The 121,896-nt window shown below is 49.9% G+C and overlaps 3 protein-coding genes and 2 long non-coding RNA genes across 5 annotated transcripts; all 5 read right to left on the bottom strand.

Annotated features, from left to right (window-relative positions):
• Window positions 1–14,098: 14,098 nt before the first annotated feature.
• On the bottom strand, window positions 14,099–20,660 carry LOC121134480. Its single transcript, XR_005871575.1, has 3 exons — window positions 20,557–20,660; window positions 18,104–18,429; window positions 14,099–14,277 (listed from the first exon to the last, which is right to left on the bottom strand). It is a non-coding gene; the product is annotated as an uncharacterized LOC121134480 (long non-coding RNA).
• A 4,490-nt stretch (window positions 20,661–25,150) lies between these two features.
• Window positions 25,151–34,120, bottom strand: Igf2 (insulin like growth factor 2). Its single transcript, XM_040751106.1, is given in 6 exon segments — window positions 25,151–26,626; window positions 26,628–26,834; window positions 27,077–27,225; window positions 28,507–28,669; window positions 33,226–33,390; window positions 33,919–34,120. Coding segments are annotated over 5 exon segments (711 nt in total). The 5' UTR covers window positions 33,388–33,390; window positions 33,919–34,120; the 3' UTR covers window positions 25,151–26,596.
• Window positions 34,121–42,055: 7,935 nt separating this feature from the next.
• On the bottom strand, window positions 42,056–48,173 carry LOC121142005. Its single transcript, XR_005879013.1, has 4 exons — window positions 48,036–48,173; window positions 47,708–47,930; window positions 46,426–46,543; window positions 42,056–42,261 (listed from the first exon to the last, which is right to left on the bottom strand). It is a non-coding gene; the product is annotated as an uncharacterized LOC121142005 (long non-coding RNA).
• Window positions 48,174–52,720: 4,547 nt separating this feature from the next.
• Window positions 52,721–53,802, bottom strand: Ins (insulin). Its single transcript, XM_013112606.3, has 3 exons — window positions 53,726–53,802; window positions 53,404–53,604; window positions 52,721–52,921 (listed from the first exon to the last, which is right to left on the bottom strand). Exons 2-3 carry the CDS (start codon window positions 53,588–53,590, stop codon window positions 52,776–52,778), a joined length of 333 nt encoding a protein of 110 aa, XP_012968060.1. The 5' UTR covers window positions 53,591–53,604; window positions 53,726–53,802; the 3' UTR covers window positions 52,721–52,775.
• A 36,626-nt stretch (window positions 53,803–90,428) lies between these two features.
• Window positions 90,429–97,654, bottom strand: Th (tyrosine hydroxylase). The gene is made up of 13 exons (XM_005064146.4): window positions 97,441–97,654; window positions 95,513–95,737; window positions 94,426–94,600; window positions 94,097–94,185; window positions 93,901–93,968; window positions 93,540–93,590; window positions 93,016–93,161; window positions 92,809–92,944; window positions 92,586–92,655; window positions 92,140–92,196; window positions 91,892–91,987; window positions 91,619–91,752; window positions 90,429–90,871 (listed from the first exon to the last, which is right to left on the bottom strand). Exons 1-13 carry the CDS (start codon window positions 97,528–97,530, stop codon window positions 90,712–90,714), a joined length of 1,497 nt encoding a protein of 498 aa, XP_005064203.1. The 5' UTR covers window positions 97,531–97,654; the 3' UTR covers window positions 90,429–90,711.
• Between the last annotated feature and the right edge of the window lie 24,242 nt (window positions 97,655–121,896).

Below are 121,896 nucleotides of genomic sequence, written 5' to 3'. Positions count from 1 at the left end.
TCATAAGCTAAACCTCTCACTCTGGTTGTTTGTCCCCCAACAAGGAAGGCCCCAGCCTAAGTTGATGATCTGCCATAGGATCTCTCACATCACCAAACATGGCTGCACAGAGCTCAAGGGAAAGTCCTTGCCCTTGCCTTTACTTCCCTGTTACCCCTGCAGTCTCCAGCCTGACACATCAGTGCCTTGGTGCTCTGCCCATCTCCTCTTAATCCTGTTACCAGAGCCCACAGTGCCCATGGAACTATTTCACATGCTCATGGCAGCTCTGGGAAGAACACCTATATGAATAGGGAGATTCTGCAACAATTTCTGACAGCCAAGGTCCTGTCCTGTCCTGGCCCAGACTTTCCAATTGCCCACCTAGGTAGTGCTAACTCTTCACTGGCTACCAAAACCATGTTCCCTACTTAGATATGTACCTCAGGACACTTTGGAGGAAAGAGGCTGGCCCAATATGCTCTGGCTAATCCCTCCAACCTCCCAGGGCTTCCAGACACAACCAGAATCTCTGGGGGCTGTAGGGGATGTGGAAGGCCTTCTTGCCAGCCATAGTCATGCCAAGGAGCCATGGAGGGATAACTGAATATAGAAGACATTTTTGCTGAGAGGAAGCATGTGTGAGGTCCAGACCCCACAAGGCCCAGGGACAGTGCAGTTCTAAGCTACCAGCAAGGCTCTCAGGATGCCTGGAATGTCATAGATTGTCAATATTCCCTGTAGACCTACCTTCAAGACCCCATACCATCAGATGGATCACCATACTTGGGGTGTGAGACCCAGCAGGAGACCTCCTGTGTCCCTCATGGACAGTCTCTGTCTCAAGCTCCAGCCCAGTTTGGTGTTTGAAGTCAGGCTCTCTTCCTCCATGGGATCAGCTCATGCTGGCCCTACAGCGTGGCCATACCTGCTGAGCCCTGTTGTGCCTCCTCTTATATCCTCACACAGAACCAGCCCTGGGTGCAGGGGTGCTGCCCATCCTGTACTCACCCCTGTGTTGGCTTCAGGGAAGTGAGGCTGCCTTTCTTTCTACTGATGCTGGGGTTGGAGGGAATCAGCCATGGAGCTTGGATAATGGCTAGGATAGAACAGGCCTATCTCTGCCCAGGAGGCAGCTTTGGCTGGACCATTAATGTGGCTGTATTACTGGTGTTCAGTCTCTGCTTTTGCTCTAGAATGGGATCCACCAAGCTGCCTGCCACCCAGCAAGCAGAGCTGAGCCAAGAAAGCCAGCACACTGGGCCAGGTATAGGCTGAGGGCCTGTGCTGCCAGTCACAACTAGGTACACCAGATAGATCTTTGGCATAAGCCCCTGCCAGATAACACCCTTCCTTCCTGCACTCCAATCTGCCAACACATCTCAAAAAGCATCCAGGATGTCAAAGATATGCCAAGTTCCCAACCCCAAGCCATAGCCCTGTTGGCTGTCTCTGTGTGCCAAGGGGCCCAGAATAGGCCCAGGCAGGCCTAGAGAACCTATGAAACATTGGGTTCCTTAGAAAGTCATTTCCAAGTAAGAAAAGAAGCTATGTCATTATCCTAGAAAACATCTGTATCCAAAGTTCAGCTTACATCATGTGCCCAATCTCAGATGAGCACTTGAACACTTGGGACCTTATACCCTATAGGGTGACTACTGTCTGTCATCTTCCAACCCACCCAGGCCTTTGCCTCACTCTGACCAGCACCCTCCTCAGCCATGTCACCTCTTCAGTATCTTTGCTTGTACCAAGCTCTGACTTACAGGGGACACTCCTCAGCCCTTCGAGCCAGTCCCCACCTCAAGGCCAGTATTACCATTTTCTGCCAGGAGCCTTGCTCCCAGTGCCTGTCCAATACCATCCCTAGTTGTCCTTCACCGCATGGGCATCCCACTTCAGGTGTCCCTTCCCAGTTACCCCAGGGATACTGAGAGGCCGAGATGGTATGTGGCTGCCTCCCCTCCCTGCTGTCCTGGTGAGTTATGTGCTCAGTGTGCTGGCCCAGCATCACTCATCTGTAATCTATTTGATAGGACCCCACCTGGCTCCAATCACCCTCTGTGTCTAGAACTTTCTGATTGAGACCCTCACTCTGGGGGTCCTACCTGACTCATCAGGGTCCTCAGAAATGATGAGTTCTCACCAGTCTTCTGCATATAGTCCTATCTAACCCCTAGCATTCTAGGAATAGCTTTTCTGCCCATAGTTTTCATTGCAAAATACAATTAAACATTCCTAGGTTGACTCAGCCAGCTGGCACAGGACATCTCAGTGAGGTGTGGCTTTGGACACCAAGGGACTGGCTAGTGCCAGGAGACTGAGATGTATGCCCCCAGGATACTGTTCTGCCCACTCATCTGCTGGCAACACCTTTTGCCACAGTGCTTTGACAGGAGGAGCCAGATGTCACACACAGCCCGTCTGAAAACAGAAGTAGCTCGGCTGCTGCTTCATCTGGAGTTGTGCTTCCCATGGGCAGCACAAGTGAGCTACAGGGAGGGGTGGCCTATGGTCAGGCCCTACAATAGCACCACAGGGCCATATCAGTAGTGTTTAAACCCCACATGTCCACTGTGGTGGCCGGGCATGAAAGACCAGACCTTGGCTAGTCTGAGCAAAATGTCCCCAGAGAGGCTCAAATATGGCCTTCATCCATTTTTCCAAGTTCATTAAGGGCACACTTACATATCTATAAGTTTATTGAGCATCCATTGCATATCTAGTGGAGATCCAGGTCCTATGTACCTCTGGCAAAGACACAAAGACAGCGGAATCCTAACATTCATACAGTGAAGATAACGAGGGCAGAGTGACACCTAGGCCTTTTAGGTGGGATCTGTGAATCTGTCACATCAAGTCAACCAGAAGCCCATCCCAATGGTGGTTTTTCACCAACTGAGGCGGCCTCTTTATCCTAGATAGCCCAGATTACAGTAGAACTATGCAGGGCGATGGAAGAGGGTGTGTACCAAGACAGTGCTTTGTTATCTCAGACACTGACGTCAATGTCTGTAGTTGGGGGTGTGAGCAGGGGGGGGTCACTTCCCTGGGCCAGACAGGAAACCTGCCCAGCGCAGGAGGAGGTTCCCTCTGAGTCTAAGGTACTGGGACTCTTTGCTCCCATCCTAGTCCTTCCAGGCCAACCTAGGCCTGTTTTCCGTTCCTCAAAACCCTGCACCCTTTCTTCAAGTTCAAAACCTGTGGGACAAACATCTTACTTGTCCCTTGTACTTTTCTAATCTCCCTGAGTCCAGTTTGGAAGACAGTTGGTCAGGGGCCAGGGGATCATTTCACAGATTGCTTTACATCTGGATGCCTGCTAACCACTGATGAGAAAACGGGAGAAACTTAGGAGCCTATAATGAGAGACTGCTCCAGAATATAGGCACTCCCTGGTTTAGGTAGATGGAAGCTAGAAGGAAGGAAAAGATGGAGAGAGCCAGTCTTCAAGACTCAAGGGTGTTGGGAGGGAGGATTAGGATGACCTGAGAGGCAGAGGGCCTGTGGTCCTAAAGAGAGGCTCAAGCCAGATACAGGATTCCATACCCCGAAGTACCAATTATTAAAGAAGAAAAGTCACACGGCTTTCCACACGTGGCACCAGAGAAGTAGCGTCAGGTCCAGACATCTTAGCAGGGCTACTGTGGTCCTAACTGGATGCACTATCTTTCCTCACTTGAGTCTTCCCCACGACAAACTCCCTAAATCATTTCAGAGATTCTATTTGGGGCTGGAAGTTTAGTCTCACCCCTAAGAGGCTTTAGAGCAAGGCCAAAGAGAGGAGAGTGGCCTTCACCTCCAGTAAATATATTGAAGGTGTCCAGCAGACTTGAACAACCCTCACAGCAAGCTTATACCCCTTTACAGAGATGGCCAGATCACAGGAGGAAGATACTTCACCACAGTCTATCAGAGCTCAAACTGACCCTTCCTAACACTGGCATCCTTGGGAACCCCGGCCCTCTTATATCCTGGGCATGGTGTCAGGCATCACTCACAATGGCTCAAATTCACAAGTCATCAATATGGAGCATGAAAGGGGGCATCATTACTTCCCCCCCCCCAAACAACAACAACAAAACAAAAACCTTTGTTGAAGAAATTTTCTTAGCAATGACTTCAAGTTACCAAATCGAAGTAAGATGCTATAAAATGGTAGAAATGGTGCTGGGAGATTGCCTTAGTTACTTTTCTATTCTTTGAATTGACACTATGACTAAGCCATCTTATAAAAGAAAGTATGTACTCGGGGGCTCGCCTACAGTTTCAGAAGGTGAGTTCATGACCATCATGGAGGGGAGAGTGGCAGCAGACATGGTGTTAGAACAGTTGCTACAAGCTTGTATCTGATCCAAAGACACAAGTCAGACAAACAGACAGACAGACAGACAGACAGACAGACAGACAGACACCGACTAAGACTGAGACTGACTGTGCCTGGCATGGGCTTTTGAAACCTCCAAGCCCACTCCAGTGACACACCTCCTCCAACAAGACCACTCCTCCTAATCCCCAAACAGTGCACCAGCTAGAGACGAAGCATTCAAACACATGAGCCATGCTCATTTCAAACCATTGCAGAGATGTATGGATTGATATGGAGATAGATGGATGGACAGATGGTGGATGGATGAATGGAGTAATGGCGGATGAATAGATGATAAGTTATAGGACAAACATGGACTTGTGAATGACTATGAGAAGTGGTAGGCATATGGATGGATGGACATGTGAACAAATGGGTGGACTGATGTGTGGATGGATGGATAGATGGATGGACTGACATGCAAATGGAGAGGATGATAGGTATGTGAATGAGTGGGTAGATGAAGGGGTAGAAGTAGATGAATGGTGGCTAGCTGGATATATAGGTGGGGTAACTGGGTAGATGTGTAGATTATTGGCTAGATGGATAGTTAGGGATGTAGATGAGATGGATGGATTGATCAATGTTGGCTATAGATATTTGGATATGATTGAAGATGTGGGTGGAAGAGGAATAGGATGTACAGGTAGGTAGGGGGCATACAGAAGAGTAATGGTCAGCTAGGTAGAGGGTTAAATGGATGTTCTAATGGTACTTTATCTAATCTCTGAGCACAGAGAATGGCTGCAAAGATACCTTCTACACATACTGTCAGTCTGTGGTTTCATGCCTTGACCCCCAGGCCACATAGCAATGTGGCTTCTAAATCCCCAAATAAGGTGGACAAAGCCCACTCTGGCCAGCTAGGGCTCAGGAAGCCTGGGAGGGGTGGGAGACCCTGCTCCCGGAGCTGAAGTCAGCCTCTCCTTTTCTAAACAATGGGCCAGGCGTGGTCTTGCTATACCTCCGCCCTGCTCCACCCAAGTTCCCTCCTCATCTGCTGGGGAGCTGGGGCCCTAAGAGTGAGATGCAGGGAGCTGAGAGTGGGAGCAGGGAAGCAGAAAAGACCAAGGACACACATCTGTCACAGGATGCTTCCCCTGGGGATGAGACTGCATGAGCCAGCTGCTCTAGGCTGCCTTTGGAGAGGAAAGGAGACTAGGAAGCGATGCTCTGCCTCCCCCCCCCCCCATCAAGGGGGAACTCTGGTTTCTTATTATTGTCTTTTCTTCAAGTTCCTAACTGGAGGCCCTTCATCCTCTTCCTTACAGCCATCCTGCTTTGGCTCCTCCCTTCCCTTCCCCTGCACCCCCCCATCCTCTGCCTCCCAGGCCACAGTGCCCAGCTGACTCTGAGGAGGAAGACAGAGGCTCTGGCTCCAGTCATTCTTGCTGGTGTCCCAGCTCTTGGCCTTCTCTTGAAACTTAAGTCAAGATTGGCCTCTAGCTTCAGTCCCTAGGTGTGCCACCCCATGGGATCAACAGGAGGAGAGCAAGGAAGCCAGGTCTCTGGAGGAAAGCTGGCTCATTCCCAGGGCCAGAGTCTCAGTTCCTCAGAGGCTGCCAGGAATCCAAGATGGCTCCGGGAGCTCTTCCTGCCTTTGGGCCCCCCAGGACCAATGAACATGTAATACAGTCCCACATGCTAACCCCTAGAGAAGTATTGCTGTGGAGCAGGGTGGGGCCTCTCTGGAGAAGAACATAAAAGAACAAGTGTAAAGGAAGCCAAGAGGGCCCTGCTGCCCTCCTGCTCTTACCCTGCCTGTCTCTGGCTGTTTGAAGGGACTTGGCCTGTGGCTACCTCAGTGGCATTCCTTCCTCATGCCTCCTCCATGGCCAGGGGTTGTGCTGATTCTCACTGCCTTATGCTAGCATGAGACAGTTGCAACTGTGTGACCTCATGTCACAGGCAGGGGACTGAAGATGTTCCAAGTAGCTCTTCTCTCTTTCCTCGTAGGCTGAGGGAGAGCCAGAAGCTCCAGCTCAAGACCCAGAGCTCCAGCCATTGGTAGTAGAATCTGCCCACTTGCCTGAAGGGCTCTGGAGACACACATGGGAATCTGCATAGAACTGGCCTTGCATTCCTTCAGCCTGCTGTTGTCACACAGCTGAAGTCAATGCAAATAGACTGTGCCCCATCAGGCAGAGCCAGCATCTTCTTGATCATTGGCAGATAAAGGGAATTTCACAGAAGCACGCACATGGGAAAATCCAAAGTAGCCTGGGAGATGAAGGTGTAGAAACTCATCATGTTCTTTTCATGTGTACCACACTCATGCATTCTCTCCCCCCCCTCGTACCCACACCCACACATGTATGCATGCACACACACACACATGCATGCACGCCTGTATATCCTAAAGGCCACCTTAGTCTAAGGCTCCAAGCTCTGTCCTTCCTTAGAGCTCTGGCAGCCCCGGAAACTCTCTTCTGTTGCCCTGCCCCAGTTTAGAGCTCCTCAGTGGTCACCAGGCTCCTGACATCTCACAACAGGGAGCCATACTGCATGCAGCCTCCCTCACCTGCTAATCTCATCTGATCCCTGGCAACCTCTGGGCGAGAGCCGCCATGGAGTCCTCAGTGGCCCACAAGTGGCCCAGGAAAGGCCAAAGCAAATCTTACATCTGGGACCAATTTAACCCAGTGACAAGATACAGAGCCAGATCAACTATGGGGAGCCAGCCCTGGACAGGAGGATCTCATGTCAGTGTCCCCTTGAACCTTCTCACAGCTGCAGGTCCAGTCCGTTGCTAGGATTAGTGCCCAGATTAGCCCACCAAGTTTCCAGAGCCTAGAGTGTGCCAGTCACCGGTGCTATAGAAACCTGGCTTGAGACTCCCTTTGAGGCAGGCCTGAGCCGCTTCAGCCTTTTATGAGGAATAGTCAGAGATACAGGCATGGAGAGAGTCTGGGCCTGAGCCACCATACTGGCCTAGGTTTCCCCTCAGAGCCCTATACCCTGGGAAGTTTGCAGTCCACCCTGAGTGGAGGGAGCTCTGCATAAACGGAGCCATGTCCCACAAGGCATCAAGCTATGGGTGGGAGGCCTCGGTTCCTTACATACAGAACTCAGCCCAGGGCCTGTGAGCCCAGACACAGAAAGAAACAAAGACAGACAGGAGGGCCCATCTCTGTTTTGTGTGGCTGTTTAGAGACGCCTGCCCGCCCTTTGCAGTGCTGGTTATACTGTCCCGACAGCAAAGAGGGGCCGAAGTGACACTCTCTGGGGCCATCTTGAAAGATGATTCCCATGATCAGAGGCCGTTGGCTTCCCCCACAACTTAGCTTGGAATGAGAGAAGCAGCGAGAGCTACAGCCTGGCATCTGTCACCCTTTTCCCATGCCAAAGGCCTTACCCACCTGAAACCCCAGGCCCTTTCCTTCTACCCGCCTCCCTTCCCACCCTCCTGCCCCTCCTCAGGCCACCACTGTGAGAGCCTGGCCCCTCCTGCCCTCTCAGGGTATACACCTGGCACACCCCTCTACCTCCCAGCTCCCCATCACCACTGGCTACCACTCCACTGTCACCGTCACTTCCTGCCCTTTATTCTGGAAGCAGGTTCACCCTTCCCACTCCCGTGGTGATGCTGAATAACTGCTAAGAACAGGGCGTGTGCACTCTGAGAGCGAGCGTCTGAGCCCTGAGCCCCAACAATGCTGGCATGCAGAAGGGGTATCACCACTGTCCCTTGCTCCTGGGCCCACAACTTGGCAGCTATATCAACCACAAGGAAGGGGAAACTGAAGTGCTTTGTGGGGGTGCATAATAGACACCGAGGCACACTTTGAAGCCCTGTGCAGTAAACCAGTGCTGTTGGACTCAGTCAAGTTACTACAACTCTGAGAAAGAGAATTAGAGACAGCATGGGTTGGGGGGGGCGGGGTCCACCCTATCTTCCTTGGGCAAAGGAGGGAGGAGAAAGGTGGGGAAGAGAAAGAAAGGATAGGAGGAGACTCCTGCAGAGCTAGCTAGAAGTCAGGGGCCCCAGAGGTCACCCACCCTGCTTTCCCTGACCCCCTTCCCTGTGGGGCCCAGACCTGACACAACACTGAGAATCTTCCTTAGCACTGACCCATGGCTGGGAGAGGTCAGGGATTTCTGGGGCTCTGCTGCCAAGGATGGGGATGAGGAGCTCCTCCTGGCCTGTTCATTGCCTCCCAAATGATCTAGACCTGGCAAGTCCAGTTCTGGAGGCCCACCACCCTCCCCTGGGAGCCCATGGCCCAGCTCTGCCAGCTGGGGCAGAGCATTTAAATTGACGCCTATTATGCAAGGAACGTTGCAGGCCCCAGGGCTGGAGCAGAGCAGGGTCATTTTTTTTTTTTTATTAAAAAGCAAAACCTAAACCAAGAAAACAAAGTGATTAAGTTTCTCCTCAGAGCGCGGGCCCTGCAGAGTCTGGACAACCAACTCATGGTTACTTAGACCCTCAACACAGGAAAACAACTAAAATCTGGATACAAACAGGAAGCAGCTGTTTTTCTCTAAATGTGAGGAGAGACTGGGGTCTCCAGGATGCCCACTGTCTAGATGGCGGTGCTGGAGCCAAGAATTCAGATGGCTGAGGCCTGTCTCTAACACTGAGGACATGTGCAGACAGGTCCCTGGGGACCCCTGGGCTTCCTAAATGGCCAGGTGAGGCCAGGAAAAGTGGCTCTCTAATGGGGGCCAAAAAGGGGTGAGCATAAGACTAGTAAATTAAAGGTAGAGCCCCTGCAATAAAAGAGAAGGGAATGCTATTGAGCCTAGGCTCTGGGTCCTGCTCCCTCTCAACAGCCTCTTGTGTTGCTCATAGCCCCACTGTTGATTTAATTCGAGAGCAGGGGAAAAATGGCTTTCTACTCTACCTAGTCTCTGGTGGAGACGGCTGTCTCGGTAGACCTGTTCTGAAGTAGTGCTGAGGTTGAACCCTGGGAAACCACCAAAGGAGGCCATGGAGGCTCAGAAAGAAACTTAGAGGAGCAGGAATGAGTAGCCAGGCCAGCAGAGAGGTCTCAACCTGCTGGTTTGAAGCGGAGACAAATGCAATCCCAGGAAGGGATCCCATCCATAAAGAGAAGGAAATGCGCTAAGCCTGGGTTCTGGGACCTGTCCCTATATCAAAAGACAAGCATGCCTTGCCATGTAATCTCAAAGCTGGGGAGGTGGAAACAGGAGAATTCCTTAGGTTTAAGGGTCACAAGTCTAGCCAAAATACTGAGAGACTCTGGCTCAAAAAATAATCTGGAGAGTACTCTAGACATTGGCCCCTGGCCTCTGCCTGTGTACACGTACATGCTTGCCCACCTCAAGAGAGAGTTCTTCCCAGGAGTTAAGGGGAACGACCGTACAAATCATCTTGAGATGGCTCACTACCACAGACCTGCACCCAAATGATTATAGCAGTTTGTTCATAATTGCCTAAATGTCCCTCAGCGGGTAAGTGGATAAACAGCTGGAGTCAGTCCATGCCAAGGGCTGCTACTCCATGCTAAAAAGAAATTAGTTGTCAATCATGGAACTGAGATACATGGGGACAAGAAGCCAGGTTGGAAGAACTCCACCATTCTGCAACATCCTACAGAGGGCAAAATCACCAACCATAAGGTCAAAGAATCAGCAACTGTCAGGACTCGGGGCAACAATGGGGATCGGTGAGGTCCAGGGGATGTTCAGGATGGTGAAAGGATTCTGTTTGACACTGTAAGGGTGGACATGCAACATTACACATTTGTATCACCTGTGAGAATGTATGATTCCAAGAGTGACTTTAGTTAATAGTGTGTGTTGACACACTTGAACTCAGTCGTCCTCATGGTCTCAGGCTTCTGACATCCCATAGTCTCTGTGGTGGGATATCAGGGCAGAAGTGGAAGATGGCAGGCTTCTTGAGGAGCAGGCTTGACAACAGAGTCCCTTCTTCTGCATCTGCTGTGGAGGTCAGTTCTAGATTCTCCTTGGACCCAGGAAAGAAGCTCCACAGGGTCAAGGTCCTGCTTACAGGTGGGCTGAGGTCACCATATCATTTCTTGGGGAATGGACAGAAACCAGGCTATTTACACCAGCTCATCCTGTGTGAGGCCCACCTTCATGGAGTCTCTGTTTGATCCAAGGGGAAACTAAGGCACACAGAGGCTGGACAACACACCAACATTTGTACAGGTAACAACACACTATCCTTTATGCAGATGTCAGGCAGAACTGGTGATGCCTGAGCCCTGTACTCTGTGACCTCATTTCTCAGTCATTCTGGCCTTGGAATTTTACATTCCTAGAAATTGTTGAGATAAAGCAATACCTATTGAATATTAAAAAGGCATACTCCAGCCGGGCATTGGTGATGCATGCCTTTAATCCCAGCACCCGAGAGGCAGAGGCAGGCAGATCTCTGTGAGTCTGAGGTCAGCCTGGTCTACAGAGTGAGTTCCAGGACAGGCTCCAAAGCAATACAGAGAAACACTGTCTTGAAAAACCAAAATAAATAAACAAACAAACAAAGAGACATCCTCCAGGATTGAGATTTAATGTCCATCAAGGGCATTCCTCAGCTAGCTGTCAGCTAGCTAGTGCCTGCAGGTTACTTCCAGAGATCTCCAGGCTAGCCCCTCCGTTCCACCCCCAGCCACACTGCCCTTTCTGGAGGGCCTTGGTGGATGTGTCTCAGCCTCACTACTACCACCACATGGACCTATCCTGCTCTCCACACTTTGGTCCTAGAAATCCCTTGGCCCATCTTCCATTATCTAACAAGTGTTCCCTTTCTTTCCATTACCTCCAGCTATGAATTTTTCTGCTGCAGAGCCCCCACTGGACACTTTACCCCATCTCCTTCTCTGAAGACACGTTCACCTCCTCCTGTTCCAAACTAGAAGCGCTCTCTTCAGTCTACCCGGCACACCTATGGCTGCTTCTCATAAGGCCCCTTGCTCAAATCCAGCATCAATGGAGTTTGGGGTTTCCTGGACTTTTGACTCCTATTAAGCAAAATCTGCCCTTCCGATCGATAATGGCAAGTGGAGTGTAGCAAAAGTGAGTATATGGGTCCTCCTGTGACAGGACTATCCCAGGTTTCTTCTCACACAAGACAATGAGGAGCTTCCTAGAATGTCATGGAATTTCATGAATCAGATGTCAAATTCAGTGCCCCACAGTGGCTATGAGGAGTTTCCATGGAGCCATGAGCAAGACATATCAGGATCTAACTGCCTATGCCCTCTTGGGCTTCTTGTCTGGTGTCTGTGCTTCATACGCAGGAAGGCTAGGAGGGGCCTTGTTCAACCCAGCCTCTCCTTCCTTCTTCCTCATCTGAAGCACCTTTGCTCCAGCCAATATTCCCATTCACTACTTATCTAGAATGAGGCACAGAAGGCCTGACTCCACCAGGGATGATTATGGAACTGTAGGTCTCCAGAGCCTCTCTCCTGAATTCAGATCTGACTTAGATGGTACACACAGAATGGCCCCTTGCTAGAAGGTCACAGACAGCCAAAACAAAAGCAGGCTTGAGCATGTATAGGTCCTGGGGGGGGTCACTCTTCCTTCCATCCTTCTGCCTAGGCCACAGGCTCACAGGAGGTCCTTGCCTTTCTTACAATGTAGAAGAACACAGAGCCTTGGAACTTTTTCTCTCAGGCAGCCTTCTTCCATCTTTTCTAGCTCTTCCAAGCTCCAGTAAGTTCCTCCTATCCCTGAATCCAGAGGTGCTTATTGGCTAGGATGATGCATGTCCAAAAACAGGAGTCAAGCAACAGGAGGCTGGTGAATACTTATGGGGATGTCAGGAGCATTTTCCTGTGAGTATGGAACACTCTCAGTCAATGAGTGCTTGGAGGAATGTGGCATACAAGTCAGAGGGTAGGAACTCTACAATGGAGGCTGATGACCTCTGTGTCCACAGACAGGAAATTGCTGAAAACAGAACACGAGAATATACCCTCACCATGCAAGTCAAATTGGGCCTTCCCTGAGATGCCAGAGAACCCTGAGGCAGTGTTGAGATGGCACATGAATCTACACCAACCCTAGACCTTAACCCAGGAGCTGTCCAGTGGAGTTATAATAGAGTGATAATGCTCCCACCCCATCTCAAACTCCAAGGCTGGGGATAGTCTAAACAAGCAGTCTCTGGCTTTGAATTTAGGAGGCAAGAAAGTTGAGTACCACTCAGGCATAGGAGGGTTTAGACCCAGAAGTCTTATTATTCTCTACATGCCATAATTATGTAATAATCTCATTTAAATCCCTATTAGCTGTTACCATCAGCCTCCAGATGGTGAGTTTACAGAGACAGGTCCCATGCATCGTTCCTGTCTTTCCTTGGTTCTCCTACAGTGATGTTCCTACAGTCACTCCAGAACTAGGAAGTGACTGACTGTCTTTCCTTACATGGTTCAGTTAACAAATAGGGAGAAGGAGCTATACTTTGAGGATGAAGTAACAGACAAATGAGCAGCAGGTATCATCAAGTGGCCCTTGGTCCCTGGAAACTTCTGAGTGAAGGCTGGTTTGCAGACAGGAAGGCTAGAGTCAGTGAGTCCTTTGCCTGAGATGAAGGGCAAGAAAGAAGGAGTGATATGAACAAATTCACACCAGATAGGACAGCACTGACAGACCAAAGGAATGATTAAGTCCATCCAAAAGCAGCTTTCAAACAAGAGAATTTAGTTGGGATTACAGAAGGAACAAGGTGAGGGCTGATCAAATGACTCTATCACCAAAACCTTATCACCTTGCTTTGAATATAAACCTTCCCAAGATCATGTCAGCGGAATTACATGCAGCTGAAGAGTGGGGAACAGGAGTGAGTGAGGGCTGGAAGTGGGGCAAGACTCTCAGTTTACAGTCCAGTTCTATTTCCAATCTCCTCTCTGCTTCTTGACCCATCCAGATGTGAGCAAGCTCCACCAATGCTGCTGTGAATTGTTCTTGCTACTACAGTTGCCCCACTATTATTGAGTACAACTCCTTAAACTGTTAGCCAACGTAAACCCTAAGTTGCTTCTTGTCAGATATTTGGTGACAGAAACAACAAAAGTAGCTAGTACACTTCCTCCTGATTTGAGGGTTCATTTCTCTTTCTTCAATGACTGTCTGTCACTGTAGGAGCATTCTCCAATCAGAAAGCCATCTGACTTGCCGCTATTTGGATTTTGACAACCACCTTGCACCCTAACTCTCCTTTCAGGATCTACCTGCTTTTGCTCATCATCTGGAGAAGCCAGGTCATTTTTTTTGTTTGTTTTCTGCAATTTAGGTCTTATAGTTTCTGTCTGCAGGAGTGCTGCTGTGTTAGGATTTTGATGGTTCATGCATGAGGTAGAATCCAGATAATTTTAGAATGGGTGGGAGTTTAACATCCATGAGTGCAGCTGAGCTGGCAAATCTGGTAAAGAAACAACCATTACATTTGGCTATAAGAAACTGGGGCTGGGTTGGAGAGATGTCTCAGAGGTTAAGAACACTGTTTTTCCAGAGGACCCTGGTTTGATTCCCATAACCCCATGACAGCTCTTAGCTATCTGTAACTTCAGTTACAAGGTATTTAATGCCTGTCTGTGGGCACCAGGCACTCATGTGGTACACAGGCATACATGCAGCCCAATTTACATACAAAATATTAAAATTAATTTAAAAGCAAGCTAGGGAGTAACCTTGATGAACATGGTGGGATACCAAGAGGCCTGATGAAGTGAATATAAGGAGATTTGGGGGATGGTGTATGAGGACACAAAGAATTCAGGTTGCAGTGGTTTGCATGAGAAATGTCCTCTATAGGCATTGGAATACTTAGCCCTCAGTTGGTGGCACTGTTTGAAGAGGCTTAGGTGACATTTGAGATTTCCTGGTGCTACTTCCAGTTTGTTCTCTCTGTTTCTTGCTTGTGGCTGAGGATGTGAGCTCTCAGCTTCCTTCTATGGCCATGCTTCCATTCCATGATGGACTTTTGCCCTCTGTAACAGTAAGTCAAAATAAACTTTCTTCCATAAGTTGCTTTTGGTCATGGTGTTTCATCACAGCATCAGAAGAGTAGCTAAGACATGGGTGGTAGGTGATGGGCTACCAGGGGACTCAGGATCAAAGGTCTCCTCAGGTTTCAAGAAGTTATTTTGAGAACTAGCCCTTTTTTGGTATTTTTCAGGACAGGGTTTCTCTGTGTAGCCCTTGCTGTCCTGGAGCTTGCTCTGTGGACCAGGTTGGCTTCAAACTCACAGATCTGCCTGCCTCTGTCTCCCAAGTGCTGGGATTAAAGGTATGTGCCACCATGGCCTGGTGAGCCCTAGCCTCTTAAACATGTATTGTAATTGGGAATGCGCTTTATATTTTATTAAATATGTTCTGGGACATCTCACTATTATATAGTTGGTCTTCCTTTGGTCTATTTACATGATGATATCAAATGAATTTTTTTCAGTGATTAGTCATCCTTACCTTCCTAGAAGTTGATGCTACTTGGTCATATGATATTATTACTTTAACTAAACACAGTGCCTGATTCAATTTTCTAATTCCTTGATGGGCAACTTTTGCATCTTTCTTTGCATGTGACTTGACTTAAAACTAAGGATTTCCTTTGTGTGTGTATGTGTGTGTGCACGCGCACGCATTATTGGGTTTGGTATCAGGGTTTTATGCTAGCCATCTTCAGTGCTTTGTATGGCAAGTGATCATCTTAGAGTTTAGAAACCTGCCCATGAAACTATCATACTTTCTCTGGGAGATTTTATAACTTCCAGGTAGAAGTCTGGTTGTTGATGTGTTCAGAAAAATCTAGATATTTACCTTATATTCTATTTAATTAGTAACTATATCTCAACCCCTATGCTTGGTCAGACTATAGAAGGAGGATATAGTACAACCAGAATGCCATACACTTCCTATGGGGACAGGTACTCCATAAATCACAATGTCTTTACTCTCTTCACTCACTCTTTGCTAAGACTATCTCAGATGAGAACTCAGGGAGATGCTGTGGGTGAACAGTTGACACATCCATCTACCTTCCCCTTCATTTTTCCGTCCATCTATCCTATATTCATGCATCTATTAATTCACCTTTCCAAACCTGCCAAACCATTCACACATTTATGAATGTGTGTGTATATATATCCATCCAACCATTCACATATTCACACATTTATCCAACCTTCAGCCTATTCTTTATCAATACATCTAAACACCTACACATCATTCATACATCTATCCACTCTCCCATCCATCAATCCATCAACCTATATGCACATTTATGTATCTATACATCCCACAATAGCAGCTACATAGTCATGCATATATCTATCTATCTATCCATCCATCCATCCATCCATCCATCCATCCTTGCATGTATTCATCAGCCCGTCCATCAGTCTATCCACATATTCATACATGTATCTGTCCATCCAACAATAGCTCTATCCTTGCATCTATCCATCCGTTAACCCATCCACATGTTCATGCATGTGTCCACCCATATATCCTTCTGTACATTCATGATCCACATATTCATCCACACACTCATGCATCCATATACTTTTCCTCCCATTCATGCAGCTCATATTGAGTTCCTGCTCTCCATTATATACTATTCTAGATATTGAAGGTTCAATGCTGGAAAATATAAGCCAAGTGCTAGAGATCAAATTGAGATTCAAAATGGTCCTAGCAAGGTAATGTCATTGACAGAATAGAAACAATAAGTCTTCATGGAATTCAGGAATCCAAAGCGCAGATTCAAGTGCCCAGTTCCAGAAGGAAGAGCCTTCCAGCTCCAACAGGAGAGCCACAGAGCTTCTACTTGGGAAGAGTTTGAGGAGCACCTTTGGAGAGGACATGACAGGCTTTGTAAAGTGATAGCCTGACTGTCTCCTCACACTGGCAGTCCATCCGGCTTATGAAAATGTATTGTGTCCTGTTGTCTATGATTATCCTGAAGACCAGAATGAAATTCTGACAAGAATGGAATTCTGTCCATCCTGGTTCTAGGGGCTCCTCTGAGGTCTGATAGGAACGCTGACTAACAAGTAAAGGGAAAAAAGAAAAAAGGGAGGAAGGAAGAAAGGAAGGAAGGAAGGAAGGAAGAAAGGGAGGGAGGAAGGAAGGAAGGAAGGAAGGAAGGGAGGGAGGAAGGAAGGAAGGAAGGAAGGAAGGAAGGAAGGAAAGAAGGACCCACATCTTGGAAGCAGTAAGTTTTCAGTCCCAGATGTCACAGAGGATCCCTGTGCTGAGCTGGATCTGGGGTTGTAGGACTGTTGAGAGATTAGTGTGGCCATGGCAGCAGGTACCCCACCACTGCAGGAACTCTGCTCTGCATTTCTCTGCACCCACCACCCCCAGACTCTGACCCCAGGGAAGAGGGAGGCTCCTGAGCCTTAGCCCACCCACACCTTCTTGGCACTGGCACACCTCCTATCATCCCAGCATGTCAGAAAGAAGCTTTTGGAGCTGGGCCAGGGACCTGTCTGGGGGTGTCATAGGCAAAGCAAGAAGGGGAGGGTGGGCACCTTGTTCTCTCTCCTCCTCCTCATCTTCACAACCAACTCTGTAAAGAACCAATTTGCTTTATCAGAAAGTCCAGCAAGCAGCTGGCTAACCAAATAGCTAGAATTCCTGCTCCAAGGCACATCTGGTCCTGATCGAGGGGAGGCTGGGGGTGACAGGCAAGGGAGGTTGAAGTAGAGGTACTGGCCAGACCTTCCCAAAGCAATGCTCCAGGCCAGTAAGGGTAGTCTGTCAGCCTGGCCAAGGGCAGACCCCAGTGACCTCCAGGGCAGTGTTCTCTGTTTGTCCCTCAATCCCACCAGTAGATTAACCTAGGCTTGCCCTCTATGGCCCTGGGAGGGGTGGGGAGAATACCCTGCCCTAGTTTGTGCAGTGGTGTTGGTCCATACTGTACTGCTCCCAACTGGAGTACCACCTTGTTCCCACCCCATTCTGCTCCTCCTGTTCCAACCATCATCACTCCATGAGCCTTCCCTAGCTCCAGTGCACCCCACGCTTACAGCATCTTTTCTAAACTTACAGCTGGGTGCCTTGGTCTCTCCCTAAAAATCACTCTGTTGCCACTCAGAGCCCTTAGCAGGGTGAGCTGAGGTTCAGAACCAGGACTCAACCCTGAAGCACTTTGAGCTTCTGGCTGTTCCTTCTAAAGAGGTTCTTCCAGCCCTCCATGTCCAAGACTTTCTGCTCTGCCGTCTTCAGATATAAGGGAGGAAGATTTCTCATGGGGGAGGGAGGTCCTTTTCAGCCCCAGGTGCTAGCCTTCTGTCCCCTCTGGTGAGTAAGTGGAACTTATCTCAGGGCCCCCTTGATTCAATAAAGGCCCTTCTTCTATGATCCAGACTGTCACAGACACAGGAAAATGAAAACGAGTAAAGCCCGAATTGCCTGGGAGGAGCGTGAGGGTATAGGAGCTGGGGCCTGTGGTAAGGCTCAAATGAAAGGCTTTCTTAAGTTTCCTGTCTCCATAAAGAGCAAGAGCAAGCAGGGACCCTGCCCTTCCTTCTGTATGGCCAGGGCCCTGACCATTGGACTTCCACAGTGCCCAAGTCATCAATCCCAGCCAGATCATACTTTCACAACAGCAGCCAGGAAACACCTGGCTGTGCATCTGTTGACCCACTAACCCAGGCCACAATGACAGAGGACATCCCTGCTCTGTGGGCTCCAAGGCATCATGGCCTTGAGGGATGGAGAGATTCAGGAAGGAGGCCAGTGGACAGATGGGGTCCATAGGTCTAGGCACCAGTCCTGTGAAATGGAGGTACTTGGTACTTCAGGACACACCTGGGGAACAACCAGACAGTGTTTCCTCCACCTTCTTGCTCTGTCCAGGATGGATCCAATCTGACTGAGTGCTAATTTAGCTACTAGCCTCCAGTTTCATCCTCCCATTGCCCCAGGGGAGACAAAGCCTCCTTCAGCTCCTTCGCTTTCTTCACCATTTCACCAGGCCTGCAGTTCCTTCCTGGGGGCTCCCAGTACCCACGATGAGGGCACAGCCAGAGCAGAGGCCAGTGGGGGTGCATAGCAGCCAGTGTAAACAGAGCAGTTCTGTCTGCCTGGGGGGAGGTTGGGAGCAGGGAGGGAGTTGTCTTGGGCTTTGTTATGTTCTGAAAAAAAAAAAGGCAAAAAATTTGGGTCACAAACCACAAACTGTTTTGCTTTCGGCATAACTGGCATAAACAGGCATTTTCTTCTTGGTTTCTGGCCGGCAGAGGCTTGGGTTGGCTGGGGCTGGGAGCGGGAGAGGCTGCAGGCTGCGCTAATGAGGCCCAAGGCCTGAGTCCAACAGCCAGAAGGGGGCTGGGCAGGGGCAGAGATGAGCAAAGCAGGTAGAGAGGCCAGGCTTGTGGGGCACTGTCAGCATGACACCACCAAAACCCCAGCCTGCCTCTGCCTGAGCAAGAGCTCCTGCTGGGAGTCAGGCCTCGGTGACTTTGTGGGGGTGGGGGATGCGACCTAAGAATCCTAGGAGTCAGAGCACTAGGGCAGGTGGAAACAAGTGCTTAAAGATGAGTCTGATGACCCGGCCCAGGGAATTGGTCCAAGGGTAAGAGGGCACCGAAGAGAAGGTCTCACATCCAGAGAAGCATGGGTCTCTGTAGTGGATACCCTGGGGTCCTCTCTCTGGCCAGCTCTGCAGTAAAACTACAGAGAACTCAGACAAGCTCTGAGAGGATCTGACAGTAGACATGTTTTGCTGTGGTCACCGCATCTCTGAGGGACTGGCAGGGGCCAGACAGCTATCTAAAGAAAACCAAACATTTGGTAGGTTCAGAACATAACCACCCAGGATGGCCACCAGGGTGATTAATGATACCAAAGGGTCTGGGAGAGAGGGCAGTCTTACAGGACTGGGTGTGGGGACACTGAGCGAGAGGACCCAGGGGATGAAGGAAGGGCGTGACACAACTGAGATATGGGGAAGAGGTCATATGCTGAAGAACCCCAAAGCCTACATACAGTCCGTGTGAGCCACAGAAGATTCTAGATGGAGACTGGCAAGATCTGGACCAGTCATTCTGGTTTCATGGGGGATATGTCTAGAGGGAGCTGAGAGTCTGTCTTGGGGTTTGTGGGCATGGAGAGAATGGGTAGAAGGATCTTTAGTATGTCCTGGGGGAAACAAATGGGCACAGAAGGTACCATTTTGAATCCTGTTCACTTCATTCCTAGAGACTTTGTGGGGCACATGCATATGAAGTGCCATTGTGTACAGGGTGCCTAGGGTAGGCCTTGTGGAGGATGGCCAAGTCAAGAAGGCTACATGGGGCAGTTCTCTCAGGGGAACTGATACAGGCAGGGCAGCCCTTGAAAAGGCTCAGAGGCTCCCAGATGTCAGACTCTTGTGTCTGGGACAGTTGTTGGAGGTAGTAGTGGCTGACTGGGTGTGTCAGGGTGGCTTCAGATCGCCATGAGTTGGTTGGTTTATCTAGAAACTGCTGGCATGTTTTAAACAGTAGAATGGCGTCTGGTCTTTTTACCATACCACTACCTTGGTGCTGCAAGGAAATGAATGGAGCAGGTAGGGCAATGGAGGTGTGACCTGGCAGAGGTCAGACCACTGAATAGAAGCTCCTCTTGCTGTGGAAACTTCCATATCCAGAACTGGGCTGTAATAGAGTATGGGCAATTCCTTTCCTAAACAACCCCAAATGTGGAGCTTCTACAACAGGAACACATTCTCTTAGAGACCAGGAGCCTAGCATCAACTATCAAGATGTGCCAAGGCCACACACCTCCTCCCAGGGTTCCAGATGGTGGTCCTTCCTCCCTCTTCCAACTTCCAGGGCCCTCAGGCTTGTGACTACATCACTCCAGTCCCTGCCTCTCTCTTTGTAACCTTATTCCTTCTGTAACATTTTCTGCCTCATGTCTTCATTTGAGTTAGGCCTATCCTAAGTTAAAAATAATGTCATCGCAAAATCTTTATATATTTTTGAAGACCCTTCCTTTCTCTAAATAAGGTCACATTCATAGGTCCCAGGGTCAGGAGATAAATATCTCTTTCTAGAGGACGCCATTCACCCCACTGAAGAGATGTTCATGTTTGTTGAGTGAATAGCAATGGCCTATATGGCCTCCTGCTGCTACAACCCTACCCCATCCCAAGTTAATCTCTAATACTCCAAGCCCAGCCATGCACATCTCTCCCTCACATGCTCTTCTCTACACTTGCTGCATTCTGTGTAAGTGTCATCTTGGGGAGGCCTATTCAGTACTTCTACCACACTTACCCAGCTACTGCCAAGGCATCCTCAACATTATAGGTGCCCCCCCACATGTGTGGATGGGGTAAGGGATAGACGGGCGGATGGTGGGTGGGCAATTGATATTTAGACAGACGGTTGGCAAGTGAGCAGGTAAGCAGATGGGTAGATACATAGGTGACTTATTGAATCAGTGAGTGGATAGAGGATTGAGTCATAATGGATGGGTGGATAGATGGTTGAGTAGTGGGTAGGTAGATGAATAGATTAGTGGATGAGTGGGTGGGTGGATGAATAAATGGGTGGTAGGTGTATTGCGTGGGTTGATGAATGGGTGAATAGGTGGACGAATAGATAGATGAGTGGATTAGCATATGGATGGGTAGAATGGTGGGTGGGTGGGTAGATATATAGATAGATAGATGAGAGGTTAGATGGATGAATATGCGAGTATGTTTTTGTGGGATGTGTGAATGGGTAGATGGGTGAGTGGATGGATGGATTGTTAAGTAGATGGGTGGCTGAGTACACAGGAGGAAAAGTTGGGGGATGGGTGGTTGCATGAATGAGCAGGTGGGTAGATGGCTAGATGGGTGTGGAGATGAGTGGGCAGATAGGTGGCTGAATGTGTGAGTGGATGGGTGAATGGATGATATAATGGATGTATGGATGCTATGAATGGGTAGGTGGGTATATAAGGGATGTATGGAGGCTATGGATGGGTATGTGGGTATATAATGGATGTATGGATGCTATCGATAGGTGGGTGGATAGACTGATATGTAGAGAAGTGTGTGCATCAATGAATGGGAGATAGATGAATGAATGGGTGAATGGGTACATGGGTGGTGGGTGAATAAATGGGCAAGGATAGGTGGATGAATGTATGGATATAGAGAGATTAGTGGGTGGATAGGTAGGGACATGGATGGTGGATGGCTGGGTGGACTTAGTGGATGAATGGATAGATTGGTGGGTGAATAAGCATGCATCAGTGGGTAAATGAATGGGTGGGTAAGGGGATGGATGGATGGCTAAATGTATATGAGTAGACACATGTGTGGACGTTTGGGTAGATATGTGGGTATATGTATGCAATAGATGAGCAGGAGGATAGATGGATGGGTGATTGATGGGAGGATGGATAGACAAGAGGGTACATGAATGAGAGCTAGAAATGTGGGCAGACAGAGAGACAGACAAATAACTGGATCTTGGTAGTGAAGAGCTTTGACAAACGGAAAGGAAAGAAAAGAGAGCTCAAGACTGTCCTGGTGCACCCAGGGTAGGGGGTGAGGCAGCCCTGGAGGGGTTTCTGAGAGGTGAGAACTAATCCAAAAGGTCTGGGCAAAGCGGTTGATTATACCATGACTTCAGAGAGGCCAGAGGATGTCAGGGTGTCAGGCAGGTACCAGGGAAGGCAGGCATCCACTGCTGTGGGAGGAGAGGACAACTACAGTGGAGTGAGAAGCCACCCTGGGAACTCTAGGGGTGCAGCAAGGGACAAGTGGAGACAGCAGAAGGTACCAATAACTCCAGATTTGGGTGATCTTGCCTAGCAAGTCAGGAAGGGACCAGCCTGGGAAAGGGGCACCTAATGCCAGCTCCATAGGGGCCTGAGTCACTGTGGGATTGACAGAGAGTAGACAAACCCACAGTGGGCTTTCAGGGGTTCATGGAGGGGAACACCAAGAGCATTGTCCTCAGGGGAGCGGGCAGCTCTGGGCCTTCCTCCAGCCACAGCAGACACTGAAGGCTTTCAGAGGACTCACTGGCTGGGAAGGTGATCTGCCCATAGTGTGGAGTTCAGATCCAGGCCCCATCCTAGCCTCAACTCTGTCAAGACAGGACTGTCTCAGAAGCCCAGTCCCCTTTATTTCCACTTTGCTGCTGTCTAGTTTTCCTCTTCAAGGATGAGCTTGCTTCTTCCAAGCAGTCCCCCGTGACCACTGCACACCCTGAGTTTAAAAGCAGCCTTGGCTATGTATGCTGCCCTGGGGATATCCCTGCAGACCTCCAGAACACCCCCACAGCATGACCAGCAAAGGACCCTATAGTGAAAACAAAACAAAAAACTAACACTTACTGGTATGCTGCCTCACACCTATAATTTCAGCATTTGGGGGGCTGACGCAGGAGGATTGGGATTGCTATGAGTTCTAGACCACCATGGACATCCATATGCAGTTGTTCCAAGCTTGCCTGGGGTAGAGTGTGAGACTCTATTTCACAAAACTAGCCAAACAATAAAAAAAAAATGCTGGCGTGAGGAAATGACTGGAAAAAGGGCAGGGTCCCCGGCACAGAGCCTCACCAGCTGCCCCAGTTTCCCTCCACATGGGGGAAGGGCAGATGCCCGCTTGCCCTGGGAAAAGTTGGGGGAAAGGCTAAGGAAGAATGAAGTAGAAAGGAGATATCCAAGCCAGGCTTCAAGCATCTAGGGTCTGGCCTCACTTTTCTCCCAGGGACCCCAAGGACCATCGCCACTGTACAGATAAGTCTAGTGACTACCGACAGACTCCAGCATAGCCTTCAGAGAGGGAACAGTGGAGGTGACTACATGTGAAGGGAACCCATCCCAGGTGTTTGTCACCCTGATTCCCCATGTCCAACACTAACTAGGGTTCCTGAAGTATCCTGGTCCCCAACTCCCAATCCCCAAAGCTGAGGGCATTGATCCCCGGGATGAGTACTCTTGGCAATGACCCGTTAGAAAAGCATCATGGGATTCCCTCTAGTCTCTCAGCACCCCATCTTTGATGATTTGTGGCCTAAAGTTGTCCCTAACCCTCTGGGTTCCTCAGAGAGTGCCTCACTGAGCCCACTGTGTAAGACCTAGAGGGATGCACACTTCAAAGGCTGTCCTCTTCACCTGCCATCTCTCAGGCAGCAGGCACACTTCTTCCTGCCCTTCCCACCCAACTTTCCCTCCTTTTGACCCCCAAATAAAATAGCAAAGAACTCAGAAAATAGAATTTTAAATGCTTTATTAGGTTTGCAAGCGATAACAGGTTAAAAACAAAACCCCAGCATTGGATTTTGCCAGAAATAGCATGTTAAAGGGACTGAGTTGGGGCAAACACCTCGGACACTGCTAAGATGACACAGACAGTGGCACAGGTGACATATGGCATTTGACACGTGGGGAGTCTTCATGTGATGACAAAGGGAGGGACCCAAGAGGGGATCCCGCCGAAGACAATAGGGAAGAGACAAGATGGAGGGCCACACTAGGCATGGGAGGTCAGGTAGGTGCCTGCATCAAAGTGACCTATGTGGGGAGAACCTCAAATTTGGGGACACAGAGGGTGGTCAGCAAATGCCTTTGGAAGCACCCATCCTGGCGAGGCAAATTAACACTGGGTGGGTGGCTTCCAGCCGAATGGGCAGATAATTTAGGGTGCCTCGAGATCTTTTGGGTATCAGGCCAATTCATACTTTCCAATTATAACAATTTACTCTTTTAGTTTCTGTCCAATGTTCCAAATGGCCTCTTCTTCAGGCACTTGCTGAGGAACCCTCTGTGCCATGGTCGGGCTGACACACACCGCCCCCAAGGGTGGTGCCAGCCCCGTCACCTGGGCCCAGAAGCCTCAGGCCTCTAGACTGCTAGTGGACTGTTGGGCAGGGGGACTGCACTGGAAGCAGAAGTGGGGGTGAGGTAAACCTCCAGCCGCCCTGGTCCCTGCCACAGTCCTAGGCACCGTGGGGTGGCTGCAACGGCTCGCCAGACCCTTGGGCCTCGGGGTCCAGGTGACCCCGTGTATACAGCTCTCCTGGCTCTGCAGGCTTTAAGCCTCCTAGCTTCCCCAACTCCAGGCCTCACCCCACCCTGTCCACAGGAGGTCTGTAGAGCTCCAGACCTCCTGGGGACAAGGTGGGGTGCTGAGAAGTGGGTAAGATGACACTAAGGGACGGGGGGCTAGGACTCCCCAAGTACTCAGAAGGCAGCCACTTGCTCCAGCCTGATGGAACCTGTCTATTCTCACATCTACATTCCCTTCCCCCCCAACTGGCAGTGGCCAGATGGGGGCCCCATCTTTGTGGCCTCCGAGCACCTTCCTAACACCTGAGGGGACACTGTCCCACGCCCCCTCCACTTCTCAGAACTTCTGGGGACCAGCCACTGTCCTCAGAAGCCAGGCCAGGCAGCGGCCTTCTCGATTCCTTTTATTTCTCTGTGGGTGCGTGGCCAGCACCCCACAGAGACTCCACTCCCAACTCAGGCCAAGCGACAGAGACAGATTAAAAACAAAAAAATCAATAAGGGTGATAAATGGCGGAGAGCAGGACATGATGGTAATTGGCGATGAGAGCTAGTTGCATTCATTACTTGGTCACTGCTCCCCTGTTACTTAGGGAGTGGGTACAATTGATTATGCGCGCATAAAAAGCTAAGGAGGGATCAAAAAAAAAAAAAAGAAAAAAAAAAGGAAAGATGCCCCAAGAAACAAAAAGAGGGGAATAGATCAATTGGCGTAAAATTTGGGCTTCTAATTCTTTTGTAATTCTGCAAGTTGGCCTGTGCCTCCTCCTGATTCTTCCATCCAAAACCTCTCTGGGACCACTTCCTACCCATAGCTCCCCCCACCCAGCCCCCACTGCCCCCCACCCACCCCTCCAACCGCCAGACTTCCCACACTCCCCACCATCAGTGTGAGTCTCCTGGGGAGCCCCGTAGGGGGGCTCCCCAGGAGACTGACAGAGATGGCCCATAGGTGTGCTCAGGGTAGGGGGTATCCCCCAGATCTTTCCTCCTAAAAACACACCCAGGGGTCAGACTACTCGGGCAGCATGTCTCACTTGGCAGTGCCATCTCCTTATCTAGCCAAACTTATTCTACACTGGGAGAGGCCAATGCACAGCATGGATAGGCACTGGCCCAATGGTGGGCTGGGGAGCACTGGGCTCACGCTGTAGTGGTCCCTAGGGACCGGTGCTCAGGTGAAAGTGAGCCTTGTAGGAACACCTCCCTCCCTAGGAAAGATAGAACTTACAGCCAGATCATACACAGGGCCCACAAGCAGCAGCAGAAACTAGATGGATTGGGAGGGGGAGCTCAAACCATGCTAACTGCTCAGGGAATTTGGGAAGAATCTTGGTTTGGGCAATATGGTTCTAAAAGGAGTTATTCAGTCATTTCAATATTCTCATCTAATTGTTAGGGGTATTCATATCTGTATGGATGCGTGAATGAGTGTGTAAGTGTAGTGTATGTGCGTGCAAATATGGCGCATACTTGTGTGTGTGTGTGTGTGTGTGCGTGTCTGTGAGTCTGTAGGGATGTGTATAAACATGTGCTTTTTAGGTAGGTACAGAAAAGTGAGATTTTGGGATTTGGGGGCTTGTGCCAATTAAGTTTTGTTTCCAGTTTTAATGCTCTGTTCCTCTCCTGGGATTCTTTCACCCAGCGCCATGGCGACATGGTGACATTTGTGATGGAATGTCCAGTGAAGAAAGAGTTTGGGTGGCTTCCGTTGTTCTCAGCCAGCTTATTCTAAAAGCACCCTATCTGAGTGGTGACAAGGAGAGAGCACTGAAGCGATGACATGCTACCTGGAAAATGTTGGGTTCCCTTCCTTTCTTCTTGGGTTCTGAGATCCAAGTCTAAGCCAATTTGACTAAAGATCCAAATGGGAAGAAGAGGAAGGGGGGGGCCGAATTACTTTATTTTGCCAATTGTTTCTAAGCCAATTAATTTTTAGCACCTTTTAGCCAATTGATTTCTTTAGTTATTTAATTTTTAAATGAACAGTTCTGGTGTTTCTAAAAAGCCAATTTGTTTTAAAGGGGACTGTATGTTTTAAAGTTTTTTTTTAAAGAATAATTTGGGGGGTCACTTAGGTTGTTTAGAGCCAATCAATTTGGTTTTGAAGAGTTGCCCGATGGTGTGGGGCAAGGGGAGTAGCCTGATGTGGGGAGGCGGGGCATGGGGGTAGGTGGGGAGAAGCCTAGGGAAGGAAGTGGAGCAGAGAGATCTTAGTGTGGACGTGATGGAACTGTCCCTTGCTCAAGAGGAGGTCGCAGAGTGATGGTACTACATTGCAGAATTACCAAACAATTTGGTTCACTGATGATTGCTGGACATCTCCGAAGAGACTCCCCCCGTGGGCGGGGTCGATGGGTGGTAAGACGATCAGGGGACGGTGACGCTTGGCCTCTCTGAACGCTTCGAGCTCTCTGGCGAGCATGCGACCCCGGCGGGCACGCAGGAGGGCAGGCAGGCCTCTGCGCAGGCGTTGGAAGGACTGTCTCCAGGTGTCGTATTGGAAAAACTTGCCCACGGGGAATCTGGGGAAGTCGTCCTTAAGAGGAGGCGCTAGTCAGCAGGTGTCAGGGTATCATGTTAGCCTGAGTACCAGGTCTCACATGCTCCACCCCCATTAGAGTCACATCAGCTTATAGCAACTCCCCACAAATATCTATGGATGAACCCTATGACACCCCAAATCAAGAAGCTGATGGTCTCTTTGTCCCACCCCACCATTCCCCCAACCCCACCCTGCTACCTAAAAATTTGCCCTCTGTCCCAAGTCCCAAGCCTCACCGGAAGCACGGTCGGAGAGGTCGACACATCCCTCTCGGACTTGGCGGGGGTGGCACAGTATGTCTCCAGGAGGGCCAGGTCGCAGCTGCGGAAGCAGCACTCTTCCACGATGCCACGGCTGCGACGGTTGGCACGGCTTGAAGGCCTGCCTGGAAGTTCCACAGGAACAGAGCGCTTTAGTAAGCATCAACTGGGGTCAGCACCCATTAGGGCAGCCTCCCTAGGCCCCAGGGAAGGCTGCACAAGGAAAAAACTACGCCTGCCCTCCCACTAGGTCACCCTGCGGGAATGAGGTAGAAGTGTGAGCCAGGTGGGCCAAGATGCCCAGAAAGGAGAAATGAAGGTGCATGCTGCAGGACCAGCCCCTGGCCTCTGGAGCCTCCTTTCTGGCAACTAACTTGGCACGGTCTCTCTGTCCCACAAACTCCATACAGACCAGAGGCCACATTGGAGTGATTTGGAAAACAGGGATGAGGAGAGGGGGAGCCCCGCAAGGGGGTCATTGTGGACACAACTATGGTCCCTGGACTTGGGGCCCTGGCCTGGTGCCACCTTGAGCCTGAGGGGCCCCACCCCCAGCCCCCAGCCCTGAGCTGAGACAGGGAAGATAGGGTAGGAGAGAACAAGACGGGAGGGGAGGAGTGAGGCACCCAAAACCAACTCCCTTCTCTTCTCCCGTCTTCCTTCTCTCCCCCACGCACTCAGGTCCATGGCTGGGATGGGGGTAGAGCCACTGAAGGCTCCACCTTGGACCCTCCTATTCTGAAGCCCCTCTGTGCAGGAGTGGCTCCTGGAACAAGGGCTGGTCCTGCAGTGGCAGAGGGTGCAGAGAAGCCAGGTGGGGGAAGCTTCAGAGTGATGAGGAGCAGGAGTGGTTTCCAGAGTTTGAAGTGGAAGTGCCTCAGAGCAGTTCACAGGCAGGTGGTGGAAGAGCAGAGGAGGCTGCATGTCCAGGGCCAGGTGAGGAAGACAGAATGGCCCATGCCAGCGAAGAGAGTCATCCATTCTGGTGCCCCTGCCCTCCCAGGTATGCCCCACCTGGGTGTTCCCCATCGCTCTGTTCTGTAAGCAGGGAACCCATGCCCAGCCCCGCGCCCCCAGGCTAGGAAATCAAGAGAAGTGTGAGCAATACGGAAAGCAGATAAGCACCCCGTGTTGTAGCTCTAGGAACCCCTGAATTTATATGGTAAAGGTCCAGCTCCCCCCTTGTATCCCCCAAGCTGCACGTATACTCAGCCTAGCCAAGACCCGACAACCACATTTGGTTTTACTTCTATTAGCTATCAGACTTTGAGTATGAGACCACAGCCCTCCCCAAGGGGGAGGGGGTAACATAAGTCCAAAGCCAAACCAGTATGTCCTAACTGTCACCCCACCGAGGGAGGCCTGACCCTGCCCTTCCCCCATCCCACGTGTCTGGAGTTACTTACTGAAGTAAAAGCCGCGGTCCGCACAGACAAACTGTAGCGTGTCAACAAGCTCCCCACCGCACAGGGTCTCGCTGGGGCGGTAAGCAGCGATGCAGCACGAGGCGAAGGCCAAAGAGATGAGAAGCACCAACATCGACTTCCCCATTGGGATCCCCATTGGTATCTGGAAAAAGGGATGCAGGCTTGAGTTAGAGGTCCCAAGCCACACCCATGGTCCCAAGATGCTCCTCTCCACCAAAGACATCTATCATCTCTTAAATTGAAAACGCAATTGAAATTTGAAAGGCAGCTTTCTCATTATTTATTTGACCTGAGAAAATGGGAGCCCTTGAATTGTGGAGGTGAAAAAAACAAAAAACAAAACAAAACACTTGAGTGTGGAGAAACTCAAGGGAGTCCAGGAAGGCACCCCGTGGTGGCTTTGAACTGTAAGAAACCATCAAGGACCACCCACTCATAGGCGCAATTGTAGCTTGACCACACCCACAGCAGCAAGGGCCAGTGATGGACACTGGACACTGGACCTGGTTCCCATGTTATGACATAATGGGGGTGGGGCCAGCCCAAGGGCACATCACCATTGCCACTCCTACCCTGGCCTCCAAGCACTGGCCAAGATGGCAGATAGCTCCACCCCACCCACCATGGAGCATGTGCGCCCAAAGGAGCGAGCTGCCAACCTCCCTGCCCCCCAGCTGGTCACCCCTCCCTAAGCAGCAGAGCCAACTCTGCCCGTCCAACCCCCACTCCACACTGAGCTGGGGTCAGGTCAAGAATTCAATGGTTAGCGCAATGGGACTTCTGGCACTCCCGTGAGCCTTGCTCTCCAGGGTCACCCAGTCCTCCAAGTCCAGACTTTCCTGGGCACCCCAGAGTTCAAGAGAAAGCCTAAAGTCCCGTACTAGGCCTCAACTCTTTCTATTCCCGATAAGGGACCTTGGAGAGCCCCTCTATGGCCCATAGGTTCATCTTTCAAATAGGAACTAAATTCTACCTAGGGTCCTAGAGACAGCAGTTCAGGTCCCTGGGAGGCTGAACACCCCAGCATGGAGGGACACACCCCCTCCACAGGCCAAAGATCGTGTGGCCACAGGCTGGGGCAATGGCTAGTTAGTTTCTTTAGGGATTAGAGGCCACCGTGGTCCACAGTAAACCACCCTTGACCCTGCAGAAAGTAGAGCCCTCCAGGCCGCAGCCCCAGCCTCTGCTCCACAGGCCCAGAAAAGGGTTTCGTGCTGCAAAGAAAACATGTGTGAGACCAATGCAGAATAGTCAAGAAACAAACTTGTTTGAGCTCCTTGGGTAACTAAAAAGCACCTTGGCCCACCTCCTCTAGAAGACACAGCCCCACCGCCCAACACCCTCTATGCTGCCACCACTGCTTGCAATCAGCCGGCCATAGCTGCAGCGGTTAGTCTTGGGGGGGGGGGGGGCAGACGGAGCTGACCTCGAAGTCCCTTCCCAAAGTCAGATCACACCGGCTCCAGGACCAGCCCAGGTGGCTAGCAGAAGCAGGCAGGAGACTGACCAAGAGGTAAGGGATAGGTGGGGGCCCAGGGAAGGCCCAAATTTGCTGGAAGGGGCAGGCAGAGGGGGAGGAAAAGCAACAGGGCAGGTGAGGAAGGTTGGGGCTATGGGGAGCACAGGACAGAAGCCGAGGGGAGGATGAAGGCTGGTGAGAGGCAGCAGGCCTGGCTGCAAGGGCGGAGGCCCCAGGCTAGCCGGTGCCCAGACCACCCCACGGGGCAGGCCGGAGGAGGATGGCAGCAGGGTCCTGGCTCCACGGCCCTGGTTACCTGAAGTTGGATAAGAAGGCCGCTGGGGCTGGAAGAGGAGGAAGACAGGAAAAGGCTGGAAGGCTCTCACAGGAGAAGCTAATGTCCAGTTTGCGAGCTGGTCAGTGCCTCGGCTTTTATGTCTGAGTCGGCTCCTCCCAGTCCCGGCTCCACCCTACCCCCACCCCCCTCCCTACTGACCACTCCCCCCGCCCCCTTTGCACCCGCCCCCTCCCTCCTTTCAGCCAGTCCCTTTTCTCCTGCACCCCCAACAGCTAACCTTGGTCCACTCCTTAGCAAAGCACCACCAGTGGGGGGGGCCTCATCGTGCTCCCCCAGCCCTCTCTGCACAGACTAATGGGGGCGGGGAGGGGGCTCCTTTCCACATCCTCCCATGGAAAGTTCCACCCAGTAAAAGGCAGGGGGCAGTTATTCCTGTTTAGATTGTAACATTTCTGTGCTTCTAAGCCCGAAAGCGGCCCCTCTCCCCACATTCCAGGTTGGGAACGTTGGGGACAGAGTTGGGGTGTGCATGTGTGTGGGGGGAACAGAGAACTGTGGCGTCTGGCTGGCCTAGCTCCTTTGCCAATTTGGGGGGGCTCCTAGCCCCGCCCATTCACTTTTCCTCTCTCAGTCTCATTGGCACCAAGTCAACATACCAGGGTGGGCTTCGGAGACTCTACCCCCACTCCTCATCACTCAGCACCCTGGGGGAACAGGGCCTGCACAACACGAGTCATACATTTTAAAGCAGCTTACTCCTCCTCCCCAACACGCACCAAAGGACCAGAAGTCTCCAGTGAGTTCAACTTACACACCCCCTCCCAACTAGACCCCAGACCCCTGCCCCCTCCCCCACACTCACCCCACGGCGCAAGGGGGAGCGCGAGTTTGCAGAGGGAACGGCCCCCAGCCCCCAACCCCGACCGCACCAGTCCCACCAAGCCCAGGCCAGTCCCTGCGTTCTCTCCTGGGGCCCCTGAGAGCCCTTACCTGGAAGCCGGCGATGCTGCTGCCCACCTCCCTGCTGCGAGTTTGCAAACCGAACAGCGGGCGAAGGCCCTTCTGCCGGGCACTCCTCTGCCAGCCCCGCTCTGACCGAGTCGCGGGGGCCGAATGTGCGACGGGATAGAACGGGGGGATGGCTTTTAGGTGGGGGGGGACGACGTCTCTTCTGCTTCTTTAGGGAGGACGGGGTATCTTAGGGCTGGGGCGGGCCAGATATTATACTTTCGGGGGGGGAAAAGGTATCGGGAAATGAGGTCAGCTGTTGTATCAAGGATAGTTGGGGGGCAGAGATAGTGAGAGAGATAGAGTGAACGTGAAACGGGGGGGACCACAGAGAGGGAGAGAAGAAGAGAGGACACTGAGAGGCGGGTAGGCTCACAGCGGGAGAGGACAGAACCGAGAGAAACAGAAAGCTTATAATTAATCCACTTGGGTAGGCGAAGGCAGAGGGAGGACGTGAGAGGGGAGGGCGTCTGAGGCGAGGAGGAGCGGGGAGGGGGCAGGAGGGGAGCCTAGGAAAGGTGGCGGGTAAGTGCGGGCGGGGGGCGCACCGCAAGCAGAGGAAAGAACGCAACTTCGAAGGGCCGAGGACGGTGGTGAGGGGGGAGGAATGGAGGCGTCACCCCGGCCACGGGCACCCAGCTCGGTTAGGGCCGACGGAGCCCTCTGCCGTCGTAAGCCCGGGCCTCTTGGGGGGGACAGGCGTGGCGGCGCCGCGGCCACTCGGGATTGCAGCGAGAAGAGGGGAGCGGCCGGGCCACGCGCCGGGGAGGGCTGGAAAGGGGAGCGCGGGGGATGACAACGCCGGCGACCTGCAAGCCGGACTGCCTGCGGTGGGGACCGCCTCCTCTAGCGAAGCAGGAATGGGGTGTTGAGGTAGATAGAGGAGGAGGCGGCGGGGAGATCCGCAGGCCCGACGGAGCGCGGCCCCGCCGACGGCGCCCTGCGCGGGAGTTAGCAGCGAGGCGGCGGACGGCGTCGACGCGGGGCCGCCAGCCCGGATGGAGGCGCTGGCGGGCCGAGCGCGGGCGGGCGTGGGCCAGGAGGCGGGGGCGGCCGGAAGGGGGGGCCGGGGACCCGCCTGGCCTCACGCAGCTCCGCCGGAGAGCAGGCGAACTCTGGGCGCCAACGCCCGGTTCTTATAGCCGCACCACCCCGCGGCTCGGCGCCCGCTCGGGCCCCGCTGGCCTTACGCCCGCGCCAATGGGCGCCTGCAGGGCCCTCGCCCCGCCCCGGGACCGCCCCCGCAACTCGAGCCAGGGGGGGGGAATGCGGGCCAGGGGCCATGGGCGCGGGGTTGATGGTGGGGGGGGCGTGCGGTGCGTGGTCCAGAGGCTGGCGGAGGGGGTGGGGGGAGGCTGGCCGCCCCAGCAGGCCCACGAAATAAGGGGTACTCGGTCCAAAAAAAAATCGAGGCCGAATGTCATGTTTCCGGGGTGCCCTGTACTTGTTGCGACAGGGGCGCGTAGTGTGAACCAACGTGCGTGGCACCCTAGGCCTCAGTGATAGTGAGGGGACCTGTGCTCAGTTAGAGGGTTACAAAGTAGGCGCATCCTGGCACACAGCTCAGGCTCAGGTAGCTGGGTGCTGGGTCGAAGGTCCTCACAGGGACCTACCTGACAGGGTCCTCACAGAGACCTACCTGACAGGTAATGGACGGTCCCTAGGATCGGCTAGGGTGGAGCGAACAGCCGCCACCTGCCTGAGCAGGCAGGGCGGGCTGCGAGGCACCTCGAGTCTCAGCCAGATCCCGAGCGCCCCCCGGTGCTTTTAGTAGGATACCTGAGCAGCCTGGGGGTGGGGAGGGCACCAGGTGCGCCACGAAGGGAAGGCTGGTTTGGCCACGCCGGAGTTAGGCCCTGCGTGGAGCCCAGCTCAATGTCTGCACCCTTAGGCAGAGAAAGAAGCAGGTCAGGAAACGTAGCTCAAACCATACCTGTAAGCCAGAGCTCACTGGAGTGCGTCTAAGCAGCGCGCCTTTGGGACCCACCCAGAATATCCGGATAACAGTTCCCTCGTCCTCAGTGCATCGAACTTGCGTAGATGCGGGTTCGGCCCCAGGGGCCACCACGATAATTTGGGGATCTGAGGAAACCATCTCCTGGAAGGTTCGGACGATGTAAGAAGCCACTGTGATTTTTACTGAGTCAAAACCACTCACAAACCGGTGCACCCTGCTCCCCACCACCCCACGCCGAGCACCTCTAGGAGTGAAAGGGGCCACCACCGGCGGAAACCCGCACGCCCCGGGCTAGCCTCTGGGCCTGGCCATCAATCACCGAGCCCGCGCTCTGCGCACGCACGCCTCCCCAAACCCTCAACCCGTAGGGCTGGAGGCTCCAAGCAGCCGGAGCGCTCATCGCCTCTCCCTAGCTTGCTTAGCCCAACGCTCTGCCCTTCCTTGGCCGCCAGGCGCTTTCCCTACCACCGCGTTGTTTGCAGAGAGAACGCAAAGAGGCGCGTGTTTCTGGGAGCCCACCTCAAGGGCGCCCCGCGCCGCCGAGGGAGAAGCTATCAGCCCGCTCCCGCCCCGCGCTACTCAGCAGCAGCCCTGGGGACTAGCTGTGAGGTAGCCTGATGCCTGCAGTCGCAGGGCTGAGGCGCGGGTTGCGCACCACGGGGAGCTCACCGCAAGGCCGAAGGTCGGGTCCGCAGGCACAGGAGGATGCGAGGAGAAGGGCCGGAGAGGCTCTGTGGAGCGCAGTGGACGCCGCTGAAGGTGAGCGAGACCCCAAAGGCAGTCCCCAGTGTCCCGGGGCAACGCCCAGTCCGTTGAAAGACCCGGGGACAATGCCCAAATTTGGGGGAAACTGGGGGCAATGCCCAGTCGTTTTCCTGGACGAGGGAGCAGCACTGCCCACGTCCTGGCCGTCGTGCAGTGTCCTGAGCGTGTTTGGGGCACACAGAGTTTTCCAAAATCTGAGCTGCCGCCGGGACACCGTAGGAAACTGCAGAGGCCGAAACCAATGTTATGCGCAGGACAGGGGAAGCTGCCGAGAGTGGCCAGCGGAAACAATACTCAAATTTCGGGGATCCCAAGTCAGACCCTTGTTTGATTTGCTGCCCTGTGAATGAGTGTCCCGAAGCAGGGGGGGCTAGAGGGAGACTGCACAAACGGGAAAACTGTTGTTAATCACTAAATTAGAGATTCCAGAAAAATTAGAATCCAAATTGGGGAATGAGGGAAATTATTCTATGCAAAAAAAAAAAAAAAAAAAGGGACATTGTGACCCAGTCCTAACTTGGGGAACCCAACATCTTTGTCTGCAAGCTTGGGAAACCCACAAAGTCCAAGACTAATTTGTACAAGTTAGGTGGTTTGTTGTTGTTGAGATTAAGAAAATTCCCTACATGAAATCTGGGGGAGTTTCATTTTAATTGCTTAAAATTAGGAGATGGGCTTTTAGGGATCAAGGTCAATTCTTTTGGGGGGTCAGGAGTGGAGACTAAGGTTTATCCTTGAGGTCGGTGGACCTTGTAGCACCCGGGAAAAAAAAATCACCTGTATAATTTCTGTGGCTTCAAAGACGTCCTTCAGAGAACGGGGAAATGCTGTCTCAAAGTGGGCGAATTGGAAGTGTAGGCAGTCCATTTGAGGAAGACAGAAAATCAATGTCGTTTAATATTTTAATTTCTTAGACAGATTTCAGTTGGTCTTTTTGTTGAGCAAAGGGGAAGTTTGTATGTTTTCTCGGACAATGTTTGTGCTTGGAGAAACGTACTCCGAGTTTTAGGGATCAATAAAAATTACCCAATGGATGTTGAAATCTAAATTGCAGGAAGTAGAATTATTAGCTAGAAAATGTGTAAGGCATAGACCTTTAAAACCTAGAATTTGGGGAATCTGGGACGTTTTCCACTGTGCTTTGGGGACCATAAAACATTGTTTAAATTTAGGAAGACTCTGGCAGGAGTCATAAATTCTACAAAGTTCATTACAATTTAATAAAAAAAATCCATCTCTTTGAAAGAAAAAAATCTCATTTGCTTTGGAGTTCCTGAATTTGGGGGTCCCAGGAAAATAATTTCTGAATCTAAAGTTTCCCAATATCCTTGGAGCACTTTAGGGCTAACTACTACAATTTAAGGAATAGAGAGTATAAGTTCCTAAATCATGGGGACTAAGAATCAATGCCCCAAATTTGTAATCTGTAGAGATTGTGCAGGGTGACTGGGGAAAAAAAGTTGAAGTGTAAGAGTCTGAGTGGGTGCGAGGTTGGCACTACAGCAGGAGATAGCAGAAACTAACTAAATGTGTTTGGGGGCCTGGAAAACATTGCCTAATGTTTGAGGACACTCAGCATGGGCCAACGTGGGGAATGAGAAGGGTCCAGGATGGTACTGGACTTTGCAACTGGTGTTTGAATTTTTTTCTCCTTTTTAAATTGGTAAGCTAAAAGGACCCAGGGATTCTTAATACTTAGTAAGAGAAAATGCTCAGACTGCTTATAAAGAAATAGGCTTTGGCCAAGGGTTAATTTTGTGCCTTTTGTGGCCCAGAGAGACATATATGACTTGAGAGCATAGCTCTCACCACATGTGAGCACACGCTTAGCCTGCTTTGGGGGCTTGCATGAGGGCATCTGTATTTTAAAGAACCCTAACCGTGGCCAGAAAGTTTGCAGGAGCCCTAGAGTCCCCCCCCCACGTGACCCTTGTGTATGAGGGGTACGGGGGTTCTTGTTGAGTGAGTTTTAGATGTAATTGGTGAAGGCAGTCCCTCGATTTTCTGGAACCCGGAGAATGAGTGTAGGCTGCTTGAATTGCCTACATTTAGGGGAGGACATAGAAAGAAAGGCTTGAACTTTGAGGGTTCCAGGAAAATTGTTAAGGAGGTCTGGGCGGGTTTCAACTTGTACAATTTGGGGTTGGGGCAACAGACTACAGAATCTAGTGTCTTATGTTCCACACTAATAAAACTAGGGGACGGGTGGGGGGGAAAGAGAATGGGATCAGTGCCGCAGATACAAAATTATCGGACACGGGAAAATGCAGATACAAAATTATCGGACACGGGAAAATACGCCCCCCCGCCGCCCCGTGGATACAGCGTCTAAAGGCTCTGAAACTGTCCACTCTCCCGAGTAAGGAAAATTTGTCAGAAGGACTAAGAACGCCGGCTTATGTTTACATTTTAGGAAACTGAGGTAGGAACTTGCATATGAAACTGTGAAGAGACAGGAGCAAACTTGGGGGTCCAGGCCACATAATCTATTTTTTTGTTAGGCAGGAGAGGCAGAATTCCCACCTTTTGAAATGTTTAGAAATCAAATGTCAAGGGCAAAAAAGTTTCGCTTGTGAGAAGAACAAACACGAAAAGATTTTTGGAGGGGCCGGAAAGCTATGCTTAAATTTTGAGGATCTCAACAAAACAACGCCCGAGGGGCAGAAAAGCCGGCAAGTTGCTCTGGCTGCCCATAGACCACAGTGCACTAAGCTGCATTTGAGAAACTGAGCTCCCAGGACAGGGCGCCAGGATCGGCGGTGCCAGGGAACTCACACGGAGCAGGGGCGCCCTCACGGGGGAACGCGGGCTTGGGAAAGGGGCGCAGGCAGAGCTGACAGGGAGCACCCGGCCGCGGAGCCTGCGCCCGCGCCAGCTGCTTTTTTTCGTTCTTTTGCCTTATAGCCACCCACAGGGCTCCCGTAGCGGACGCCAAGCCGGACGGGCTTCGGCGAGGGAGGGGGAACGTCGAGCAAGCAGCCGCGCTGCTCCCCGAGATTCCCTGGGCTCCGGGCACCCCGTTCGGCTCCCCGCAGCCCCAGCGCCCCACGCGTTCAGGCGCTGCGAGCCTAGGCGAAGCCGCGGCCCTACGGCCGCTGGGGGCAGGCTCGTCCCTGGCTCGGTTTGGGGGCTCGGGGCACCCCCAGTGGCCACCTCTGCCCGGCCTTGCGCCCCGCAGGCGCCGATCCGGTCTTGCTCTCTCCCTAACAATTAACAACGGAGGAATCAGTTTTGTTTGGGCAGTATGGAAAGAGGGTAGAAAGTGGGGGAGCAGAGAAGAAAGTGGGGGGGAAGAGGGACGCAGAATGACACCGTGGTGGCAATGGCCGGGTGCCAGGGCTCTTATTTCGTTTTCTCAGAAAATTTCTGCGACTAGCCTCTCAGTTCTGACTGGGGAAAGTCCAGTTCCTTAAAGGCAAATATTAAACCCACACACAAGCTCACCGTGCTGTTGTTGGGAACAAGGCCACCACCCCAAAGTTGGGCAATGCTGGAGGTGAAGGGCCACGATTCTAGCGGGACCTGGGGGTGGGGTGGGGTGTTAGGGGAAGAACCGGGGAGCAACAGAATGGGGGAAACCCTGGGGCGACGGCTGTAAGTGCTGCTTGTCTCTATAGTCACTCATAGAGACCCACAGTGGGCAGTATGAGGGGAGAATTCTCAACGCCGGACACTCTGGGGAGGCAGGAGTTAAAGTCCTTGGACAGGTGTGGGGACCCAGGCAGGGTGAGGCATCTCCTTCATTCTAACTTGGCAAGACTGAGAGAGCCCCCCACACCCATTTTCCACCCGGAGCATGAGGCACGTGGGGAATGTTCCCCTTTCAAATTCCAGTCCGCATCAATCACCCCCGTGTCCTATTCCAAGAACATCTGGCCTGTCTCCCCCCCCCCGCAACACACCCATGCTGCCCCCCTTCCACCAGCCTCTATCCTTGGCTCTTCTGGCCTGCCTGGGTGTGTGCCTATAGACTCAAGGGAGCGTCCAGCTAGCAAGACTGGGGTATGATGGTCTTCCCCATTCTGGGGGGACTTGTAAATTTGTTGGGAGTGAGGAGCATTGAAATAAATAAAGAAAAAGGAGAAAAAGGTGTCTGTGAACACCCAGGCCTTGGGAAGCCAGAGCAGGCTACAGCCCTCTGCTCAGGGTCTGCTTTAGGAAGAAATAGCAGGATGGCTCCCAAGGGCCAGCTGGAAGGTTCTCTACCTTTCCCCAAGAAGTGGCGCAGGTTGAGGGTGAGCAAGAGTCCTGCTTCCTTGCTCCTCAGGGGCATATGAGAAGGCAACAACCACACCAGTGGCCTGTTTCACGGCTTAATGTCTGCTTCCTGCCCTGCAGAGGTGCCTTGGAGAAGCCACAGGAACACCCCCGGAGCCACACTCCTGGATTTTTGCCAGGTAAGGAGATTCTGAGATCACCTTGGGGTGCCCACTGAAGAGCCACCAGGGAATGCAGGCAAAGTAGGGTGGGGGACAGGACATGCACGTTCTCCTTCCTCTATGTGGCTGCCCATAGAGCCTTCACCTGGCCTTATTTAGTCAAAGTGTGGCTCAAGGAGCAGGGAGGGGTTGCTACAGCCTGGGTCAACCTAGAGCTCAAAAGAACACAGCCCACCCTCAGCCGGGACCAACGACCAGAACGGTTCTTCCTCCAAGGCCCTCTCCTTTCCCTATTCTTGCCACACACACCCCAGCCCCAGGTAGGAAAGAACCTACAGCAGCCTTAGAATGCTACTGGGTGCTATGGCTTCCTCTAGGCAGGGCTTGACCCGCTAGACTTCACTCCCAAGGGCACCTCTGTCCTTACCCTGCCCTGCTCCACCACCATGGCAGTCCAAGCCTTTCTGGGCTTAAAAGCTCAAATTCTGAAGAAACTAAATACCCTTTAAAATTCAAATTTACCCCTTAAGCCTGCTTAGCCAGGGGCTCTGTCTGTCTCCCTTCAGGCAGTGGGCCTCCCCTCGTCCTGTGTCTCTTTCCTGCTCCTCTGTTGCTGAAGCTTGGGAACAAGCCTGGCATTTTGCACACCCAGCTCCTCTCTGAGGGTCCCTAGTAAGCTCTTCCTCATGCCCTGATGATGAATGCCTTCTCTAGAGGCCACACTCTGCTGGGCTGCAGACATCATGACCACCACACAGGGACTCCACACCAGGAAGACCCAGACAGTGCCCTGTGTTAGCCTGCAAACCTGGGAAGTCACCGTGGGAACCACCAATATGAGGATTACACTCCCCAGGCTGATCAGTGAATGCACCCAGAACCAAAAAGCAAGTAAGAGTTGCTGTGGGGGCACCGGGGAGGGAGCAGCAGAGAAGGCCGGTGTGCTGGGTGGGGGTGGACTAAAACCACAACACTATGTTAACTGCTTTAGGGTCTGAACCGACATTTAAAAGATGATTTTTGGCTTCTCTTTGGCATGGGTATGATAGCCCAGAAAGGGGTGTGTGTGTAGAAATTCACCTGCTGCATCCCACCCTGCCAACTCTGGGGGGCCTTCGTCACTTGAGGCTTAGGCACAAGGACACAGACCCACACACTGCCCACCCCCAACCTCCAGTGTTCTGCCAGACACAGAGCCTTCGCTTTCCTGGTCCCCAGTACCTGAGCAGTGAGCTGCGGGCACCAAGCAGCAGAGCTTACTCCAGCAGAGTCCGGTGCTTCTGGCCACAGGCCCTGTCTAGCTGCCTCCCATCCCCATCCACACAGGAAGCCCACGGCCTCCAGAATACAATGGAATCAGGACACAAGCTCTCCTAAGGCCCCTTCGCAGGTCTCAGAATGTCTCTTTGGTCATTATTTCATTTGCTGTTCACAGTTCAGCCAGGAGGCCTGAGACTGTCACGTACTTTGACAAATGGGGAGAGACACAGAGAGGTCAAGCCCCCGGTGCACGGGCACTACAGCTGCAACTGCGTAGCCAGGGGAGGGGGGACAGGGCCCCCCACGCCCAGCTTTCCTCAGTCTCCCAATTCTTTTTCTTTTTCTTTCCTCATCTGGAACTCCTGACTTTCTCTCTTGGGCTGTCTGACCTTAACCCTCCGTCCTCGTCTCCTTTGCCCCCAGACTCCTGAGAGCACAGACAGCTTCAAGGACCTACAGGCTACAGAGACTGCAGGATGTCTGCTCTGCCTACACCCGTGTTCCAAGGAGAGGCACCTGGAGCCCACCTGAATTCCAGATACCAGCTGTGTGACTGAATAGACTCCCTAGCCTCTGCCGGTCCCTTGGCTGCAGGAGACTTGGCTGGGGGCCCTCCCTGTATCTGCAGGAGTCCAGATGTGACCCTGTGCAAGAGACACCTCTGTCCTGCTGGACACATGATGGACACTCACCTCTGGGAAGGAACTGGGACTGGTGGGAGAAGGACTGGGGCTGGTGGGCGGCACCCTTTAGTTCTGGGAGCGCCCGGATCTCCTGGGCCACAGGCCACAGCACCTGGCCTCGGGGCTGGACTCCCGGGCTGCTCTGGCTGGTTCCTGCTCAGGCTCCGGTTCCTGCTGCGGCTCAGGCCTCGGTGGCAGCGGCAAAGGCCTCGGCTCAGGCCTTGAAGGCAAAGGCCTCGGCAAAGGCTTTGGGGGCTGGGCAAGAGGTTCAGCCCCAGGAGATGCAGGACCCCGGGATTGGGCCTTGGGATCCTCCTCCTCCTCTTCCTCCTGCACAATGACCTGGAGCTCGGTGGTGACTACTCGCCCCCTGGGGAAAAGCAAAAGTCCTTGAGATTATCTCAAAAACTTCTCCAGCTGGGGCTGCCCCCCCTGCCCCCCTTGCTGCAGGATGGGGAAGCCTGTGGGTCAATTGTAAGGGCTGCCCCCCTCCCCACACCCATCTGTTCAGCTGCCTCCCCCCCCCCCCTTCTAAGTAGAAGGGAGAAAGCAGTTGGTGAGAAGTCACTTTGCCAAGTTTGACAACTGTTCAGGGAGAGGCAGGAGACCCTCCTTTGGGAAGGACAAGCTGGCTCCTTCCTAATTAGGGGTGGGCTTCTGCCTTGGCATGAGTAGAGGTGCCACACACAGAAGGATTTCTTTGATGGGCCACAGCTAAAATGATGAAAGTCTCCCACTCTTGTCACTCTCCCAACCTTGGATGGGAGCAAAATCAAAAGGGCACAGGGCTCCCCTTTAGGAAGGCAGCCTCTGGAAGGGGTGGTAAGGCTTCTTCAGGAAGCAGCCCCCCCTCCCCATAAATGCTGTACTGGGTGGATTAAGGTATCTGGGATCCCAGTTGCAGGGAAGAAAACTGTTATGCACAAATGGATGTGTACCCAGGAGTGCTGCTACTGTCCCAAATTCATATTTGTGGACAGGACACACTAGAGGGAGGATGCATAAAGGGACTGGCGTGGTCGGGAGAGAAGCAGCCTTTGTTTTTTTAAGCCCTGCTAGGGAACAGCAAGGGATATCACCCTGTCATGATCTTTCTTCTTTAGTCTCCAGTATCCTGGTGGGCGTTGGGAGATATAGGATACAGAGAGCGAAGCTTTGCTTTTAAGATTATATATATATATAATATATACATATGTATATATGTATATATAATACATCTATTATATATATGCATGATATGCACACACGCCCGCATACATGTAAAATAACCCCCCCCCACACACACACTGCTCTAGAATCTACGGTCCCTCTGCACAGTTTGGGGGTGGTAGTGGAGAGAGGTGTGCACCATGGGGAAAATTTTCACGCAGAAAAACTCTTTCCTTCCACGTTTGTGAAAACAGCTGCGCACTCCTGCTGGTTAGAGCAAGAGGCCTGCCTCTCTCCTTTTGCATGGTAGATTAGTAACGGAAAGGAAAACTTTCTTTCCTTGTAGCTTTATGCAGCCCTATAATCCCACTTGTCTCTCCTGTCCCCTCAGAAGTTGAAGCTACTGTTAGACCGTCCAGTCCAACGGCAATTTCCCCCTCTTCAGAGATCAAGATCCTAATTGCCCCAAGTCCTAAGCCCACTTACCCGTACCAGAATATTTAAATTATAGTTGCACTCATACACAGAAGGAATGGAAAGCCAGCTAGTTACCTGTACTCTAGTCGCTTCGTAGTCCCCGAAGTTCCTGGACGGTGGATAAAGAGGACCGGGGACTCACTGGTGCCAAAGATTCTCTTCCGAAATTGCCTGGGAGATGATCTGCTGGCTGGGCCAGGATCAGCAACCTCCTCCAAAGTAGGGGGGTGCTCTGGCCGTGGTGCCCAGACGCTCCAGCCGGGTGGACGTTGAGGAGGTGGAAGGGGACGAGGCTGAGGCTGAAGAGACGGTTAAGGGAGCTTTTAGAGTGTGCATGATAACAGGGCCTCTAGAAGCGGGCTCTGCTCTCCACCACCGAGCAAGGCACCTGCTCAAATGCTAGCTGACACTATGACTTTGCCCTCACCTCCTCGTCCCCTCCACGCCCGTCCCCAGGCCCCTCCAAATTTGGGAAACGATGTGCTAACACGGTGCAGCAAAGAATTCTGGGGCAGCTGACTATGGCAATTTCCCACTCTAGGGCATGGGGGCATTAGGGGGCGGGGCTTTGGCCCATGCCTGACAAACGGAAAGACATCTATGTGGGTATGAACATACGCTAGAAGCACTTCCGGTTAGCTAGGGGGTGGGGACTATGTGCAGGGGGTAGGGATGGGTGGGGACGTCACTAGATTGACACTTGGCAGTCACCTGACACCCTGGAATGTCTGTGGGCGTGGCACAGGTAAAAAGGGGGCGTGGCCTATTTAAATTAGAAACCGGGTTCAAAATAAATATTAAAATTACTTTCTAAGTGCTTCCGGTGTATCTCTGTGGCACAGCGCCATGTGTTGTTTCATGTTTCATGGGTACTCAACTTAGAACTCTTCTTTGTCATCAGTCATCTGACCTGGCCCCCCCGCCCTCTATGGGTGGTGCCAAGCACTAAACATACTGGTGCAGATGGCATGTATAGTGACACTTGTTCACCCTTTTTTTGGGATATTGGTTGGCTGGGTTCTCACCCCTTTTTAGCCTAGCTGCAACTCCATTTAAGGCACAGGCTGAGCCCTTACAGCAGCTGGGATGGGGCTTAGATACAAGCATTGCCTGAGGTCTCATTTGTAGTCTGAAATGTTTGTTCCTGGCTTTGAGGGAAAGCATGGAGTAGAACAAAGACTAAAAAAAAGCCGGTGTACTCCACAGAAACCCACTAGTCCCTACCCTTTGCACTTTTGCCTCCCAGCTAATCTTTTTATCTTACTCAGCTTATCAGCCCAAGCTAAGATTTCATTAACCCATCTCCCTTTGTTATCCAAGTCCCACCTGAACTCCCTTACTTAGTGGTAGAGATAGGCATGTTTGGGGAGAATGAGACTTTATGTAGGGGAAGATAATCAAACTTTAAGGGAATTCGTATCTGGAGGGGGTGGCTCAGATATCCTGATCCGTGGGAGAAGGGCAGGTGGGATTTCTCACCATGCTTGTGGATGTTCCCAGGTGGTATCTGAGATACATAACAGAGGGCACCCCACACTTCACAGAGGTGAGTTGTCTTTTCCTTGTGAAGATTCTTCCTCTACTTTGGGGTCTGTGTCTAGAAGTAAGTGGCAAGTGCTGCCCTCTATTGCATGCTGCAAAGTGCTACCACTAGGGCCTTCTGAGAACTTTTGGCTGGGATTTACTAAGCATAGGGAAGGTGAGGTATTACTCCAAACCCATGAAGAGATTCCTTGGAAGCACCACAAGAGGAGGTGCCCTTTGAGCAGGTAAAAGGTCAAGGGGCTATAAGGAAAAACTGGCTATATCCCACAGGTCAGAGTCAGAGAGGCAAAGCTTTACCTCTTCCAAATGAATCCAAGCTCTGTCCCGATTTCCTACCTTTGACTAGGCTCGGGGCTATTTTAATTCTATCAGGGTCTTAGAACACAGAATATTTAAGGAGGGGAGAATGAATGTGCAGAGTGCCACGGAGTTGCAACTAAACCATGGTGCCACGGAGGCAGGAATGGGGCTCCAGGCATCAGTGAGTTACACTTTGAGGGGCATGACCTTCAGAATTGTATTTCATGGATGTTCCATGATTGAGGCACACAGTCTAGGGGACACAGAAAGGACCATAAGAACAAATATTGGGGTGCAAACATGAAGGCACAACAGGGAAACAATCTAGTCCCTTGAGGTTTGGGGAGAGGAGAGTCATCCAATTTAGGGGCTTTGTCTGGGCTTTCATTTATGGAAAACAAAGCTGAGGTACCCCTAGAAATCCCCAGCATCAGCCAGGTAGTACACACCTTTAGTCTCAGCACTCAGGAGGCAGGGGTAGGCGGATCTCTGTGAGTTCAAGACCAGCCTGCAAGAAATAGTTCCAGGACAGGCTCCAAAGTCACAGAGAAACCCTGTCTCGAAAAACCAAAGGAAAAAAAAAAAAAAAAGACCGGGCATTGGTGGTGCACACCTTTAGTCTCAGCACTCAGGAGGCAGAGGTAGGCAGATCTCTGTGAGTTCAAGACCAGCCTGGTCTGCAAGAAATAGTTCCAGGACAACCTCCAAAGCCACAGAGAAACCCTGTCTCGAAAAACCAAAGGGAAAAAAAAAAAAAGGCCGGGCATTGGTGGTGCACACCTTGAGTCTCAGCACTCAGGAGGCAGAGGTAGGCAGATCTCTGTGAGTTCAAGACCAGCCTGGTCTGCAAGAAATAGTTCCAGGACAGGCTCCAAAGTCACAGAGAAACCCTGTCTCGAAAAACCAAAGAAAAAAAAAAAAAAAAGACCGGGCATTGGTGGTGCACACCTTTAGTCTCAGCACTCAGGAGGCAGAGGTAGGCAGATCTCTGTGAGTTCAAGACCAGCCTGGTCTGCAAGAAATAGTTCCAGGACAACCTCCAAAGCCACAGAGAAACCCTGTCTCGAAAAACCAAAGGGGGGGAAAAAAAAGGCCGGGCATTGGTGGTGCACACCTTTACTCTCGGCACTCAGGAGGCAGAGGTAGGCAGATCTCTGTGAGTTCAAGACCAGCCTGGTCTGCAAGAGCTAGTTCCAGGACAACCTCCAAAGCCATAGAGAAACTCTATCTCAAAAAAAAAAAAAAAAGAAAAAGAAAAAAGAAAAAGAAAAAATTAAAAAAAGAAAAAAAGGAAAGGAGTTGGTGGCACATGCCTTTAATCCTAGCACTCAGGAGGCAGAGGCAGGTGGATCTCTGTGAGTTCAAGGCCAGCCTGGTCTATAGAGCAAGTTCCAGGACAGCCTCCAAAACGATACAGAGAAACCCTGTCTCAAAAAAAAAAAAAAAAATCCCCAGCATCTAATTTTCCTTGCTAGGCTGCTAAAGTGGCATCGTGCTGACATCTGGTGGCCATATCTGTAATTACAATGCACAATCTAAAGTTCTTACTGCACGAATTTGGAGATGCTCAGGGAGGTGAATTGGTGAGAGGTGAACCTCTAACTCTCCCATTCGACAGAGAGACTTTGTGTAGCACCAGGGTACAAGTCAGTTCTGTAGATTTTTACTTGAACTTTTTTTTTGCCTCTACCCTATCAGGCATTTTTTTTCTTTGCATATCTTCCTGTCCTAGGACTTAGGAGAACCCCAAACTACATAAACCCCAAACACCTTGAGTCATTCATTCAGTTCTAAGAAAATTCACAATTATTAAAATTAATTTATTATGGACTCTTTTCAGATATAATCCCAGAATCCCAGATAAGAGGTGGAGGTCCCTGGGAAAAACTAGGGTGGGTTAAATTGTTCTTAATTCCCATTGACAGCACTGTCTTCCAGCATCTGAAAAGGGAATTTGCAAACCTGGCTCAAGCTCGTCATCTGGTGGTCATTTAAGAAATTACACTGAAGCTTCAGAACACATCTCTCTCCCTACAATCATAATTACAGGGTGCTTTATTAAGCCTTAGGAGTGGAGGGAAGAGGAGGACAGGTGTTAGGGCTGTAGATGTAGCTCAGTGGTAGAGGATCTTGCAACCATGAGGCTCTGATTCAATCCACAGCACAGAAAAACCCATCATATACTACCTGTACATAACTTGTCCTTCCTCCCCTTGGTGTATTGGCAGGACTAAGGCCATCTTCTCAAAAGCTACAAGGCCACAGATGAAAACCCAGGAAACTTTGTGTTTGATGATATGGGTCAATTTTGTTTTATTTTAATTTATTATTATTGTTGTTGTTGTTGTTGTTTTTCGATACAGGGTTTCTCTGTATTGTTTTGGAGGCTGTCCTGGAACTCACTCTGTAGACCAGGCTGGCCTTGAACTCACAGAGATCCGCCTGCCTCTGCCTCCTGAGTGCTGGGATTAAAGGCGTGCACCACCAATGCCCAGCTAGGGGCCCATTTTATATACTTCGACCCACTGTGCATCGCACAGGAATAGAGTGAGCAGAAACGTGGTTGGTGACTGCCTAGGTTCAAATACCTAGTCTGCTCATTTCTTTGGGCAACTTACCTTGAACCTCCATTTTCCCTCCTGACCTCACAGGTTGCTTCTGGAACCACATTGAAACGCAGCTGAAACAATCCGGAACTCTCAGCCGTGGGACACCTGTCCATAAAGGCTCTTCTACCTATTCAGACAAAACTTTACTTCAGATGGGACTCTAGGATTTGGGGTGAAACACTGGTTAGGGCTTCCTTGAGAGCTGAGCTAGGACTTCAAAGAGCTGCAAAGACCTTCCTGCCCCTCATACACAGTGAACCCCAAAGAGCTGCCAAGACCTTCCTGCCCAGCATACACAGTGAACCTCAAAGAGCTGCAAAGACCTTCCTGCCCCTCATACACAGTGAACCCCAAAGAGCTGCAAAGACCTTCCTGCCCCTCATACACAGTGAACCCCAAAGAGCTGCCAAGACCTTCCTGCCCTGCATACACAGTGAACCCCAAAGAGCTGCAAAGACCTTCCTGCCCCTCATACACAGTGAACCCCAAAGAGCTGCCAAGACCTTCCTGCCCAGCATACACAGTGAACCCCAAAGAGCTGCAAAGACCTTCCTGCCCCTCATACACAGTGAACCCCAAAGAGCTGCAAAGACCTTCCTGCCCCTCATACACAGTGAACCCCAAAGAGCTGCCAAGACCTTCCTGCCCTGCATACACAGTGAACCCCAAAGAGCTGCCAAGACCTTCCTGCCCAGCATACACAGTGAACCTCAGGACCAGAGCATCCCTCATGTGCAGCATAGCACTGCTGGTCTCTCCCAACAGCTTGCTCTTGCCTAAACATTTTCTTCCCAATCCACTCGAAGATGGGTTCCACCCTTAGGGAACCCTGGCCCCTGGATTATGGTGCCTACCATATAACCATGGCTATGCTGGGAGCATATGCGGGAAGTACATCAGCTTTCTTTTCTCTAGAAAACACACATGGGAGCCAGTGCTATTTCCAGGAGATGAAAGCCAGAGACGCCCAGATGTGAGACATCATCTTCCCCCAGTCTAACCCACTAGCTCTCATGATTCAGCACCACTGACCCAAGGAGGCTAAGGCTGAAAGGGGAGGTAAGAACTTCTTCCTACACCTACTATACAACACAGTTTGTGGCTATTGTCACCTCTTGTTTATACCATGGCCAGCCCATATGCCAGGCCTTAGGGGAGAGCTCAGCATAAGTCCAATAATGGCTCTCAGCAGTGCTTGGCCACGGGTTATGGGGAGGCCATAGCAAACCTGCCTCAAGGTCACAGCCTGGAGAGCACGGCTATTACTTCAGAAAGCGTTCCCACCACTCACTTTCTCTTTGCTTTTAAGGCCTGGCTCTGCACATGGAGCTGGGGTATGGGTATCTTCCCTTTGCTGGCTCTCTTGTCAGCTCTTCATCCGACTCAGCCAGCCACTCCCATCTCCTTTTCCATATCTGGGTCCAGGTGGAGGCGCTTCCCCTTCTACCGGTTCCCTAGCCCTGCCAACTGATGCTATTCTTGGTCCTCGGAAGTCAGGCCCGGAGAAGATCAGTCTGCAATAGTCAGAGCACAGATTTGAATGCTTCAGTCAGAACACAGACTTGAATGCTTCAGTGTATCCCTGATCCCCAGGCCCATTCTCACTACTTCTGGGTTACCTGTGCGTCAGACAAGCTATGAGGAGTCTTCCAGGTCCCCAGCAGCCCAGGTCACAGTGGGTCTTAGGGACAGACAGGAGACCAGAGATCCAGCAGGAGTAGGACGCGGTTCTAAGCAAGGGTGGACTTTGAAGAGCAGAGGGGGTGTGCCAGGGCCTCAGCGTGAACAGCTGCAAGCTGGCAGGGCTGAGAGCTCCTACTCTGTTGTTCACAAACACAGATGGGCTGGGAGAGTCAGAGGGAGGTCCTGTTGGAATGTGGGTCATTGTCAGCAGTAGGATTCTAAAGGCTTTGCAGGACTACAAGGGGTGAGGCCTAATAGAAACATGAGGGACTGTGGACATCCAGGTTCCGCAGCTTTAAGACCTACTCCTATCATTGGCAAAATATAAGTATGTCCAGGAGAGAATTCACCAATAGTCCACAGATGGGAGCCACACATGACCATTGGGACTTGACTGGCTTAGCCAATTAGAGTCAGTGGACTTGGCCCAGAGGTCGGATCTAGTCACTTAGAGCATATGGATGAAGCATTGGTGGGTGCTGCACCACTGTGACAACTGTCAGTCTGAAGAGCCCTGACTTGGGTCCTGTTTGGACAGAGAGGCTCGCTTGGTGACCCTGTGTCTCAGCTCAGGCCCAGATTCAAGGGTCTGGGGCAAGGATCAGGGTCAAGGTTCTGGTTACCCACAGCAGAAGAGTGACTGGTCAGGTGTTTGCACCAAGGTGTGTGTGTGTGAGTGTGTGTGTGAGTGTGAGTGTCTGAGTGTGTGTGTGTGTGTGTGTGTGTGTTTGTGTGGTGGGGCTACCTGGGAGCCAGAAGATGAGCCAATGACTCCAAGGGGACCGGCTCAATGCCATTGGTAACTTGGCACCAGCACAGCGTGACTGGATCATACAGGGTCACCTCTACAGCTTCACTCTTGAAGGAATCTGCCTTGCTGTTCTGTGGCCAGGCCAGAAACGATAGTGGGAGGGGGAAGAGAGGAGTGACACTGTATCCAGGCTGTACTTCAGCTCTCAGACCCTAGGCCTCACCACCCCCAGCATTCTTTTCAAAACTGTCCTTCCCTTCCTCTCAGCCCTGGGCGGAAGGTAGACATGGGAAAGGGCTGACCCTGTCCCAGATGTCCCTGCATGAGGCATCCTGCACCCTGGGGTCCCTGTAGACCCAACTTCATGTGAAAACCAGGGTTTGGCCTTCCAGCCTGTGTGCCTAAGAAAACTCCAAGCAGAGCAAGGGACCACTGGTTCCTCTGGCTCCCAGTCTCAGTGCCTACCAGGGCTCTGGGGACCCACCACCAGGGGTCTAACTGAAAGCAGACAGCCTGTACCCCTGGCCTGTTGACTTAGTCATAGTGTGAGGAGTTATATGGATTGCCTCTACACTCTCCTTTAGGCAGCTGAAATTCTAGGCAGGCAGTAAATGGCTCTAATCTGAGACATTCTAGGAATATTGCACCCAGCATGATGAGACACTTTCTCTCTTTCTCAAACCTCATACTCTCCAGAGTCTGGAGCAGCCAGCCCTTTGGGAAACCCCTTTGTCCCTGTGAGTGCAGGGGAGCAAAGGGAGAAAGTCCGCAGCCTCTAGAAGGGCCTAACTAAAGTAGAGCTTTCAGACTTGGAGTACCTCAAAAGCAAGGTTCTGGTGCCCTCTGCTGGACACTTCTATGAGTAGCCATTTCTGGCTGTATTGTCCAGAATTCACAAATGTCTCCTCCAAAACCACAGAGGGACACCCAGTTTTAGTCTGTGGGAAGGCTTCTCAGGGGTTTCCCCCACTAACAGCTAGGCCAGAGATCCACCAACCAGCATTTGGTGCTGCCTAGTGGCAACTTTTCTGGGAAGGTTGACTTAAGAGTTACCTGGTTCCTGGATGCTTCCCACTCTTTGGTTCAGAACCTTGCTGCGCATAAGGACTTCAAAGGGAAAAACTGGACCTTGGTATCCCTGAACCCCCCCCCCCCCGTCATGCCACTCAGGGTCTGTTCAGGCTTGGAGAAGACGAGTGGCATAAACATTGATTGAAAACATGAGAAAGCAAATACTGTCCCTGTGGCTGGGCTGAGGCACCAGCTCATCTGTGCCAAGAGCCAATGCAATCTTGGGGAGCCAACCTGAAGGCAGCTACATTGGCAGACCATCTTAGGTGAATCCAGGCCTCAGCCACTCCATGTGTAGCATTAGTTTGAGTCTCTCCAAGCCACAGATATGGAGCTGAACCACCTCATTAGACCAGGCAAGAGTACAACCCCGGTGTACTGGCTGTCCTTAGTAATTCCCTAAAAGTTCCTGGACCTCCAGATGGTAGGCAGGCGTGATGAGGGGCTTGTTAAGGAGCAGGTCCCCGTAAGACACAGCCCCAGTTCCAACATCCAAGTGACAGGCATAGCTTGTGGAAAATAATTATCACTGCAGGCCCCATGGGCAAGGGAAATCCAGGCTCCAAGGGCAGGCAGGAGCCTCTGTGCTGCAGGGCTGTTGTACACCAGCTGGGTGAGGGGCTGGGTGAGGCAGGGGCGGCGGGAATGCCTGAGGCAGGTCTGTCACTGACCTACATGGGGTGACCCGGGGACTCAAGGGAACCCCCGAGGTCCTCAGCTGGCATCTTTGGGGTTAGCACTCATGGTGGTGCTCATCAAAGACAGTCTGATCCAACTTCTGGCTCATTTGGGTGACTGCTTCTTGTCCGCTCCTGGAGGGACTGAGAGGCAGCACACACCTGTCTCTAGTATTCTGCCTCCTCTCCTCTTCAATGCCAGCAGAGGAGACCAAATGAGAAGAATTAGGAAGGAGAGTCCCAAACCAGAGTTTCAGGAGGCCCCAGGAAGCCAGTGGGGATGTACTCAGACTGGGCAGGTTAAGGGCCCCAGGGGCAACCTGCCCTCCCTTGAAGCCTGGGTCAAAGGCCCCAGGAGTGAAGCTATAGACAGGAGTATGATATCTGGACCATACTTGTGAGCTCCCAGAACCCATAGCGTGAGTCTACTGCATGTTCTGCAAAGCTGGACTTGCCCAACAAGGCCCAAGGACCCAAAGAGTCTTACTCCCTTTACCTCTGACTTATATGCACTCAAGAAATTTTGTGGCACCTAAATGTTTAGGCGCCACATGTGCCCACCCACCCAAGGCCCAGGCAGCTCTGGCCAATGGCTTTCTGAAGGCACAACTGACCCCCAGCCAGCCCACTCCCTAGTTCCTGCTTCTCGCTCTTGCTCTGCAGAGACTCACATGCCTCCACTCCAGCAGGGTGCCCGTCTCAAGGGGAACTGACCCAGGAGGGAGTTCCCCTTGAAGGATCACAGCCACCTCCTCCTCTCTTCTTCTGGACCCAGTATTCAGCCATTTACTCTCCTGTTCAGTTCTGACCCCCCTTTCAGGGGTAGGCCTTACAAAGGGCCCATGACATTTCTCTAGGTAGAGGTGTGGTATTGTCACAGAGAGGAGATGACTGGGAAGGGGTCCTCAGGGCTGCTTTAGGAGACTTCCCAGCCACCAAGTTTCAGCAAGAAGAACCCACGTCTAGCTCAGAGGCCTGTCATCCTAGCCCTGGGTGGAACTTTCATGGAGATACAGATTGGTTTGGCTTGAGTGGCAGGAGGGTCAGCCAGCTCTTGGGATGACCAGGATCACTGTTTAGGCCCCTAAACTCTCATCTGCCTGATAAGTACCACCCAATCGTGATCAGTGGGTGCTGAAGAGAGGTGCTCTGTGTTGAGATTCCCTGAAGATCTAGATGCCACGTGGCCTTTCATTAGGACTGAGAACATTTCTAGAGGGATTGCTAAGTACCCAGGTTCAAGGACTCTGGTGAGAGACCCACCCCCACTTGCTGGAAGGAGAGACTGAGAAGAGACAGGCGATCCCAGCCCCAGGCCTCGTGTCATCTGGCCCTCTCACGGCCCTCTCTGCGTAGAACTCACTACTGGACCACTCCTGAGAAGTAGGGTTCTGATGCTCCTGCCCAGCGTCCATGGGAATCGCTCAGTGTGTCCTTTCACCCACGTGGAATGCCCGTCCTGTCCAGAGCACTAAGGGTCACTTGGAGAGTGTGAGAAGGGTTGGGAATGTTCTCTGTCCTCCCAGAGCTAAGCTCTGAGAGGATGGTTTCCACGGCCTTCCAGCTGAAGTTCCCAGGCCCAGTCTCTGCCCCTTCAGGGACTCCGTCTAAAATAGCTCTGGAAGCAGATCTCAGGAAAGCTAGGTGGAAGCTGTTGTTGGAATGTTCGGGTCCTCGTTCCTTTAACATTTCTCTGGGGCCCTTGAAGGTCCAGAGCGGTGAAGCAATGAAACATTGGCTCATAGCTGCCATCTCCCATGCCTTCCAAAGACTCTGAGCTCTTCTTCTCTATTCAGCTAGAAGCAGCAGGGGTCAGGGTCATGGTCCTCCTAGACAACCCAGGGTGAGGGGGCTTATTATGGGCTACCTAAAAGCATTGGCTAAATTGGGGAAGGAACTATCTATGTTCAAGGTTTGGTTCAGTGGACATCTGTGGTTGCCCAGGGATCCAAGAGAAAGATGGGGTTGCAGAGAGCACCAAAGAGGGAGCCATTGTGGCCAGGCAGGTAGACTAAGCCGGGGCCACTCCCACCAGCCCCACCCCACTCACATCCTACACATACAAACACACACACACACACACACACACACACACACACACACACACACACACAACCGGTAGTGCTCCTTCAAAGGTTTTATTCGCTGCAGGAAGGTGGGCTGGGTAGTGGTGAGGACTAGTTGCAGTAGTTCTCTAGCTGGTAGAGCGAGCAGATGCTGGTGCAGCACTGATCCACAATGCCGCGCTTCTGCTGGGCCACCTCCAGCGCCAAGGTCTGAAGGTCATCTGCTCCGGGGCCACCACCCAGCTCCAGTTGTGCCACTGCCAGGGAGACGGTGTCAGAGCAGGCCAGAACATCAGCAGCATAGAAGCAAAGACACACAGGACAGTCCAGTCAGGAGCAGCTGAGGAGCCCCTGCCTACCCCAGGCTTCCCCTCGCCTTGTCTCTCGCTAAGTCAGTGCAGATGGCAGGAACTGTATGTGTATGGGACAAGTCACTGGGCATGGACACAGGAGCTCCAAAGCCTGCACATCCTGCCACCGTCCCCCAATCAGTGCAGTGTTTTATAGGGGACCCAAATAGGTGCCTGTCCTGGGGCCTGCCCGCATGTCTGTACCTAGGAGCCTTAAGGCAGGATTCTCATTCACTCCTAGCAGCTGCCATGTTCAGCTGCTGCCTAGCTTCCCACGGAAATGTGCACCCTGCCTGGCTTCCACACCCAGGACATAATCTGTGAGCTCCTGTGGGTGAGGAAAACCAGGGTGGCGAGCAGAGGGGACAGAATTGAGGGGCAGAGCTCACCTTGTGGGTCCTCCACTCCACGACGGGACTTGGGTGTGTAGAAGAAGCCACGCTCCCCACACACCAGGTAGAGTGCCTCCACAAGGTGGGAGCCACAAAGGTGCTGGTTGACAAAAGCCTGGGCAGGGTTGGGCTCCCACAGGACCAGCAGGGCCAACAGGGGCAGAAGGCGCATCCACAGGGTCATGGTAGAACAATAACCTGGAAGACAGGTGGGGTTGAGACTGGCAACGGGCCTGTGTAAGGGAAGAGCCTATAGCATCTTCCTTCAAGTCCCTGGAGTCTTGGCCGAAGAGTCAGGCCCAGCAAGGAGCATACGTACCTGCTTGCTGATGGCTTCTGATTATAGCTGGTCACCTAGGGCTGGGGGTTACTGGATCCCCACTAGCTTTATAGTCTAAAGCACCTCCTGTCTGTCCCCTGGACTCTGGTGTTCAGCCCATTAAGGGCTCCAGGGGGTGGGTCGGCAGATGGCCAGAGGGGCTGAAGCTGCAGTTTTCAAACACTTCCCTGGTGCTGGGTCTGCAGAAAGCTCTTGTTGGACGTCAACACCTCTACTTAGCCCTAGGGCAATTAGAGTCTTAACAAGGGGCAGGGTGGCCTGATGAGCCAGTTCACAGCAGGGGGCATTGCCCCAGAGAGAGTGAGGCCTTCTTCGGCCTTGACTGAGCAACATCATTCCCCAGGGAGCTGGGCCTGTTGGGGTTCTGGTATCCCTGAACCTTGGACTGTTTCATAGTCCCATTGAGAGCCAGGTCTGTAGCTCAGCTGAGACCCCCGGTTCACCCACAGAGGTAGGGAGAAAGCAGAGTTCAGGCAGAAAGGAACTTGTTGGTCCCTTCCTCTGCATCTCTCCTTTCACAAACCTACTCTGGGGTCAACTGGGCTGAAGCCCTGTGATACACCCTCCTACTCCAATACCCCAAGACAAGCACCCAAAGGCCATCAGGTCCCACTAGAGGTACATGCTTCAGAGTTGAGTCTCTGCCTCCATCTCTTAGTTCAGGTTCTACCCGGCTACAAAACTCTTCTCAGACTCCACTTGGAGTGTTTGCGGGTTCTTTGACTCCTGTCCATGATGTGGTACTGCCCTGTTTCCCAGTCAACCAGCAAAAACCCATGGTGTAGTTGCATGAGCTAGATTCTACCCCACAAGGGACTTTATAGCCACTAGATTAGAATTGTGGGCCCCTTGATCCCTGCTTCCTGCTGCCCCCTAATTGCTACAGCCATTCACATCCTGGGACCCTACAGTGGACCCACTGGAGCAGGGGACATGTGAGCAGCCCAAGAGGAGTGCAGGCAAGGAGCAGGGTCCAGGTGAGAAGACTGGCAGTGGGGAGGGTCCTCAGGACCATAGCGAGGCTAGGAGGCCTTGCTAGGATCTCACTGGGGCGCCAACCTCCCTAGGGATTTTTTCGTCTTTTGAGACCTTTCTCAAAGGCCCTGTGGTATAGCCAGGCTTAAGACTCATCATCATATTGTCTCCGCCTCCAAACTCTGAAATTCAGGTAAGTACCACCACTTCTGCCTCTCCTTGGGAACTTTAAAAGGCTTAGGGATTTCTTTATGTTTTTTTTTTTCAGCATTTAAACTCTTTCAGGGGTGCCAGTGACATATAGGGACAACCCTGAGCATCCTTGCAGGTCTTCAAGCTCTCCACAGGACAATCATGGGGGCTCAAACCTCTCCAGGGTTTCCATGGGGACCATACCTAACTTGAGTCTCAAAGCAGCTCATGGGCCTGCCAACACTGCAATGGGCTTACCCCACCCCAAGGCTGCAGCAGGGCTCACAGCCTATTTCGGAGTTCCCCATGACTTAATGCCTTCTTTGGGGCCTCACATGTTGCAGTATCCAGCTTCCTGTGAAGGTTTCATTGTGGCTCTGAGCCCTTCTTAGAGTCTCCCCAGAACAAATGCTTTCCCCAAAGCCTCTGTGAGGTTTTAGAGCTCCTGATGACACCCAGAGACAGCTCCAGTTTTTCAGTGGGGCTAAGGCCTTCCCTAGGCATGTTTGGAGCTCACCGCCTTCCTCAGAATCTCAATAGGCATAGTGGTCCTGCCATATCCCTGCTATCTCTAATTCTTACCATCTTTGGAGGGTACTAAAAGGACTTGGATTTTCTCCAGATGTTAGTGAAGCCTGGTCTGCTTGGGGATTCAGTGGGGGCTCACACTATCTCCCTGGCTCTCATCCAAACTCATGGTGTTCCTGAAGGCCACAAGGGGACTTAAGGCCTCCCCTAAGGTCTCAGTGGAGTTCACTGACTTCTCAAGATCTGAAAAGGAAACTCTTTCGGCCTGGTTAGTTCTGCTCATATTCTTGTGAATGAATCCCCCAAAGAAGCAACTTCAGGAAGAAGGGGTGTATTTCAGCTCACGGTTTGAGGGGAAGGTTTCATAAATGAATGGAAGGCATGGTCTGTGGTGGCAGAAGCTCACAGAGGCACTGGAAGCAGAGACAGACAGGAAGCAAGCCTGGCCCATAACCCTGAGGCTCACTCTTCTGTCTCTGTGTCAGCTAGACCCCTGAACAAAAGGTGTCACACTCTCCCAGAACAGCACCACCTGCTGGGGACCAAATGTTCAAACACAGGAGTCTGTTTGTGGGGAAGGTTTCACACTCAACCATCACACCAGGAACTCAGTGGGTCCCCATGGTTGCAGTAGGACCCACAGCTTCTCCTAAGGTCTAAAAGGAACAGAGAACCCTCCAGGGATCTCAGTGGGGTGCACTGCTTCCTGAAGGGTTTCAGCATAGCTCTGCATTCTCCAGGTCTTTAGAGTGTTTCACTCTCTGCCCCAGGGGCCCAGATTCTTAATGAAGCCCCCCTTCCACAGGCACTCAGTAGGGTTCATGGTTCCCCCACAATCACACTAGCATGCTGCGATTCTGAGAATCCTGGGGCTCTAGAGGAGATAAAGCCTCAGGACCTCAGTGAGGTTAAGGACTTCTCTAGGACCTCAGGAAAGGCCAGTCTTCTCAGGATCACATGGGATTGAAGGCCTTGCTCAAGATTTAACATTGTTCCAGGCTCTCCTCCAGGTCTCAGTGGGGATCATGGATTTTTTTAAAGAACTTCTGAGGTCTGAGGCCCTTCTACGGTGCCCTAAAGGTTCCCTCCTCCCTCCTCAAGGTCTCAGTAGCCTAGCAACCTTTTTCAAGGCCTCAGTGGAGCATGAGAATTTTCCAGAATCTCAGCAGTACTCAAACACCACACAATTGTCTCAGTAGGGGAGAAGGCTTTCTCTAAAGGATCTGTGGGTTGTCAGCCTTCATGGGGATGGGATAGGGGCGGGCTGGGAGGTGGGATAGGGGTGGGTTGGGAGGGTTCTCATTAGCTTTCATGGCCCAAGGTCCCATGGCTCCAGGGAAACTCACAGACTTGCCTGAAATCTCAGCTCTCCTTCTTTTATCTCAATGTCTTAACTAATTAATCAGTTTATTTGTTTACTTCCAAATGAGGAAGTCAAAAGACTATCCACAGGGCAGGAGTCCCTCTTTCTATAAAATGGGTCCTAGGGGTAAGCACAGGTCAGGTTAGTAGCAGGCACTGGTACAAACAGAGACTTCCTGTTAAATGCAGATGTTGGTGCTTATTAAGGGCCTAAGACCTTCCCAAGGGTATCACTTAGGTCTAAAACTTACAGATGGATTTATCAAGGGTCTAAGTTCTTTCCAGTGACTGAATGGCGAGCCTAAGGATTTCTTCATGGTCTCAAAAAACAAAACACAAACAAAAAAACAAAAACAAACCCTAAGGCCTTTCATAGAGACTCATTGGAACCAGGCTTTACCAGGGTCTCAGTGGGACCTAAGATTTTCTCCAGGAACTTACTGAAGTCAAAGGCTTTTTTTAAGAGACTTACTGTAGCCAAAAGCTTTCCTCAGGGTCTCACTGTGGTCAAATGTTACCACCAGGGTTTAAACTTGTCTTAGGCCCCATAGGCCCCAGTGAGGACCTGGGGAAGGCCTTAGATGCAATGACACCTAATTTAAGACTTTAGTCCTCAGTAATAGTTTAGATAAGTCCAGGGTCTCACACCCCAAGAAGTTCTCTGCCCCCAGGGAATGCCCAAGGCCTTACCAGGTTTGAACCAAGGCCTACTACCTTTTGCAGGTCCTCTTCGACCTGAATCCCTATCCAGAGGCCTCACTGAATCTTAACACCTTCTGAATCTCACTGGCTTTCCCCAAGTATTCACTGGGTCTTAAGGCTTTCACTAGTTTATTGCTGAGTTTGAAGGCATTCCCTAGGTTATCACTGGGTCTTGAGGCCTTCTCCAGGGACTGACTGAGGCCTGAAGTCTTCCCCAGATTCTTACTGGGATCTCAGGTCTTCCCCAGGTCTCAGTAGGGCCTAAAGTTTTCTCCAGGGTTTAAACTTGTCTTATATTTTCTCTAGGAACTCACTGGGACCTAAGGTCTTTTTCAAAGTTTGATTTGAGCTTAAGAGCATCTCAGGGTTAAATAGGGTATGACTTCCCACTGTCTCACTGGACTCAAGATCTTTCTATGGTTTCTCTGGGGGAACCTAAAGCATTCAATAGGGTCTTTCTGGAACATAAGGCATCTCCAGGGTCTCTCTAGGGCCCAAGGACTTTACCAGGGTCTCACTTGATTCTTAAAGCCTCCCAATAGAACATGGCATCTAAATGGAACATAAAATCTTCCCACATTCTTACTGAAGCAGTTAAGTCTTCTTCAATTATCACCCATAGCTAACGCCTTCCTCAGGATCTCACCTGGGTCTAGGGCCTTCCCGGAGGAGTAACATTTTGGGGATTCTAGAATCTTGCCCAGGGTTTCAAAGTGGCTGAAGGTTATGTCCAGGTTCTAATGGTACTTGATGACTTCCCAGGGTCTCACAGAGGTCAAAGGGTTTCTTCAGGGCCACCTCTGTGGCTTAAGTTCTTCCCAGTGTCTATCTGGGACTCTGACCTTCCCCAGGGGCCTCTAGCCCTCCAAGATTTACAATGGGGACTGAGAACTTCTCCAGGATGTCACAGATATTGAGGGCTTATCCAAGATATCACAGAGGACTAAGATCTTATGTCAAGTATCTCTGTACTTAAGGCCTCCCCCATATTCTCACTGGGGCCTGGGGCCTTCCCAGGTTCTGACTGGAGCCTAAGTCTTTCTGCCAGTACTTAATAAGGTTTAAGGCTATCCCCCAGGTTTGCTCTATGGCCTAAGGGCTATACTACATTCTCACTGGGGCCTAACACCTTCACCAGGTCTTCACTGGGTCCTAAGACTTTATTCAGGTTCTCTCTGGACCTATGGCCTTCCCATATTCTCAACAGGGCTGAAGGCCTTCTCCTGGTACTTTCTGGAATCTAGGACTTCCTTCACATTTTCTCTGGGGCCTAAGGTTATCAATGAGACCTATGGTCTTTCCCAGGTTGTCACTGGATCTTAAGCACTCATCGGGGTCTCACTGGGGCCAAAGGTCTTCTGATGTTGTCATTGGGGTTTAAGTCCTTCCTCATATTCTCACTGGATCTTAAAGCCTTTCCCAGGTTCTCCCTGGAGCCTAAGGCACTAACCAGGCTCTCAATAGACTTAAAAAATTTCCCAAGTTCTCACAGGTCCTATAAGGCCTTCAACAGGTTTTTTTGTGGGTCTGAAGACCTTCTCCACATTCTCACTGTGGCCTAAATCCTTCTAAAGATTATTACTGGAGCTTAAGGTCTTCTCCAGGTTCTCACAAGGGCCTAAGCCCCAGGATCTAAGGCTGTCTATAGAGTCTTTTTTACATTCCTCACATTGTCAGTGGAGCCTAAAACTTTCTTTAGGATCCTACTGAGACTTAAGCCCTTCCCAGGTTGTCACTGGATACTTAGGCCTTCCCCATGTTCTCAATGAGTCTTAAAACCTTGCCCAGGTTCTCACTAGAGTCTAAGGCATTACCTAGGTCTAATACCTAAAAAATTTCTCAAGTTCTTACAGGGTCTATAAGACCTTTAACTATTTTCACTGGGTCTCTAGGCCTTCCAAACATTCTCACTTGTCCAAAAAGTTTCTACAAGTTCTCACTGGTGCTTAAAGCCTTCTCCAGATTCTCACTGGGACCTAAGGCCTTCCCCAAAGTTCCATTGAAGCCTAAGGCCTTCTTCATGCTCTCAATGGGGCCTAAAATCTTCTACAGGTTCTCACTGACATTTAAGGCCTTCTCCATGTTCTCACTGGATCTTAAAGCCTTGCCCAGATTCTCACTGGTACTAAGACATTATCCAAGGTCTCACTAGGCCTAAAATTTTTCCCTAGATTTTATAGGGCCTTCAAAGCCTTTGATGGTTTTTCACTGTGTGGTGGTTTGAAAAAGAATGGCCACCATAGGCCCATATACTTGGATGCTTGGTCACCATACAGAGGCACTATTTGAAAGGATTAGGAGGTGTGGCCTTGTGAGTGTAAGTGTGGCCTTGTTGGAGGATGTGTCACTGTGGGTGGGCTTTGTGCAGCAGCTCTCTCCTTCTTCTGTCCTCAGATCTGAATGGAGAACTCTCAGTTACTATGTTTGCCTGTGTATCACCATACTCCCTGCCATAAGGACAATGGACTAAGTCTTTGAAACTGTAAGCAAGTTATCACTAGGGCCTAAAGCCTTCCCAGGTTCTCACTGGAGCCTAAGGCATTACACAGGGTCTCACTGGGTCCTGTAATTTTTCCCCAGTTCTTAGGGGGTCTTCTTAAAGAAGACCTTTGTCAGATTTTCCCTGGGTCTGAAGACCTTCCCCATGTTCTCATTGTGGATTTTAATCCTCTATATGTTCTCACTGGGGTTTAATCCTAGAGATTCTCATAGGATCAAAGCCCTTTTGCAAAGTCTCATTGAGGCTTTGGTCTTGCCCAGGTTCTCAATGAAGCCTAAAACCTACTTCAGGTCTGACTGGAGCTTTCAGTCTTCTGAAGGTTGTCACTGTTGTCTAAAGCCATATTCTCACTGGGATCTAACACCTTGTGAAGTTCTCATTGGGTCTTAAAGCCTTGCTTGGGTTCTCAATGGAGCTTAAGTCAAGGTCTCACTGATACATAAGTATTTTCCCAAGTTCTATAAGGCTATAAGGTTTTTGATGGGTCTGAAGACCTTCTCTTGGTTCTCATTGGGGCCTAAAACCTTTTGCAGGTATTCATTGAGGCTTAAGGCCTAAGACCTTTCCAGGTTGTGACTTGAGGTCTTAGGCCTTCCCCATGTTATCATGCCATCTTAAAGCCTTGCCCAGGTTCTTTTGGGGCCTGAGGCATTACCTAGGGCATGTTATCACAGGGTCTAGAACACTGAAAAATTTTCCCTGTATCTGAAGACTTTCACATTTTTCTCACTGTGGCCTAAACTTTCTATAGGTTCTTACTGATCCTTAAGGCATTCTCTAGGTCCTCAGCATGATCTAAGTCTTTTTACATAGTCTCATTGAGGCCTACAGCCTTCCCCAGCTTCTCACTGGTGCCTAAAACATTCTACAGGTTCTTACTGAGGCCTGAGGCCTTCCTAGGTTATAACTTGGATCTATGTTTTCCCCCCATGTTCTCACTGTATTTTAAAGACTTGCCCAGGTTTCCTGGAGACAAAGACATGAAGGAAGTGTCTCACTGGGACCTAAAATTTATCCCATCCTCTCACAAAGTTTATAAGCCTTCAACATGTTTTCACTATGTCTGAAGACCTTACCCATGTACTCACCATGGCTTAGAACCCCCTACATTTTTTTCACTGGAGCTTAAGGCATTCCTCAGGTACTCAATGGGGCTTAAAGTCTTTCTCACATTCTCACTGGTTCTTAAAATTTCCTCCAGGTTCTCACTAGGGGAAGCTTTCCTCCAATTATCAATGGTATCCTAAGGACTTCCCAGGTTGCCACTTGGGCATAAGGCCTTCCTGCTTCGCATTGGTATCTAAGGCATTTCACAGGATCACACTGGGCTTAAGGCCTTCTCAGGTTATCACTGGGGCCTAAGGCCTTCCCAGTGTTCTCAGTAGGTCTTAAACCTTGCTCACGTTCTCACTGGAGATAAAGGCATTGCCAAGTGTTACACTAGGACCTAAAAAACTCCCCAGGTCTCACAGGGTCCTTAAAACCTTTGACTAGTTTTCACTGAGACTGGAAACCTTCTCCATGTTCTTTGGCATAAACTTTGGCATAAACCCATCTACAGATTTTCACAGGAGCAAGGTCTTCCCCAAGTCCTCACAGGTATCTCAGGCCTTTTCCAAAGTCTCAATGAGGCCTTAAGCCTTCCCTAGGTATTCACTGGAACCTAAAACCTTCTAAAGGTTTTCTCTGGGCTTAAGGTCTTCTTAAGATTTAACAGGTGGGCCGGAGAGATGGCTCAGAGGTTAAGAGCACAGGCTGCTCTTCCAGAGGTCCTGAGTTCAATTCCCAGCAACCACATGGTGGCTCACAACTATCTGCATTTCAATCTGGTGCCCTCTTCTGGCATGTAGGCAGAGCGCTATATATGTAATAAATAAATCTTTAAAAATGATTTAACAGGTTTATATGACCTTTCCCATGTACTCATTGGGTCAAAACTCCTCATTGGATCCTCAGGCATTCCTTGAGGTCTCAGTGGGACCATGTTCTCACTGGTTCTTTAAGTTCTTCCATTTTCTCACTGGGGCCTAATGCCTTTTCTGGGTTGTCAATGGGATTTAAAGTCTTCTCCAGGTTCTGAATGGGTCTCAAAGACCTGCCCAGCTTCTCACAGGAGTCTAAGGCATTACCCAGGGTCTCATGGGGGCCTAAACTTTTTCTCAAATTCCCTCTGGTTCTATAAGCCCTTCAACATGTTTTTACTCTTCAAAGGCCTTCTTCATGTTCTGATTATGCCAAAAACTTTCCACAGGTTTTAACTTGGCCTGACTTTTCTCACTGTGACCTAAGGCCTTCCCTAAAGTCTCCTTGAGACATGGTGGTGATATCTTGCTTGTACAAATAAAGCCTGTCTGAGAGTCAGAGAATGGAGCTTGCCACTACCTACCATAGAGGTCTGTAGGTCTGTACAGACAGACAGGAAGTGACATGGCTGGGGAGAAACAGAATATAAGCAGGGAAAAACCGGAAATTGCTCTCTTGTCTGCTGAGACGCTAAGGAAGTAATGTGTACTGTGGCTTGCTCCTTCTCTCTGATCTCTCAGCATTTCCCTCTATATCTGACTCTGGCTTTTTGTTATCTAGACCAATTAAGAACTCCATCTACAAGGCATGACACCTTTTCCATGTTCTCACAGGGGCCTAAAGCATTCTGCAGGTTCTTACAGTGCATTATCCCATGTCACTATGTTCTCATTGATATTAAATCCTTGGCCAGGTTTTCACTGGAGCCTAAGACATTACCCAGAATTTCAGGGTGGCCAAAATTTTCCTAAGTTCAAACAGATTCTATGAGACATATGAAAGCTTTTATCTGGGTCTGAAGGATTTCCCATCTTCTCACTGTAGCCTAGAACTTTCACCACATTCTCATTTTGACTTAAGGCCTTCTCTATGTTCTCAATGATGTTCTTCTACTTAGTATCATTGAGACCTTAGACATTTCCCATGTTCTCACTGGGGCTTAAAGCCTTCTCCATGTACTCACTGGGGACTAAGAGCTTCTGAGCAAATATTAAACTACACAAAATAGGGATGACCTATGATATTTTATTGATACAGAAATCACTTACATGAGAAGCCAAGAAAGCTGAGAACCAAAGGTCCGCACGCTGCTCTCCAGGCCAAAAACTGGAACCCAAAGAGCAAGAGTCTCCTCCCCTCCTCCCCCTAGCTCTTTTTATCCCTCCCTCTCCCCCCCCAGAAATTCTACGCACCTGTGAACATGGGTATGATCAGCGCTACAGGTACATAAGATCTCTCTCCCTAAACAGGCTTCCCTCTTTGAAACTGGGGACTAAGGTCATATCTATGTTCTCAGTTGGGGCTTAAAGCCTTGTCCAGGTTCTCAGTGAAGGCTAAAGCATTATCCAAGGAATCAAGGGGAAATAAAAATTTTCCCAAGTTTTCACAGGGTCTATAAGGACTGTGAAAGTTTCTCACTGGATCTGAAGGCCTTTTGTAGGTTCTCACTGTTGTCTGAAACATTCTACAGGTACTCACTTGTGCTAAAGGCATTGTCCAGATTCTCACTCTGTTCCAACGTCTCATAGAAGCCTTAGGACTTCCTAAGGTTCTCATTGGAGCCTAAAAATATCTACAGGTTTTCTCTTGAGCTTAAGGTCTTCTCCAGTTTCCAACGGAGATCAAATGCCTTCCCCAAAGACTGACTCATTGGGGCATAAGATCTTCCCCAGGTTCTTACTAAAGTTTGAGCCCTTTTACAGGTTATCACTGGGGCATAAGGACTTCCTAAGTTGTCATTAGAATCTAAACCTTCTCAGATACTTATTTGCATCTAATGCTTTTGGCAGGAACTCACTGAGGCCTAAGGTAATCTATAAGTTCTCACGGGGGCTTAATACCTTCTACAGGTTCTCAATGGGACTGAAAAACTTCTTCAGGTTCTCACTTGGATCTAATGACTTATCCAAACATTCATTGATGCCTTCTGCCTTCAATAGGCTCCCACTGTGGCTTAAAGCCTTCTGTAGGTTTTCACTACAACTAAAGGGATTCCTTAGGGACTCAATGGCAACTTAGGTTTTTAACATATTTTCACTGGGTCTTAAATCTTTACAAAGTACTTACAGGAGCCCAAGACTTTTATAAGTTATCACTGGGGCCTAATGCCTTCCCAGATAGCTGTTATTTTTAACTCAGTCTCTGTTGTTCTATTTTATCAGTAAAGACTCAGTAACCAAATGCTGGGATGAAAACCTGCTACCTCAGAGAGATATTAATCCACATACCTATGAGCATCTGATTTTTGACAAAGAAGCTAAAATTATACAATGGAAAAAAGAAAGCATCTTCAACAAATCGTGCTGGCATAACTGGATGCTGACATGTAGAAGATTGAAGATAGATCCATATCTGCCACCAAGCATAAACCTTAAGTTCAAATGTATCAAAGATCTCAACATAAATTCAGCTACACTGAAAGTGGAAAGTATCCTTGAATGCATTGGCACAGGAGTCTACTTCCTGAACACAGAACCAGTAGCACAGACACTGAGATCAACAATTAATATATGGAACTTCCTGAAACTGAGAAGCTTCTGTAAGGCAAAGGACACAGTCAACAAGACAAAGCAGCAGCCCACAGAGTGGGAAAAGAACTTTACCAACCCCACATCTGACAGAGAACTGATCTCCAAAATATACAAAGAATTCAAGAAGCTAGTCACCAAATCATCAAATAATCCAATTAAAAAATGGGGTACAGATTTAAATAGAGAATTCTCAATAGAGGAATCTCAAATGACTGAAAGGCACTTAAGAAATTGCTCAACATCCTTGGCCATCAGGGAAATGCAAATCAAAACAACTCTGAGATACCATCTTACACCTGTCAGAATGGCTAAAATAAAAAAGACCAATGACAGTATATGCTGGAGAGGATGTGGAGAAAGGTGAATGCTCCTCCATTGCTGGTGAGAATTTTTTTAAATTTTAAATCAATCTTATTTTTCATACCAGTCCCAGTCCTCTCTCCCTTCCATTCTCCTACTCCCCTCACCATCTCCCTGCCCCACCCCTATCCACTCCTCAGAGAGAGTGAGGCCTCCCATGGGGAATCATCAAAGTCTTTCACATCATTTGGGGCAAAACCAAGGCCCTCCCCCCTGTATCTGGGCTGAGCAAGGAATCCCTTAGGGAATGGGCTCCAAAAAGCTAGTTTATGCGCTAGTGATAATTACTGGTTCTGGCTGCCAGTGGCCCCATAAACTGCCCAAGCTCCTGCCCCGCAACTATCACCTACATTCAGGGGGGCCTAGTTCAGGCTTATGCAGGTTCCTCAGATGTCATCTGGAGTCAGTGAGCTCCCACTTGCTTGGGTCAGCTGTTTCTGTGGGTTTCCCCAACATGAACTTGACCCCTTTGCTCATACTATTGCTCCTTCCTCTCTACAACTGCATTTCCCCTATAATAAGATTGATGATTATTTTAACTGCCATCTTAGAGCCTTCATCCAGTAACTGATGGAAGCAGATGCAGAGATCTACAGCTAAGCACTGGGCCAAACTCCTGGAGTCCAGTTGGAGAGAGGAAAAATTTTTATATATCAGTGAGAACTTGACTGATGTCTTAAGCTCTATTGAGAAACTGGGCAAGGCTTTAAGACCCAATGAGAACTTGCACAAGGTGTTAGATCCCAGTGAGATCATGGCTTTTGACCACAGTGATAACCTTCAGAAGACTGAAAGCTCCAGTCAGAACCTGAAGTAGATTTTAGGTTCCATTGAGAACCTGGACTAGGATTTAAGACCCAATGAAAACGTAACTCTTTAGACCCATTACAACCTGAGGAACACCTTGAGATACAATGAGAAATTTTATAAGTTTTTAGAACCATTGAGAACCTAGGGAAGACCTGATGGGGGACGTTCTTCTGTATGTATATATTGGCCAGTAGCCAGGCAGGAAGTATAGGCGGGACTACCAGACAAGGAAAATGCTGAGTAGAGAAAAGGGAGAAACCACAAGAAAGAGATGTCATGTAGCTGTTGGGAAGATAGGCTTATCCCCAATAAGATAAAACCATATAGAAATACATAGATTAGTAGTTATGGGTTAATAATTGAGAGAGAGAGCTAGCCTAGCAAGAAGCCTGAGCCATTGGTCAACAGTTTATAAGTAACAGAAGCCTCTGTGTGCTCATTTGGGACTAAACAACTGTGGGACCAGGTAGGTGCTGCACCTGCTGTGCAACCTGTATCCGAGAATGTGACGAGGATTGATGACACAGGGACCAGTCGGTTGCATTAAGAAAACTTTATGCTCCCCAAATCAGCTTAGGAGAACTTCCCATGAAAAATGCTTCCCTTCAGAAAAAACTTCTGCCATCCATACACGCACAAATCTCCAACGGAACTCTCCCACACCTCTCATAGCTCTCACAGACCTCTCACCCTCCTGGCTGGTGGTTAAATCTCCGGCACCAGAATGGGGGGGGGGAACAGCAGGGAGCAGGAAGAAACAGCTAGCCATGGGGGCGGGATCAAAGTCATGGTGTTTCAGTGAGCAAGCCCTATCAGAGCCCTTATCAGAAGCTTTATGTCACTGAATTGTTTTCAGTAAACATGTTTTCAGTAAACATTATCTCACAGCTGCCTGCTCCCAGGCTGATGGAGGGGTGGGTTTCCGGCCAGGGACTGTGATCCCCACAGGTAGGAAAGAAACTCTGACTTCAAAGACCTTAAACCTAAAAGAGAATTTGGGGAAGGCATTAGATCACAATAAGAACCTGGAGAAACCCTTTCCTACCAGTGAGAACCTGCAACACATTTTATGTTTCAGTGTGAACTTGCAGAGGGCCTTACTAGGTACCAGTGTTAACCTGGGAAGGCCTTAAGTCCAATGACAACATTGACAGTTCTTAGGCCTGGGTATAACCTGATGAATTCTGTAAGCCCCAGTGAGAACCTGGAGAAGGTTTAAGACCCAGTGAGAATTTTGGAAAGACTGCAGGTCCAACTGAATCCCTGAGGAAATCCTTAAACTCCAGTGAGAATCTGAAAAGGTTTTATTTAGGCCACAGTGAGAACCTGGGGAAAGTCTTAAGTCTCAATTAGATTTGGAAGATCACAGTTAGAAACTGTAGAGAGCCTAAAGCCCCAGAGAGAACCTGAGGTACGTTTTAGGCTCCAGTATGATACAGGAAGAGACCTAAGGTCTCAATGAGAACTTGAGTAATGCCTTTAGCACCAGAGATAACCTGCAGAAGGTTGTAGGCCACAGTGGGAGATGGGAAAAGTATTTCAATACAGTGAAGCCTGTAGAAGGCCTCAAGATTCTGTATGAACTTGGGAAATTTTTTAGGCTCCAGTAAGATTTGGGGTAATGTCCTAGGCTCTGGTGATAACCAGAGCAAGGCTTTAAGACCCAGCAAGAATATAGGGAATGCCTTAGAATCCAGTGACCACTTAGGAAGTCTTTAGGACACAGTGAGAATGTGTAGAAAGTTTTAGGACACAGTGAGAACCTGGAAAAGGTCTGAAGGCTCAATGAGACTTTGGGGAGTCCTCACATATCATTGATATCCATGAGAAGGCCCTTAGCATCAGTGAGAACCTAGTGAGACCTTGGGCTCCATTCAGATGCTGAGGAATGACTTAAGATCCAGTGGAATCTTTACAAAGATTTAATTCACAATGAGAACATGAGGACCATCTACGAACCAAGAGAAAACCTGCAAAAGGCCTTATAGATCTTGTGAGAACTGGAATAAGTGTTTAGGACCCAGTGAGTGTTGCAGAACATTTGTTTGCACTGTGTGAAGATGTGTGCCTGTGATTGGTTTAGTAATAGCTAGGCTGGAGAGAATAGGCAGAACTTCTGAGCTCAGAGAGAAATTCAGGATAAATCGAGGCATGTGAGAGATGACAGGAAGACACTGAAGAGGTCAGACATATAGTACAGAGGAGAGGTAATCAAGCCATGTGGCAAAATGTAGATTCATAGAGACAGGTTAAGTTATAAAAGCTAGGTGGGAAAAGCCCAAGCTAAGGCCAGTCTTTCATAATTAATAATAAGTCTCCATGTCATTATTTGTGGACTGGTGGTCCTGACATAAAGTACTAATACATTTAATACCCAATGTGTGGCATGACCACACAGAGAGAGAATTCATGTTAGCTGAGGTAGTGCAACCTCACAGACTACTCCAGCCAGGACTTCAGATAAGCCCTACACTTTCCCATCACATCAACACCTGACAACAGCTAACTCTCCCACGACGACTTGACAATTATTTCAATTTTTCTCAGGGTCCCTCAAAGATGTCATCTCCCACAGAAAGCTGGAAGAAGTCTAGAGAACATGATGCCCACATGCCCACTAGGTGAGGTGGGTGATTTTTGATCATTCAGTGGGTTATGGATGTTATAAGCTGTTATTGGTAATGGTCAGGGGAAAAAACCCTAAACAAAGGAGATTAGATTCAGGGATCTCATTCTTGAAAGAAAAAGGGAGATATAGTACACAAATGATGGGTTAAAAGAGTGGATCATTGTGTCTACTTATGAACAACTACTAGTCTCAAATATTTTCCATTGGTATGGATTTTTGTATGCTGATACAAATTTAAGGTTATTTTTGTTATACTGTACATATGTTTCTATTCTTATTTAAATTATTGTACTTATGCAGTTCATTTAAAAATGTAAGATAAAGCTTTAGTCCTTGACAGCTGTTTAGGATAATAAAAAGAACTACAGGTGATAATTAGTCATCTATAACAATCAAATTTATAATCATATTAGGTATGCTTTCAAGGGCATACAAATATATAGTTTAGATAGATAGGTGATCTTCAAACATTTCAATGACCTACAGAATATGCATTTAAAATGTTTTAATAACATAAAGCTTTTCATGACAATGAGACACGTCTGTGTATGGCAGCACCAATTTACTTCAAAAAAGGATGATGGGCATGGAAGAACCTCCATATGGAATTTTCCTTCTTTGTGGTAAAAGTTAGCAGCTGGGCAAAGAAACTGCCCTTGCTTCAATTGCTGACAGTATACTGTCCAAATTTGACAAGCAGGACATATGTTTATTTAAATGACAGCTGAACTTTGCCAAGACAAGGTAGGGAAGTTCTTCAAATATTTTCTGTTTCACAGAGAAGTCTATCAGATATCCTAGGCCTGTAGGCTGAAGATGGATGCCCCAGCATTGCAGGGAACCCTGGGTGACTGTTCAGATAGCCAGATACCTTTACTATCTCTATAGTTTTAGAAGTTGCTTGCACTGCACTTCCTGTTTACTCAAGTAATATTTTATCCTTCTTGTGTCTCTAATAGAGATTGAGGATTAGATAGTTATAGTTTTACAATTTTTTTGTTACCAAATTTAGAAAAGAAACTTACATAAGAGATGTAAAGCTTATAAGGTTGAGAGACACAAAAACTAAAAAAAAATATTTTGAAATCTAAAAAGATAGTTTTAAGATGATAATACAAGTCATAATGGTTTAGGTATAAAACTGAAAATTCATCAAGGTACGATAGATAATAGAGTATTTCCTCTGATTATGCAAAATACAAGTGGACTGGACATTGTGAATGTAATTCTTTTTTTTTTCTTTTTTGTTTTTTTGAGACAGGGTTTCTCTTTGGCTTTGTTGGCTGTCCTGGTACTAGCTCTTGTAGACCAGGATGGTCTCCAACTCACAGAGATCCACCTGTCTCTGCCTCTAAAGTGCTGGGATTAAAGACGTGTGCCACCACCATCCGGCCATGAATGCAATTCTTACTTGATAATTTTTCTTATTGTATATAGTTTCATTTGTCTCCATAATACCAGGCTGTAGGAAAGCCTGTACAGCATTTTCTTAACTAGTGATTAATGGGCAAGCTATCATGAGCAAGTCAGTAAGCAACATCCACCATGGCCTCTGCTTTAGCTCCTGCTTCCAGGTTCCTGCCTTGTTTTGAGTTCCTGTCCTGACTTCCTTTGATGGTGAACAACAATATGGAAGTGTGAATCAAATAAACCATTTCCTCCTCAACCTGCTTTTCTTCATGATGTTTCATCAAAATAGCAACAGAAACCCTAAGATACCAGATTATTACAGGGTCCTAGGAGCTTCCTAGGTTTTCTTTGAGGTCTGAGTCCTTCCCAGATTCTCACTAGTGTCTCAGGTATTCTGCAGGTTCTCTCTGAGTATTAAAGCCTGCACAGGCTGTTGCTATTGTCTAAGGCTTTCCCCATGTTGTCACTGGGTCTTAAAGACCTGCCCAGCTTCTCACTTGCGGTTAAGGTGTCATCCAGGGTCTCACTGGTGTCTGTTACATTTCTGAAGTTCTCAGAGGTTCTATAAGTAATTCAACAAGTTTCTTATGGGTCTGAAGCCCTTACATATGGTCTCACTGTGGTCTAAAACTTTCAACATGTTCTCACTATGGGTTAAGGCCTTCTCCAGGTTCTAACTGGGACCTACAGCCTTCTCCAAAGACTCACTGAGGCCTTAGGCATTCCCCAGTACAAATTGGAGTCTATAAACTTCTATAGGCTCTCTTAAGGACTTTTACAGTTTCTCACTACAATCAAAGGGCTTTCCAAAGCCTCATCGAGGCTAAGACCTTTTCTAGTTTCTCAGTGAGATCAAGGAACTTCCTCAACATCTCCTTGAGGTCTAAGGCCTTCCTTAGTTTCCCAATGGTTTATAAAATCTTACATGGGTTCTCAATTGGGCCTAAGGCTTTCCCATGTTGTACCTGGGACTTAAGGCCTTCCCCATATTCTCCATGAGTCATAAAGCCTTGCCAGGTTCTCAGTAGACCCTAAGGCATTACTTAGGTTCTCACTTTGGCCTAAAACTTTAATCAAATTCTCACAGAATCTATAATGTCTTGGACAGATTTTCAATGGTTCTAAGGAGCTTTTTGTGTTCTCACTGTGGCCTAAACCTTCTACAGTTTTTCTGTGGAACTTAAGGCATTTCTCAGAGTCTCAATTTTTTTCATGTTTTTTTCATGTTCTCATTGAGTTTTAAAGCTTCACCGGGTTCTAACTGGACCTCACTTAGGTTATCATTATGGACTAAGGGCTTCTTAGGTTGTCACTGAGGTCTGAGGCCTTTCCAGATTCTCACATGTGTATAAGGCCTTCTGCAGGTTCCCACTGAGACCTAAGCCCTTCCCAGGATTTCACTGTGGCCTAAGGCCCATGTTTTCACTGGGTCTTAAAGTCTTGACAAGTTTCTCACTGCAGTGTTACAAGGGTCATCATTGTTTACAAAGGCCTAAAAGTTTGCCAAATTCTTACACTTCTATAAGTCCTTTGATAGGATTAGCTGATTCTAAAGGCCTTCTTCCATATTTTCACTGTGGCCTGAAAAGTTCAGCAGGTTCTCACTGGGGCTTCATGCCTTCCCCAGGTTTCCACTGGAGCCTACAACCTTCAGTGAATTCTGGCTGGGACTAAAGATCTTTTGCAGATTCTCTCTACAGTCAAAAGAATTTCCCAAAATCTTATTGAGTCCTAGCGCATTCCTCATGCTCTCTCTGTGACCTAAAATTTTCTTCAGGTTCTCACGGGAGCTTAAAGCCTTCTTCAGGTTCACACAGGTATCCAGGTATCTAACGCTCTCTGCAAAGCTTCAATGACACCTTAACTTTCTCCAGATTCTTCTATAGGTTCTCACTGGAACTCAAGGCATTCCTCAGTGTCTCAGTGCACCCCACAGTTTTTTCCATTGTTCTCACTGTGTCTTAAAGCTTCATTAGGGTCTCACTGGGACCTAAAGCCTTCCCAGGTTGTCACTGAGGGCTAAGGACTTTCCTATGTTCTCATTGGATTTAAAATATTTACCAAGGTTCTCACTGGAGCCTAAAGTATTACAAAGGGGCTCAGTGGTGCCTAAAATTTTTTAAAGTTCTCATGGGTTCTATTGAAGGGCCCACGTCAGGTGTTTTTTTCCAGGGGCCAGTTTGCTAAGACCTCTGCCCCACATCACCCCATCATCCTATGCTGACTCATGTCTGGCTTCAACCAGACCCTTGGGGAGTATATCCAGTCTGGCAGCCAATCAGGGTCCTATCTGGCCACAAGCAGGAACTGTTATTGTTATTTTCAGTCAGACAGACCCCTGAAACAGCAAACAGACCCTTGACGGTCGGGTCTGGTCTGTATTATTGCAGGGGCCATTTATCACAGACTGGTGTCTCTGGGGTTGCAATCGGAACCAGTTGAACAACCTGGGTCTGACCCTGAGTGGAGGAATGTGGATGCAGAAAGCTAACTATCCACCTATGTTAAAGAAGAAACAGAGACATCTGGTCATATCAGGAGGGCAATCAGTTAATACTGAAGGCCACGATTTATTGTTCCATCATCTTAAGTAACCATTGAAAGGTGTGGGCAATGGCAGAAGACATCTATTATCATGTATAAAGGACTGATAGAAAAATATTTTCCTTAATCCTAGAGACAATCCTTTGCAGCAAGGTACTCAAGCCCTCAGGCAACCCACACCAGCACATCTTACTAGCCTTCAGGGTGCTTGTAGACTCGGGCAGGCTCAAGGCTATTGTTATTTAGAATAGGAGCGATTCTCCACTAAGGCTAGATGATCCAGCACCAATTTAGCTAACATCTAAAAGATAATGGAAATTCTGGGTTCTCTAGAACTCGTGGCCCGGGTGGAATAGATTTCCAAAATATATGGGCCCCAACACCTGACAATGCACTCACAGTTGCTGGACAGATACCAGGAGCCAATCATAAAATGATTCCTTTACCAGGAAGGGTTTATACCCAATCACTTCAAAACACACTAACCAGGCTTAAAAGGAAACTGTCTTACCCTCCTCTGGGGTTGAAGTCATATAGAGTGGACCCGAGTATGCTGGTTTTTCTGTCTCAAGAACAAAGGTGCTTTCTGAAATTGCATGTCTGGTGTCTTCTGGTCATTTGGAGGGATCTAAGGATCCTATACTATAAGGTTATTGGCAGGTTTTCACTGGGTCTGAAGATGTCCCCATATTCTCACTGTGACCTAAACCTTTCTCCAGGTTCTGACTCATGCTAAAGGCCTTCTACAAGTTCTCACTGGGATGTAAGGTCTTCTTAAAAGTCCCATTGAGGCCTTAGGTCTTTCCCAGGTTCTCACTGAAGCCTAACACCTGCTACATGTTCTCACTAGGGCTTAAGGCCTTCTTCAGGTTCCCACTATTGCCTAAAGTTTTTCAAAGGTTATCATTGAGGCTTACAGCTTTCCCGTGTTGTCACTGAAATTTAAGACCGTCCCAGATTTTCACTGATTTCTAAGTTTTCTGCTACTTTTCACCTGGGCCTAAGGCATTCCCTATATTCAACTTGGCCTTAACCTTGCCAGGTGCACACTGTAGCCTAAAGTATTACCCAGGGTCTCTCTCACTGGGACCTAAAAAATTCCCCAAGTTCTCAAATATTTGATAAGTTCCTTGATAAATTTTCACTGGGCCTGAAGGCCTTTCTACTGGGGCCTAAAGCCTATAGGTTCTCAGTGGTTATGAAGATCTTCCCCATGTTCTCAATGTAGCCTAAAATATTCTGCAAGTTCTCTCTGCTTAAGTGCTGTAGAACAATCCTTTTTGTACACTGTGAAGACTTGCCATTATAATTGGTTTAATAAACAAGCTGGCTGGCTACTAGATGAACAGAATAAGATTAGGTGGGAAAGCCAAACTGAGAATGCTGGAAAAGAGAAGGGCAGGGTTTGGAGTTGCCAGCCAGATGAAGAGGGAGCAGGAGATGAATGTGCCATGTTAATAAAGGTACTGCCACATGACAGAATGTAAATAAGGAATATGGGTTAATTTAAAATGTAAGAGCTAGTTAGTAATAAGCCTGAGCTATAAGCAGAGCATCTATAATTAATACTAAGTCTCTGAGTGATTGTTTTCCCAAGTTTTTACAGAGACTATAAGGCCTTTGCCAGGTTTATCACTAGCAAAGTGATAAACTGAAAACTTTTCCCCATGTTTTCACTATAAAACATTACAGATCCTATAAAATCCTATAGGTTCTCATTGGGGCAAAAGCCATCTCCACATTCTCAGTGGGTTCTAATGCCTTCTCCAAGTCTCACTGAGGCCTTCTGCCTTTCCTAGGTTCTCACTGGAGACCAATACCTTCTATATGTTCTCACTGAGGCTTAAGACCTTTTCCAGGTTCTAACTGTGTTCTAAGACCTTCCCAAAGCATAGAGTCATAACACCTTTCCCTGGTTCTCACTGCGGACTAAAATTTTCTACATATTCTCACTTGGATCTAAGTCTTTCTCCTTAGTATCATTTAGGCCCTAGGCCTTCCCCCATATTCTCACTGTGGCCTAAAACCTCCTATAAGTTCATACTGAAGCCTAAAACATTACCCAGGGTCTAACTGAAGCCTAAAACTTTCACAGCTTCTCACAGGTTCTACAAGGCCTTTGGTATTTCTCCCTCTAGATCTGAAGTCCTTCCCTGTGTTCTTGCTGGAGCATAACGCCTTTTCCAGGGACTGACTGACCTAAGGCCTTCCCCAAATTCTCACTGAGACGTAAAGCCTTCTGCAGGTTTTCAGGGGGGGTAAAGCTTTCTACAGACACTCATTGGGCCTAAGGACTTCCCAGGTTGTCACTGGGGTCTAAGGCTTTCCCTTGTTTTCACTGGATCTTAAATTCTTACCCAGGGTCTCACTGGGGCCTAGACTTTTTCCAAGTTCTCACAGGTTCTATAAAGCCTTTGACTGGTTTTCACTGGTTTTGAAGAACTTCCTCATGTTCTCACTGGAGCCTAATGCATTATATAGGCTTTCACTGTGGCTTAAGGGCCTCTCCAGGTTCACACTAGGATCTAATGCCTTCTACAAGGTCTCATTGAAGTCTCAGGTTTTCCCCAGCTTCTCACTATGGCCTAAAATGTTCTACAGGTTCTTGCTGAAGCCTAAGGCATTACCCAGGGTCTCGCTGGGGCCTAAGGTTTTCCTCTTCACCATGGGTCTTACAGCTTCCCCAGCTTCTCACTGGGACCTACAGCCATTCTCAAGTTATCATAGGGGCATGAGGCCTTCCCAGGTTGTCAGTAGGATCTAAGGCCTTCTCCATGTTCTCACTGGGTATTAAAGCCCTGCCCAGGTTCTCACTGGAGTTTGCAAGCATTACTCTAGGCCTCACTGGGGCCTAAAAGTTTCCCAAGTTCTCACACATTTTGTAAGGCCTTTGGCAGCTTTTTACTAGGTTCTGACGGCCTTCTCCATGTTGTCACTGAAGCCTGTTAGCCTCTAGAGCAGCAGACATATACATTATGATTCATAACAGTAGCAAGATTAGAGTATGAGGTAGCAATGAAAATAATTTTATAGTTGTGGGGTCACCACAACATGAAGAACTGTATTAAAGGGTTGCAGAATTAGAAAGGTTGAGAACCACTGTTTTAGAGGTACTAGCTGGTTCCTAGGGCCTCCTCTGCCTTCACATGGATCTAATGCCTTCTTCAAAGTCTCACTGAGGCCTTAGGCCTTTCCTGGGTTCTCACTGTAGTCTAAAACTTTCTACAGGCTCTCAATGGAGTTTATGGTATCCTCAGTGTCTCAGTGGGGCCTAAGGTTTTCCATTCTTCTTATTGTTTACTGAATTCTGTGTAAATAAACATTCTGGCTGCTAGTAAGTCAGGCTGCAAGATTCTCTCAACCTTCTCTCATCAACACCTTACCTCTTCCCTGGGACTTGTCAGCAGCCCAGGCTGCCCCCTCCCACATGTCCCCATTATTCACCTATCATGTGGCTGCATGGGTGACAGAGAGATGCCCTCCCCCCACCCCAACCTGTCAATGCCCCAGGCAGGTGAAGAACTGGCCCTGAGGTCATTAGATCAGGAGAGCTGTCCTTGCCTCATCAGCTGCAGTGCTCAGGAGAGTGGACAACACTGTAGAGCTGGCCCTGAGGATGCAGAAGCAGGAGAACTGACCCTGTCCCTTGCTGGTTGCTACAAGGGGTGAACTCCAGGGAAATGCTGGAGAGCTCACCCTGGTGGTGAAGACCCGGGAAAGCTAGTAGGCTGACCAACACTGCTACTACCCAGGCCCAGAATCAAGTTTGTGAGTTGGTTCACCCCAACATCCACCACAACGCTGATCTACTGGAGCGTGGGGGTGGGGTGAGGCCGGTCCTGTGGACCCAGGGCTGCAGGATCTTTATGACACAGGACAGCAACAAAAAGTGCAGGAAGAGTCCCAGTTAACAGCACAGCACCAATGGTATAACAGACACCAGGGACCTTGAACCAGACCAATGATTCTTTTCAATGAACACCTCCATATAAAAATGTGTGGATAAAGGGGGTTTACTGTGTGATTCATGGTATCACAATGCAGCTTCCATGATGAGATTTTTCCTTTCTCCCTCATTTTTCTCCCTTTTTTCTCTTAAATTTATTTTGTTTTATGAGAACAGGAGGAGATGGGTGAGATCAGGAAGCATGGTATGAAAGACACAAAAAAATACAAATAAAGTTTTAAAAAAGCTTCCCCAGTTTCCTCCTGGGACCTAAGGCCTTTCCCAGTCTCCCAGGTTGTCATTGGGACCTAAGGCCTTCCCAGTTGTCCCTGGGGTCAATGCCATTTCCATGTTCTCACTCTTTCTTAAAACCTTTCCCAGGTTCTCACTGGAACCTAAGGCCTTACAAAGGGCCTGCTGGTGCCTAAAATCTTCCCAGGTCCTAACAGGATCCATAAAACCTGTGACAGGTTTTCACCAGGCCTGAAATTCCTCCCCATGTTCTCCCTGTGGCCTAAAACCTTTTACAGGTTCCAGCTGTAGCGTATCCACTTTCTCAGGTTTGCACTGTAAAATAAGGCCTTCTTCAAAGTCTCCGAGGCCTCAGGCCTTCCCCGGGTTTTCACTGGATGTTAAGGCATTCTTTGGTGTCTCAATGGAGACGGAAGTCTTTTCCATATTCTCACTGGGTCTTAAAGATTCCTTAGTTTCTCACTGGTTCATAAGCTGTTCCCAGGATATCATGGAAGCCTGTGACTTTCCCAGATTCTCAATGTGGCCTAAAACCTTCTACAGGTACTCATTGGCACGTAAAGCCATTCCAAGAAACCACTGGGGTATAAGGCCTCCCTTGTGTTCTCACTGGCTCTTAAAGACTTGCCCAATTTCCTCACTGGAGCCTAAGGCATTATCCAGGGTCTCACAGGTACCTAAAAGATTTCCCAAGTTCTCTCAGGTTCTATAAGTCCTTCACTATACTTTCACTGGGACTGTAGACCTCTGCATGTTCTCACTGTAGCCTAAAACATTCTGGATGTTTTCACTGTGGCCTAAGGTCTTCTCCAGTTTCTTACTGTGATCTAAGACCTTCCCCAAAGTTATTTTGTGGCCTAAGGACTTTCCTGGTTCTCACAACAGCCTAATGCCTTCCCAGATTCTTAATGATATATAAGACCTTCTGCAGGTTCTCACTGGGGCCTAAGGACTTTCCAGATTGTCACTGGGTTTTAAAGCCTAGCACAGATTCCCAATGGAGCTTAGAGCATAACTCAGGACTTCACTGGGGCCTCTATATATTCCCAAGTTCTTACAGGAACTCCAAGGCCTTTGCCAGGTTTTTATCAGCTCTGATGACTTTCCCCATGTTCTCACTGTGGTCTGAAATTTTCTGTAAGTTCTCACTGGGGCTAAAGATCTTCTCAAGATTCTTCCTGGAATCTAAAGCCTTCTCCAAAGTCTCACTGATGACTTCTGCCTTCCCCAGCTTATTTCTGGAGACTAAAACCTATACAGGTTCTCATTGGGCCTTAACTATTTCTCCAGGTTATAACTGTGATATAAGGCCTTCCCAGGAAGATTCACTGATGCCTAAAGCCTTCCCCATAGTCTCAATGGTTCTAAGGCCATTTTATCCAAGTTCTCACAGAGTCTATAAGGCCTGAAACAGGTTTTCACTGGATCTCAAGGACTTCCCCATGCTCTTCCTGTGGCCTAAAACATTCTACAAGTTCATACCATGGCTTACAGACTGCTTTATTGAAAGTCTCATTGAGACCTTAGGCCATCCCAATTTCTCACTGGAGCCACAAATTTCAACATGTTCTCATTAGAGCTAAAGGTATTGTTCATGTTTTCACTGGGACTTTAGGACTTCTTCAAAGTCTCCTTGATGCCTTAAGGCTTTCCCAGGTTCTATGGCCTAAAACATTCTACAGGTTCTTTTTGGGTCTTAAGGCCTTCTCCAAATCCTAACTGTAATCTAATACCTTAATCAAAGTCTGATTAAGGCCTAAGGCTTTCCCCAGATTATCATTGGTGCCTAAGCTAGGCCTTTGACTGCTGCTCACTGTGGCCTAATAAAAACCCTCTACAGGTTCTCACTGGGGCTTCAGGCATTATTCAGTGTCTTAGAGGGACCTAAGGTTTTTCACTTGCTCTCATTGGGTCATAAAGCTTCCCTATGTTCTCACTGGGAACTAAGGCATTTCCCAGGTTATCACTGAGGCATAAGGTCTTCCAAGGTTGACCTGGGAGCCTAGGCCTCCCAATAGTCTTATTGGTGACTAAAGCCTTCCCCATGCTCTCACTGTGTCTTGAATCCTTGCTCAGGTTCATTAAAAAGTGTCTTACTTTTGACTAAAAATTTCCCAAGTTATTTCTCTAAGACCTGCAACCAGTTTTATCTAGATGGGAAGTTTTTTCCCCATGTTCTCCCTGTACCCTAAAATTTTCTACAGGTTCACACTTTGGTTTAAGGGCTTCTTGAGGTTCTCACTGTGAATAAAGGCAGCATCCAGAGTCTCATTGAGGTCTTAGGCCTTCTGCAATCTTTCACAGTTACCTAAAACCTTCTGCAGGTTCTCACTGAAGTTTAAGGCATTCCTTAGGAACTTAATATCCTAAAGTATTACCCAACCTTTTACTGGGACCTAAAATTTTTTCCCAAATTCTCATAGGTTCTATAAGGACTTTATATAGGTTCTGAAGTCCTTCTCCATGGTCTCATTGTGGCCTAAAACTTTCATATTGGGGCTTAAGGCCTCCTCCTGTTTCTTACTGTAACCTAAGGCCTTCCCCAAAGTCTAATTGAGGCCAAACCTTCCCCAAATTCTCACTGAGACCTAAGCCTTCTCAAACTGTCATTAGGGCCTAAAACCATCCCAGATTTTCACTTGTGTCTAAGGCTTTCTGCATGTTCTCACTATGGCCTCAGGCCTTCCCCATGGATCTTAAATCCTTGCCCAGGTTCTCATTGGAGCCTAATGCTCTCCTTATCTTCTCACTGGGGCCTAAATTTTCTAAGTTTCTAAAGAGAACTAAGTGGCTTCTCAAAGTTCTTACTGGATTCTAAGACCTTCTTCCAACTTTATTAAGACCTTTGGCCTTCCCTAGGTTCCCACTGGAGCCTAAATATTCTAGAGGTTCTCATTTATGCTTATGACCTCCTCCAGTTTCTTATTGTAATCTAAGTTCTTCCTCAAAATCTAATTGAGGCCTAAGGTCTTTCCCAGGTTCTTCTTGGGCCCATTCATTCCCTAGGTTATCACTGGGACCTTAGGCCTTCCAAAGTTGTCACTGAAACCTAAGGCCTCCCAGATTCTTAATGGTGTCTAAGGCTCTCTGAAGTCTGCGGCCTAAGGTCTACCCATGTAGTCACTGGGCTCTAAGTCTTTCGCCATGTCCTCACTGGGTGTTAAAGCATTGCCTGGATTTGCACTGGAACCTGAAGCTTTATGGAGGGTCTCACTAGGACTTAAAAAATTTCCAAGTTCTCACACATTCTCTAAAGCCAGCTGTAGCTTTTTAATTATTCTGAAAGCCTTCTCCATGTTCTCCCTGTGGCTTAAAACTTTCTACAGGTTCCCACTCAGGAATAAGGCCTTCTCCAGGATCTTACTGAAATCTAAGACCTTCTGCAAAGTGTCACTGTGGCCCTTGGCCTTCCCAAAGATATCACTGGAGCTAAAACAGTCTGTAGGTTCTGACTGTGGCATAAGGCATTCTGTAGTTTATCATGGGCCATAAGACATTTTCCAGGTTCTCACTTAAAGTTTGTCACTGTGGAGCCTAAGACTCTCACAGACTCTCACTGCTATCTAAGGCCTTCTGTGGGTCCTCACCTAAGGCCTTCCTGCATTGTCACTAGGGTCTATGGATTTCTTCATGTTCTCAATGGCTGTTAAAGCCTTGCACAGGTTCTCACTGCAGCTTAAGGTGTTACCTGGGGTTTCAATAAAGTCCTAAAAAATTCCCCAAGTTCTCCCAGTCTGTATAAGACCTTTGAAAGTATTTCCCTGGGTCTGAAAGTCTTCCCCTTTGTTCTCACCAACGCCTAAATCATTTGAAATGTTTTTATTGGGGCTTAAGGTCTTCTCTAGGTTCTTGCTTTGATTTAAGGCCTTCTGTAAAATCTATTTGAGACTTTAGGCCTTCTCTGGCTTCTCACCAGGGCCTAAAACTTTCTGTAAGTTCTTACTAGGGCATAAGGCCTCTAGATTCTGATTGCAACCTAAGGCCTTCTCCAAATTGTCACTGAGTCCTAAGACCTTCCTCAGGTTCTCTTGGGGCCTAAAACAACCTAGAGGTACTTACTGGGGCCTAAAGGACTTCCCAGGTTGTAACTGGGGTCTAAGGCCTTCTCCATGTTCTCACTGGACAGTAAAACTTTTACACGGGTTCTCCTGGGTGTCTAAGGCATTAAACTAGGATCTCATTGGAACATAAAAATGTTCTTATGTTCTGACTGGTGCTTTAGGTCTTCTCTAGTTTCATACTCTGGTCTAAGGCCTTCTCCAAATTTTCATGAGGCATTAGGCTGCTCCCATGTTCTTACTGTGGTCTAAAATCTTCTAGATGTTTCCACTGGAGTGCAAGACATTCCTCAGTGTCTTACTGGGGCCTAAGGATTTTCCCTTGTAACTTACTGGGTTTTAAAACTTCCCCAGTTTCTCAATGGGACCTAAGTCCTTTCACAGGTTATCACTAGGGCATAACTCCTTCCCAGGTTGTCACTGGGTCCTAGGACCTCCCGTACTTCTTACTAACATATGAGGCCTTTTGTAAGTTCTCACTGGAGCCTAAAGGTATCACAGGTTTTCACTGGGGTCTAAGGCCTTTGCCATGTTCTTACTGGGTCTTAAATCCCAGTAAGGATTTTAATGAAGCCTAAGGCATTACAAAGGAACTCACTGAGGCCTAAAATTTTCCCCAACTCCTCACAAATTCTGTAAGGCCTTCGCTGGGTATGAAGACCTTCTCCAAGTTCTTCTGGCTAAAATGTTCTGCAGGTCCTCAATTCTAGATTCCCAGATTCATAATGCTGTCTAACTAACCTTCAGCTAGCTCTCACTGGGGCCTTCCCAGGTTGAGGCCTTTTATATGGCTTTACTGGAGCCTAATGCATTACCCAGATTTTCACTGGGGCCTAAAAAATTTCCCAGTATTTCATGTGATATATAAATTCTTTGCAAGGTTTTTATTGTGTCTGAAGAACTTGCTTGTGTTCTCACTGTGGCCTAAATCTTTCTACAAGTTTACACTGGGGCTAAAAGCATTTATCAGGTTCTTACTGTAATCTAGTGACTTACCTCACAGACTTATTGAGGGATAAGACCTTACCCAGGTTCTTCCTGGGGTCCAAGACTTTCCCAAGTAATCACTGGGACCTAAAATTTTCCCAAGTTGTCACTAGAGCCTAAGACTGTCACAGTTTCTCACTGGTGTCTAGGGCCTTCCACAGGTTCTCATTGTGTTCTAAGGCCTTCCCAATTTTCTCACTGGGTCTTACAGCTTTGCCCAGGTTCTCACTGCAGCCTAAGATACCACTCAAGGTCACAGTGGGGACCTAAATTTTTTCCAAGTTCTCATAGATTCTATAAGGCCTTTGGTAGGTTTTCATTGCACCTGAAGACCTTCCCGATGTTCTCACTGGGGCCTAAAATCTTCTACATTTTCTCAAGTGGGCTTGAGGATTTCTTCATGTTCTTACTGTGTTATAAGGACTTCTCCAAAGTCACCTTGAAGCTTTAGGCCTTCCACAAATCCTCACTGCAACCTAAAACCTTCTACAGACCCTGATTGGGGCATAAAGCCTCCTGCAAGTTCTGACTGTGATCTAAGGCCTTCTTCAAATTCTAATTAAGACCCTAGACTTTCCCCCAGGATCTCACCAGGGCCTAAAACTTTCTACAGGGACTCACTGGTACTTGGAGACTAAGGTCATCCCAGGTTGACAATGAGGTATAAGGCCTTCCTTATGTTCTCACTGTGTCATAGCCTTGCCCAAGTTCTCACTAAAGCCTAAGGCATTACACAGGTCTCACTAAAGCCTGAACATTTCCACAAGTTCTCACAGGTTCTCTAACACCTTTGGCAGGTTTTCACTTGGTCTGAAGCCTTGGCTCCAGTATGAGTTTAGAGTGATCTTGTACCTTAATGAGTACTGGAGAAGACATTAGACCCTAATGAGATCCTGGAGAAAGTCTTATATCCCAGTGAGAAACACAAGAAAAACTTAGATTCAAGTTTGAATTTTGGGAGGGCTATAAGCCCCAGTAAGAATCTGAGTGTCATAAGCAAGGAGGTAGGTAAGTGTAGTCAGTATAACAAAAGTTGTATTTTGCTATGCTGAGGTCTTTACACAAGGTTCACCCTCAAAGTTACTAATTATGGTCTTAAGGTTATCTCTTCAAAACTGCTCACCTTTGTGGCATTCTCAGGTTTTCACTGTGTCCTGTGGCCATCTATCTACTGGTTCTCAGTGGGGTAAAAGCCCTTCCTCAGCATGATAAGCACAATAAAAAATGTCTTTTTGTAACGAGTCCTTTTCTATCCCACCAACCAGCTCGCAAATAATGACATGGAGATAATATTGAAAGCTCACCCTATAGCTTAGGCTTGTTACTAACTAGCACTTATAATTTAAATTAACCCAGTTGAATTAACCTATGTTCTATCCCATGGCATTACTGCTCTTCCATCTTGCACCTCCTGTTTCCTCTCTTAGCATGTCCTGCATGCCTAGATCCATCCTCCTTTTCCTTTCTCTCCCTGGCAATCCTGTCTATACCTCCTGCCTAGCTATTGGTCATTTTTATTACACCAATCACCAATCAGCTATACACCTTCACACAGTGAACAAATATCTCACAAGACCTTTTAGTCATGAAACAAAAACTTAGTTAAGAACCCCGCTATACCCAAGGCTGCACCTAATAACCAGACTTGTGACTGCATAAGCAGAGAACTCCATGATGTTCACTTGACAATATATAAGCAGAGACCAAGAGCAATGCATAGCTACCTCTTAGGTCTGCTGGAGACAGTGGAGAGACGCAACCTTGATCTGCTCTGCATCTGGAGAGTCTCTCCTGGGATCCTGACCCTCAAACTGGAGACTTCCATGAGAGACTGAACCAGATCTTTGGCTAAGATGCTTCACATAGAGAGCCAGGCAGTGGTGATACATACCTTTAATCCTAGCACCTGGGAGGCAGAAGCAGGTGGAGGTGGGTCTCTATGAGTTTGAGGCCAATATGGTCTACAGAACTAGTTCCAGGACAGCAAGGGCTGTTACACAGAGAAGCCTAGTCTTGGAAAAAAAAAGATACATCACGCATGTGAACAGCATGGGGAAGACAGTGTTAGGATCAGGACTGTAGTTAGGAACTTGTGGTATAAACCTTGCATGACTATGAAGACCCTCAGAATAATAAAATATAAATTTTGTTATACCAACTATGTGTATCTACCTTCTAGATCACAACACTCAGTGAGTATCAGAGAAGGCATTAGGGCTCAGTGAGATCCTGAGAAAGCCTGAGTAAGACTCAGGGAAGGCCTTAAAACCTACTGTGAATATATTAAAGTCATTAGACCCCAAGAGACTGTGAGAGGACCTCAGGCCCACCTTATTCCTCAGCAAGAACTCAGGGAAGGCATTCCACCCTTGTGAATACTTGGGCAAGGCTTTGGGCCATAGTGGAATCATGGAAGAACTTGAACCCCAGTGAGAACCAGGGAAACATTTTACCTCAGTCAGATCCTTAAAAAGGCTTTAAGACTTGGTGAGAACTTGGAGAAAGTCTTAGACCCGGGAGAACTTCGGGAAAGCCATATACATGAGCAAGAATCAGGGGAAGGCCTTCAACCCCAATGAAAAGCTTGGGAGGCCTTAAGCCCCAATGAGAACTTGGGGAAGGCCTTAGGTCTCAATGAGGACCCGGGGAAAGTCTTGGGTGCCAGTGAGAACCTGGGAGGATACTGTGAGAGCTCAGTGAGATACTGGTGAAGGCTTTAAGATGCACTGAGATCCTGGGGGAAAGCCTTAGACCTCAGTGAGAGCTTGGAAAATGTTTCTGTACAACTGGGATACTAGAGAAGGCCTTGGGCCCAAGTGGGTGACTACAGTGAAAACCTAGGAAGGCCTTAGGCTCCTGAGTGTGTAGTAAAGGCATTATCATCCAGTCAGAACCGATGTTTATCCTGTGCTAGAGTATATCACTACAGATGCCTCCTGAAAGTTCTTCCTGCAGATAAAGGCCTTGGTACCCACTAGTATCTAAGTCTTTCTCCATGTTATGGTTGAGTCTTCATTTCTTACTAAAGCCTAAAGCATCACCTGGGCTTTCACTGGAACCTGAATATTTCTTCCAGATCTCACAAGTTCTGAAAGACCTTCCACTGGATTTAATGGAGTCTAAAGACCATCTATCCCCAGATCCTCATTAAGGCCTAAAACTTGCTGCAGAGTCTTCTGGCATATAAGACCTTCTCCAGGTTCTTGTTGTGATCAATGTCCTTCTCCAGTGCCTCATTGAGACCGAGGGCTTCCTTGGGTTCTTTCTGGTATTTCAGGCCTTTTCAGGTTCTCAGTGGGACTTAAGGCCTTCCCCACATTCTCATTTGGGCCTAAGGACTTTCACAAGTTTTCATTAGCACCTGAGGCCTTACCTAGTTTGCCACTGGGCCATCCCAGGTTCTCACTAGGATCTAACACTGTGCCTTAAAGCCTTCTTCATTATCTCAGTGGGGCCTAATGTCTTCCCAGGTACTCACTGGGGTCCAAAGCCTTCTGTAGTATCTCCCTGGGACCTAAGGTCTTATGAGGTTCTTACTGGGGCCCAAGGTCTTCCCCAAGAACTTACTGTAGCCAAAATCTTTCCCAGATTCTACCTGAGATCTAAGGCTCTCCCTAGAATATCACTGGGGCCTCGGGTCTTCTCAGGGTCTCACTGGGGTCTAAGGCTTTCCCCAAGTTCTCACTCTGCTCTAAGGCCTTTCTTGGTTCTCAACTTAAGACCTTCCCAGGTTTTCACTGGAAGCTAAGGCCTTCCTTAGGTTTCCATAAGAGCCTAGGGATTTCTATCTTGGACTGGCACCCACTGGAAGAGGTGAGTGCCAGGCCATTTCCTGCCCACCTTTCCCTGTTTGAGTCTCCATAAGAGCCTAGGGCTTCTCAGATTTTCACTGAGGTCTAAGGCTCTCCCCCAGATACTTACTGAACTCTAAGCCTTCCTTGGGTTCTCGGTGAAGCCTACAGCCTTCCCAGCTTCTCATGGTATCTATGGATTTCCAATTACCTAATTAGGAATTAAAGGCCTTCTCCAAAATCTCATGGGAAAAAAGGTCTCTCCCAAGTTATCACTGGGGTCTAGTATAATCCCCAGTTTCCCACTGGGTTCTAAGGCCTTCCCAGTTTCTCACTGGTAAGCAAGGCTTTCTCTGGGACTTAGGTAGTCCCTCTGAATCTCATTCATGCCTAAGACCTTCTCCACATTCTTACTGGGGCCTAAGGACTTCCATGGGTAACACTGGGTCTTAAGGCCTTGCCTTAATCTCGCTGGGACCTGAAGGCTTCTCCAGTTCTCTTTGAGGCCCAAAGTCTTCCTCAGGGTCTCACTGGGGCCTAAGGCTTTCTCTAGGTTGTTACTGTATCATAAATCCTTTTCCACAGTCTCTCTGCGGCCTAAGATCCTCTACAATTTCTCACTAGGTCTTACAGCTTTCCCCAAGTTCTCACTGAGGTCGAAAGCCTTTCCCAGATTCTCATAGGGTCTAAGGCTTTCCTAGGATCTCACTGTGGCCTAAAGTATTATGGCTTTCCTAGGACCCAAGACTTTCTCCAGGTTCTCATTAGGGCCTAAGATCTTCCCAGGTTCTCAATGGGTCTTAAGCTTTTCCACTGAATCTTACTGTGTCTTGTGGTCTTTCCCAGATTCTCAATAGGTCTTAAGACCTTGCCCAAATTTTCACTGAGGCATAAGGCCTCCACAAGGTTCTTGCTTGTCAATAAGCCTGTTGCCTTTCCAGTATCTTAATTGGCCTTAAGGCCTTTCCCAGAATCCTGCTTGGACTTAAGAACTTACCGGGTTCTCTCACTGGCCCAATGCCTTCCACAGGTTCTCATTGAGACCTAGGGCATTTCCCAGGATCTCTGTGGGGGTCTAAGACTTTTTCCCACGTTTAAAAACTTTGCCAGGTTCTCACTGAGACCTAAGGCTTTCCTTAGGTTGTCACCGGTTCTTAAGTCCTTTACTAAATTGCCCCTCTAGCCTAAAGCCTTCTCTAGTTTCTCACTGGTGCCTAAGGTATCCCCCAAATTCTCATGTGGCTTAAGGCTTTATTTGGTTCTCACTGGAGCCTCAGGCCTTCCCCAGGCTCTCAAAGAAGCTTAAAGCTTAATCTAAGGTTTTGCTGGAGTCTAAGGCCTTCCCAGGTTATCACTTGAGTCAAAGGCCTTTTTAAGTTCTTACTGTATCTAAGAACTTACCAAGGGGTCTAAGGCTTTTCCATGATCTCACTGGGGTTAAGGCCTTCTCCAGATTCTCATTGGAACAAAGGTTATCCTTGGCTTCTCAGTGGGTTCTAGGGCCTTCCCCAGTTTCTCACTGGTAAGGCTTTCTCTGTGTCTCACTGGGACCTAAGGCAGTCCCCTCATATTTAAGAACTTCTGCACATTCTCACTGGGGTCTAAGGCCTGTCTTAGGTTCTCACTAGGGCCTTCCCAAGTTCTCACTGGATTCTAAAACTTTCCCTAGATTTTCATTGGGGCATAAGATCTTCCCAGGATCTCACTTCCTCTTTGTCCTAAGTTTTTTACACGTTCTCATTTTGTCTCAAGGCCTTCCCCACACCCTCACTGTGTCTTAAGGCCTTCCACAAGTTCTTCCTGGGACCTAAGTTTTACCGTAGGATCTCACTGGTTCCTAAGGTTTCTCAGGTTTTCAATGGACCCAAAGTCATCCTAGATTCTCACCGGGACCCAAAGTTTACCCAGGTTCTCACTGGAGTCTAAGGCTTTCCCAGCTTCTCCCTAGGGCCTATATCCTCCAGAGTTACTCGCTGGATCCTACGGCCCTTGCCAGATTCTTTAGGGGAGCCTAAGATTTCCCCTGGTTTTTACTGGGATCTAAGGCCTTCCTCAAACTCTCTGTAGAGCCTAAGGACTTTCCATAGTCTCACTGGGGCCTAGGATTTTCCTAAGGTTCTCACTGGAACCTAAGGTTGTTCCTAGGTTCTTATTGGAGCCTAAGGCTTTCTCCCCTTTCTCGCTGCAGCCTATAGTGTTCCCTAGGTTCTCTCTGTCTTTAGGCTTTTTCCATGTTTATACTTGGTCTTAAGGCCTTATCCAAAGTCTTAATGAGGCCTATAGTCTTCCTGTGGGTCTCACTTAGGGAAGAAGTTTTTCTCAGGGTTTTACTTGGTCTAAGACCATTTAAAGTATTTCACTGTGGTCTGTGTCCTTTCCAGGGTCCCATTGTGGTTTAAGTCCTTCTTTGGATTCCCATTTGGCCTTAAAGATTTCCCCTGTGGTCTTACCGAGTCCAGAGGCCCTTCCTCAGCATCTCTCTGGGACTTTAGAAGCTCATATGTTCTCAAACAAAAATAAAGCTGTATTAGTTACTTTTCCCTTGCTATGACAAAACATTATAACGGAAGCAACTTATAGAAAAAAAGAATTTATTTGGGATTAGGTTCCAGAGAAATAAGAGTCCATCATCATCACACTAGGAGGCCATGGTAGCAGACAAACATGACAGCCCGAGCATAGAGCTGAGAGCTCACATCCCCAACCACAAGCAAGAGTAAAGGACATGAACTGGGAGGTTTTTGTTTTGTTATTTATTTATTTATTTATTTATTAACTTCAAAGCCTGCCCCAAGAACACGTGTTCTTCAGCAAGGCAATACCTTCTAAACCTCCCCAAACAGCACTACCAATTGGGTATCAAGTGTTCAAATGCCTCAGCTATGAAGGATAGTCTCATTTAAACTACCACAAAAGCTTTGTCAAAGATCTTCCTTGGGGTATCACTGGGGCCTCAGGCCTTTCATGGGGTTTCATTGTGATCTGAATTCATCCTTTATATGGCCTGAGGCCCTTCCAGGATCTCCTGGAGCCTAAGGCATTTCCCAGAGTCTCACTGTGGCCTACAAACTTCATAGGCTCTGAAGGTGACCTAACCTCTTTCCACGTTCACTCTCACTGAGTCCTAAGGACTTACCTGGAGTCTCACTGAGACCTATATCCTCCTCCGGGGTCTCACAGGGGCCTAAGATCCTCTCTGGATGTCAGCAGAGAGTATGGCCTTCCCTGAGTCTCACTGTGGCCTGAGGTCTTGCAGGATCTCTCTGAGGCCTAAGGCCTTCCCTAGAGTCTTGCTGCAGCCTAAGGTTTTCCTAGGGTTTCACAGAGGCAAACTATCTTCTTCAGTATCTTACTATGTCCTACAGCCTTCCACTTGGTTTCAGTTGTACCTTCTCCAGGCAGACTAAGTCCTCTCTTAGGCTCTCACTGAGACCAAAGAAAGATCTTCCTCAAGTTCTCAATGGAGCCTGATACTTTCCTCAGGTTCTTACTGGGACCTAAGGCCTACCCTAGGGTCTCAGTAGAGCCTAGGATCTCCCAGGGATCCACTGTGGCCTAAGGCCATCCTCGAGAGTTCCATTGGGGTCTAGCATCTTCCCCAATGTCCCACAGTTGCCTAAAGTTTTCCCCAGGGTCACACTGAGGTCTAAGGACATCCCCAGTGTCCCACTATTTCCCAAAACCTTTTCCAAGGTCTCACTGGGGACTAAAGCTGTCCCCTAAGGCAATGATTCTCAACTTTCTTAATGCTGTGACTCCTTAATGGGGTTCCTCATGTTGTGGTGACCCCCAACTATAAAGTTATTATTGTTGCTACTGTTATGAATCATAATGTAAGTACCTGTGTTTTCCTAAGGTTGAGGACCACTGCTCTAAGGTCTTCCTAAGTCTAAAGGCCTTACAGGTGTTCTCATTGAGGCTTAAAGCCTTCCTAGTATTTCACAAGAGCATGAAGCCTTCTCCATGACTCCCTGGGGCCTAAAGTCTTCTCCGGGGATTAGTAGGGGCCTCAAACTATCCTAGCTTTTCAGTAAGACAAAGAAATTTCTCAGAGTCTCAGTGGAGCCTAAGTCCTTTTCTAGGTATCATAGTAGCCTAGGGCTTTCCTCGGGGTCTCACTGGAGATAAGGGCTTTCCAGAGTTCCCTTGGGGCCTAAAGCCTTCTTCCATGGTCTCACTAAAGCCAAAGGTCTTCTACAGTATCTCGCTGGACCCTAAGACCTTTCCTGGGATCTCACTGGATCCTAAGGTCTTCCCTAAGGTAGGCCATAAGCCAATAACCTTTCTCAGGATCTCATTGGGGCCTATGATCTTCTAAGGATCTCACTGGGGCCTAAGATCTTCCAAGTATCTCATTGGGGCCTAAGGTCTCCCCAAGATTCCACTGGGGTCTACAATCATCCCTCAGATATTCAAGGAGGTAAAAGGCCTTCACTGGATTATGGCCTCACCCTGGACCTCACTGGGAACTAAGACCTTGACAGGATCTCAACGGCATGAAAGCTTTCCTTAGGAGCTCACTGAGGCCTAACACCTTTCCTACTGTGACAAAGTAAGGTATTCTCCTGGTTTCAATGGGAGCTAAGACCTTCCACAGGTCCTTCTGGGAACCTAAGACCTTCCCAGGGTCTCTCTGTGGCCCACAGCCTTCCTCGGAGTCTCACTGGGACTCAAGGTACTGGGACTCAAGGTACGTCCCAGGGTCTCATTTAAATCAAAGATCTTCCACAGCAATCCTGAGGCATAAGACATTCCAGAGTTCCACTGGGACGTAAGTGCCCGCTGGGTCTCAGTAGGTATGATTCACATGGGACACGACTGTTGCTGTGTCTTGCTTGCTTTCTTCATCCCTCTGCCTACTCCCTTGGTGCCTAAGACCCCTGGGCACAGGGACAGTAGTGTTTGAGACTTCAGAATTGGCAGGGAGATGACACCAGAGCCTTCTACCTGGACAGGAGTGTCTAGGAGGCTGAATTGGAAGGGAGAGGTAGGAGATAAAACCCTCTAAACCTCCAAGTGAAGCTGGAGCAGGTATGAGTGCCAAGAACTATCTTTGTGGTGACACCGAGGCCAGGAGCACTGCTTGAGACCTTTCCTTCCTTTATTGAGACAATGACCAGGGTGATGTACAGCACGGAGGGAGGGCAGAGGATGAGCAGGACCACCATGGAGTGCATGCAGTACTAAGACACAGGGTTGAGAAGCAGTGAGGTTCCATGGGGGAGCCCATCAAGGGCAAAGCAGATTCTGGGAGTACCCATGGCCCAGTCTCAAACATGGGAAAGCCTCTGGGCCAGGGAAGGTTGAAGAAAGAGCTGGAGACTTTGGAAAAGACCCCTGACACCTGTGGGTGGCACCCTCCGCATTTAGCTAATGGCACTCAGTGCGTGGGCCAGGGTGTGCAGCTCATCCTGGACCCCCTCCAAGGAGCGTTGGATAGTGTGGGGACTGTCCAGTACATCAATGGCCAGTGTGTATGGGTCAAACTTCACGGAGAAGGGGCGCTGGATACGGGAGGCATAGTTCCTGAGGAGAGAAGCCAGTATGAGAATCACCGGAGATCGGGTATGGGGATGAGGAAGCAAGCTGGAGTTAGGTGGCTCGGGACAGAGTCTGCAACCTCTGGGAGCGTGGGAAATGGCTTTTCTGAGTCTCCCAAACCCCCAAAGCCCATTCTAGACGCTCGGGAGATTAAAGCATCTCAGAGGCCATAGTAAAAGAAAAGGCTCCGGCACCCTTGCAGGCAGGCCTCTGCAGGGCACTCAGTTGGGTCTCTGCCTTCAGGGAGCCTTCCTTGACTGCACGCCTGAGAAGTCCCTAAACAGGTGTGGACATGCCAGATGCAGGACAACTGGCCTGGAGACCTGATGAAGAGCATCCTACCAGTCTCTCCTCTCCTCTTCAGGCCCCCGTGTCCCCTGCCTTTGGACCGCCCACTCCCTCTACAGTCTTGGCCCCATGGTGGCTCCTGGCCCACTGTACCTCTTGTTCCCCTTCTCTGTCTCCATCCCACTCTGGCCTGTGGTGCTCAGAGAATGAGAGACTCAGGCTCTGCTGGGTCCCAAAAAGCTGGCCTGGACCTGACTTTGACCTTGTCTTGACCTTGTGCTGCCGGTCTCCCTCTCCGCAGACTTTCAAGGCTCCCTCTTGGAGCATGTACACTTGTTACAAGGGGGCTGCTGCTGAGGGTACTACGTGGGCTTTCAAGTGGAGACAAGGTCTGGCTTGCATAGGTGAGGTGGGATGAGGCTCACTTCTGAAGGCCTCACCCACCTGAGCTTGTCCTTGGCATCACTGAAGCTCTCCGACACAAAGTACACCGGCTGATAGGTCTGGTCTTGGTAGGGCTGCACAGCGGCTGCTTCCGGGTCAAAGGCCCGGACCTCAGGCTCCTCTGACAGGGAGTGCTAGAGAGAAGGACATCACATCCAAGGGCTCGAGGAAGCTCAGTGCTGTGCCTGCCTTCTCCCACAGGGGTTCTAGGCCAGTGTATAGTGGGGTCTGGGCAGAGACACATGCTGGGGCCTGGGAGCAGCGTAATCTCACCAGGAGCTCTCCGTAGGAGGACAACAGCCCTGCACCATAAGCCTTCAGCTCCCCGTTCTGCTTGCACAGTCCAAACTCCACAGTAAACCAGTACACCTGCCAGATAGTCACCAGAGTCACCTAAAATCACCGGGCACCAAGCACAGTCCCTCTGGGTATAACAGGCCACCACCCGCAACAGGCAAGGCTGGTTGGACTTGGGAACATTAAGGAAGGTCTGAGCTCTGCCCAAGGCCCTGACAACCAACCGTAGAGAGTTTCTCAATTTCTTCATCTGAGGCTCCCAGAGATGCAAGTCCAATGTCCTGTGGATAGAGAAGGAGGCTGAACCATGGAAAGACTCTCCTCTGGCATTGTATCTGAGGCAAGGGCACTGGGTATCAGCTACCTCTCCAGGAATCCCACTGGACCTAAATAAACTACATGGATGGTTCAAGGCAGCCTAGAGCCCAGGACCTGCAGTTCCCAGAAGAACCAGCAGGTGGCAGAAGAAACCACGGAAATCCTCTCCCTGGGGAACCAGTGCTCCCAACCAGTCCCTCCATTTCCATTTCAGCATTTAGTTACATCAAAGTCTCGTGGACCCATGAAGTCAATGTCTACCTCTGAGGAGAGCCTCACCAAGTGAAACTTGTGAATCTCTGTCTCAACCAAATCCACCCCCCTGGTTTCTGCCCTGAGGCCGCAGACACACCTGGGAGAACTGAGCAAACGTGCGGTCAGCCAACATTGGTACGTGTCCCAACAGCTCGTGGCAGCAGTCCCTAGGTGAGGCCATGAGAGAAGAAAGGTGGAGTGGACAGGTTCTCTGTCCCTACCCAGGGGAGGCCTTGGCTCCTCCACACCTCTGCCTTCATTGTGCATGGACATTAGTGGGCCGCAAGTTCAGGGTCCCCTGCCCCAGGTGGCATACTCACGGCTCAGGGGAGTGCATGGGTGAGGAGGCGTGGCGGATGTACTGTGTGCATTGAAACACACGGAAGGCCAGGCTGGCCAGAAAATCACGGGCAGACAGCAGGCCGGCCACGGGTCGCAGCTGGAAGCCAGTCCGCTCTGCAAGGGACCACACGTCAGGGTAGGCGGAGGAGACGCCCCTCCCCGCCCTACCTCCTCTGCATCCGTACCCTTCAAGAAGCGGGACACGTCCTCCAGCTGTGGGATGCTGTCCTCTCGGTAGCCACAATACCGTTCCAGAAGCTGGAAAGCCTCCAGGTGCTCTCGGCAGGCGTGGGTAGCATAAAGACCTTTCAGCGTGGCGTAGACCTCCTTCCTGTAGGCCACAGGGTCTCAGAGAATTGTCTGCTGATGGGGCTCTCCCCATGACCACCCCACCTGCTCACAGCCCCCTCCCTTCTGCCCCCACCACCACTGTGGATGTACTGCCTGCTTCCATCAGCCTCCTGAACTGTGGACCTCCATTAATGGGTAGGGCATTTCTGTGGTTGAAGGGAACCCAGAGGTTGGGAAGGGACCACTAGGGACATCTCTGGGTGATCTGATGCCCCTCCTCTAACTGACCTTAGTCTCTCCTGTTGTGCCAGTGTTCCCAGGGGAGGACCTCACAGACATGAGACTGGGAGCTGTCTCTCTCTGGTCCTTCTCATGCCCAGCCCTGGCCTGCCCTAGCCACATGTCAGCAGGGTCTTACCAGGTAGCAATTTCCTCCGCAGTGTACTCCACGTGGGGAATTGGTTCACCCCTGTGGAGGGGACAGGTGGTCAATAAGGTGCCCTACATCTCAGAGAGGTGAGGGGGGGAGACAGGGTGAGGCATTTATCCAGAAACTATATCAGCTGCTCAGAGGCCTTTGGAGTACGGAATGGACTGGGTGGGCATGCTGACCCCAACCAGCTGCTTAGCCTCTGCCTCAGTCTCCTTAGCGGTGACTAGGAATAATGCCAGTGCGCAACACACAGCACCATAGAAGAGACACGAGTGGACACGTGGAGCTGTGGGATAGCAAACCAGTCACCTTCCTCCTCTCCTCCCCTCCCTAGCAGGCTCCTTACTGCTTGTACTGGAAGGCAATCTCTGCAATCAGCTTCCGGCGCTGGCGGTACACCTGGTCAGAGAAGCCCTGATGGCCAAGGGACACACATCAGGAGGAAGCTGGGATCTCCCTGCTCCACAGACCAGGGCCAGTCCCAGATGCATCCACCCCACAGGCCTCCTCTGTGAGACACGCAGTAAGGACAACCAGCTCACCGGATGGTCCAGATCCAGGTCAGGGTCAAATTTGGTGACCAGGTGGTGACACTTGTCCAATTCTGACACTTTCCTTGGGAACCAGGGAACTTCACAACAGAGACAAAAGGGCCCAGGTGAGTGTGGAGGCATGGTAAGCTTTGGCCACCTTGGGTCTGGCCTCCCCTGGGGACCTCCTAGAGGGCAGAGGTTGCTGGCATGTGTCAAAAGAACCAGAGGAGGGGTGAAGCCAGCATGGAGGGACACTTTAGGGTCTCCCCAGCAGGATGCTCTGCCACCCAGGCCTCAAGATCATTTGGTCGCACTCAGGGACAGAAATGCATCCTCACCCTTGTCCTCTCTGGCACTGCGCACGTCATCAGACACCCGACGCACAGAACTAAGGAGGGCAGCGAGGTCTCCACAGGGCACCTCGAAGCGCACAAAGTACTCCAGGTGGGGACTTCCTGCCAGTGGCCTCTGCGCGGGTCGCGTCTCTAAGTGGTGGATTTTGGCTTCATATGTCTTTGGGAGAAAAAGCCGGAAGAGGGAGAAGGAGAGAGACAGATGGGGAGGGAGCAATGGAGAGAAAGGAAGAGAGATGGAGAGGGAGGGATAAATGCGGAGAAGGAAAAATGTGGAGGGAGCCACAGATTGAGAGAGACAGATGGAGCAATGGAGAGAGGCAGAGCAGAGGTGGAGAGAGGAAGAGAGACGTGGAGAGACAGAATAGTGGGGAAGAGGGAGAGTGAGGGGGCCTGGTCAGTGTTTTGTCCCTGCTGGTGAATTTTGGAATGTGTCACCCACAGACTGGGTTTTGTCTCATGCATCCATGCAGGAATCATAGTTGTGCCTTTGGCTCCTCTTTATGGACAGTTCTACCTGCCTGCCTGTGTGTCTGTCTGTCTGGAGGTCATATCGGATAGCCTGATTCTCCTGCTGATGGAAGGTCCCACCCCCTAATGGTCTCATTTGGCTTATTGGCCACACCCAAGGGACTGGACCCCACTCCATCATATCAGAGACACAAAGCTTAGGCCCAGACATAGCAACTAGGACTGGTGGACAAGGGTTGGCTTCTCCCTCACCTTCTGTTGCCCAGCAACAAAACACTTAGGCCATGGAATCAACCCTGGGAGCTCATAAAGATTCTGGCTTTAATGTCATTTGAGAGTTTTGCTGGGGGGGCAGGTCATTTGCCAAGGCAATAATGCAATCAGCTGCTTCGTGGGCCCTTGGGCAGGTAGGTAAGAGGCCCTATGTATGGCAGTGGTGCCAGACAGCTGAGGCTGGATGGTGGAGCTGAAGGGTAGTCCCTGAGACCTAACCTCTTGGGCCTGTGCAACCATATTTCTGCCCTGGAGGGGCAAACAGCCATTCTTACATGTCTTATGCATGCTTGCCCTGGCATACAAGCCAGCAGCCCATAAGCCTCACCTCAAATACTTTCACAGCCCGGGACAGTGAGGAGGGTTTTGTACCCTTCAGGGAGAAGAGCAGGTTGAGAACAGCCTTCCCATCCTTCTCCTCAAATACCACAGCCTCCAGGGGGTTCCCAGGTTCCGAGGAGGCTACTGCCGCCGCTGCAGCCGCTGCTGCTGCCTCTCTCTCCTTTCGAGCATCCTCGATGAGACTCTGCCGTCTTCCGATGAACCTTGGGGACTGGGGGAGGGGTGGGTCAAAGATATGCCTGTGTCTCCATGCTGGTGCCTCGACTGATCCTGCCTCCAGGGCTTGGGCCCTGGTCCAAACACCGGATGACACGCAAAGATAGAAGTAGTCAGTATTCTAACTGGGCATGGCGGGCAGGAAGGCCTGGACACCATAGCGTAACTGGAGGGCAAGGGCTCCTTGGCCACCATCTCCCAAAGTAGAGGTGCCCTGTCACCTGCCTCCTGGGCATAGACCCAACTGAATTAGTGAAAGAGGCTGCTTCTCCTGATTTCTACGGCAGCAACCAGAGCCCAGAGGAGACAGAGCACAAAGCCGCAGGCATCACTGGGCAGTGGGTAGCTTCGGTCATCCATTCAGGTGGAGCACACTGTATGTACTCTGCTAAAACAAGCGTCCTTCCCCTCCCGACTCTCTGAAAGAGGCGTGGGGCTGGCGCCCTGACCGTGCTGTCCTCTCAGCTGGAAATACCCCCATGAAAATGTCTCCAGCCACCCTCTCCCTTTTCTACTGTCACCTCCTCCTCCAGGATACCTTGTCGAGGTCTAAGTACGGGTTACCTCAGCATGGCTTCTGCCAGCTGTGTGCCTGCGACAGCTGTGAACCTGTGTGCCCAATCCTCCAACACTCAGAACTACCCGGACCTGACTGAGGAACTCTTAACTGGGAATCAAGCTCCCCAGAAGGTTCTGGGTCTTTCAGTTGAAATGACAAGTCACCCTGGGCTTTGAGGATGTCACAGTCATAGGGAGAAGCAGCCCCTCTGGAGCCCTCTCCTGGCTGGACACTTGCAGCCAGAGCCACAGGCTCCCTGGGAAGAGCATGGCACTGGGCGGCTCCCAGGAGGCTGAGGGGGAGGGCCATGCAGCTGAGACGTGTGAAAGAGCACTTTGACCCCACAGTCGTCTCTTGAGAAGTGCCTGCAAATTAAATTTCTAAAGGTCACACCAGTCTCATTAAGGTCTCTGTCAGGCTAGGGCAATGGTTGGATGGAATTCTAAAGAAAAGCTGAAAGCCCTTCTCATGCGCTGAGGAGTTCCCTTGTCCAGGCTGGCAGAAGGGACTCTTTGGTGTCTTGGCAGCACCCCTTGATCCCTGGGGCCCCCGACACAGGTAACACAGATGCAGGGCAGTGGAAGGTGGGAAGGGTGAAAGGAAGACAGGAATTGCCCCAGAGCCAGGGACCTCTTCTAACACAGATCCTGGGCCCACGTCCTGTTTGTATGGGACTGCAGTAGGCAGAGCAGCCATTTACCGACCAGGTCCTCACAGAAGTGTATATTGCAGGAATCCCACACCCTGTGACAGGCAAGCCTAGAGAACCCTGAGAAAGCAGACAAGTGGGGGGCTCCTGGAAGGGGACCCGAATCATAGGGCTCTCCCAAGACCACCCAAGGGAGATTATGCCCCTACTTCATGATATAGGACCCATAGGAGCCCCAGAAAGGATGGCACAGGGCAACAAGCTCTGGCTCTCCCTTGTGGAGTCCAGCAGGACACAGCAGAGGCACTTACCCAAGAACAGGGATATCTACCAGGGTTAGGACCCAAAGTAACCCTGGGACAAGATGGGACAGGGACCCACTCCAACCCTGGGTTCCAGACACTGGGTGAACTCCAAACCTGGGGTATCCACCCACCCACAGGGCAGAAGCTGCTCCAGATACCCCTGAGTGACAGCATGCCCTTCTCACCATGATGGCCTCCACCTGCCTGGCATCCTGCTCGGAGACTGCCCTTCTGAAGCCCTTGGGCTGTGGCGAGGAGGCGCTGGGGGTGGGCATAGTGCAGCCTGGTGGTCCCGGGTTCTGTCTCTACAGCCCTTGCCGGGCGGGCGGCTTCTTAAAGGCCAGGCTGACGTCAAAGCCCCTCTGGGTCCCCCACCTCCTACCTCCTGCGCATCCTCTCCACGCCTGCTGCGCCTGAGGGAGGCGGGGGTGGGCACAGAGCGAGGGCGACGAGAAAGGCCTCTGTCCCATTAGATCTAATTGCATCCACTGTCACAGGCACTTGCCTCTGAATCACCCTCAGCCCGAGGCGCAGCATGAGGACAGGGGCCGCCTGGTGTTCTGCAGGGCAGGAGACAGATACGGCCCTCTGCCCAAACCAGGGCACAAAGTGGGGTCATGCTGGGTTCCCAAGGGCTCGTGTTAGGAAAGCTATAACCCCTGGGGGCAAGTAGGCGCAGAAGCCCCTTGGTGGCTCTTTGGCTGTCTTCAAGGCACAGGTTGCCTTCCCCAGCCCCATGTAACAAACAAAGCATGCCATCTACTCTCTGCCCTGGTCTTGTATGTGCCAGCACTGGGGCTGGATCCTCAGGCAGGTCCTGTGAGACACAGAATGGTCCAGAAGGCTGTTCTCTACAGTGTTTCCAAGACTGATCCACTTTCGCAGGTGTCCTGTCTCCCTGATTATCATATCTTTGAAGACATTGCTCAGGAGATGGTGCCAACCCTGGCATATCCCTAGGGCTGGCTGACCTAACTTCCTGTGGAGCAGACCTCTCCTGTAGTTATGAGTGTTCTAGGCTCCCCCACTCACTCCCTGACACATGGTCTCAAGCTAGCTGCAGCCCATTCTCAGTGGCCCCCATGTGAGGGCACAGTCACCAATCATCTCCCCATGGCCCCCTAAGGTCTCACATCAAGTCAGCTTTTGTTTTATGGTTACCACCCACCCCCACTTACACAAAGACCCACCACACCTTCCTCAACCAATGAACCATCTCCAAGGAGATAGGGCAGCGGGTGAGGGGGTGGGGGCTTTCTCAATGCAGAAGAGTTGCACTGGGCCTGTTTCATTTCTCTGGGGTCGTTTTCTTCTAACCCTTCTGGGAAAGGTACCCTCTTACTAAGGGAACTGGGCTGAGGCAGAGTGCCTCCCTTGTCTCTCTGGATGTCAGCAGAAGTGCACAAAAGGACAGAGCTCACTCTGAAAATGGCCACCCTGGGGCTCTGAGGACAAGCACACTGGAAATGGCAACAGCCCTGGAGTCTCCAAGCCCAGGTAGTTCGCCCTCCAGCTGATCACTGCGCAGCCGCCCTCCACCTCCTAGGTATGGCGGGGCTCTCAGGAACCGCCTGCTGTATTCACCACGACCAGCCCTAGCCCTTCCCAACTCTCTCTTTCACAGCAGGGACTGTGTTCCCCCAATCTGCCACATCACTGCCTCGCCCTGCAACACTCAGTGGCTCCCATTGCCCTCAGGAAGCAAGATAAAAGATGAGTCAGCACCAACGGAAATATCCCTAACCTCCCCTGCCAACATCCTACCCACCACTCCACACACACACAATCCCTGTTCCAGGGGAGTCCGAGGCTCTGTGATGTCCAGATTAACATGCCATCTCTCATCTACCTTCTCTGAACAAGCTCCTACAAATCCCACAAAACCCAGCTCAGTTACTGTTTACTCTGCAGAGCTTGCTCTCTCTTATAGGAACACTGCCCTCCATGTCCCATGCCCCTCTCTGAACTCTCCCTGTGCCAGTACCCTGTTGACTTGGGCCACTCCTGTCTCTGTGTGCCCATCATGGCTCTGGCCTGTCTGATGTCCCAGGACACCCCCCACACCATGTACTCTCAACAGCTCAGAATGGGGGCTCATGGAGACACTCCCACCATGAAGGCAGTGTTGGCTGAACCTTAGCCATCCTGAGGACTGGGGGCTGGGACCAAAACTCAAAGCATCTCCATCTCCATGCACAGCCTCCCTCCAGGTCTGCATGCTCCCCAGGGACTCTTCTTTGAAGGGTGCTGGGGATCCCTGGATGAGACAAGCCCAGGCTGGTCCACCCCACCCAGCCTGGCGTTTACTCAGGTGGCACAGGGTAGGAGGGGCTGTATCCAACACTGCATAGGGGCTGCTGCACAGCTCCACGAATGTGGATTTAACCTTTCAGCAAATGTCTTACACGGACACAAATATTGCTTTTTAATTAATTTTCTTGCCTTGGCTGGAGGTGCTTGCATAGAAGCTAGGTGAGAGGGGAAATGGGGGAATGTGTGCTCTCCAGCCCCTTGTCTGTGCCTCACCCAAGCAGCACCTGGCCTAGGCTTGAGAACATGATGTCTTTGGACTTTCTTGGGAGGTAATTGCTGTCCCAGACTCTTGCCTCTATTCATGGCCAGCCTGGTAACACACCCAGGATGCTATGTACAATCTGTGGGATACACACACACACACACACACACACACACACACACACACACACACACACACACCCCAGGGCTGGCTCACCAGACTGTGTCCAGGTCTAAGGCATCTGTAGACACAGAGAAGTCCAGGATATGTTAGCCCAATCCCATCCTCAGTCTGATGGGAAGGTGTGGTGATATATTATTTAAGATTTATTAAAACTTGCCTGAGGATCAGAATGCAAAGTCAGTCACAAGCCATAGAAACCAGGCACACACCTTTAATTCCAGCAGCCAGAAACTAGGAGGTTGTGGTACACACCTTTAATCCTAGAACTCAAGTTTAAGAGGTGGACAGATCTCTCTGAGTTCAAGGCCACCCAGGAATACACAAGAGTTAATCAGTCTAAAAGAGAAAGCGTATCAAATGCCATTAATCCCACAACTAGAGGGGTATAAAAGATAGATGCAGGGTCTTCAGTATTCAGTAGGAGGCATTCATTCTCCAGCCACACTGAGGAGAGGCAGCAGTTTGAGACTTGGTGAAGAGCTCGTGCGTGGATCAGCCCTTTCAGCCTGAGCTTGAGGTGAGAGCTAGTGGTCGTCAGCTTTTCTTCCCTGATCTTCAGGTCGAACCCCAATACAGTCTCTGTGTCCTTTATTATTCATGTTCTAGGAAGGACCCCAAGAGAACCCTGAAGCCTGTTCTTGATTAGGCTTCCCGGCCTCAGACCTGCTGCATACTAGAGGCCCCCACCTCCTCTCAAAGCTCACCAAAGGCCAAGATGCATCTGTTCAGTCACTTGCACATTTCAGGATGAGACCTTCCACCTGATGATTCACACCAGGACCCACAGACAGTACCTTCCTCTCCACTTTCAGACAAGCCCATTCTACAGAAAGGAGAATTGAGTCCAAGAAACGCACAACTCCCTCGATCACATAGCCAGTCTGTAGTCTGGGTCCCCCTGCTCCCAACATTTCAGTACTCAAGGAAGATAGCAGGGGTGGCGCTCAGGCCCCCCAAACTGCAGCTGCCAAACCTCACTTTGAGGGGGCACAGATGCTTGAGGGTAGGATGGGCCTAGGGAGAGGCTCCTGGTTGGTTGAGGTGAGGTTTTTGAGGGCTCCCTGGACAGTACTCAGGCTGGAAGTCAAGTCTACAGGGCTGAGGAGTGTTTAGGAGGCAGCCCGTAGCAGTAAAGAAAGACCACTGGGCTGAAGTGCAAGGCCAGTACAGCGGGCGCTTGCCTACTCTGGGCTCAGATGGGTACTAGGCAGCCCTCCCTCCTTCTTGAGTCCTCTGCACCCCTGCAAAGCCTGCACCATTCACAGTCATCCTGAATAATTACCCTCCTCTGTCACCACAGTGATTAGGCCTGCGGAGTCAGGCAACACATAGGGCCTTTCTTCACAGCCTCTTTCAGCACGATGCTTAATTGTCCGTAATGACAGCACACCCACTCCCTAGCTTCGGTGCGGCTAGATCCCAGCCTGGTGTAGAGGCTGCTGCCTTATCCTGTATACACCCTGCTTATGTGGGCCTCCCTGCCCAGGAAACCAAGGAACTGAAGAGGCAGGGGGCTGATGCAGGATATCCTGATCCCTGGTCCTGGAGCTAGAACCCCAGCTACACCAATCAATCCAGCTCTACCCTAAGCTTTGAGCATTTTGGTAACCTGTGTGCATTTTGGGACATATGTTTCCACAATCTAGGCCAAAAGGCCACCTCCAAACAACACCATGGTCTTCTACAAGAGCCTGAGCAAATATATGGCACATCTATGTCATACACCCACACCAATCTTGATGAACACATACATGATGAGAACACATAGGTATCCACACAGACACATACAAGATGAAAACACACAGGTATCCACATGTGGACACACATGAGGTTATTACACACTTGTCCACATGTAGAAACACACTAAATGAGCACACACAGGTGTCTATATGTGAACATGCACAAGATGAAAACACATATGTGAACACATATTGATGTTCACATGTGAACACATATGAAATTAGCACATACAGGTACCCACATGTGGATAAAAATGAGATGAGCATGTAAATATGACCACATGTAACACAGACACACACACACACATATACAGGTGTTCACATAGACACACACATAAATGTGCACATATGTCTACTATAGACACACAGAATCCTGCATGTTCACACAGAGACACATATGAACACACATATATCTATATGATATACATAGGCATACACACATGTATAAAGACATACACATAAACATACTACCATAAACATACACACATTCAGAGAGAAATGGGCATACATACATACATATATATATACACACAGGTATATGCATAGAGACACCAATAGGTACACATTCACACACACAAATATGTATGCATACACAATATATAGACATTCACAGTGCTTACACACAGACACATAGACACACAAATACACCTAGATGCAGAGAGATAGGCACATATACACATGCACGAACAGAGACAGCCACATGTGCATACAAACATGTGCAGAGAAACAGACACAAACAGGTGCATACATATAAATAGGCACACATATTATGTTCATGCACCCACACACTCTATTCATATAGAACTACTCACACACACAAACACATACCCCACCCACTTTGACAAGTTCACCCAAATTACTTTCTACAGGAACATAGGGTGCCAAGGTCTCTAGAAACCTGTCACCAAATGGGCTCTGGGGCCAGTGTTCCTGCTCACAGAGATGCAGGTCCATGGAATCACCAACTGACATGCCCTGAAGTTAGTGGAAACCTTTCTGGGATTTAAGTTGCTCAAGACATCATGATGGGCTGTCTGGGTGCTGTGCAGAGTGAGCCCCAGAAAGAAGGGAAAGTGAGGTTACAATCCTCACCACCCATGAGATTGGGGTGTGCTGTGAAGCAGGGACCGGCTAGCAGCCTGGGCTTTGTGGTCTCATGATTGCAGCTCCATTAGTGGAGGGCTGAGGTGTCCTGTCACCACTCACCTACCCGACTGGAAAGAGAATGAGGCTCCCCCCTGACATCTGACAGGATCCAGCCATTCTTGTCCTCATCAGACCCAAATGCCAGAGCAATTAGCCCTAACAAGGCCATCGGATGGAGCAGCAGCCTCGGGGCTGTAGGCACAGAATATGTGCTGGACAGCACCGGCTGCAGTCGATAGGAGGCACTTAGGGATAATTGGGCAGTTGGAAGTCAGACCAGAGCCAAGAGCTGCTGCATCAGTCTCCATGTCTCAACACTGGCTGAAGCCTATCCCCAAGAAGACTCCACCTGTCTGCTCCGACCACCCAGAACCAGAGTATCCTCCAGGCAGCCCATCCGCTTGGCATCTAAGCCATTTTCATCTTTGACTAGTATTTCCAGCGTTCTTCCTCTTCCTGATCTACCTGCCTCAATCCTGGAGACCACTGTCTGTAGGAAAGAGAGCCCCAGCTCAGCTCAGCCATCTCATACCTTAGGACTCAGTTTCCTTATCTTCACAGTGGGTTCCTGGGAGCCACCATGGCAGATCTCAGGAGCTCTGGTCCTTCCAAAGAATCCTGCATCTGCTGAGCGTTGGAGGACCTTTCTGTGAGCTCCCATTGGAAGGCGGCTTTGAGTCACACATCGGTAGCCTTGTCAAAGGTCAAGGGGCCTCGGTCAGGGTGGTCCTTCCAGATGACAGCACCAAAAGTCAGAGTGTAACCAAGGCAGAGAGGGAGAGGGAGAGCTAGAGGACAGGTGCCAAGTGTCCATCTGTTATTCCTAGCCAACAGGAAGTCACCATGATAGCCAGGCCTTCTCCAAAGAGGAGAACACTAGCCTCACATTAGCAGAGGCTCAGGGCTGCCTCTATGTCACCTGTCACCCACACCCCAACCCTGAGGCTCTTGGATTAGGGAGGCATCAGATGCTAAAGGCACTGGCTACATGTGTGACCAGGTCAGAGACCCATGATCTACATATCAATGTATTTGGTCTGCATGTAATATATACTGCATGTATATGCCTATGAGCAAGTGTCCTTGTGCCCATGTGAATGTGTCTACATGTACATGCAAGCAGGTATGCATGTTTTCTATATCCCCAAACTTTCACATAAGCATGCATGTATACAGTAGGTCCTGGAGGGACTCACTAGTCACGGATAGGTGGCAGGTGGGGGTGACTTTAGTTCCCATGCCCCTCAGATTACCCCTGTTCTGCCAGGTACTCCTGGCTCCCCTCTGCCTCTCTTTAAGACCCTTTCCTTGCCCTCCCATACACATCTCCTCTCCAGTGAGTCATGTAACACCCTCCCCACCACCTCCCAGAGTACTTGACAGTCTCTGACAAATTAGCCAGTAAAAGCAATTAAGAGTGACATTCAGTTCCCATTAGTCACTCACAAGGACCACGGTGGTGCTGTGACAGCAATCATGTCTAATTGCAAGACATCTGCCTACCCACCCCAGCCCCACGGAAGCACTGGAGTCTGTGGGTGACGGTCACCCTCCCACCCTATGGCAGGGAGGGGCAGTGGTTCCTTCTCTGAATGGGAGCGATCTCTTTGTCATGGTTTGTGGTGGTTGGGGACTATGTGTTTCCCCCTTCCCATCTACAGGGTGGGACCCATGGCTCTCGGCTGTGCTGTTAGAGTTATAGTGGCCAGAGCATGTAGCAGGAATAGTCTCACAGTCTCACTTGCCTCACATGGCTGGAGCTATAGTAGAGAAACTTCCTAGGGCCCTGACTCCCTGGAGGATGCCTATGGGAAGGGACAGGAAATGGGACAGCAGCCGACTCTGGAGCATTGCCTCCCCCCTGGACTGCAGAACCATCCACAGGAGAAAGTGTAGCTTCCTCATGTGTGGGGGGCACTGACAGGGGAGTCCAAGGGGTAACTGGGCTGAGATGAGGGCCAAGACTCCCATGAGTTTGGGGTCAGGGGTGAGTGACCCTGTCACCTTTCTGTCATTAGGGTAGACCCCTCCAGGTGGAGAGGGCACCTGTCTCATGGCTTCACAGTCTCATAGTTATGTAGAAAGGTTAATTGGGGGATGGAAAAGTAAGCAGAGTTTATATGACAGTGAATAGGGTGGGGTCTCTGAGCTGATACAGGCTGTTTGGACTGACCCAGAACTGGATCCCCTTACCTGAGACTGTTGACCTTTGGGGCAGATAAAGGGCAGTTCCTGGTAAAGAGAACCCTGCCTTTAGGACTCTATTTACCAAACAACAATCCTTCTATTTACCTGACAAAGTCCTTCTGTTTAGGACAATGTCACCATCACTGCTGTTGGTGGTGGTGGGGACACACAGTTTGTACCTCGAAACTGTGACAGCTGCAGCTGCGGCCACCTCATCCCCAGAGCCTGTCTAGATAGGAGCAATGGTTCTCACCCAGAACTCTCACTACCATTTGAGCAAGTGGTCAGCTTTTGTACAAGCGAGGAGGCAGAAGGGAGGAAACAAGCGTGAGCAGTCTCACAGTGAGGGCCTGGGACAGCAAGGTTCTCCTCTGGGGCTGCCCCCACTCTGGGCTTCTACTGAGGACTTGCAGGTGTGTCACTCCAGAGTCCACAGTCATTTCTGACTCAGTCTGACCCCACAGGCAACATCCTTCCCACAGGAAGCTCAACCCCATGATCTGGTAGTGGACATGTACCTGGGGCCTCTCTGGGTTCCTGGACCAGCCCAGAGAAGGGCCTGGGCCTGGCTGAAGGCAAGCACACGTGACTCAGGTGCCTGGGCTAATCCTGGGGCTGGGAGGAGGCCCCCACCGCTGACATTTCCAGGCTGCGATGCGTCTGACCCATACACTGTGATATTTAGACAGTGCTTGTTTGCCAGGCGATTACTCTGGAGTTGGGATGAAGGCGCCCGACACCGGAACTGCCCTGTGTTCTCCAGGACTTTTTTTTTTAATCATCTCATTCCCTGCTTCACAGGATCTAGCCAGCTGCAGGCTTAGGGTCCTACATGGAGATGAAGAACTAAAGGACAGAATTTGTCTTCTCTTTCTCCTTCTTTACCTCCCTTCCCCAGAATGCCTCTTTAGAGTACTCCCCTTGGGAAGCTACAGGGCCTGGCCTTTGTGGCTTTGGCATCCTGGGGGCAGGGAAGTAGCTCATGGAAAGGACTCCTACACTGCGCAGGTGTCATCTTCAGGAACTAAGTCCCCTATCCCTTGGGGAGATGGCTGAAGCCTAAACTAATGGTGCTCCCCTACCTCACCCAGCATGGGTTTGGGGACCCACAGCAACCCACTGCGCTCTGAGGAGTGGCCAGTGGTCAGCAGAGCTGGATGACAGGGCAGAGGGAGAGAGGACCACAGTTTGGGCTTGATTTCCTTTTGGAAGAGGGATCCAGTTCCTTAGCAGACCCACAGCTGTTTCCAGGGGAAGATCAGCAACCCAAAGCTAGAGGCCACAAGAAAACTGATACCACAGCACCCCAAAGACCCAGGAGAAAGGAGGAGGGACTTGGAGAGGGAAGCATATCTAATCTGACATGCAACTAAAGCAGGCTTGTCTCATGGGGTCAGCGTGTGATGGCCACAGGTTTGGGAAGGCTCCATGTTTACTGTGGCCCCAATGACTTCTGGGTACTCCTTTGGCTCCCACAGGCCTTCAATAGGTGGCACGCCGAGCTGTGATTGCATGCCTGGGGATCCAGTTGGAAGGCTGGGCAGGAAAAGGGATATGGCTGCGTGTTTCCCTGCTGAGTTAAACTTTCAGCAAAGACTAAGAGAAGTTACAGGCTGCCTGCAGCAGGGCCTTCCAGTGCCAGGCACACTGGGCTGGTACGGGTAGACAGGAATGGTAGAGGTGAAGTCCTTCTCCCCACAGGACCTCAGCTTCTCACCTAAGGCTCATGCCATCCCTGAAAACAGAGACACTCCTCTGGAGGTCCCAAGGGTCTGTACCCACAATTGAGTAAGGAATTTGATTCAGAAGTGGCAAGATTGAAAGTAGGAACCAGCAGTCTATGCCTGGAGCTCCCTTTTGCCCAGAGCCAGGTACGGTGGCTGGGGACCTGGTGCCCAGCTTCCCCAATTGGCTAGTGGATTTGAAGCATGGGAAGTACCCTTCATTTTTCTAAATATGCCTGCTTCCCACCCTGACTGCTTTTTCAGGACTCACAGGATATTGGGGCACCTGAAGTGACCCCAGTGTACCTCCGCTGTCACCCATCCCTGCTCCTTCCATTCCAAAGGCTCTTTGTATTTTGGGGGTGCTATGGTTAGGACTGTCAATTTGACTCAATCTATAATCACTTGGGAACAGAGTTTCAATGAGGGATTCTCTAGATCAGGGTGGCCCATGAGCAGGTCTCTAGGGAATTAGCTTGATTATCTTAACTAATGTGGGCAGAGCTTTGCCTACTATGGGTGACACCATTCCCTGGGTTTGGACCCTGGACTATACAAGAGTGGAAAACCGAGCTGAGTTGTTAAGTGTGCATGGTTCACATTCTCTCTGTTCTTGCCTGTGGATATGACTAGATGCCTGGACTCTCCCCCACAATGGCAGACTGTAAACTGGAATTATGAGCTGAAGTAAACCCTTTCTCCCTGAATACCTTTTGTCTAGGTGTTTATCACATTAACAGGAAAGAAAACTAAGATGGGTTAAATGATAATGATGATAAAATATACACAAAATGTGCCATTTTACAGCTGCCCTGAGCAAGTCGGAGCTCATAGACCCCAGTCTGACAGCTGGGAAACCAGCATAAGACCAAACCAGGCCCCCTGAATGTGGGTGTTAGTTGGGGGGCCTGGGCAGTCTATGGGACCCCTGTCAGTGGAACCAATATTTATCCCTAGTGCACGAATTGGGCTTAAGGAGCCCATTCGCTATGGAGGGATACTCTCTCAGCCTAGATACATGGGGAGGGCCTAGATCCTGCCCCATGTGATGTGACAGATTTTGATGATCCCCCATGGAAGGCCTCATCCTCCATGAGGAGTGGATGAGGGTGAGGAGAGGGGTTGGTGGGGGGCATGGGACGACGGGAGGGAGAGGGAGCTGGGATTGATATGTAAAATAAGATTGTTTTTAATTTAAATAAAATAAATAAATTAAAAATAATTTACTAATTTTTTAAATGTGCCATTTAGCCACATTCAAGTGCATGGCTCAGCTGCACAAAGCTCCCTCACTCACAGAGATAGGGAGTTACCCAACCATTCCTTTCTCTGTTTTCCCAGACTAAAACTCTGTCCCTGGGAAATGCTGACTGTCAGCCCCTTCCCAGCCAGCTGAGCCCATACTAGTTTCACTCTGTAGAACTGAATGTAGGGACTTCGAGTGAGTAGAACCCTACAGTGTGTGTCCTCTTGTGATCGGCATAGTGGCCTCAAGGTTAGCTCATGTCACCAAGGACACTCTCCCTGCTCAAAACCGAGGGACGTTTTACCATGTCTGCCACGGGCACTTGTGTGTCTTCCCCCATTCGGCTACTTCGATGAGGTGTGCAGGCACCTGCTTGAGACCCACTTTCTATCCTTTGGGGGCATGAATCAAAGTAGACTGCAGGGTCAGAGACTGCTAGCTCTGAAGGACTGCTATTCTGCTTTCCCAAGGCCGAGCCGTGTTATGCTGGAGCCATGGTGCACAAAGGACACACTCTGCCTGTACATTATTAAGCTCACTCACAGGAGGTTCCACTTGGAACACACATATTCACACACAGGAACACACTGCCCTGTACCCTGCCTGCCAGTCTGAATCCAGGTTGACCCCCGTCAGGGGAGCAGAGACACTCCTTAGGCATGCATCAGTACCCTTCTGCCTTCACCGTGGGCAGGTGAGAGCCTGCCGCTGGTGTCCACAGTCACTCCATGTGACCAGACATCACATCTCTCACTGAAGTGACAGGTGCAGGCAGACTGTAAGTGTCGCTACCTGGATCCCCAGGTTCTGCACCTGCAGCCCTCCATGCACATGTAAGAAAGTAGTGTTAGAATCAAGCCCCTGCTCAAGCTACCGCATCTGCAGCAGCTACTCACTGACACTGGAGGTGACTGCTGAGATGTTGTCTGGGGCTCCTAGCTAACAGACTCAAGGCCAGAATCCCTCACACGTGAGTTTACATCAAAGGTGGCATTGGTGGCCACAAGTCCCGCCCCCAACCCCTTCTTGCCTCCTGCCTGGAAATCTGAGTTTCCTGCTATAAACCTACCCCATCCTCAGAAACCATCACAAGAGAGTCTCACTTTTGAGAGACCCACCATGCTGTCTGTCTCTGATGCTGGTTCTCATGCAGATACCTTGCTGGTTGGCTGTTCACATAATAGCTAATTATCCCAATGACTCTCACCAGTTGTACATCCATGTCCTTTTGAACACCTATCCAGACCTAACAGCTGAAGTGTCTTCATTTTCCAGGGGTGAGAGAGGCTTTATTGTTCTTCATGTGAAGCCTCCTGAATAACTAACCTCTCTCCTGACCCAGGGACTACCCTTTCCATGCCCATGGAGCCTTTGGACACCAAATGCAGTTGATTTTATGTGACCAGAGGGGAGTAGATTGGGGTCAGGAGGAGAAGCTTGTCAACCTTCCTTTAAGGTTCTGTTATCTGGCTCTTGTCCAAGAAACCGTCAAATCAAGCTCCAGGCTTCGGGGTGATGCCAGGCCCTGGGGGAGGCAGTCCCCTGGCAGTCACTGGAGCTTTTGTTTATATTAGCAAACACATGGGCATGATTCCTCTTTTACATCCTGCAGTTGGGATAGTAGGACAGAACTTCCTTGTGCAGGCCAACATATCAGTGAGGTCAGGGTAGTGAGCAGGGTTGTTCAGGGGCATGACCTTCCAGTAGATGCAGAGAACCCATGATTATCAGAGAGTCTACAGTGAAAATGTCTGAGTGGTCTGTCAGTCAGGGGTTGACATATACCAGGGAGCCCAGCAAGGGGTGGTCCTCCCAGATGCCTGGGGATCAAACACAGGAAGACATACCCTGTCCTCACCTCAGTCCAGGCCAGTACATTTCCCCAAGTTGTTCCCCTTAGGGTCTAATGAGAACATTAGAGACATCCCTAATGCTGTCAGAACTCTTGCCCAGCTTCAGAGAAGGAGGTGTGAACCACCTTTGCTACCACCAGCTTCAGAGAAGGAGGTGTGAACCACCTTTGCCATCATCAGCTTTAGAGAAGGAGGTGTGAACCACTTTTGCTATCATCAGCTTCAGAGGAGGAAGTGGGAACCACTTTTGCTATCATCAACTTTAGAAAAGGAGGTGTGAACCACCTTTGCTATCACCAGAGGGGCCAGAGACTCCAGGTACCGGAAGAATTGGCTCAAGGTATATGTTGGGTAGAGCTTGGGGGTTCCCAAGGCAGATTCAGCCCCGGGTGAAAGCACCCCTTACATCAGGTGTCATAGAGGAGACATGTCGTTGGGTGGTGTCACCCATAGTCCTGGTGCAAGGACATTTCCCAGCTTTTCCTGGCATCCTCATTGTGCCCAAGTCAAGATCACTGTGGTCTGAGGCTTGTCTCACCTTCCCCTTTCTGGCCTCTGTTGGCCCCTTCTGCAGTCTAGCCGAGCATCATTCTCTACATCATCACTGATAATGGAGAACATTACAGATGCTCTGCAGACTCCCAGGCTTCTTCAGGCTAGTCCTACTCTCTCATCCGTCATCTCCCAGTCCTAACATTTCTGTGACCTCCCCAAGCACATTCACCCTTGATCAGTCACTCCAGCACCTTCAATGGCTCTGCTGCCTGTCAGTGACTATAGGCCTCCAAGATTTGTCGATTCAGATACCCTGCCTTGCCAGTCCTCACTCATTTCCTTCTGTCAACCCCAGAGCCTACACTGGGGTGCCTTCTTCAACCCTGTAAGCCAAACTTCCAGACATATGTAGACATTGGTATTAATGAGTATTGATCCTATCTTGTTTTAGACGCAGGGATCTTACTTTACAAACAGCCAGAGCATAAAGCCTTTGCAGACAGACAAGACTGTAGGATCATCATCAAGAGCCCCTGACATTACTCACCCAAAGCCCTTGCGTACACACCCCAGGCTAGAGATCACACCTGCATCTCCTTCCTGCAGAATATCAATTCAAAAGGTCATGGTGATGGCCCCAGGCAGGTCATTTTAGACAGGAAGCTGCACTGAAAATGATGGGAGCTGAGAGAGCTCACAGTGCCGTTTGCAGGGCAGTAGTCAGACAAAGGAAGCCCTCCTGACAGCACTGTGTGCCCTGGAGACCATGCACGCACACATGTGTACACACAAACACAGTCTGGAGAGGGCAGCGAGTTCCTAGCAAGAGCAGGGTTGGGTGCAGCCTGTCTGCTGAAAGCCTTACTTCATATTCTGCTGAAATGCACAGAGCAATGTCTTTCAAACAGAGAGAGCTCAGTCTTGGAGGGAGTGGATTAGTGGTTAAAGTGCTTGCACCTCAAGCTTGATGACCAGAGTTTGGATCCTCAGAACTCACTAAAGTAAACGTTTTCTAGGCTTGGCAATCCCCATGTCCCAAAATTCCAACTTCAGAAGGCGGAGACATGATCTGCAGAACAAGCTGACTAGTGAGACCAGCCGTATCAGTGACAAAGAGGGCAAGAATCTTTTCTAGTTGGGGTCCTTGAAAACAGCTGTCTAATTGGACTTTAGTCCCTGACAACAGGAGAGAATTAATGTCTGGTCTTGTACACCTAGCCAACTACTCATGGCTGATTAAGCCATGGACCCTAGAGGAGAACCTACTACTACAGCTTTCTCAAGCCAGTATAATTGAGGTAATGGGAATGTCTAGTTGGGGGAAGGATGGGGTGGGAGAACAAGGAAAAAGATATCTCGATAGAGAGAGCATTACCAGCTAGGGAGAAACTTGATGCCAGGGAAATTCCCAGGAATCCACAAGGATGACCCCAGCTAAGACCCCTAGCAATAGTGAAGAGGATGCCTAAACTGGCCTTCTCCTATAAACTGGATTGGTGACTACCCTAACTATCTTCATAGAACCTTCATCCAGTAGCCGATGGAAGCAGATGCCAAGATCCACAGCCAAGCACCAGGCTGAGCTATGGGGAGTCCAGTCAAAGAGAGGGAGGAGGGATTATATGAGGGGGGTCAAGATTGTGATGGGGAAATCCACAGAGACAGTTGACCTGAACTTCCCGGAGCTCACAGACTCCTGGGGATGCTATATGGTACCAAACCAGGCCTTCTGCATGTGAGCAACAGTTGTGTAGCCTGATCTGTTTGTGGGACGGATCTATCCCTAGTGCATGAGCTGGCTTTTGGAAGCCGATCCATATGGTGGGATGTCTTGCTCAGCCTTGATGCCGTGTGTGTGTGTGTGTGTGTGTGTGTGTGTGTGTGTGTGTGTGTGCTTGGTTATGCCTCAACTGATTGTGCCAGGCTTTGTTGACTACCCATGGAAGGCCTTACCCTTTCTGAGGAGTATCGGGTGGGGTAGGATTGGGGGGGCGGGGTTCAGGGGGAGGAGGGAAGGGAGGGGGAGTCGTAGTCATTATGTAAAATGAATAAAAAATAAAATTAATAAATTTTTTCTAATTATATCCCAAATGCCCTTCCTTATACCCACAGGTAGGTGTAGCTCTCACCCTTGTCTTAGTGTTCTGTTGCTGTGAAGAGACACCATGACCACAGCAACTCTTATGAAGGAAAACCTGACTGGGCTTGCTTACATTCAGAGGTTTACTCCATTATCATCATGGCTGGAAGCGTGGCGGCACACAGACAGACTTAGTGTTGGTAAAGTAGCTGAGATTTCCACCTCCGTATCAGCAGGCAGTAGGAAGATAGGGAGACTCTGGGCCTTGCTTGGGCTTCTGAAACCTCAAAGCCCAGGGACATACTTTCTCCAACAAGGCTATACCTCCTAATCCCTGTCAAGTAGCGCCATTCCATAATGACCAAGCATTCATATATATGAGCCTTCGGGGGCCATTTCTATTCAAACCATCACCCATGATATGACACAGAAGCTGCAGCCAGGAGCTCAAAACAACATGGCTACCTAGGCAAGACCTGAAAGTGACATGCCAATATGGCTAGGAAAAAAATGTCACAAAGCCTCACCCCTCAATGAAGAAATATGGCAATTAATGACTGCTGAGAAAGGAAAAGTCAGTCTTCCCTAGAGACAAGACCCCTGATAGGTCCAAGTCCGAGTGGTCAGCCCTGAACACATGTGCATCTGAGAAACACTAAATGGGCTCAGAGGCTCTATTTATATAGTTATTTGCTTTTGTGTGTGTGCATAGTAATAAGAATTAAAGAAAATGAGGCATGAGATGCGGCAGTAGAGGGAAGAGAGGGAGGGGAAATGACGCGAATACAGAACACACATGAAATTCAAAACCACAGCATTACTGTAGATTGGCACACCTGCCGTTCTAGGCCAAAGCCCCATTCTGCAAAGTCATAAGATAAATAATTTTGCTTTCCCAATGCTGAGCCCCCAGTACTCTTTTTATGAAGTGAGGATCTTTGTTTCTCACACCAATGGAGAAAAAATATTCACAAATCCCGTAACTGATACAGGATTAGTGACTATCCTGTAGAGAAATTAAAGACTTTTGTTGGGGGCAATTTTTAATGAGAAAAGGACTTGAATAGACCAAGACTGGAAACAGCCAACATGTGAGGGGCCACCCACCTTCAGAGAGGAGCCATCAGGATGGTCACAGTCCAAAAAGCATGGGGCGGGCAGGGAGCTATCAATGGCCAAGACCTGAAGAACTGAAGTCTTCTTGGTGGGAGCCGTTTGGAAGCAAGTTTCTAGAGGTGTGGCAGTGCTTGTCATCCTAGCACTCAGGAGGCTGAGGCAGGGGGATCACAGTTTAAAGCCAGTCTGGGCTAGAAAGTACCTGTTTCAACCAAAACCAAAATAAACCATGCCCATAAGACAAACCAGCCTGGTAGATTCTTGAATGTTAAACCTAGGATCTCTATTTGACGTGATTAAGTTTTTACCTGGATGAACCCAAGGATAGTAATTCGACCCTACCAAAACATGTATGCCTTTGCTCAAAATGTTCCAGATGTGCTCTGTAGACCCCAAACTGCAATTCAAGTAGTTGCCAACTAATGAAGGAACAGAGCACGCTGTGGGCCACCCACGCAGTGGGATATCATTCAGCCGTAAGGAGGAAGTGCTTTCTAACACTCACTGCAAGAACTGATCTTGAAGACATTAAGTGAATGAAGCCAGACTCTAGACAAACAGCTCCCAGCCAGACACGGCAGCGGGAGACAGTAGCACAGGCCCTTAGGGTTCCCCTCCTCACTATAGCTGTGAGAAGTGGGAAGACCAAGCCCAGGGAGAGGCACCTTGGGGTACCCTGGCCTCCTCTCAAGCTGGGGTCACACCTAGGCCAGTAAGACCTGCAGAACCCGAGGCATGAGGCCAACCCAGGACTGCTCTAGAAGGCCCCACCTTTCAGGCAGGGGAGTGGGTGTCTTCCCCCACTCCCTCCTCAAGAAACTCCAAATCAGATACAAAAAACGTGAAGGACCAGTCCCCATACCCAGGATGCACACCCCCGCAGCTATCCAGCTTGGAACCTGCCAGGGAAGCCACAACCTGGACAGTGCGGCGAGGTAGGCAGCAACGGTTCTGCCCTACAGTCAGACTTGGTTGCTATTTATTTCTTCTCCTTTAAAGGCCTCAGAACCATTTATTGATTTTCTTATTAAGACATGTTATCTCTCATTACATAGCAAAATGGAGAAAACGCGTGCAGACAGAGGCTACCTGGTTGCCCTGCCAATGAGGCTTCCTGGACCATCTTCCCCCACATGCTCTTGGCTTAATCACCTCTGCTTTGTGGCTACACCTTCCAAAGGTACCTTGGGAAATTTCCCCCAAGGGTCTCTATATCCTGCCTCCTCAGTGAGGAAAAGAAAGAGCAGGAGTGGGGCCTCTGAGGAGGGCAGCACTGTCCAGGCCCTGCAAGTCTGGAAGGCGCCTGCCTGTCTCCCTGTGCTTCTCATCTGATAGCTGCAGGAAGAGCAAACATTAGTGCTTAGACGCCACCTTTGCTGGGTCCTTTATCTGTCCACTATCAGCACAGGGCCACGTGGAGCTAAAGCTTGCTGACTCCTTGCACGCATGAGAGGGCTAATTGCTGGAACACAGAATCCAGAGCCCCATGTGACAGCTGTGTGGTACAGCTTGCCCTGGCTGCCAGTGCCTCAGGGACGGGAAAGTCTAGGGAGAAAGACACGAGCAAGAAGGGAAAGGGAATGGATGGAGGGGTGGACAGGAGGATAAAGAGGAAAGATGAACAAGAGGGATCGGAGGAGGGAGACAAGGTAGAGAGGGAGAATAAAGGAGAAGGCAGAAGGATGGAGGGAGGGAGGAAAAGGAAGACGGAAGGATGAATGGATGCAGAGATGGATAGAAGAATGTATGGAGAGGAGATGATAGGATGGATGAGGGGGAGGAGAGAAGAATTGGGGGGTGGATGGAGGAAGGGATGGAGGGATGAGCAGGGAATAAATGGACAAGGATGGAAGCACGGATAAGGGTGATAGAAGGAGGGAGGGAGGAAGGGATGAGTAGAGGGATGGATAAAGGGCTGAAAGGATTGATGAGGGGGAGATAGAAGGATGGAGGAAATGATATAGACGGGAAAGGTAGGGATGAATGAAGGGGTATGACGAAAGGGTGAATGGGGGCATGAAAGAATACAGGGAGAGATGGAGGTGGGAGGAAGGAAGAGAAAGAAAGAAAAGGGGAAAAGAAGCATTTGGCTGTATCCTGTCCATTAACACTGAGGTCGCTAAGCTCCTTGAGGCGACACACAGGCTCTGTGTCTGCGGAGAGGCTCAGGTCTAGCAGAGGGTGGGGACTTGACTTCCCCATGTTTTCTTTGTCTGTTGACTTTGTCACCAGGCACAGGATGACCTTTTGGAATCCGTGGATGAGATGTCTGTGGCTTTGTACTTATTATTGGATAAACAGCTTTGTAGCTAGAAAAAGATAATCTGATTATAAAAGTAACCTTTGCTCATCGAAACGCAGAGAGCTTAGGAACCGCAGGGAGGAAAAATGGTCTCTAAACAGCCTACAGCTAGCACACAGAGCTTAGAGGCCCCAGCAATCAAGTGTGTGATGCCTCCAAGAGCCTGGAAAAGTTGGGGTGTTCTATGGACAACCCCAATTCAAGGTGGAGACCATGCCTAGGGACTCAAGGGTGAGAATGTGGGCCAGAGTCATAGCTCCCACTGTTAGGCTGTGCCAGGCTGATGGTGGGTAGGACATGGATGCTGTCTGCAGGCTGCAGTTTCTACACATCCACCCCTGGAGCACACATGGAAGGGCCCTTCTTACAGAACAGGGATGCACCTCATGGGTGACCCTCCAGATTGAACAGATGCCACCCTCTGGGCCTGAGTTCTAGGAGGCTCCAGGCTTCAAAGTGTTCAAGGTTACACACACACACACACACACACCTGATGCTCCTATCCCCAGCTTTACATGGGTTCTGGAAATTCACATTCAGGTCCTCATGCTCATGTGGCAGGAACGGGGAGCTTCTAGGGGGTAAAACTTCAAGTCAGGACTTCCAAGATCCCCAGCTTCCATGCAGGCACATGGGGTCCTTAGCTGACTGTGCACATCTATGTAAGACACCAGGCTGTGCGAGCCAGGTCCATATAGGTAAAGAGTCTCCTACCCAGGCTCCTCTCTATCCAGCTGGGAATTCTCCCCCCTAGAAAGGGACAGGACCCAAAGAATTTGGCACATCCAAGTGAGGCAAGGGAACTCATGACTGGAACAGGGGAAGATGTCATCGAGGATGACATGACAGCCTAGGAACCCCAGACGGCAGAGCCCAGAACCCAGAACCTGTTGATCAAAATGGAAGGGGCTTGGGAAGCTGCCCTGCTCTTCCTCTCTCTTCCTAGGGAATGATGGCTGCTGCCCTCTCCACTCTGGACCAAGTGCTGCCAGGCTCTGTGAAGCTGGAACAGGGTCCCACAAAGGCCCAGGACGAACCTGGCTCTGACCCTCGGGTCCACGAGCCGTACTGAAGCCCAGGGCCTACGTGGGCACTTCTCAATGGGCTGGTGGCTCCACCTGTGCAGTAACTATTCTGGGACTGAACCTGCAGGCAATGGTGAGGACTGGCAGGGTGCCCAGGGGGGATGAGTGATGGACCTGGCAGAGGCTGGCGGGTGTTGCGCTCTAGGCTGTACCAAGGCTACAGCACACTGTGTTCTCCCCAGGACATCACAGAGCCATCAAGCTCAGCCTCCTGCCTGGTGGCCTGGTCTCTGTCACTCTGACAGGTGGAAGCATCTGCTCCTCTATCTCCCAATGTGGTTGGATAGTTGGGGTCAGATAGCTCAGGGGCCTGGGGGAGGCAGTGTCCAGAGGCAGGCGCAGGGTCCAGTGGGCACAACCAAGGCTCAGGTGAAGGCAGGAATGAAGGATAAGGAGACTAAAGGGGTACTCAGAGCCAGAATGAGGACACAGAGTGTGGACAGGTGGGACTCTGAAGATAGCCCTGTTGGGACTCCCTGTCCACTTAGGTCTTAGTAGTTAGTGCCTTTGCATCAGACTAAGGAACAACGTGGGTTCACAGCTTCCAGGCCTCCAGGCAAAAGTAGTATTCCAGGAAATCCCACACTTACACTGTGTCTCTGCTTGGTGGGCCCTTTCCCCAGTGCTGACCGATTTGCCTCTTGTTTTCTGACAGGGCTCTTTGCCTGCCCAGGCTCTGCATTTCCCTGTTGGTTGGCTCCCCCTCGTGGCCGATTGTGGTATAACCTCCACCCCACGAGTGCCCCCATGTGACCAACTGTAATATAACCTTCTCTAGGTGAGGGTTGTCAATAGAGAGGCTGGGAGGCTCACTCGGTGGGCTGCTGGGTGTTGGGTGAGTGTACCACTGATGGGTTTGGAGCTACTGATATTTGATATACTGGGTCAAACACTGAAGATTCCAAATCCCAGACTTCAGGGTTCACTCAGGCCCAGAGGTCATTCTGGGCCCTCAAAGGCACTGAACTTGTTGGCAAGGAAGTGAGGTGGTGGTGGTGGGGTGCATTTCTAGGGGCATCTAAGTAAAACTCCCAAGTTAGACTTCAAAGGAGCCGTCAGCGACAGACACCAGGTGGAGGGAGGATCTCCATCCTTTGGGTCTCTGGAGACGTGGGGCCACTGGTGTCCTTCTAAAGTCAGCTTCCGCCATTTGCAGCTGCCCAGCCCCACAGCCACTACAGCTGCCTAGAGAGGCTCCATGGCTGCTCAGGCCTCAAGCTTCCTCAGCATTTGCCTTGCTCCTGCCTGTCCCACTAAGGCAGACCAGGCCACTCTGTCCATTATGGTGGTCATCCCAACAGCTGATGTGGTAAGTCACCCCAGAGCACTTCTGAGTCTCTGTCAGCACATCATTTGACTATAGAGAAGACTCAGGGAGCAGTGGATGGGGACCTAGACCTTAGGGCCCCACTGCCTCTGCCTTCTTGGGATAAGGACGTCTTAAAGAGGAAGATGGAGGGTGCCACCCACCCTGCTCGTGAGTCAAGTAATCAGAGCCATATGGGCCCCATCCTCAGGTGTCAGCTCCCCTGGCCTAGATGGAATGGGGCCGAGAGGGACCTGAATGGCTTGGAATCTTGGGGCCTGGATCTGAGTCTGCCCTGGCAGTGGGCTGGTTGTCTCTGGCTTGCTGATCCAGCCCTGTGCTTAACCTGGTCAGGGCCACCACTGTCCCATCATACTTGGGAGCTGAGAACATGGGGGGGGGCAGAAAGACCTGGGGCCTAGACCTGTATCCCCAAACTGCATTCAGGAACACGTCGCATTCAGGCTCCTCCCCCACCTTGTGGCAGAATGCGAGCATGCCACAGCCATTTCCCTCTCTCTACTTCAGCTGTCTCCACTTTTCTTCTCGCCGGCCTCTGTCTTCCTCTCTGTCTCTCTAACTCTGTCTTTCTTGATTTTTATCTGTCAGTGCGTCTCTATCTGTGTCTCTATCTCTGTGTCTGTCTGGGTCTCTGCCTATCTCTTTCTGTCTTTATCTCTGTCTCACGCACACAGGAAGAGTTGGGGTAGAACAATGTGGCCACATGAAGGCACCCTGACCCCAATTTGGGGTGACCGATCTCAGGGAAGGGGGTGCTGAGGGGTACCAGGGAAACCAGCTACAGTGGGACACCTGGCTCCATCAGGATGCTCTTGGGGAGCCCACACAGGTCCATAGGACCTCGGAGGGAGGAGCAGGGCACTCCAGAAGGCACTATACTAAACTGCTATGGTCATCTGGCTAGGGAAGGTATAAGGGAGGTAGGCCAGACTTAGGGTCAGGTAGTAATTCCCAGAAATGAAAGAAAATGCCACAAAAGAAGGCCTGTACTATATGCCACAGGCAGTGTGTTACAGGGTCTCCAGCTCCACTAGGGTCTGGCAGGTGGATGGGGCATGGCTTGAGGACAAGATGTCCCAGACACATTCACGGGTCAGCAAATGGCCACAAGTGCGTTCTTGCCAGTTCACATGTACACAGCAACACCCATGCCTCCCTAACAGCAAGACAAAGGGATGCTACCGCAGCCTGCCACCACACCACATGGGAGGAGAGACTGCTCCAGGGCTCAGAACCGGATGGAGGCGGGCAGGGCACCTCACCCCTGGGTCAGTGTGGTGGCGGGACTCTGCTGCCAGGTCTGGCTCCAGGACTCCCATCACGCACTCTCCTGGACCCAACTCCATGCAACTCTACTTGGAGCCCTTGCCCCTTCCTTTCTCCCAAGGTAAAGGAAGAACGGGACAGAGTATGGAAGACAGCTGGGGCTCTGATGTCCTATAGTGGTTGGCCTGCTGCGGTTGCCTCCAACTCAAGGGGCTGACCTCTGACCTCTGACCTCTGGGACCCAGAGACCAACAGATAGCACATTCCTGGGGGTGCCTGGAGACTGTTCCTGGCCAAGGTTCTCATCTGGAAACAGGAGACACTCCTCCTGAGACTTGCCCAAGCAGATGTTCCCCGCCTGGTGCGTGGGATCACCTATTCACACTTGGGGATCCCAAGGGTAGGCCATATATCTCTTTGCCCAGGTCTTTGTATGGCAGAGAGATGCTAGAGCCTCTGATTACCTGGTCCCTACCAGTCTTCAGGATTGAGTGTGGAGACTGTGCTCTCCAGGTCCAGTACCTCGCTGAAGTACTGATGCTGACAGGGACCACTAGCCTTTCCTGTGTGGGCCTTCATGGAATTCTGAGTGTAGCAGGACCATAATTGGTCCTCACACCATAAAGTTTCCAGCCACAGACAGATCATCCACTTCCCTGACAATCTGGGTTGCCCAGTCAATATAATCTTGCAGCCCTGAAGATGTGTCAGGGTCCCCCTCGCCCCAATGGCTTTGTTTTCTCCAGCAGTGCCCCCCACTGAGCCAAGCAGGCTCTGGGATCCTTCAGGTGATCCAGAAGTCAGGGAGATCCTTCCTAGCTCCTCATTCTGGCCCATGACTCACCACAGCACCTGATAAAGAGCAAGGATAGGCAATGAGGTGACCATTGTGTTTAGAAAGAGCAAGCCCCCCAAACCCCCACCTCCTCCGTGCTTCTAGAACCATGGAGATGGGAAAACAGGTGTGGAGGTGAGAGAGCACACTATCTCTGCGAAGTATGAGGACAGGGAGAAGATAAGGGATGAGGTGGGGTGGGGAAGATGCAGACTGTGGGGAGGGGAGACATTGGACAACAGTCATGACTCAGCTCGCCCCTGCAGTTGCCTCTGGGAATGAAGCACCTGTCCTGCTTGCCTTTGGGTGCAGAACACACACACACACACACACACACACACACACACACACACACACACACACACACACACACACCTCTTCTGGTCCTACTCCCTGTCAGAGCTTCAGTAACTCACTCATCTCTCTTGGTTCTGGGATGGGGTTTCCATGATCAAGGGTCTACCTTATGCTGTGGCCTCTTCTCTGCGTACCCTCAGAGAAGGTACTGCCTGCCACGTCCTCTGGCAAGGGCAGCAATCCTATAGGACCACAGACCCATCCATAACCCTCACCTAGTCTTCAAGTCCCGCCAGTGACATCCTCAAGCCTGCTGCCCCGCCGTGGCCTTTTGCACCCCACACTTCTCCCACAGAGTAGGTGTCCCTCTATACAACAGCAGAGAAGAGAGGCTCACACTAGGCAGAAAACACACTGTTGAAGAAGGATCCTAAAGTCTGGGCTCTTGGCATCCTGCCCCAGAGGATGATTAGACCCTCTCTCCCTGTCCTCAACATTAATTGCCCGTCTCTCTTCCTCTGTTAGACACTCATACACACATACAACACCCCATGGGGAGCGCAAAATGTAGCACATATGTGGGCTCCCCAAAGTTAGTGCTCCAGAAAGACAGAAATTAAGTATGTTCAATGAAAAAGACAGTCCAATGACTTAGAGTGTTTTCACACTAAGAGCAGAGAGCTCCTGGAAACAACTCTGTAATATGTTACTCACAGGCTGTGTATCAGAACCCAAGTATCAAAGCTGACAAGAACATTTTGGTCTCACTTAGTAAATAGTGAGGCTGAGTGGCTAAGGAAGTGAATGGATCAGAGACAGGTAACTAGATAGATTCTGAAAACGTGGGAGAACAGATGGAGAGAGAGAAAAAGAAGGAGAAATGGCAAGTGGATAGGTGGGTGGATGGATGGATGGACGAGTGGATGGATGGGTGGGTGGATGGATGCGTGGATGGAGGGGTGGGTGGATGGGTGGATGGATAGGTGGGTGGGATGGATGGATGGATGGGTGGGTGGATGGGTAGATGGATAGGTGGGTGGGATGGATGGATGGATGGATGGATGGATGGATGGATGGGTGGGTGAATGGATGGATGGATCCATGGATGGGTAGGTGGGTGAATGGATGGATGGATCCATGGATGGGTGGGTGGATGGGTGGATGGATGGATAGGTGGGTGGGATGGTTGGATGGATGGATCCATGGATGGATGGGTGGGTGGGTGAATGGATGGATGGATGGTGG

Source organism: Mesocricetus auratus, unplaced genomic scaffold (assembly GCF_017639785.1).
Source record: "Mesocricetus auratus isolate SY011 unplaced genomic scaffold, BCM_Maur_2.0 Super-Scaffold_4256, whole genome shotgun sequence".
Classification (NCBI taxonomy): domain Eukaryota; kingdom Metazoa; phylum Chordata; class Mammalia; order Rodentia; family Cricetidae; genus Mesocricetus; species Mesocricetus auratus.
The sequence above is the reverse complement of the archived record's forward strand: the minus strand, read 5'-3'. Positions and strand labels throughout refer to the sequence as shown.

Bases quoted from the DNA above. Each gene is read 5' to 3' on its own strand.
- Ins (XM_013112606.3), bottom strand. From the start codon at position 53,590: ATGACCCTGTGGATGCGCCTTCTGCCCCTGTTGGCCCTGCTGGTCCTG. The intron at 52,922-53,403 runs GTGAGCTCTGCC...TCTCCCTGGCAG, and splicing joins TGGAGTGGAGGACCCACAAG to TGGCACAACTGGAGCTGGGT.
- Th (XM_005064146.4), bottom strand. From the start codon at position 97,530: ATGCCCACCCCCAGCGCCTCCTCGCCACAGCCCAAGGGCTTCAGAAGG. The intron at 94,186-94,425 runs GTGAGGATGCAT...TCTGTTGTGAAG, and splicing joins CAGTGCCAGAGAGGACAAGG to TTCCCTGGTTCCCAAGGAAA. The intron at 92,197-92,585 runs GTGTGTCTGCGG...CTCTATCCACAG, and splicing joins CGTTTGCTCAGTTCTCCCAG to GACATTGGACTTGCATCTCT.